Source organism: Phocoena sinus, chromosome 9 (genome assembly GCF_008692025.1).
Source record: "Phocoena sinus isolate mPhoSin1 chromosome 9, mPhoSin1.pri, whole genome shotgun sequence".
Lineage (NCBI taxonomy): Eukaryota > Metazoa > Chordata > Mammalia > Artiodactyla > Phocoenidae > Phocoena > Phocoena sinus.
In genome coordinates this window covers 6,740,159-6,882,993 of record NC_045771.1, presented here as the reverse complement: position 1 = coordinate 6,882,993, position 142,835 = coordinate 6,740,159, and the positions used below count along the sequence as shown (strand labels likewise).

Below are 142,835 nucleotides of genomic sequence, written 5' to 3'. Positions count from 1 at the left end.
GATTTGAAAACCACTTCAAAAGTAAACCCTCTTTCCTCCCCCTGGGAATTTCTCAGGGTGTTGCCTCTACCACAGATTTGGACCACTTGATTCTCCCTTCTCCCTCCTTTCTCTCCTACCACTTTTTCTTTTTTGAAACTCAGTCAGTATTTCCTTAGTGAGAACGCCTAAAAGTAGACCCTACTTTATATAATAAGATCTAAAAATCCAGATAAAATAGTTAAGAGGTATAAATGGTAAAAAGAAACCTGCAAAAGAATCTCCACGTTCCTTAATGGATAAGGTGATTTGAAACACTCTTTCCTATGAAGACAAATTAAAAAGCTGGAAAACTATTAAAAACGTCTCATTAAAAGAATCAAAGAACTAACCTTAGACAGAAAATACTAGGTGGAGATTTGAAAAGGATGGGAAACAGAAAGTTAATGCTCCATACTACAGGCTGTTTTGGCCCTGAGTGTGTTTTTCAGTCCAAAAGAGGCAGCTGAGAGGCTAAGTGGAACTTTTGGAAGCCTCCCAGGATTAGGGGGATAAAAATCAGAATTCTGGGCCCCCCTGAATAGTGACACTGGTAAAACTGTCTCTGGCTTTGGGCTTGAATCCTGAGGAGTAAGGGTGAACTGAAAGAAAACAGCCACTGCAAGAATTTGTGACTGGTCTTTGTGACATCTGAAAGGCCCAGAAAACTCAAGCCTTGACATTATGCTGAGGTCCTTTGACTGCTAGAGCTGCTCAGGTCCCTGGAAAAAGCAAATGAAGGAAGATATTATTATCCCCAGCCTCGAGTTAGTTCTACAAATAAAATTTTGAATACAATGCTCAACACACAGTCAAGGATAACTATGTGCACGGGGAAGCAAAATGCCATCAGTGAAAATCAACAGAAACAACAGATCACATAACTAAACACGGGGACTTTTTAATTAGAACTGTCAGAAATGCACTGTAAAATGGCAGTGCTTGCTGTGTTCAAGGAGAGAAAAGCCAAGCTTCAATATTTCAGTAGGAAACTGGAAAGCATAAAAAGTGACTAAGAAGATTTGAAAAGAGAACAACCTAGAAAAATTTTTTTGAGTTTTTAGAAATTTTATATCTAAAAATCAATAACTAAAATTAAACACTCAATGAATATGTCTATGTTCTACCCAGTGAATAGATTCAGCTAAAGAGAAAATCAACGAATTGGAACATTGGGAAGAGAAACTATCCATAATAAAGCATGGAGAAACAAAAGTATGACAAACACAGAATAGAGAGTAGTAAATACAGAGGCTACAATGAGGTGGTCTAATGTCCATTTAAATGGAGTCCTGGAAGAAATGGGTGAGAATGAAGTGGATGCAATATTTGAGGAGACAGCCATTGAGATTATTTCACAACTAATGAAAGACATCAGTTCTTACATTCAAGAGCCCTAATGAATCTCAAACGTAATAAGCAAGATGAAATCCATACCTAGAGTTACTGTAGTAAAATTGCAGAAAATCGGAGATAACAAGAAACTCTTAAAAATATAATAAAAAAGAAGACATATTACTTTCAGTGGAGTGTGAGTTAAATTAACAACTGAGTTCTCAAGAGCAACAATGAAAGCCAGAAGGCAGTGGAATTGTGTGTACAGTTGGCCTTCGGTATCCATGGGTTCTGCATCTACAGATTTAACCAAGTGCAGAATTAAAATATCTGGAAAAAAATTCCAAATAGTTCCACACAGCAAAACTTGAATTTGCCTCACACCGACAACTATTTATATAGCATTTATATTGTATTAGGTGTTATAAGTAATCTAGAGATGATTTAAAGTATATGGGAGGATGTACATATGTTACATGCAAATACTATGCCATTTTATATAAGGGACTTGAACATCTGTGGATTTTAGTATCTGGGGTGGGAGATCCTGGAACCAGTCCCCTATGGATACTGAGGGACTGTACTGAAACACTGTAACTGTTAACATAAAATTCTGTACTCAGGTAAAGTATCCTTCATGAGTGAAGGTAAAATAAAGACAATTTCAGACAAACCAAAACTGAAAGAATTCATCAACACCAGGCCTGCACTAAAGGAAATTCGTAAGGGGATATTCTAAGCAGCTCGGAACTGATCTGGATGGAAGGATAGAGATTTAGGAAGGAAGAAAGAGGCAAAGAAATAGTAAGTATATGAATAAATCTAAGCAAACATTGACTGTATAAAACAGTAACAATAATGAGGTTAAAACAACATGTGGAGTAACGTAAGATGGGAGGAAAATAAGTGGAGTTAAAGTATTCTAAGATGTTTGTATTACCTAAGAGGAGGATATGCTATTGGTTAGCCACAGACTTTGAGACTGAAAAATAACTATGCATATTGAGTTTCTAGCATAATCACTAAAATAGAACAAATAGCATTTATATTTTTCAAACTAACGGGGAAATAATGGCATTACAAAAATCTCAATCAGTCAAACAAAAAAAGGAAGAAGGAGAGAAAAACGTAAGTGACACATATTGAAGCACAAAATAAGGTGGTAGATTTGAATACAAAAACATCAGCAATTACATTAAAAGTAAAGAAATTAAATGCCCCAGATTAAAAGACAATGATTACCACATTGAGTTAAAACAACCAACTATGTTTTATTTACAAAAGACACGTCTAAAACTTAGGCATACAGAAAGATTGAAAGTAAAAGAATGAAAAAATATATGACTTGTAGAACATTAACAAAAAGAAAGTGGGTGTATATTATTATCAGACAAAATAGACTTGAAGACCTGAGATATTATTAGAGATGAGAAGATCACGAATTTATGCTAAAAGGCTGAATTTACCAGGTAGATATAAGAATTCCTAACTTTTATGTTTCTAATAATATAGCTTCAAAATATGTCAGGCAAAAACTTGACAGAATAGCAAAGAAAACAAATCTAGAATTAGAGTGGGAAATTTTTACATACTTTTCTCACTAACTAATAGAATCAGACAAAAGCATCATGAATAATTTAGAATTTTTTGTTTAGTTTCTTTTTCCCTTCAGCTTTATTGAAGCATAATTGACAAATAAAACTGTAATGTATTTGAAGTGTACAATGTGATGATATGATATAAATACATTGTGGAATGATTACTGCGATCAAGTTAATTAACACAGCAATCACCTCACATAGTTACCTTTCCTTTTCAGGGACGGGTGAGAGTGCTTAAGATATACTGTCATAGCAGCTTTCAAGTATACAATACAATATTATTAATCTGTGCAGCAGATTCTCAGAACTTCTTCATTATACCTGCAAGTTTGCATCCTTTGACCAATATCTCCCCGTTTCCCCCTCCCTCCAGCCCCTGGCAATCACCAATCTACTCTCTCTGTTTCTGAGTTTGACTTTTTTTTTTTTTCCAGTTCCATCCATGTTGTCACAGATGGCAGGATTTTCTTCTTTCTGGCTGAATAGTATTCCATTATATATATATATGTGTGTGTGTGTGTGTATATATATATGTATATATACCACATTTTCTTTATCCACTCATCCATTGACAGATACTAAATCAGCATTTAAAGGAATACTTATAGCTTTGAGCAGTATACTAGGAAAGAAGAATAAATATAAATAAACGAAGGATCCATGTCAAAAGTTAGGGGAAAAAAACTGGATAAAAGAACACTACGAGGGCTTCCCTGGTGGTGCAGTGGTTAAGAATCTGCCTGCCAGTGCAGGGGCCATGGGTTTGAGCCCTGGTCCAGGAAGATCCCACATGCCGCAGAGCAACTAAGCCTGGGCGCTACAACTACCGAACCTGCGCTCTAGAGCCTGTGAGCCACAACTACTGAAGCCTGAGCGCCTAGATCCTGTGCTCCAGAACAAGAGAAGCCACCGTAATGAGAAGCCCTCACACTGCAACGAAGAGTAGCCCCTGCTCACTGCAACTAGAGAAAGCCCACGTGCAGCATCAAAGACCCAATGCAGACAGAAATAAATAAATAAATAAATAAATAAATAAAATTTTTTAAAAAAAAGAACACTACAAGAAACAAAGGAAATACAAGGAAGAGCAGAAATCAATGAAATGGAAAACAAACACGCAACAGAGATGACTAACAACGCCAAAAGTTGGCCTTTGAAAATCAGAATAAGTTTGATTAACTTTTGGTGAAAATGATAAGAAAAATAAGAAAGACAAAAATAATCAAAAGCATGAATTAAAAAGAAAAACTGCTTGGGAGATTGGGATTGACATATATACACTAATATGTATGAAATAGATAACTAATAAGAGCCTGCTGTATAAAAAATTAAATTAAATTAAATTTAAAAAAAAGCTGCATTGGGACTTTCCTGGTGGTCCAGTGGTTAAGATTGCACGCTTCCAATGCAAAGGGTGCGGGTTCAATCCCTGGTCGGGGAACTAAGGTCCCACATGCTGCGTGGCGTGGCCAGAAAACTTTTTTGTTTTAATTAAAAAATTAAAAGAAAATGAAAAGCTTCAGTCTTTAAAATAATAACCATAGAACATTACGAAAAATAATGTACAAAAATTTAAATCTATTTAACAAACCTGTACAAAGAACTTACCATGTGGCAGGCACTATTCTATATACTTTTAAAATACTAATTTATTTATCTTCACAACAACTCCACAAACTAGGTACTTATTTCGCTCATTTCTATTATCATGCTCATTTTATATATGGCAAAACTAAGGCTGAGAGAGTTAAGCAACTTTGCCAAGGTCACTCAGTTACGATCTAGAATCTGAATCCATGCATCATGTTTTAAGAGTCCAGGGACTTTACGACTGTGTTATGTGGAAATTTAGCAAGAACTTTAAAAACACTACAACTTACCAAAGCTGACACAAGAAGAAACAGAAAAGATGAATAGTCCTCTAGTTTTAAATAGTAATTTTATTAAAACAGTTATTTGAAAGTTTCCCCCCCAAAATGCAGATAAGGTGGTTTCACTGGTGAGTTTTATCACATACTTAATGCAAAATAACTCTATTTTTGCATAAAAACCTTTCTAAGCATAGAAAAGATGTATACATTGTACGACTTAGTTTGTGAAGCTAGCACAACCTTGATACCAAGGATAGTATATAAAAATGTATAGGCCAATCTCACTCATAAATATAGGTACACAAAATTAAATAAATTATTATACAACTGAATCCACAAATATATGAAAATGATAGCACTTCATGACCAAGCTAGTTTTATATCTGGAATGCAAAGTGTGTTTTAATTTTACAAAAAGCAATTAAGTGTAATTCACCATGTTAATAGACTAAAGGAGAAAAATTATATTATTATCTCAATAGATGCATAAAAGGGGTGGTTTTGAGAACATTCTACATTGATCCATGATAAAAAAAATTTTTTTGCAAACTAGAAATAGAAGGAAAATTCCTTAATCTGATAAAGACCATTTACAAAAAGTGTAGCCCACAACATTTTTTTAAAATAAATTTATTTTATTTATTTATTTTTGGCTGCGTTGGGTCTTCCTTGCTACATGCGCGGGCTTTCTCTAGTTGCAGCCAGCAGGGGCTACTCTTTGTTTCAGTGTGTGGGCTTCTCATCGCGGTGGCTTCTCTTGTTGTGGAGCACAGGTTCTAGGCACGTGCGCTTCAGTAGTTATAGCACGCGGGCTCAGTAGTTGTGGCCCACGAGCTCTGGAGCGCAGGCTCAGTTGTCATGCACAGGTTTAGTTTCTTCGCAGCATGTGGGATCTTCCTGGACCAGGGTTCGAACCCGTGGCCCCTAGCATTGGCAGGCAGATTCTTAACCACTGCACCACCAGGAAAGTCAACACAGCATGTTCTTAATGGTGAAATGTTGAAAGCTTTTCATTTGAAATCAGAATAAAACAAGATATCTACCATCAACACCGTTTTTCAACATGATCCTGGTGGTTCTAGCCATTATGATAAGGTAAGAAAAAGAGATAAAATAAGGATTGGAAAGAAGAAATTAAAATTTCAAATTTCTTAGTTGACATGGTCATCTATGTAGGAAATCTAAAAGAATCAACAAATAAATTATTAGAATTAATGAGTGTTTAGCAAGACTATCAGCATATACCCTCCATTCCCGTACCTCCTTTTTCTCAGCAAAACTACAACTTTTAAAATGATGCACTAGAAATTTCTGCATGCAAATTTTAAAACTCTAAAGTTAATCAGTATCTTCATCTTCTTTCCCAACTGCATAAAGACATTTTAATTCTTATGAGCCCTTTCCTAAAATATTATTGTTAGCTAGTATTTTAGTTCTATCTTTTTTTAAAAAAAACACCTTATAAATTAGACATTAACACTGTGTTATATGGACGACTTTTAGATCTACTTGCATATCTACCAATTTCTTTGTTCAACATTCCTTCTTGCATCTCAGACCTCCTATATGGAATCATTTTACTTTTCTCTAAAGTATATATTTTAGATTTTTCTTTAGTGAGCATCTGTTGGCCATAAACTCTCCGACAGCTTGTGTCTGTTCTCGAAGAATGGTTTGGCTGGGAGTAGAATTCTAAGTTGGCTGATATCTCCTTTCAACATATTGCTTGTGTTACTGCGCTAGCTTCTGGCTTCCTTTGCAACTGTTGAGAAGTCAGCCAGCAGTTCAACTATTCTTCCTCTGTAGGTGATCTCAGATTTCTCTCTGGTTGCCTTCGAAGGACAAAGTCCTCTTCCTCAGCCAGGAGATCAACGTACAAGCAGGATTGCATGGTAGACCAGGGGAGGGGAGAGTGGAAAGACCAGAGGAGTGGGACAAACACATCATCTGAGCAGAGCTGCCTTGCTTGGGTCCGAAGGGTCTTCTCTGACTCTTTACCTGCTACAAAGCCAGATTCAGCAAGCGGAGAGGAAATTGGAACTCCCTTACCACCTTTAGTGACTAAAAGGGTAGGGGGCACCCAGATTTGAACTGGGGACCTCTTGATCTGCAGTCAAATGCTCTACTCCTGAGCTATATGCCCTGCCATGTCAGCAAGGTCCAATTAACACCATTCCATGTGCTGCCCCAGTTGCCCCTTCAGAATGGGTTGGCTGAGTTGCCAGACCTGCTTTACTGCTAACTCATCCCCCTGCCTTAGCAGAAGCAACGGGCTCTTTTCTCGCACAGCTCACAGCCTCTACTGTCAGTGCTGGAGGAGGTATAACCTGGGGAGCATTCCCCGAAAGCTGGAAGAGTCTATAGTGACATCTCCACGGTGGTTTTTGTGCTGAGCACCTGAGACTCAAAGTCCCCACTGGCCTGGCCAAGCATGCAACACCTCGAAGACAGGACACACATGGACCGGATATAGGTCAGAGCATACAATGCCACACCCTAGGATGCAGGCTGGCCTCTCTCCCGTGGCCCCAGATCTCCATGTAGTCAACCCTTTCACTGTTGGGTGAGATGAAACGTCTGAAGAAATGATTGTCTCTAAGCTCCCAGTTCGCCTTTCTGTGCTCTGCTCTGTGCTGCTGGGTCTGGGACTCTGTAAACCTCTCTTGTCCTTCGCCAGGTGGATTCCTGGTTGGTCCTGCCAACAGGGCTCTGTCCTTCCTGCTTACTGGGTTCCTGTCCGTGTCCCCGGCCGTGACAGTCCATCCCAGTGGATTGCCACCTGCAGTTTAGTGCTCATAGGGCCAGCTTTGTCATGTCACCTCAGGGACACTAGCACCACCTTAGGGGTTGGGGTCCCGCCTTAGGGGTTGGGGTCCTGGATCCACAGAGACCCTCCCCAGGTTTGTAAGATTGAGTAAGTTCATCCTCCTCCAGTTGTGTCCACAGCCCGGGAGTCAGAGTGGTTTCTTGCAGGTACTCCCTCCATGATACTTAATCTTCCTTTCACCCTTTCAGTCCTGTGATTTCCAATTGTTGTGGGTTAAATTGTGTCCCCACCCCCCCCAAAAGATGTGTTGAATCCTGGCCCCCAGTACCTCAGAATGTGACCTTACTTGGAGAGGGGCGTGAAAGATGTAATTAGTTAAGATGAGATCACAATGGAGTCAGGTGGACCCTTAATCCAATATGATGGAGTCCTTATAAGAAGAGGAGAGACACACAGGGAGAATGCAGCCATGTGAACTTGGAGGCAGAGATTGGAGTGATGCATCTACAAGCCAAGGGAGGCTGAGGATTGCCAGCAACCACCAGAAGCTAGGGAGAGGCCAGGAAGGACCCTCCCCAAGAGCCTTCAGAGGGAGCCTGGCCCTGCCCATACCTGGATTTCAGACTTCTAGCCTCCAGAACTGTGAGACAATAAATGTCTGTAGCTTTAAGCCATCTATTTTGTGGCACTTTATCACAGCAGCCCTAAGAAACTGACACACAGATTAACAATTCTTTATATTAAGTGCTTTCTGTTAAAATGACCAGTGCAATTTTTGTCCCCAGACTGGACCCTGAATAATACGGAAATTGGTACCATTGGGATCCCATGAAACAGACCCTCAAAGAGGGTACTGGGGATGCAATTGGTCTAGTTCTTCATCTTCAAGACAGGGCCAAGTGTCTGACAGGACCCTGACTCATAAGCGGTGGCCATCTAAGGTACTGTAAGCTCCAGCCAGGCTCTCCTTTTGAGGGTGGTCTCTATGAGACATAATATTGTCAGTTCAGCTCAAGGAGGAAAAGGGAACTTTCCAAGGGGGAATCCGGACTTGAACCAGGGACCTCTTGAGCTACAGTCAGATGCTCTACCACTAAGCTATACCCCTCACTGACAGAGGGATCTTATAATTAACAAACTTTACACTTCCACTCACAGCCTGGCCATTCTGGCTCAGCAGAGAGCTGTTAGTCCCACTCAATTGTACCTGGACCCGTTTATGCCATAACTATCCTCCTTTTCCAAAAAACACCATCATTTCTTGGCACCAGCTTGGAAGGTCACTGAAGGTTCTGTTTGGGACAACAAAGTCTGTACCTGGCTTGATATACAGGCAGAAGATAAAGCTCAGAGACTCATCGGCAGCTTTTCAGTTGAGCCCACTTTCAAATAACCTATAAAGTGGGACGGAGATAAGCATCTCTCCCAGCTCACCTCCAAATTCCCCATCTGTTTAAGGCACTTGAACTTTCACATTGTTACTTTAGCCTTCTGCCTCATGTGTATCCTTCCCCACACTGCTCACTTCTTCCTGTCTTTCCTTTAGCCATCCCCTGCCAACTGCGACGACATCAATTTTCTAAATTTTTTGTTTCTTTGGCTTTCTCTCTCATCGCCCAATCACTGTCTTTTGTGTCATTCCCCAAAGTGTTCCAGAGGCTTGGTTGATTCTAGGGCAGGTGTCGGGTTGATGGCAGAAGGACTCGGCATTAGTTAGATGTTGGTGCATAACAACATACCGCCAAACTCAGCAGCTTAGAACAGTAAGTCTTTATCATATCGTGCAGTTCCAGAGATTCTGGAATCTGGGGGTGGCTTAGCTGGGCGGCTGTGGTTCAGGATCTCTCATGAGGTTGTGGATAAGATGTCAGCGGGGGCTGCATCATCTGAAGGTTTCACTGGGGTGGGAGGAGCCACTCCAAGCTGGCTCACTCACACAGATGTTGGCAGGAGGCCTCTATCCCCTGCTTGATGTATCCTCATGACATGGCAGCTGGCTTCCCCCAGTGTCAATCTCATCCCAAAGCACCCTCACAGACCCACCCAGAGTATTGTTTGACTAAGTATCTGGGCACCCCATGGCCCAGTTGAGTTGACACACAAAATTAACCACCACATATATAAGCGTATAATTAGTTTTGTAAGATCTTACCAAACTGTTTTGCAGAGTGGTTGTACCATTTTACATTCCTAGCTGCAATATACAAGTGATCCATTTTTCCTGTACTCACCAGCATCTGGTGTTATCACCTTTTTCATTTCAGTCGTGCTGATAGGTGTGTAGTGACATTCCATTGTGGTTTTAATGTGCATTTCCCTAATGGTTAAAGATGTTGACACCTTTTCAAGTGCTTATTTACCATCTGTATATCCTTTTCTGTGAACTGTCTGTTCATATTTTGTGCCCATTTTCTAACTGGTTTTTTTGGTTGAATTTTGACAACTTTATGTATTTTAGATACAAGTCCCATTTTTAATACTTTCACATTCAGTAACAGTATTTAGTATTGTTCTGTGTATCTTTTAAAAACCCAAATGGCATAATGCAAATATATAGTTTTGCATCTTAAATTCTTTTGCATATGACATCATATTTTTAAGAGTTATCTATATTGCTCTTGTATCTGGTACATTGAACTTGTGGGACCCAAGAGATAATAATAAAAGCAACTTCATTTTTGCCTTTCACTGTCCATTTAAATTTTCTCAGTGAGATCTTTCTCTTGCCCAAGTGATTTTAATAATAACACTTAGGTAACAGTCTGAATTCATAATTAAAATGTCCAGTCTCATGTAATAATCAATACTCTGAAATTGACTTCACTTTTTTTGAGGGGGAGGCCACACACACCGGACCTTAGTTCCCCGACCAGGGATCGGACCTAGGCCTTCAGCAGTGAAAGTGCAGAGCCCTAACCACTGGACCACCAGGGAAGTCCTGTGAAATCAACTTCAACTTCTCTCCACCCCTAGAAGTTGGAGAGTTGGGACTTGGTCCTTCCTTTCTCTCCTCCACGGGCACTGGTTCCCAGCACTTAGGGTGGGAAGGAGGAAGGGAGGGAGGAGAGGACGAGGAGAATAAGAAAGCTCCTCCTTGATCAGTACTGTGGTGAGGTAGGTTTGCTTTCCCTGGGCCTGGAGAGTGTTGGAAATTACTCCTCACGCATTTCCTCGGGTTTCCTGCGAGGTCTCCATCGGGAACATTCGACTGCTCCCATGACCTGGCAAAGCATTTTTCTCCTGGCTTTCCGGGATCTGTGTCACACAGACTTTCTCTGTTGGGGTTCACGACCCATCCTCTTGAGCAGAGTTTGATTTGCTCCAAAATGGCTGTGTGGCCTGCGGGAAATACTCATGTGCCCTTTGTTCCCACCCACGCTGGTAGCACAGACCAATTCCAAAGAGCGGCCGACTCCTCTCCACCTGCAGAGTTCTGTGCTGGACACACCTCACTGCAAACCCCAACTCCATGGCACGTGGACCAAGGTCTTCGGTGGACTCCGTGAAACCCCTTTGCTAGACTTAAGAGTGATACTCACAACACATCTCTCCAGAAAAGTATTCCTTACCCATACTCTGATCTCCAACAACCTGACCCTCTTATACCCTCGAGGTGGGTGACTCATCTGGTTATCAGACCTGACTTTCAAATTTCACTCCTGCCTTTGGTACCTGATACCTATTTTATGGTGGACACTCAGTTAAAACTTCCTTTTAATTGCTTTATTTTATACATTCTAAGACTCCAGGAAGTTTTATTTATCTATTCCACTATTAATGGACACACTAAGAATGTTTCCTGTTTTTTACAAATTAACAGTAATGCTGCGATGAACATCTCCTGATGCATTTATGCTAGGATTTCTCAAGGGGATATACCCAGAAATGAAATATCTGGATTGTATGCACACTTTTAATTTTAAAATAATTTTAATAGTTATTTTACTATTTTGATTGCCAAGATTTTCTCCACAGTGAGTGTACCAATTATACTCATTGTTAGCAAGTGTAAATAATATTTTCTCCCTCACCGACTTTCGATCTAGTTAAATCTCCACTTGACTTTTGACAGGGGGGTGAAAATGGTGCCTCTATTATTTTAATTAATTTTCATTTATTTGATTTCTAGCAAAGCTGAGCATCTTTTCATATGTTTATTTGTCATAAAAAGAACATCTTCTGTAAATTGCTTATTCTTTGTCCATTTTTTCTGTTGGGTTAACCTTTTTTTTTTTCTGATTGCTCTATAGGAATTCTTATATTTTTATTTTAAAAAATTATTTATTTTTGGCTGCGTTGGGTCTTCGTTGCCGCGCACGGGCTTTCTCTAGTTGTGGCCTTCATCGCCGCGCGAGGGCTTCTCATTGCGGTGGCTTCTCTTGTTGCGGAGCACAGGCTCTAGGCGCGCGGGCTTCAGTAGTTGTGGCAAACGGGCTTAGTTGCTCCATGGCATGTGGAATCTTCTTGGACCAGGGCTTGAACCCGTGTCCCCTGCATTGGCAGGCAGATTCTTAACCACTGTGCCACCAGGGAAGTCCCCTTATATTTTTTAAATTGTGGTAAAAAAATTTTTAATTGTGGTAAAAAACACATAACATAAATTTACCATCTTAGCCATTTTTAAGTGGACAGTTCAATAGTGTTAAGTATATTCACGATGTTTTGCAACAAATCTCCAGAAACTTTTCATCTTGCTTATGCAAATCTATTCTCCACCATATGTGTTGCAAAATTCATGGTCTCTTGCTAAGGAATTTTTGTCATATAAAACTTTAAATTTTGATACAATCAAATTTATCTTTTATAGTTTGTGATTTTTGGGGTTGTGTTTAAGAAAGCCTTCCCTGAGTTATACATATTTTATAAACAATGTTTGTGCCCCCACCCAAATTCATACATTGAAACCTAATCCCTAATGTCATGATATTTGGAGGTGGGGCCTTTGGGGGGTGGTCAGGTCATGAGGGTGGAGCCCTCATGAATGGGATTAGTGCCCTGGGTGCTAATTTCTGGGTCTATGGTATTTGGTTATGGCACCCCAATGGACTAAGACAATTTTATTTTGTATATTCTTCCAAAAGTTTGAGTTTATATTTAGGTCTTTAATCCATCTGGAATTTGTTTGTAATGGAGTGAAGTAGGGATCTTATTTGATTTTTTTTAGGAGCCAATTATCCCAGCACCATTTATTATATATCCACCCTTTCCACATTGGTAACATTATTTAGGTCTTATATTCTGAGGTCATGCTTCATCCAGAGCAATACTGTCCAATATAAATATAATGCAAGCCCCAAATGTAATTATATATTTTCTAGTAGCCACATTAAAAAGCAAAAGTAACTATTAAAGTTAATTTTAAAGATCTATTTATTTAACCCAAAATATCTAAAATATTATCACTGCAACATGTAATTAACACACAAAATTAATAATGAAATTACTTGCATTCTTACTTTTGATACTAAGTATTCAAAAATCTGCTGTGATTGCAAAGGATATATTCATGTTTTCTGACTGTGCAGAGCATTTCAAATGCCCTTGTTGTGTATGGGGAATTTCTTTCCTTGCAAAACCCTCAGAAGAGAAGCTAGAAAACTCTGTTCTCCAGGCTCCTTTGAGTTTCTGGAATAGGTCCAGGCTCCAATAATGAGAGGTACTCGTGTAAGGTTTGAAGAGAGAAGAGGGAGGTGTAGAGTCTGTTTTGCTTGCAAGGATGGTGTCATTGTCCAGTGTTCAGGGCTTGTTTGGTACAGATGTAGTGCACGTGCTGGTTTCTGGGAAGAAAACTGGCATCTCCAGCTGGGCGGCACCAATGCAGTGGTGGTGGTTTTTCATCAGACCAGTTCTGCAGCTTAGCTTGGGTCATTGTTCCTGGAAGGCTGGTCTGCAGACTCTTTTTCCACCACTCCTACCTAGTGATATATATATATATATATATATATATATATATATATAGAGAGAGAGAGAGAGAGAGAGAGAGAGATTTTTAATAAATGTTTACAGCTTAGTCTACCTTCTGTGGCAGGCACCCAAGGCCCTGATGGCCACAGCAGACTAAATCCTAAAGTTCTTTACTGTTCCAGCCCAAGGATGCTGAGAAACATACCTCCAAGGGCATGAATTCAAGCAGTGAGTTTCCAACTATCTTTGGTCAAAGACTAGCTTTATTTTTAGTTTCTTAAAAAGCTGTCACAGCTCAATACTAGTACATCAGACTTGCGGACTTTGAGACCCACTACAGCCAGATCTGGCCAGTGTCAGATTGTAGAATTTCTAAGCATCGACAAAGAGGTCTTGGGCTGGTTCCTGGACCACACTTTGAGCAGACCACGAATTCCTCTGAAATCTAGGGATGACTTTATCACTCTGCTAAGTTAGTTACGCAAGACCTCTGTAGAGCTGCCTTCTCCAGCTGCTAGAAGAATCATACTCCACCAGTTAGGAACTGCATTCAGCTGCTGGTAACCAATTAGAAATGAGAGTGGCTGTTGTGCTCCTCAGTACAGACTCATTCACCATAGTACCATGCATTTCTTTTTTTTTAATTTATTTTTTAATTTTATTGAAGCATATTTGATTTGCAATGTTGTGTTAATTTCTGCTGTACAGAAAAGTGACTCAGTTAAACATATATACATTCTTTTCCATTATGGTTTATCAGAGGATATTGAATATGGTTCCCTGTGATATACAGTAGGACCTTGTTGTTTATCCATCCTGTATGTAATAGTTTGCATCTGCTAATCCCAAACTCCCAATCATTCCCTACCTCCCTCCCCCGACCCCCGGGCAACCACAAGTCTGTTCTCTATGTCTGTGAGTCTGTCCTGTTTCATAGATATGTTCATTTGTGTCATAGTTTAGATTCCACATATAAGTGATATCATACGGTATTTGTCTTTCTCTTTCTGACTTACTTTGCTTAGTATGATAATCTCTAGGTCCATCCACGTTGCTGCAAATGGCATTATTTCATTCTTTTTAATGGCTGAGTAATATTCCATTATATATATATATATATATATATATATATATATATATATATATACACACACCACATCTTCTTTATCCATTCACCTGTTGATGGACATTTAGGTTGTTTCCATGTCTTGGTTATTGTGAACAGTGCTGCTATGAACATAGGGGTGCATGTATCTTTTCGAATTATAGTTTTGTCTGGGTACATGCCCAGGAGTGGGATTGCTGGATCAAATGGCAACTTTATTTTTAGTTTTTTGAGAAAGGGCCATACTGTTTTCCATAGTGGCTGCACCAGTTTACATTCCCACCAACAGTGTAGAGGGTTCCCTTTTCCCCACACCCTCTCAGCATTCATTATTTGTAGACTTTTTAATGATGGTGTGAGGTGGTACCTCATTGCAGTGTTGATTTGCATTTCTCTAATAATTGGCAAGGGTGAGCATCTTTCTGTGTGCCTATTGGCCATCTGTATATTTTCTTTGGAGAAATGTCTATTTAGATCTTCTGCTCATTTTTAGATTGGACTGTTTTTTTTTTAATTGAATTGTATGAGCTGTTTGTATATTTTGGGAATTAAGCCCTTGTTGGTTGCATCACTTGCAAATATTTTCTCCCAGTCTATATGTTGTCTTGTACCATGCATTTCTGATGTGAAAGAAAGGAAGTTCTTGGGGGAACTTCCAGGCAAGGAAGAATCCAAATGCACATGGTCCCCTGGGCTCTCTTTAACGTGCAGAGAGGTGGGCTTGAACCAGGCAGAGCTGGGCGCACCATGGAACTTGCATCCGTAGACTTTTCTCCTGCACTGCTTTACCTTGTTACAGGGGAGCTGAGAGGGCCTCCCATTGACTGTAACAATGGGAGGTTCCTGGTGTAGGAAATGGCCTTGTTAGAGGAGCCTTTTTTAAATGAGTAACTAAGATCTACTGAGCTAGGTGCTTGAAAAACTGTTGATGGGGAAAGGGCATGAGTCTCAGAATCATCTGGATTTGTGTCTTCTCTAGGTATAAACATGCTAGAAATGGCTATCTTTCTTTTGAAAAAGTATGTGGAGGTGAGCAGACCAGGGCTGGCATGGGCACTCCAGGGTGTCTTTAGGGACACAGGCTCTTTTTATCTCTCTGATCAGCCTTCCCTTAAATGTGGGTCCCATTCTCAAGGTTGACTCATGGTCCAAGTTGGCAGCTGGCACTCCAGCCATCACATCTATGCTCCAAGTAGGAAGCATGAATTAGGTCAAAAAGGGGATATGTCATGTTCGTCCTTCTTTTAAGTTTTCCCAGAACTTTTGTCTGATGACTGCTTCTTATCACTCATTTACCTCCCCTAGCCAACGAGAAGTCAGGAAATGTGGTCTTTTAGTTGGGAACATAAATGCTCAGTATAAAATCAGGGTTCTATTACTAAGCAAGAGGGAAGAATGTATTTTGGATAGTTAACTAGTGAGCTCTGCCCCCTACACACACACACATGTATTTATACACATATGTGTGTGGAGCACAGTTTATGCTCATTTTTGTAAAGGGGATAAAATATGAACAATATCTAGGGTCTGTATGTTACATAACTCCAGGGACAATGTGATTGGTGGAGTTGTGTAATATACAACTTCTGTGACTGTACTTGGCTGCCCTGGCAATAACCATCATCTTCCCACCCTTCCATCTATAAAGACCTATCATATGAATGCCTGCTGTTTTTCAGAGCCAATACAATATTTTGCTCAGTTGATGAACTGGTATGTTTTCACTGCTGTTTGATTACCAGGAAACTCAGAGATACGTTTTGTATTCAGCAGCAGTAGCTTCTCCTAACCTGGGCTCTCGGGAATAATAAATTTACATCCTCTCTCAAATGTTCAGTTCTTGCCTTATTTTTCCCTTGAATTTTAAAAATTGTGGTGAAATACACATAGCATAAGACTTATCATCTGGGCTTCCCTGGTGGCGCAGTGGTTGAGAGTTTGCCTGCCGATGCAGGGGACACGGGTTCGTGCCCCAGTCCGGGAAGATCCCACATGCCGCGGAGTGGCTGGGCCCATGAGCCATGGCCGCCGAACCTGCGCGTCCGCAGCCTGTGCTCCGCAAAGGGAGAGGCCACAACAGTGAGAGGCCGGAGTACCGCAAAAAAAAAAAAAAAAAAATCATAGAGACGGAAAGAAGGCTGGTGGGTATCAGGGGCTGGCGGAGGGGGGAATGGGGAGTTATTGATTAGTGGGGACAGAGTTTCAGTTTGGCAAATGAAAAAGTTCTGGAGATGGATCATTGTACAACATTATGAATGTGCTTAATACCACTGAGCCGTATACTTAAACATGGGTAAGATGATAAGTGTTTTGGGGCCTCTCACTGTTGTGGCCTCTCCCGCCGCGGAGCACAGGCTCCGGATGCACAGGCTCAGTGGCTATGGCTCATGGGCCCAGCCGCTCCGTGGCATATGGGATCTTCCCGGACCGGGGAACGAACCCGTCTCCCCTCCATCAGCAGGCGGACTCTCAACCACTACGCCACCAGGGAAGCCCTGTCTCTATGACTTTGACTACCTCATGTAAGTCAGCCCTTGCCTTTTTTTTTTTTAAATAAATTTATTTTTTTTTAATTTATTTTTGGCTGCATTGGGTCTTTGTTGCTGCACGCAGGCTCTCTCCAGTTGCAGCGAGCGGGCTCTAGGCGCGTGGGCTTCAATAGTTATGGCTCACAGGCTCTAGAGTGCAGGCTCGGTAGTTGTGGCACACGGGCTTAGTTGCTCCACGACATGTGGGATCTTCCCAGGCTGGGGCTCGAACCCATGTCCCCTGCTTTGGCAAGCAGATCCTGAACCTCTGTACTACAAGGGAAGCCCAGCCCTTACCTTTTAATGCCTGCTCCATTGGTGGACTTTTATTGCATCTTTTACTGCAAGCTGTCTCAGACCCTATTTTTTTGCAGCTAGCTTGGTATAAACAAATAAAATCAGGATGGTAATAATTAGGCACAAGGGAAACAGAGAAAGCTTAGGGCAGACTTCCTCTGCCCCTCCAGGAAATGAGTATGGCTGAGGAGGTGAAAATGTAGCTCATGAGAGATGTCACAGGAGGAATACTGAAGTCTTTACCCCTTGTTGGAAATTTAGATTCCATGAGGCTGGGCCTCCACAGAAGAAGGAGGTATAACTTCCACTGGAGGGAAAAACAGTCATGACAGAGCGGGTACCTGGATTTGAACCAGGGACCTCCTGATCTGCAGTCAGATGCTCAACCCCTGAGCTATACCCCCAGCTGCCTATGCCTTTTTCACAAGACACTTCCATAGTTGCCATCTTTCCTAAGCTGTGCTCTCACCATCCTGTGTCTCCCTGGGGAGCTTCCTGAGCTGCTTCTCTGGGCACCCACCTGCACACCTGTCAGAACTGCTCCGCTTCCTCAGAGCTTGCGTACCTATGCCCACCCAAACACCCCTCTTCCCAGAGCACGTCTCGCCCCCTTCCCTCATTATTATTATTACTGAATACAGGAGGAACTCTACCCAGCCCCTTAATATCTAAGATACTTCATTTCTTTTTTCTTTTTCTTCATCTCCCACTCTCTGTTCTGGTTTCCTTTCCAGGGGACCAAGGCCTGGGACCTATGGGAGGCTGTCAGCGTCTTGGCTTACCCCAGGAGAGGCGTCTGGCCAAGAAAGCTACAGCTTTCTTGGAGTGGGCAGGGGTGAGCCCAGAAGTTGGCACAGCCACAGGGCCTGGCATGGGCCTTGGGCTTACTTCTTCTGGAACTCAAACAGCCCCTGCTGTACAGTCCTACATTTTGTAGTACTGAGCCATCGTTGCATTTCTGTCTGAGTGTTTCTTGGTTATGTTGTACCATACAATTGGATACGATTTTCTACATTTCATTCAGATTATTCTGAAGTGAGATTGCCCTTCCCCGATAGAGGAGGGTGGTTCTTTGGTCAAGGGTATGGGAGTAGCTGTGCCCCTGCTAGAGCCTCCAAACAAGCTCTCCATTTGTAGGAGAACGTAGGCCCATCAAGCTTCCAAGACTCCAGACACATCCAGTGAGGCGCTGAACGTGACGTCTGCCTTTCTTGGGAAAAAAAGAGTTAAGAGTGTTGGCAAGTGGATGATTTTTTTCCAGGATTATAAAACAACACTGGATGAACATGAACATACTTCTTGGCCCACTTCTCTGATGATTTCCCTAGGACTGATTCCCAAGAGTGAAGATGGAAGGCTCCGAGGGGCTGGCTGGGTGCTGCGGCTCACAGCTGCCATCAGCAGTCACCCGCCCCGCCCCCCCCCCCCCCCCCCCCCCCCCCGGGGTCCTGCGCTCTGCCCTTCACTTCCCAACCCCCATGGTCCTGCCCTTCACTGGAGTCCTTACCTGGCAGCACCTCAGTGAGGCCATCAGGTATGGAGCCTGGCTCCCAGCCCTGCAGCACCAGACCCCTGACTTTGTGATGCAACCCGGTTAGACCGGCTTTCAGGACCTCCCTAATCAGGCTCTGAGAGATGGATGCATAATAAGCCAGAATGCCCTCGAGGTTACCTGGGAAACCAAATTAGCTATCAGAAAGTTGCTTCCGGAGGCTGCAATCAGAGCAAAGGGGAACTGAATGCTCTTGAGGGTTTCTCAGGCCACGGAAAATTATTATGCATTATTCCTGTTCCAAAGTCCCGTTCCTTCTTTAGAGGCCAGAATACTCACAGTCACCGAACTGGGAAGCGCAGTGTGTCCTCAGGCATCCTTCCTAAATCATTGCACTCTGTCATCCCGCTTCCTGAACATGCCCGTCCCTCTCCTCCATCTAGCCTCTCAGCCCTGCGATCTGCTCAGTGTGGATAGATCTTAATCCACAGATTGAGGGATAGAAGATAACTCTACAAAACAACTGGATCTCTATTTTGTGTCCCATCCTACTGAGTGGCAGAAATTTAATGAGTCAACCTCAGGACTCCCCCAACGCCCCCGCACCCTGTGTCACACCTAAGTCCTGAAAGGGCTTTCCGAGTACCACAGTGCTGGGGGGTGCGGTGGGCATCTGGTCCTCAATGTCGTCTTGACCACATTGTGACCTTCTGATCCCACGCTGGTCCCCGCTGTGTCTCCTCCCAGCTTCCCTGGCTCTCCCGGCCACGCCCATGCCACGCCCCCCTGCTGGCACAGAGTGGGTGCCGATCTTTATTCCCCGAATCCCCCAGCACCCACACTGTTGGAATTGGAAAGCTGAGTACTGACAACATGCATTCTACAGGGTCATCCCTTCTCTGTGTTGTTAAAGGCACAAAACCTCCCCGGCTGGATGGGGGATGGGGGAGAGCATCTTTCGAGGGCAGGAAACCTTGGTTACCAGCTGTGTTAAGACCCAGCTTCCTAACTGGTCTGGGGGCTGGTTTAAATCCTATAATGCAGCCCCAAAAGTAAGGCGGTTAGATAATTCCCTGGCAATAACGAGGGAAAGTTTCCACATCCTCATTCTTGCTGGTTACACAGAAGGGGTGCAATACCAGAAGGCCCAGCAAAGGGAAATTTGGGATAATTCCCAGTAAAGGGAAGCTTGGGATAGTTAAAGGGGGCATCCAGATTTGAACCAGCAACCTCTTGATTTGTAGTCAAATGCTCTAGCCCTGAGCTACACTCCCTACTGGAACATCATCTCTCCTCAGAACTTCTCACTTTGGTAGTCACACCAAAGACACCTGTGATAACTTTAAGACCTGATGTTTATCGAGCACTTATAATGTGCTAGATAAACTGTTCTAAGACTTTCATATACTGTATCTAATTTTAAAAATTATTGTGTTAGTGCTATGTCCACCACCACCCTCATCATGGGTGACAATGACACAGGGGATTGAAGCAAATTGCCCTAAATCACAAAGCCAAAGTGACAGAATCAAGAGTTAAAGGACCACCACTTTATCTTGCCTCGACTCAGCTGCCCTTGAGGGTGGGTCTCAGGGCCTCGCTGCCTCAGGGCCAAGCCTTCACCCCGCCCTGTGACCCCAGCAGTCCCTCTCCCCCACCTCCCTGCAAACTCTCCCCCTTTTCTAATGGGTTTGTTAGGGAGGGGACCTAACCCAGCGCCTTGAGAGGACCCACCAGAGGCTTCTGGGAGTCAGATGGCTTGAACTGAAGTTTCCTAAATTTCTGAATGAATTAGGTTTTTTACGAGTAGCGCTTTCATATGGCACAGAAACGAAAATGTACGAAACAGCAACCAGAGAAAAACCGACTCCATTCCATCTCTGTCTCTCAGCCCCCACACAACGAGTTTACTGGTTTCTTGTTGTGTGTACACCTTTGAAAGGGAACATTTTTTTCTTAGTGCCCCAGGGCTAACTTAATTTTAGTTTATTGTACTGCTTATATCTGTATACAAATGTGTACACAAAACTAGATGTAAATGCTTCATACAGTTGTATACACTATTAAGACAAAAACAGTTTTAGAAATCAATACAAACAAAATCACATACCCAATAACATTCAACTTAATAGCAATTCAGATGAAATCATTTTGCTGGAAGAGGCTCTTTGCAATGTGCTTGTGAAGCTGCTCGTGCCTGGAGACCCAGCTGTCCCCCAACTCCTCTGTTGTCTCTGCTAACACACCCAGTGACAGCCTCTCTTGGCCCAGATCCATCTCTCATAGGCTGAAGTTGTCACCAAACTCAGGGTTGGCTGCTCGCTGCTCAAAAGCCAATAATCAAGAGGCAAGTGTCAGTAGAAACGAAAAACGCTTTAATCAGAAAAGCCAGCAATCTGGGGAGAAGGTGAACTCATGTCCCAAGACCAACTGCAAAGATTCTGCTCAGCCATGACAGTTTTTAAAGGGAAAAATGGGGAAGAATTTCAGTGAACCATCGAGGCAGGAGGTCGGGCTCTGCATCCTTTTCCATTGCTTGCAGGCTGGCTGCCTCTCTCTCCAGACGTTATCTTGCTTGTGTGATCTGCCTGCAGGATTGCTAAGGGGGCTGTTGCGGGTAGAGAGCTGGTCATTCCTTAACTACTTAATTCTTCCTTCTTCCTTCTTTTAATCTAGGAAAAGACTCAACAGGTTACACAAGGCATGGTGTGCACTCAGGAGAGCTCAAGTCGGGAGTTCCTATAATTAGGTTCTTTAAGGTTGGAGGGGCACAGAAATGGACAAACAGTTAAGGGGCAAAAGAGCTGCTTTCAAAGTCTGCCTCTGTTCTTCTGTCATCACACTGTTACAGCACAGTGTGGTGACAATGTGGTCATAACCCGGGCAGGCGCCAGCACCGGGCTCTAGATTAAAAGATGGCCCTGCAAACCAGCCACAGTGTGCCTATATCTAAACGGTTAAGATTGTTATTAAAGTATGAATAGATTCCTAGGCAAACTCAAGAACCACTGAGAAGCACTGATCTGCTGTCCCTTTCATGCCTGGGCACATTCGGGCTGCCCACAAGGGTCAGGACCAGGCCTCAAAGGTTTTGATTTCTGCTCCAGAATCTAAACCTCAGGCCTCCCCACAGCCGCCCTCCTTTCATCTTCTCCTCCCCTCTGTCCAACCTCTCCACCAGCTCCTTTCTGAGGAGCACCCCCATCCCGGGGAACACATGTTGTTGGTAAGCTGAGTAACTACAAAGTCTTGTTAGGTAGGGTCACATAAGTCTGTCCCTGGGGATGGTCCTGCTTTCAGGTCTGTAGTCCCAGCATCCAGTTCATGGAATCAAAGTGAAGCTTTGGAAGTTCATTTTGTCCAAGGTGAAACACCTGACTTATTGCAAAGGCTGTTATAAACTCCATTTAAGACTTCAATAGAAGATAGAACTCTCTGTTTTTGCAGTAATAATACAAGAATGAAATTTTCGGAGCACAGCATTGTAATATAAACCATGTTCTTAGCAAGGAAGCCATCAGTAAGTTGTAAGCAAATTAAGCAGAAATATCACTGGCACTGTGGCGCACACATAATTTACAAGTGCATCCAAACAAGCTGTGGTATTCTACCAATTCATATAAAAGCTGAATTGGTTTTTTGTTTAAGTTTTTAAAAAACTGAATTACTTTTGTGACACAGCTGATTTAATACAAGAAAATATTTCATGATGGCAGTATGTATAAGAAAGTACAAATAGCTACTGAATAGAATTATTTTGTAGGTCCACCAATATAATCAGTCTCTTAAAACACATCTGTCCCCAATACCACTAAGATTTTAGAAATGTTTAAACCTTTGAAGAACTACTTTGTGAATTAACCTAAGTGTCCTGCAATGGCATTGGTATTAAACTTTTCTTTTTGTAAAAATGTGCACCAAAAATTGTTTTTGTGTTTTGCACAAACCTGTTGGAAATCTTTAATCAAAGTTTTCAACAAATGGTGTGCCCCAAAACTTCAGCTTTTGAAAACTTTAGAGAGTTGCAATAAATGAAAACAAAATTTGCAAACAGGAAGATATTGAAATGTATTCTTGCAAAAGCAAGAGAGAAACTGAACAAGTTAAACAATGAAATTTCACGTGGTGTACAGGATTTAATTCTGAATTTCTAAAATTGCATTTGCGATATCTCTAAGGAGTCTTTGGCTGAAGCTCCTCATTTAAATTGGATAATTTACATTCTGTACCTGAAGGGAATGAAATTTTCAAAGCTTATGATTTTGCAGCATCTAAATTTGGTGAAATATTCCAAAGAATCATACTCATTTCAAGAGCTGTGTCTTATAAATATTTTTGTGGAAGAAACGTACTTTGAATGGAAGCAAAAAGAGAATGTGAAAATTTTGTGGCTAAAATGTTTACATATTGCAATACAAAAAAATTACAACTGAGAATACTTTTTAAAAATGCTTTTTGGTTGTTTAAAACTTTTCCTTTTGTTTCATGGCCACACCACACAACATGCAGGATCTCAGTCCCTTCATCAGGGATCGAACCCATGCCCCCTACAGGGAAACTACAGTATCCCAACCACTAGGCCACCAGGGAAGTCCCACAGGGTGCCTTTCGATTAGCATACTTTAAGCTTACCAGTTACTTTAGCACCTGGATCAGAGGTATTTTCATTAAACATATTTTGGTCTACAGAAAAAAGTCACTTGAAAGTGTCTGTCCAGGGACCTGGAAATCTGTGGGTCTCCTACGCCTCCCCAGAGCCGTCCTCAGACCCCAGTCTTGCTTCTGTCCTGTGCGGAGCAGCCCTCATTGCTCCTGGCTGACACCCCTTCTGCTGATGAGAATAGGTGGGGTGATGGTGGTGCTGGGACCAGAACCCCAACTTCTTACTCCTCCCTGGGGCTCCTTCCATCTACCACACTCTGACGAGCAGCAGGACCCTCCTGGGGCCCTGACAGCATCCTGCTCCCCCCATTTCCTTGAAAAGTACAAGAAGCCAATGAGGCTTCCCACACTGTGTACCTCTCCACAATCCATAGGTGGCTGTTCCGGGTGGAACATCTCCAGATGGGAAAGAGTCAGCGGGTGTTGTTCTCAGTGTGGAGGGGTGCTGGAACTACAGAGACCCAAGGAAGGAAGGCCATGGGCCTCAGGCTTGCTGAAGCCTGGAAATTCCAAAATGTTAGGTGGGCAGGGGGTACCCGGATTCGAACCGGAGACCTCTTGATCTGCAGTCAAATGCTCTACCCCTGAGCTATACCCCCTGACGTATTTAAATGTTCTCAACTCACACCTTTATAGCTGTGCAGCCACACCCAGACCCTGCCGACCGTCGTAGCCTCTGCCTTGGGTTTTGCTGCCTATGGTCGCTCCAGGCGGGCCTTCCTGCTCAGAACTCCAACCGGTTTTCCTCCCCAGGTTCGGTGGGACGATTGATTTGGTCACAGTCTTCTGCCCACAGCCGGAGGTGGTAGAGGTTCAGGGCCCCTCTTGTTGCCTGGAGAAGACCCAGGCCGCCCGGACGGAGACTTATCAGCGCGCCAAGCTCCGGCCTGAGCCCGGGCCGCCTCGTTGCTTCTGCTCCATCTGCCCTTTTCCGGCTTTTGGTCTCGTCGTCCTCCTCCTCGTCTTCGCCGCCTCTCTCTCCTCTTCCCAGCGCTCTGATGCCCCTCGGGGCTCTGCTCCCCTAACCGCGCAGACCTTGGCTAGTCTGCCAGCTGCATCAAGCAGTGTCCTTTTCGAGCTCCTTCCTTGAGAGGTAAACGGAAGACCAGGCCTAGTAAATAAAAGGTGAACCGTTTATTTCCAAAAATGAAATAGGTGACGGTAGCTAAGAAAACTGCGAAAGTAATAACAGAAGCGACACTGGAGGACTTTTCCACTGTAAATATTAGAACATCTACTAAAACAGCGCAAGGCAGCCAGACCTGGGAGAACACCATGGTATATGTACCCACGTAATAAAAGATCATCGCGAGTGCCTCCCGAGCGCTGAGGACGTCCACAGCCCTCTGGGAGCGGGCTGTGATTGCTACCCCAGCGGCACAGCGGAGGAACCCGAGGGGGCAGGATGCGAAATAAGCTGTCGGGGCTTACTTAACCACACACTTAACCACGGCGTTTTACTGCCCCGACGTAGAGCAGTCACGAAGTCAGACGGGAAAGGAAAGGTTATTTACATAAATCAAGCTAGGAGAGTTTAATTGGCCATTTGGGAAAAATAATTAAAGTAGCAACTAAACTTCTTTTTGTATATCAAAATACAGTCCAAGTGGATTAAAGCACTGTGTATAACAAAACCGAACATAAAGTGTGAGAGAATATAAATGAATATCTAACTAATTTCTGAACAGCAGGGAAGGCATGGAAGAAATCCGAACAGAAAATGTCAGTAGTTATTTAAACATTAAGAGTTTAGGAATATGAACAAAACTGAAAGGTTAATAGCAAGTTGGGATTATAGCAAATTTCCATCATTTACGACAGACAAAATGCTGCAAATAAATATCCTTAATATGTCCACTTAGGCCATCAAGGATGTGCTCAATCTCAGTAAATCAGGGTAAATTTTAGGAAGACCAAAGAAATGCAAATTAAAACATAACATTTTTCACCTATCAAATTAGGAAAACAATTAAAACAGTAATTATCATATTACTACTGTAAATTGGGACTGTAAATTGGTACAATCTTTCTTGAGGGGAAGGGCAGTGTAAAACCAGAGATTATTTTAAATAATTAATTCCCTTTGACTTGGTAGTAATTCCATTTCTTGGAATCCATCCTTAGAAAATGTCTGAAATATGAACAAATGTTGGCTCAAAGATATGTAAGTCCTCTTACTTACTTACATGTAAGCCCTCTTAAGTGTTATTTAAAATATTTAAACATGCCTAATACTAGAGAGGTATTTAAGGGAAGTATGCTAGATCTCCAGTGATCAAAAACTACTGGGACTTCCCTGGCAGTCCAGTGATTAGGACTCCTTGGCTTCCACTGCAGGGGGTGTGGGTTCGATCCCTGGTGGGGGAAATAAGGTCCTGCAAGCTATTTAAATGTTTCGTATAATTCACAAGAAAATGTGAATTACATGCTAAGTCATGGTTCTTAATCCTGATCTTATTAGAACCTTCTAGGGAGGTTTAAAAAGGTTTAAAAAACCCTAATGCAGGGAGGAGGGGGGCAGCTAGTTGAGGGACAAGGACACTGGTGTCTTTTAAAACCAGGTGATTCTGTGTTAAATGACAGAGAGCATTATTTCAAATGTAAAAATTTCCAGTAATGTATTATTTTCATAAACTACTTAGAAATGTAAAAAAAAAAAAATTAAGGACCTGGTAAAAGCACCTCTGAATCCAAATCGGGACCTCTTAATTTATAGTCAGATGCTCTCCTCGGGCCACACCCTCAAAAGACCAGTCCCTTCTCGTGGGCCTCCTTCCCCTCCGAGCCACTCCCAAGACTCCATCAAGCCAGGACTCCACTTTCCCTGGCCTTTCAGGAAACAGACCTACCTGCTAGGAAGCCCAAGTCGCTGGACCTGCTGACATCACTGTTCCTCTCGCCAATGCGTTTAAATTTGTATTGTTTGCTCCATGGCATAAAGAGGAGGACTAAAAACGGGGGGATTAGGGATGATTTTAAAACTTTCTTCTTCAAACTTTCTATATCCTCCAAATTTTCTGCAATATAATGTATTACTTTCAAAATCAGAAAAAACAATAAATATTACAAATTTAAGCATATTCCCTTCTAGTAATTGCAAGCAATACCATTTACTATGATATAATTAATAAGTAATTGCTTTAAGACAAAAAGAACCAGTGGAATAGTCATTTGGGAAATATGCATTATAATTTACATATAACCCACTTAAGCTTTTATAAGGAATAATTATTTCCATTTTGCAGGTGAGGATGCAGCTTCAGAAAGCTTCTAAGACACTCAGTTTCAAGACCACTTGGTTCAAGTTCAGGGCTGTTACAATACCACACTTCTTCCATCGTTTTGTGGTAAATGTTGGGTAACTGAAAGAATGTGAAGGTTGAATCACCCTCTGTAATCCCTCTGGGGATCTGTAAGAGTTATCACCACATCTGCCACATCCCCTCCATGTTAGGCTGGGTGTCAATCTAAGATACTGATAATGGTTCCAATATGTTGAGTGTTTACTACTCTGGAGGCATTTCATGTACCTCCTCTCATTTAATCTTCCCTTTGAGGTAGGTACAATTATTATCTCTTATGAAGTAGCTCAGATTATCCCCATTTTGTAGATGAAGAAACAGAGCTTGGAAGGGTTAACTTTCATTCAGTCATTCAACAAACAGGAAGCACCCACTGTGTTCCAGGTTCTAGCCTGGCACTGAGGGCTCAGCAGTGAACAGGCAAACGAGGTCCTTGCTTTCACGGAGCTTATATTCTGAGAGGTTAGGGGGACAGACAGGAAAACAAACAAATGAACAAGATCATCACAGACACTGAAAATAAAGCAGGTTGATGTGATGGAGGACGACACGGGTGAGATGGGGTCGTCAGGGAAGTGACAATAGGAGCTGAAGTCTGAATGGTAAGAAGCCAGTGTGTAAAAATCTGGATGCAGAGCATTCCGGGCTGTGGGTAGAGACCGCCAAGGCCCTAAGGAGGGAGCTGGCTTGGCAGGATGGATGCAGGAGCGTGAACAGTGCAAGGGGACAGCACAAGACAGAGATGTGAGCAGAGGTCAGTGAGGTGGGGCAGGGGCAGCTTAGAGAGGGCCTTGAAAGTCATGGTCGGGGGAGGGGTGGAGCCTGCCCTGACCGCAGGTCTGTCTCCTCCCGTGTCCCGGGGCCACCGCTTCGGAGGTCTTCCTGGAGGGCCCTGCAGTGGGCTTGGTACAGAGCCTGTCCCCTCTGGCCTGTCCTACTGAGACAGGCTTCCACAGTCAGTCTCTGTGCCCACGTGTTTACGTTTGTTATTGCTCACCCAGGCGGCCTGGTTCCGGCCCTCACGGGGGTGACCTTCCAGGGGAGGCACACGTGAGACTGACACACTGTGACTCAGGCACTTCCTCAGATACCATTGGGATGGGTGTCATGAGCCCGTTAAACAAGGCAGGGTGACCCTCATCTGCGGGGTTTGGGAGGGCTTCTCGAAGGCAGTGACATTTCCACAACACCTTGCAGGAGGAGGGGACGGGAGGTGGAGATGGGTGGCCCAGGAGGACAGGGTGGGGGGCAGAGGCTGAGCCAGGAGAGTGGAGAGAAGGCCAGGGCCCCCGAGTCGGGGGAGACACCCTCTTGTGGGTTGGACAGCATCCGCTCAAATCCACGTCCTTTCAGGAACCTCCGATGTGGCATGATCTGGAAGTAGGGTCATTGCAGATAGTTAAGTTAGGATGAGGTGGTTCAGAATTAGGGTGCGTCCTTCATCTAATATGACTATTGTCCTTAGAGGAAGAGAAGAGACATAGAGATAGAGACACAAGGGAAACACCACGTGAGGATGGAGGCAGACACTGGAGTGATGCGTCCACAAGCAAAGGGACACAGAGGATTGCCGGCAACAGAGGGAGGCATGCAACAGGGTCTCCAGTAAGAGCCAACCCTAACGCCGCCTTGATTGTGGACTTTTTTAGCCAATAGACTTCTGTTATGTGAAGCCACCCAGTTTCTGGTATTTCGTGACGCAGCCCTAGGAAACCAATACACTGCCCAAGATAGGGCTGGAGAGGCAGGCAGGGCCCGGTGGGCCCTGATGCGATTTTGGATTTTACCCGAAGAGCAAAAGAGGACCCGCATTTTCAAAGGATCCCTCTGGCTGCCCAATGTTCCGGAAGCGTTGACATCCACTGAGAGTCCCACAGTATGACCCAGGGCACTGTCGCAAAGCCACTGCCTGCCTGGTCATCACTCACACGGAACCCCATGTTGCCCCTTAAATGCCAGGCGATTCTCAACCCCTCCCCCTCCCCACAAGAGACCACCTTCCCAGTTGGCAGCTCTGCCTGCGGGTACCCTACCTACGTCCCACAGAGAACAAGGTAAGCCCGTGGCCCTTCTGGAAAATGGTTTGGCAACAGGCATCAAAAGGCCTTAAAAAAGAAAAAAAGGCCTATACCCTTTGACAGGGCAATTCCAACTCTTGGAAATAACTATAGACATATTTGAAAATGTATCAAGAAACAAACAGCAGGTCGAGCCCATCGTCAGGACGCTTCTCAAGGTCCGCCTCCGCGTGGTGTAAGTACATCTGCCACTAGCTTAACCGACTCGAGCAGGAGAAAAGTGAGTGAAATGAAGTGCCACGTGGGAAAGGGTTTGCATCTCTAAAGCTCGGGTCAATTCCAGGAGCCACCCCTTCCTTCTCGGTCCCCGCGCCTCGTTGGGATTTCCCTTTAAGTCTTCTCCTCGGAGCGGCTTTGGGCCTTAGGGGTGGGGCACGTCTCGGCGCTCCCTCTCTCCGCAGAGCCCCGAGGTCCGCTCTGCACCCACGGGTTCCCAGCAACAGGATCCGCACAAAGAACGCGCCCGCGACGGGTCGGGGGACGGGGCCGGCCAGGCGTGCGAAAAAACAAGAAAACCAGAGCGGCTTCGGCCCCAGAGGGATGGTCTCGGGGCGTGCAAGGACGGCGCCGGGCCGCCCGCTCGGCAGAGAGGCCTGCCGCGCCTTGCAGAAGCGCCCGCGCCGCAGAACCCCCGCTTCGGGCACAGCCCCTTCCTGGGCGCGCGACGACGGGCCCCCGCCACCACCGAGAGGCCCCGCGTTCCTAGAGCGGCCGCGGGCGGCCAGGTGCGGCGCGGCGGCCTCCGGGCCTCCCGGCTCCGGCCGCCAGGGGGCAGCACGGCCCGGCCGCGGCCCCACGTGGCGCGGGCGCTCGAGCGAGGCCCAGGACCCGGCGTCCGGCCAGCGCGCGCTCAGCTGGTTCGGCCGGTAGGTGAGGGGAGGCTCGGCTGAGGAAATTGAAAAAATTCAGCTCGCTATAAATTAAATTTACAAGATGACATACATTTATTTAAAACGTAAATATATAAATCTATAGAAATCCAATTTTTAATTTAAAAAAAGAGATTTTTTATTAAGGCCTAGCTCCATCATCCCGCAGCACCGCTTACAGAGCGCCTGGGAGACAGACGCTGTCCGTCCCCATTTCACAGGTGCTGACTCGGGGCCCCGATCTTTGAGGGAGTCGATGAAGTCTCAAGAAGAGATGAAGCTGGGGTTCGGCGAGGGAGGCTGAGGACGGGCATGGCAGTTCCCTGCGAGCCGGGAAGGACTCTAAGGATCCCCAAGGAAGTCTTCAAGGGGTTGGGGGCCTGGGGTTGGGAGAGGACTCTACCCAGGGGGTCCATGTGCCGCCGCCGCTGTAGAGAGCAGGAGGGCACAGGGGACCGAGGCCATCTAAAATGAGAGGAAGCCAAGAGTCGCTGCTGTCCTGTGCACACAGAGGAGTGACAATCTGACAGCTCTGACAGCCAGGGAAGGGTGGGAGGGCTCGCTGGATGCAGGGGAGATGCCAACTGCTCCATTCCCCTGAAGTCTAGCTCTGCTGCCTGCCTACCCTTGGACTCCATATCTGGGAGCTGGGTGGCCGTCCTTCAAAGGGCAGGGCAGCCCAGAAGGATTTCTGTCATCACCCCAGCCACCCAGCAAATGTGGTTAAGAGGATCTGGCAGTGACCTGGGGACTCTACCTATTATTTGGGCTGAGATATCAGAGGGAATGATAAAGTACGTTTTCTATGCCATCTTTTAAAGGTTTGGATTAGCTTTAATGAGGAAAATCATCTGCAACCCAAATGGACAGAGATTTGGGGTTTTGCTTGTTTCTCTTTCCTGCACATTTTCATCTGTGTCTGATTCCCCTGTTCATTTAAGGTGAGTGCCTCACCTGGGCCAGACCCGGGTACCAGATGCTGGAGCAAGCACAGAGATGACCTGAAGCCTGCCCTTGAGAATGTCAAGCACACATGCCGTCAAGGGCCCACGCCAGGCACGCACGGAGCCCAGGACAGCCTGGAGGAGGGAGACCCTCAAAGCATCTCACAGCCGCGATGTGTGGCCAAGGGTCCTGGGGGCTGTAACTTGGCGTGATGATCCCTCATCTCCACAGTGTAAGTGTTTGCTGTAAAAATAACTTCTGTAATCCTGGCAGCTTCTGCCAGGGCCTTTCTGGACATCTGTGCTGCTACTTCCTTCTGCCTTCCAGGGATTCTTGGTGGGTGTCAGCTCTCTAGACTTCACTGGGACTCGCCATATAACCTGCTATGAACATCTGCCTGATAATGTAGAGGTTATAGAGAATAGAGATGCATGTACACCCTAAAAGGAAGAAGTAAACTTAAACCCTGTGCCCTGTCAAAGGTGTAAGCGTGGAATGTGTCAATGGATAAATTAAACCCCCAGAGTTTGGATTGAGACTGGGAAACATTGACGCAAGGGAGAAGGGTGGGCGAGACTTGCCCACGGCAGGGGGTGGGGTTTGAAGCAGCTTCCTCTTCAGAAACCCCTCTGGGCAGCCCCCAGGGCCGGGGAGGGCTGAGCAGGTGGGTTTAGTAGCTACCCCTCCCACTCCAACCCCAGCCCCTCTGCCTCTGATTATTTTACATATTTAGCTTCTGAAAATGGTTTTATTTAAACAAGGGATTCTGGGGTTAAAAACAAAATCTTGAAAACCCTGACAGATGAAGTGCAGAAAATTTGGCTGATCATTATAAATTTGATGCATATTTTTGTCCTGACTCTGAAAGAGATCCTAAAATATAGTACTATAGATTTAGTTTCTACAGAGAGGTGATGAACTCTTCCAGACAACCCAGTTAATTTCACAGGTATGGAGATGGTTAAAAGTCCTCATACTGGGTGGCAAATGAATTTCTTCTGGTACATTTACAGATGAGACTTAATACTTCCTCTTGGAGAAATAACAGGCTCATTCAATTCTGAGATAAGTTCTTATTCTTTGGAACTCAGAAGTGCCCTTTACAGTAAGAAAAAACAACAGTGCTACTTTCATTTGGGGGAAAAGGGTTTTAAATTAAATTCTGAAATTCAGTTATATGACAATAACACACCAATGCGAGTTAATCCTTTTGGTAAAATGAACACCCAAGCATGTTTGTATGCAGTCTAGTTTATGCTTGTTCCAAGACTCTGAAGAGCTGGCACGGATTTGGGCAAGAAAAATGTGTCTATTTCTTCTCAGTACGTCTACCATTTGAATAAATATACTAGGGGCTGGCGTTATTTGGATACTGACTTGCTTTTTCAGTAGTACTCTGAAACATTTGAGGGGTTTTTTTTTTCCAAACTTATTTCAAGATGTATCACAAACCTTTGGCTTGGTAAGGCATTGATTAATTCAGGATAAGCTAAAGTGGGAAATGAATAATAATTTTAGTTGGACATTTGTTATTATTAAATTGTTTAGGGGGTAGCTTTGCAAACCAACTTACTGCCTTTACTTTTGGACAAAATTAATGGCAGTTTCAGTGATGACGATCAACCCACATAAGATAATACACACCTAAAATTCTTACCTTAGATTTTAGAATTTGTATAATTGACCTGCAGAAAATTTGGTCATGGAACTATGGTTCTCGGATCATACCTTCAGTGGAAGAATGGCAAATGTCTTGCTTCATAACCTGTTTAATTTTCTTAATTGAATCGAACTTAAATCCAATCAATTTCAATCCTTTGAGGGTGTATCTTTAGTATTTGTGTATCTGTAAACACAGAACTGATTGAATGTAGTTCTTAAAAAGCTTTTATGCTTATTAGACTATACTGATTCTAAAAGGAAACAATTTGTTGTCCCGATATTCAGTATTTAAATAAAATTGCTAGTGAGGATAGAAGTTTTCATTGGTACATTTTGTCACTAAAATTCAACTTTTCATTACCCTAGTTAATGGTCAGTAGTGATGCCCCTATCCTAACATACTCGAGCTATTTTGAGAACTTGTTTGTTATTTCATAAAGAGAAGCAGTGAGTTTCATTCATTGGTTGCGGTGGAAGGAATGGTGAGAACCCAAGAGGTAGTACAAGCCTGAAGGATTTGAGTCACGGCGTGAGCACTGTTTTATTGGAGAGCAGGTGCATCGTCCTTATGAAAATCTTCACCCCGTTCCTTCTCTGACTGTTAAACAAATGGCTTCTTAGGTCCCAACATAGAAACAAACACAGAAAGGGAGCCCCTCGCCTTAACACATAAGCCTCTTCCCAAAGTCCCCACGGAAGAGAGGGGCTCGGTCTAAAATAGGGGCTGGCTTGATGCCCAGCCACCGGGGCACGCAGCATCTATTCTCCCCAGTTAGGAGAGCCAGATGCTGTCCCAGGGTTGCCGGGGTGAGCTGGTCTGTCTGCCAGGTCCAGAACTTACACGCTGTGTCCATGGGAGAGTCAGAGGTGCAATTTGAGAAAAAGTACTGTTTTGCCTTCTTTATTAAGGATCCACATAGAAGAAATTGGGAGGCAGTATCCAACAGCAGTTAACAGCCCTCACGTGACGTTTAAATTCTGGCCGTGTGACCTTGGGCTAATCGCTTAACCTCTCCAAACTTCATTGTAAAAGGGTATATAATACCGATTTCACAGGTTGTCAAAAGAGAAAATGAAATGAAAGCATTTACTTAGCACAGTGCCTGGAACATGGTAAGACCCAATGAATTATAGCGGTAATTATTATTATCCCTAATAAACTCAGGGCTAGGTCTGATTTCTGACCGGAAGTTTTCACGTAAGGCCACTCACCATCAGTACTACTCGGTTTAACTTAGTTTTTTCTTTCTTTTTCCCTTCCTTCCTCCCTTCCTTCCTTCTTTCCTTCTTCCCTCCCTCTCTCCCTTCCTTTCTTTTATTGCTTAGAAAACTTATTTTAGCCTGGAGTTACCTTTGGTAGAAAATAGAAATAGAAGGGTTAGAGTCTATTATGCTTTAACTAAAAATACCCGTTTCAAAGAACCCAACTAGAAGTGGTCAGTGCAGAGCTGATTTATCAAAAATTTAAATCTAGAAGTCCCCACTATGCCTGGGAAGCAGTAAGAGGCTTCAGCAGCTGCAATGCTTTCCAGAAAGCTGGAGGAGAGGCCTTGGCCTGACTCGCTGTTGCCCTGGCAACAGTAGGGCCTGGAGGCCTCCGTCCCTGATCCCTTAATCTGAGAAGCTGCCACAACATGGCCTCAGGAAAGGTCCCCACAGGCACCTGGCTAAAGCTACCCTGTCTGAAAGGAGGGTCAGAGAAGAGATGGTGGCGTGATGGCTCTTCCTGCCCAGACAGTGGCCTGAAGGTCTCCGTCGCTTTCCAGACCCCAGAGGTTCAGTCTGGAGAACTAGGCCGCAGTCTCCACTGGATTTTAAGTGCTGTCAAAGCAGCGGAGGGTTTCCTAATCCTTTTGTGTTTCTCCGTGGAGCCCAGTACAACGCTTTGCCCACGAGGGATGCCTAACAGATACGGGCGTCTGTAGGCCAGCCCCACGGCTGGCTGAGATGCCAGCCCCACGGCTCACTCCCTGCCCGGGTGAGCGAGCCCGGCACCGACCACGCGCTCCTCCCCGTCTTCTTTTCTCCAGCTGCAAACACGGGCTCCACGACGCTACGGCCAAGGCCTCTAAAATTCTGTTTTACTATGTTCACGATTTTGGCAAATGTATGGCACAGAGCATGTTCTGCTCGGTATGTTGGTTCCCCTAATTGTGTCTTAATTTTTAAAATCGGAGGGTAAAATGGAATAATTTGAAAGAGGCTCTGACTTCTCTTGTCAGTAACCATTTGGGTTATTTGGTTATGTGGCCAAACACATGGGCTTTGGAGTCAAGACGACTTCAGATCTTGGCTCCACGGTGTGGTTGCTGTGTGACTCTGGGCCAACTTACCCTCTCTGGGCCTCAAGCTCTTCACCTATGAAATGAGCGTGCGGTGCACACATCCGAGCTGTGAAGCCTGCGAAGGTCCGTAAAGCCTTCAAAAGTAAGAAGCCTTCAATAAGTGGCAGTTACTCTCTTTGGCACACGACTCCGTGGGGCCAATGGCAACTGACAGTTCAGGAGTTTGAAAGTCTGGCTTTCTAAATAAGGGCCCCCGGGGAAAGCGCCGTGAGGGTACGGGATAACCAGGAAGGCGGGTACTGCCCACTGCAGATGCTGGCATGTGGCTGAGACGTGAGTTTTAACCCCTGTCTGCTCCGACTTCAAGACCAAGGGGTAGTTGTCTGCGTGATTTGACTTGAACGTCCTCACACCAAAGTAACCTGCTTCTGGCTGGTGGGGAAATTGCCTTCTTAGGGCTTCATTCTTCTGGGGACACAACACTGGCCCGCTACCTGCCCGAACTTCTGCTTTTACCAAGTTAAGCTGTCATTAGCCATAAGCTAACCTGAAACTAGCAAACTTTTATTCAGACCTTAGGATGTGGCCAAGTCTTTGCTACATATTTACTGCATTGTTATTAAGCCTCAGAACAGTGGCTTATTGTCCCCAGTTAACGAACGAGGACACGGTCTGTTAATTAGCTTGTTCGAGGCCACACGACCATCATGTTTAAATCCACATCTGTTCGACTCCAGGGTCCGTCTGTACCGTAGTGAGCCCCCGTTTGATGTTGGTCCGTGACCACTGGCAGAGATTACGGCAGATGGAGAGCGAGAATCGCGATGGTGTTCGGGAGTCGGGAAAAGGGAGAGATGACTTGGAGCCCAGGGAGCTGGGCCACGAGGAGGAAAGGGCATGAAGGGGGTCCAAGCCAAGGGAGGTCGGGGCACCGAGGACCCCTGACAGCCCATAAGACGTACCAGTCTTTGACTATATTGAATCCTTTATAAACCAGATTTCCTAGGAAAAGAAAGGCTCACGGGTTCCCACAGGCCCCACAGTTCTCTGAGGATGCCCTGGTACCAAAGGAAGTTACTCTCTGAGTTTCCGCCTTGGATTTCACCAGAAACTGCCACGGTCTCCCACTCAGGTCTGATCGTCCCCAGCACTCTCCGGTTCTCAAATTCCAGGACTAGTAAAGATTTTGAGCAGCTGTGGCCTTCCACCAAATATCTCCAAAATACCTCTGCTCACATCTCTTCGAGGCTTCACGCATCCTGGTGTTCAAAAGAGCCATTTCCTCCGTCACGCCTCCAACCTCCAGCACCAGATGCATCGTCCTTGGACCCGTCCACTGACCACAGCTAGTTCCCCCCATACGTCTGACTATAGACTGTCCCCATCCCCATTGGCTGCAGCCTCCTGATACCCACTTGCACCCGTCTCTCTCCTGCTCAGCGATCGGCAATGGCATCTCCTACATGATCAAATTCAAACTCCACACTCTCCAGTCTCAGATCCGAGACTCCCCTGCACCCACGTCTACTCCCAGCCAGCTTGTTTTCTCTCCACGAGCCCTTTCTCCAGCTCAGTGGGTTTAATCAGTCACTGATCCCTGATTCAGTTGGGCCCACTTTCCACACTTCCGCCTTCGAGAATACCCACAGCTGGAAGGCCTTCCCCATTCCTCTCATCTGTGAAATCCTCCAGCTTGGATCCCACCTCTGCACAGAAGCTACGCTGTGTCTATGCCGTGTCCTCCCGCGGTCGGCAGTGCATTTATCACACGCTTGGCACTTAGGTGCTTCCTACAGGCAAACCTACCGACTTGCTCCTAGATCGGAATCTACTCTCCAGCCGGTTCCGCAGGTCAGGACCCAGAATGGCCTCCTCTCCAGCCCTTCACATCAGCCCGGCCCTCTAACCCTCCCTCTGGCTGCCGGCCCTGGTGTCCTGCCATCCTTTTAGAAAATTTCAGTGTAAACCAACAAATCACATCCTTTCCAATAGGAGATCTTGGGCTATCGCTTCCCCTCTCTGTGCCTGACTTTATATGCATCTTTATAAAGGAGGGCACTGATGACCTACCTCAACAAGCCCCTTCAAAGTCAGTAATGTAGCAACTGTGCCCTCGGAATTCCTAACCCCCTTTAAATCTGTCCTCCCCTCTCCGCCCCCAGACTCACTACCTTCAGCAGCTCTTGGCTCTCAGGTGCTCTGCCGTCAGAAGTCTGGCCTCCCCAGTTCACATGGCTGAGCCGGGCATTCCGCTAGCCTCCATGAACTGCCTGAATTCTCTCTGGGTCACTGTCAAGCCCAGGACAACAAGCGCAGATCGCTCTGAGGGCAACGTAATTTGCCCACAGTTTCTTTTTCTGTGCCCCACTGGAGGGCGATTGGAAATGAATGAATGCCTAGCAAAATGAGGGTGCACCGATGCAGTTAACAAGTCGAAGGAGAGTAATTTGCGTGCAACATTTAAGTAAGAAGTGCCTTTCCCAAAGATTGGCACCAGGTGCCTCTGCACCCCTTCCCTACGCCTCCCTGCACCGCGGGCACGCCACCCCTCCACCAGCTGCTTTTCAAGCCAGGCAGGAGGGCTTCCTGGGCCTGCGGGAGGCACCCAGCTTCTGCTGCCGGTCTTCCCAGAGCCTTCCAAACCTTTCACTCTCCCTCCTCCCTCCTGAACCCCACTGTCCTCCCGACACCAGGGCGCAGGGAGGATCTGCGCCGGGAGCTCCACCCTCCCGTGGGCTCATTCACCTGTGAGGCTGCTCAGGCCTGCCTCTCCTTTTAGGCTTTATAACGGCGGGATCTGCGCCCCCTTCACCACCCAACACGGGGGATGAGCACAGAAAAAGGACTCAACAGAACCTGTCCACTGACACTAGGCACATGTACCTCGGCCACCTTCTCAAACCCGCCCCTTCAAAACCAAACAAAAACGGCAAACAGGAAACGCTCGTCTTTTAAAAATTACTCTATTATTATCAAATAGAACCACAGTATCCAAAATGTAATTATAAAGTTCTATCCCCTACTAAGTGACCCCGGCCCGCCCCTCCGAGTGGCCGGCGGCCAAATCACGCCCCCCGTGCGATTGGTTTCATCCATTTTATTGTCAAGGAAATTAACAGCCCGAAGGGGTTCCCCAGGTCCGCGCTCCTCCCCTGGGGCCCCGGGGAAACGCGGCAGCCAGCGACCTGGTCTCACTACCCCGCGTCCTTGGGAGGAGGGGCGAAGGGAGAGGGGGGCTCACAGCAAAGGGGCTCGGAGGCGCCCCGTCCCCGCCCGCCGGGCTCGGGCGGGGCGACGGGGCGGCCCGCGCGCTCACTCGCCCGTGTGGGTCCGCAGGTGGTACTTGAGCGACTGCTTGTAGCGGAAGCACTTGGCGCAGTGTGTGCAGGGGTAGGGCCGCTCGCCGGTGTGCGCGCGCTGGTGCTCCAGCAGGTGGTGCTTCTGCGTGAAGCGCTTGCCGCACTCGGCGCAGTGGTAGGGCCGCTCGCCCGTGTGGATGCGCCGGTGCTCCAGCAGGTGGTGCTTGCGGATGAAGCTCTTGCCGCACTCGGGGCAGGCGTGCGGCCGCTCGCGCGAGTGCACGCGGCAGTGGTTGGTGAGCTTGGACTTCTCGCTGAAGCTCTTCTCGCACTCGGGGCACTTGAAGGGCCGCTCGCCCGTGTGAGTCCGCTGGTGGCGCAGCAGGTGCGACGGGCGGCTGAAGCTCTTGCCGCACAGGCTGCAGATGAAGGAGACCTCGTGCTTGCCCGCGTGCACGCGCTGGTGGATGACCAGGCTGATGTGCAGGCGGAAGCTCTTCTTGCACTCGGGGCACGTGTAGGGCCGCTCGCCCGTGTGCGTGATCTGGTGCTTGGTGAGGCTGGACTTGTGGCTGAAGCTGCTGTCGCACTCGGGACACTTGTAGGGCTTGGGGCCGCCGCCGCCGCTGCCCGAGCTGGGCGACTTGGGGCGCGGCTTGAGCGCGTGCTTCGGGGCGAAGCCGGGCCCGCGCTCGGGCGAGGCGTAGCCGCCGCGGACGCGGTGGATGCGCTGGTGCAGCGTGAGCTGCTGCTTGTGCCGGAAGCTGACCTCGCACTCGGCGCACTCGTACGGCCCCTCCTTGATGTGGTTGCGCTGGTGGATGACGAGGTTGATCTTCAGCCGGAAGCTCTTGCCGCACTCCATGCACGTGAAGGGCCGCTCGCCGCGGCGGTTCCGCTGCTGCTGGCTGGCCGCGCCCCGGTTCTCGCCCGGGTGCCGCTCGCCGTGCGACGGGGGCGCCAGCCTCTTCACCGCCGGGTTCCCCAGCTGCAGCGGCGGGGGGCTCTCCTCGCCCTCGGGGGACAGCTCCCCGGGCAGGGGCGGCGGGTACATGCCAGCCTCGTACCTCCCGGACAGCTGCCCGAGGGGCTGCAGGCGCTGCGGCAGCTCGTCCTCGTCGTCCTCGTCGTCTTCGTCGTCCTGCTCCTCCGTCTTGATCACGATGCCCTCTGCTCCGGGGACGCGCGGCGGGGGGAGAGAGAGACAAGATGCCATTAGGTGTTGCCTGACGCCCCTAACCCGGAGGAGGTAAGCCGCGCTTCGCCCTCGCCCACGGCACTGCGTGGGCATCGTCCACCCCACGGCCTGCTTTCGGGAAAACGCAGCTCCCCGCTCCTGCGGCCCAGGGAAGCCGGGCCGGCCGCAGTGCCTGGCTTAGGAAGGAGCCCAGGCCTAAAATGGGCCAGTCGGAGACCTGCCTTGGAATTTTATGCAGAGGAAGCAGGGACGATGGCATCCTCGTGGTGGGACGCGGGCGCGGCGTGTGCCCATCGCCTGACGCCGCTGGCGGGCAGGGACCGGCAGGAAAGAAGGCACCTAGACACAGAACCCTCCGGAGAGGCAGCGGGTCCAGGGCGCCTGAGGTTGGCATACCGGAGGACCTACCAACTCTCCAAGCCGATGTAAACACCCCTTTCTTACTTAAGCCACTTGAGGATTGGCTTTCTACCACCAGAGTCAAAAGGGTCTTGACTCATCAAGTTCCCAACCTCGTCCCCCTCTGCGGTCTCGCCTCCCTGAACTCTGCTCAGCCTCGCTGGTCTCCTTTCCTGGACGCACCTGGAGAGTTCTCCTCAGGTGCCTTTACCGACTCTCCTCTGTGTCTCCAAATCGTGCCCATTACGTAACAGCCCGCTCCAATCCTGTCTCCTCCTGAAAACCTTGCTTGACCATCCCGACCTGCATCCCTCAGGCCCCCCTGAGCCGCTAGCACGTGCGGGGGCGCCTCCCCGAGACTTAAGAACCCCGCCTCCTGACGGGGCACCTCACCTGCACAGGTGGATGACTCACCTGCACAGACTCTACCAGCCCTGACCCTGAAGCTGGGGTGGGGGGTTTCCTCTGCCTTTGCCACAAGCTCGGGTGTGCAATGCCCCACACGCGGTGAGTGTTCCACGGACATCCCAAATGGTGGATGTCCTCCTCCACCGCCGGCCCTCCGCCCTCTAGCCTGGCCCTTTAGGACGTAAGATGCTGGCTGTTCTACAGGGTCCCTGGAGAATGTAAGTCCGAGAGAAAAGGAGAGGCCTCCAGCACCTATCTGAATTTTCTCAGGTGCCTTGAACTCACCTGGCCCTCCCTAAACACTTAATTGGGGAGCTCTGTTTTTAGTCGCCGACTTTGTGTGACACGAGAAAGTCATTCACTTTTGAGTCCACCTGTGAGATGGAAGATGCAATGCTGTAACAGTCTGCATCTGCGGAATTCTCAAAAGCAAACAAATGAGAACTTTTTCAAAGCGCCTCACACCTGTGCTCTCTCATGTTCACAATATCTTACGGGAGACGTCAAGCAAGAATTATCCCCATTTCACAGACTTGGGGCATCCGAGCTTGGCACTATCAAGTAATGTCTCCAAATAAATAAAGTCAGACCTTTTCAGAGCTTGCAATTTAAGGACCAGCTAGTCTGTCCCCTCAACTGATAAGGAAACTGAAGCTGGCAGTGTTCGTGACCTGGCCAAGGTCTTCAAGTTTGTCAGTGACCGCCAGGCCACAGCACTTCCAGCTACTCCTCTGAACCCAGTTAAGTGGCCGTGTTAAAATCAGAACACAGGTGTGCCAAGTCCCAGCTCAGGCCTCCCGTCGTAAGACAATGCTGCCTCGGTCCTGTCAGGACTCTCAGCAGGAAGTGACCCAGAACATCCCTGGAACACGATGCTTAAAAGATCAGGAAGGAGGAAGCAGCTTCAGAGGTTGGTAACTCATTGCCCTGGTGTTTAGCCTGAAAATAGGGTTGTTTATGAAAGGCCTCGAGGGGGAAATATGGGCCTTGGAAGATTTAAACTCTCCTTGAGTTTCCAAGTTGTTTTTTCTTAATGAAATAAGAATGAAACAGTTGGCCCTAAAATTCAGGTCTCGAAATCCCACAAAAAGCTTACAGTATTACTAAATGGTACTAACAGAATTAATGGGAGTGTTCAAAGGGCAATCTGGAATTGCTCTTATGAAGCTCCCATTCAACGAATTCTCACAGTTTGCCTTGTGTCTTTCACTATTCTCTAATGAAAGACAACATGGTATATTAAGATTTCTCGAATATCATGCAATTATTTAAATATAAGCAGTTAGGTACACATCTTTTGACCAAGAACAATGTCCATATTTTATGTGCAAAAAAGCAAACTGCAAGGGATTAAAATAAAATGAAAACATTTTTTTAAATCATCAAAATAATACTTTTAAAAACCTAAATAAAATGGATGTGGATATATTTCTAAGTATAAATAATATAGTAACTGATATGATGGCTAATGACTCTTTTGCACATACACAAAACATATGAAAACCAAAACCCAAGTGGGTTCTACCAAATTTTCAAGGAGCACGCAGAATTCCTATCTTACACACTATTCTTAGGATACAGAAAAAAGGAGCAAAAGCTTCCCAGTTCCTTTGATAAGTCTAGTATAATCTTAATGATGATTCCCGAAACGTTCAGGTTCACTTCATTTATGAATATAGTTGTAAAATTCCTGAATACAATAGCGGCTAAGTCTAGTAGTGTATTTAAAAAAATACACCACGATGATAAGACAGGGCTTTTCTCAGGCCTGCGAGAAGGGTTTAGCATCAGAAAACTGACCACAAAAGATGTCCTGGCCGTGCTGCTGCAAGGCCGCCTCCTCACTGTTTCCTTGTCCTCACAGGGAGCAAGGATGTGCAGAATGGTGAACCTGAGGCCTTGCGATTAAACAAAAATGATGCCTAGATTCTACCAGAAAAAGCAGCCTTGGCCATTTACAAAGATGTGCTCTTCAAGGGTGGAAATCTTCAAGCCAGTTGAGGCTTCCAGTGTGACAAGGGAATGACCAAGGACACGTCGGGAGATGCAAGTTCTAGCATTGCCACTAGTGTGGGACCTTCTCTGCCTGTAGAGGGAGGGGGCCGGAGAGATGATCTCCGCCAGCCCCTGATGTCCTCATCTGCCCTGGTCTTTGGCTGTTAACACCCTCTTTCCTTGCCGGGAGACGGATGCTTTTAAATCCCGAGGCAGGGAAGCTGTACCTAAGGCCATGCTTGGTTCTGTCACACCTGTTGAGCCCTCAGTGTCACAGTACCTCTCTAAAGGAGACCACAGCTTCCCCACAGGCACCAGCCCCCCACTCACCCGCGCAGTTTCTCTGCTGTGCCAGCATCTGCTTGAGCTCACTGAACTCGCCTGAGCTCTCCGTGGACGCCTCCAGCGGGTTTTCCGGCTCCTGCATGTCCAGGTCCGGCTGCTCGCCGCATGGGTCCCCCAGCTCCGAGTCCTGGAAGCCATGCTCCTCCACCTGGCCCATCAGGGGCTCCGGCGTCTCCAGACTCTCGGAGCCCTCGTCGTTGGTCTGCACCTCGATCTTAATCACGATGCCGTCGTGAGCTGAGAAGGTGGGGGCGGGGTAGGGGGCGGGCAAAAGAATCCAGAACATGTTCACTCCACCTGCCCAGGGCTTTGTGGCCCTAGAATTTATATTTCCAAAATTCTTATTTTAGAGACCCTGAAGAAATACCCTGAGTTGGCAGTGAGTAGGCACGGACACTGTGTAGCCTTGAATATGAACTGCAGTCAAGTTAAAAGAGACGCAGGTTTGTTTCCATGACCCCCTATAATTTTAAAATAAGGGTTTCTTTTAGAAAGAGATCCTAATTCCCTTTCCCAGGTTAGGTCAGCCAAAGGCAACAGTTTCTCTGTCTCCCCTTCAACCAAGCTGAATAAAGAAAAGGCTAATCGTCTGGTCTCCCCGCACACCTTTTCAACACTTCCCCACCAGGTGTCCTACGGATCAGAGGCCCCCAGCCCCTTCCTGGCCCCCGTTTACAGGCACAAGAGGGGCTGCGGGGTTAGTGTTTCATTAAACAGCATCTGATTACATACATGGCCCTGACATTTTTTTTTTCATCTGCCTGTACATCTGTAGGTTAATTTCAAATGTCGTTACACACATAGGCATCACTTTCGATAAACAGGATTCTAGCACACATTTTTGTTCTTTAGTGCAGTATTTTTTCCCCTTTCAACTTGCCTCGCTCCCCACTCGACAGGTGCGACCTTCCCAGGTAATCCCCGTAACTGCCCTCGCACTTTTCTCTATGCTTATGTAGTGAGTTATCACAGCACGTTTACATTTATGTTTTTCCTTTCTGGCCATTACAGGTTTAAAAAAAATAAAACTGCCTTATGCATAACCCTCTATGTTGCTTTTCTCACCCAGATAGCGTGTAGAAATCCCCTCACACCGATTTCTGTAGGCTAACGCGTTCCTTTTCAAAGCTGCGTGTATTCCACGGTGAGGATAATACAGCAACGTGCTCCACCATTTCCTTATTGACAACATTCACTTTCTGCGCCAGGCTTTTGCCATGAACAACACTGCCATAAACATGCGTTTGTATCTCTGACCATAAAATAGTGCTTTTATTTTTATGAGAGTCCCAGGAGTGGGACTGCAGGGTAAAAAATTTAAAATATTTTAGATTCTGACAGATGTCATCAGACTGCTTTTCCACAGGCTGTGACTATTCACATTTCCACCAGCCCTTTTCCCCACGTGCCTGCCGGCAAGACACCACTGCTCTTTTTAATCTTCCTCAGTCTGATGGGTATAAAGTGATAACTTACTGATACTTTAATTCTACTTCCCTGACGAGGGTAATGTGAGTATCACTTCTTTTATTTATTGGCCTTTTAGAGTTGATTCTATGTGAACTCTGTTGTCAATTGGTCAGAGTCCTTTGATTCCTGTATTAAAGATAACCCATTTTCTCTTACTGGCATTTCAAATATTTCCCCCAAATCTATCCTTTGTCTCTGACTTTGTGTTACCTTTTATCATATAACTTTCCTAAAGTTTTCAGTTTTCATCTTGTCAAGTATGTCCCTCTTTCTTCCGGCTCCTGGGTTTTCTTAGTTAAGAGGGTCTCCTCTGGTCCTAGATGGTTCATCTGATCTCCTAGATTTTATTCCCAGGTTTTTACTGTTTTCTTTTTTACATTTAGCTCTTTATTCCACCTGAAATTTCTTTTTATCTTGTGTATAGTGTGAGGTAGGGGTTCAACTTTATTTTCTTGCATATGGGCAGAGCTGTGCTAGCATAAAGCCCCTTAAAGGGTGAAAATCACTGTTAATTAAGGAAATTATAAACATATAACGCATGAACATATTTACTCATCCTTTGAATGTTTATTCAATAGCTATTTATCGAGCACCACCTATGTGCCACGCATGTTCTAATGGTGGGACACATCAGTGAACAAAACATAGCTCCCCGCTCTCCTACATCTCACATAAGGCAGTAAACATGGTTAATAAATTATATGGTATGTTAGAAGGTGATTAAGTGCTGTGGAAAAAGGAAAAGGCACCAGGAACCCAGTGAACGAAGCCCCTCACTGTCCTTCGCCGTATCCACTTGTCCACACTAAAGTGAACCCCATTGCCGCCCACACTAAAGTGAACCACATTGCCCAGAAAGCAGACCGCCCAGTCATGCTAGCAACTGATGCCACGTGACCTAAAGCTCGGTTCTTTCGGATGCCTGGCAGTCCTTTAATTCCTCTCTGATCAGCCAAGTAATCGATTCCCAACGGCTGGGGAGCGGACCGCATACAAAGCAGCCCTAATGTCCCAGGTTGCACTCCCCACAGCCTCCCACGCAGACCGTGCCTACCTTCCCTCCAAGTTGACTCTCCAAAGACATCTTCATCCTATTCTCTGTCTTACAAAAAAACATAAAGTCATCCACACTCAGGTCCTGGGCTTCCTCCTGCTCCAGCTCGACGTCATCCCCCTGCATCCCCTTCCTCCCGTGCCCCTCCTCCGACCTCCTCTCTTCTGGGCTCCGCACGACATCCGCAACTATGACTCCAGCGTCGGAAAGATACCTTCCCTGACTTCACAACTCCTGAAGGTATTTTGCTTGCCTCCTCCCTAAGATAAGTTTTTAAAACCATGTACCCGTTTGCACCTTTTTGAATAAATAGACAAAATGCTTCAATCACTGCTAAGGATGTAATTTCTGGAGTACTGTAAATATTGATATTTTAAAATAACCTCTTCCATTGCCATTTAATGTTGCCAATGGAATCTAAGAACCCTAGCAATTTAAAACCCACCATTATTCACTTAAAAAATACACAAACAAGTTCTTCTTTGATACTTGGAGTTTTAAGATCATCCCTTTTCACCACGGACTTCTATTTCCATTCCCACTTTACCCACAGAATTTTAGCCTAATAGAACATACTTTTATGCTTAGGTGCCTTCCTCATCAGCTCATCTACTGCACAGAAATGTGTATGTAAGTGGAAAGATTAACTTTGCTTTCACTTCCAATAACCACAGGGTTCTAAGTGTTACTTGTCTGCTTGGCTTAAGTCATCCTTAGTTGTTATTATTGTGGAATGAAAAATAATTATTCAAGATAAGAAACAAAAAACCTGTAGGAAATGTATCTCTTACAAGGAGGCATGGGCACTTTTTCCCCGATTAGTTCATTTATCTGAGAATGAATATTCTTATTGCTGGAATGAGACAGCGTTCAGAATAAAATCTGCTCCTATCTTTCATTTTTATAAATATAACCATTGGGAGAGCTCATTTACATAGATCTGTAGCTGGGCTGGTGGGAGCTTTGTTACGGAATCATCACTCCATTCTTTGAACTTCTGAATTATAAATACTGCAAAAGCACATGGTTAACATATCATCAAAAATTGTTTTTAATGACCTATTAGCTGACAAACTTGATTAGGTTCTCTTTCAATTTTGTCGAAAGCTAAGTATTCCAAACGATCTAACTTCCAAAAGGATTCGCCATCCAGGCCCCAGAGCCACCAATGTACTTCTGGTTCTGTCCCCCAACATTCTGGCTTGTCTCTTTGTTTCGTGAGCCAGAGGCCTTTTTATACATCAGAGAAACACTCCACAGTAAGGCAGGATGGGCAGGAGGTGCCTCCTCTTTTGTTCTCAGTGGTAGGAGACATGGGACATGGGACCAACACTAGAGGGGCCGCAGGTGTCGAGCACCCTCACTGACACGCTTTATGAAGGAGAACAGATGGACAGAGACTTGGAAGCTGAACCCGCAAAGCCCTCTGTGTTGTGCCTTCTCGGAAAGTCTCTTGTACCCCGGGGAATGGGTACTGCAGCCCGAAGACCACTGCCTTCCCATCCTGACCTCTCCTCAAGACCCCCACTCCACCAGACGTCCCAGGCCGCTCTTAGCCCATCGTGAGCGTGCTCTTCTCTGACCCCCCAAGCACTCGTCTGCCCCTCTCTATGGCATCTAATTCTTTTGCCCTTGAAATGGGCATCGGTTACACATTTTCGTGCCTCTCCCCCGCTTGTCACACAGCAGGGAAACCAGTGTTTCCCAGCAAAAAGGTCTCTCTGCCCCAAACAACTTCTGAAAGAGTTCTGACAACCAGAATGCATTCATAAGCAGTAATCTGTTCTCCCATTAAAAAAATTAATCAAAGACACGTACATTGTGGGAATATAGTTTATGACCAAAGGTAGCACTTCAAACCAGTGGGAAAAGGTTTAGATAAATGAAGTGGAGACAGCTGGCTTCCTGACTAGAAGGAAAAAACCAAAAAAACCATCTTCATATATCTCACCTCAAAATAAATTACGGATGAATCAAAACTTTAGACATAAATAATGAAATCATACTAGCATTAGAGAAAAGCACAGCTTTTTCCCCTCTCTCCTTCCTTCCTTTCTTTCATTTCTTTTTTTCTAAACAGCATTGAGCTGAGGAACAGGCTACCCTGAGACCCTCTGGGACTTCAGAGATTCCTTCTGGAAGCTGTCTGGTCGGTCACACCAAACATTGTATTAAATGTGCACAACACATATCAACTATAATCTTTTGGTGTAAATTTTTTGGAAAAAATTTTTTGTAGCTTTGCCTTGACATTGTTTGGTGATAAGAAACATTTAATTTGTGATTGGTTGTTAATCTCTGTAATCACATTTCTTCATAAGAACTCTTCTGAGATGGGAAAAATCTCTCCTACAAATTGTTTTCAAACGTATTAAATGTTTGTAGACACTAAATTTAATAATTAATGAAGCTGGTATAATGTTATATTGGGAGACACAGTTAAACATTTAATTATTTACATTTTGTGATTTTCTGGAGCAAAAAATATTTTATTTCAGCTTTCAAATATTTTTATAGATTTTTGAAAAGCTCATAGGTCTATGGCCTGTGATCATAATGTTTACTGAATAAAACAGGCCAAGTAAGTATTTCTACACTTGGTATGAAGCCCACCCACCATAAAGAAAATTTCTGGCAAATCTGAATACATAGGAACTTAAAATTAATAATTTGGAACACAAAAATTTTAAACAGCTGTACCACAGATATACACAAAGGTAAACCATAAATTTGGAAACATATTTGCATACGTAAGACAGACTACAGGTAATATCCTTAATGTTTAAAAAGCTTTTATAAATCAATAATAAAAAGATGAATAATCCAAAAGAACAACGGGCAAAGGATAATTCATAAAGAAGACATACTGGTGACCAGTAAACACGTGGAAATATGCTCAACTGCACTCTGTAAGAATGCATGAAAACATCAAAATATTGTCTTTTCTACCCATCACTCCGGCAGATAATAAAAAGATAATACCACCTATTGGCATGGGTGTGGGGAAACAGGTTTTCTCACGTATAGATGAGGGTGTGTAAAGTGGCACAATTGTTTTGAAGGACATTTGCTAATATCTACTAAAGTTTTAAATGGGTATATCCTTTGACCCAGAAAGTCTACTTCTAAATAAGTTTCAGACAAGTGCATGAAGATTTACTTAAAAAGGATGTTTAATGAAGCACTGAAACTTGTGAAGACTCTAAATGCATATCAATGGGAATTTGTTTAAAGTATGATATCAATATACAGAATACTACAGTCTGCTATCTAAAAAAGAGACATGTTTTGACATGTAAAGATGTCAAAGATATATTTTTGGATAAAGCAAGTTGCTAAACAATGTACTTCTATATTGTTTGAAGAAATTTTTTTAACAATGAGAAAGTATTATATAATTAAGGCTGTGTGTGTGTGTGTGTGTGTGTGTGTGTGTGTGTGTGTGCGCGCGCGTAACTATACGCACATAAATTGGAAGGAATAAGCTGTTGACTCTTCTCTTTTTTTTTTTTTTTGGCTGCACCGTGCAGCCTGTGGGATCTTAGTTCCCCGACCAGGGATTTAACCGGGCCCTGGGCAGTGAAAGCGTGGAGTCCTGACTACTGGACCGCCAGGGAAGCCCTGATCTGTTGATTCTTAAGGGAGAATTATATGGGACTTTCACTTTCTCTGCATTTTTTCTTTTTGAATTACACTGACGCAACTTCAGAGTTTCATTGGAAAGTGAAAACCAGCGTGGCCACATTAACTTTCTCCACCAGCTCAAAGCACAGAAATGATGGCTGCCATGGGCTTTCCAACATTTTCATGGCTACACTTTCTGTTAGAGTTTTTAAACCTCGGTATATTAATTTTTAAAATCTTCTTTAAAAAGTTATATGTACACACAGGCCAGAGGGATGAAGGGTTCTTCAAACCTCATTCTTAAGAAGCTCCCCTCCACCCCCCAACCTGCTCCCCAGAGGCAATCACTTTCAATTCTTCTAGCTGATTCTTTGGTCACTTATATTCATAACTCTACATAACATAATGGCATTGCTACTCCTTGAGTTTTCAATTTTAAGCATAATCTACTGACTTCCAAGAGCTGGAGGTGAGGACCATCTCTTCCCCAACCATCCACATCTCTTCCACATCCCTGATTTTTCCCAGCCTGTAATTCTGGTTGAATTAATGTTGGGTGTTTACATGATTGGATTATGTAAATGCTATTTAAAATTGAACCATGTAGGGCTTCCCTGGTGGCGCAGTGGTTGGGAGTCTGCCTGCCGGTGCGGGGGACGCGGGCTCGTGCCCCGGTCCGGGAGGATTCCGCACGCCGTGGAGCGTCTGGAGCCTGTGCTCCGCGGCGGGAGAGGCTGCAGCAGTGGGAGGCCCGCGTACCGCAAAAAAAAAAAAAAAAAACATTGAACCATGTAGCATACTATAAGTACTCTTCTATGCCTGTAAACCTTTTTGCTTCCCCTGGAGCTAGTTTTCTTTTCTTTTGCTTAGCTTACTATTAATTACCACTAAGTCAGCTCCAATGTCTCCCCCCACCCTGCTCTATAACTCTCCTCTCAGATCATCCAAACATAATGGGGATTCCCTCAGTTTTACCTACTTGAAGAAAAATTTTCTGGAACCTCTGGTACGCTCCAGTGTGGACTGGTGCCTCCAGATCCACAGCTGTCTTTTGGGGATCCCCTTCGGCAGCACCCCAGGGATTCCTTCCCCTCTCTTGTGCTGGAGCTCCTTACACCTCTTTCTTGGTTTCCTTCCTCATTTGGCAAAGTACCAGCTTGAGAAAGGGCGCATGGCAGACCTTGAACATCTCAGTATCTCGATGTCACTCTCATATTTAATTAGATTAGTCTGTCTAGATATCAAATCCTAGAATGTTGGAAAATATTTTCCAATTTTAAAATTTAAAGAATTTTAAAGGAATCATCCTTCGGTCTTGTAGCTTCCAATACTGTTGAAAAGTCCAATGCCATTCTAATTCTTGTTCCTTTGTATGAACCTGGTCTTTCTCCCAGAAGTTTGTCAGATCTCCTGGGTCCTCAGTTGCTCTGAAATTTCCTGCTGAAGTATTTAAGGCTGGGTCAATTTTCATCCACTGTTCTGGACAGTTGGCAGGCTCTTCGATCTGGAAAGCTGTCTTTAAGCGCTGGGAATTTTTCCTGAAGTCTTTCATCTCTAATTCCCTTCTCCCTGTTTTTGCTATTTTTTATCCTGATATTTCTATTATCTGGACATTAGACTTCCATCCTTTACTTTTCTTATTGTCTCCCTATTTTCTTTTTTGTCTTTTTGCTCTATTTTCTGGGCTGTGTATTCAACTTTATTTTCTAACACTGCTACTGAGTTTTTAATTTGCATTATTATATTTTTAATTTCTAAGAGTTCCTTTCTATTTTTTCTTAGATAAGCATTATACTTTTGTCATGGATACATTCACTTCTTTTATCTCTCTAAGGAATATGAAAAAACTGTATATTTTAAATGTATAACTATATATAAGTATTTAAACATATTTCCCCCCCCATCCCGTATGGTCTCTGTTTCCTTGAAATTTATTTTTTCTGCTTTTTGTCCCCTTTGTCTCTGTATATTAGAGGCTCTTCCCAAATGCCTTGTGGTTCTTGGTTGTCCATTTATATTAAAAGTTGAATAGTCAAAAGAGAATTGCAAGTTTGGTGCATTCAGGTAGGGCTCAGTTTCCCAGCAGGATTGTTTAGCTAGATCATCTCCCTGGGAAATCTCTTGGGCTGGCCCCAAGCATCTCCAGATAAGACTCTTCCAATATCCTGCTCTGAGGGTTTAATCTTGGATGTGAGCATCATTTTGGGATTCAGGTTAGGGAAGAAGGCTAGAGATCTCAACATCTCTGTCAAGCTTCACTCATTCCCTTGTTTTCAACATGGCACCCACCCTAATCATGCCTGGTGTCCACGTCCAGAAACCCTGTTGTTCACCATCTCCAGAGAATAAGCCTTGGTCACCTACCACGGTTGGGTGAGGCAATGGAGGGAAATGGCAGTGTTTAAAGGCCTCTTAAGACGTTTGATCAATGTTCTGTTTTTAGCCTCACCCTTACCCCCATTTCCAAAGACACCTGGAACCTCTGGTACCGCTAGTTCCCGAGTCTTGAGCAGGGATGGGGGTGGAGTGCAAACTGGGTTTCTTCCCTAACACCAATTTTGGATTCTGCTTTCTCAATCAGCGATCACCCAGCCATCTGCTCTCAGCCTTCCAAAAGTTAGCTGCCGTTGTCTCCTTGTCCGTTCCTTTTAAAAAAAAGTCCCTTCGCTCTCGTTTTAGAAGGACTTGGGGAGGTGGGAGTAAACACACGGTCAATCTGCCACCTTTAACTTGGAGTCTTTCTTCATGCGTTGTTTTTTAAAGAACTTATTTTTACTGAATGAGAAGTAATATACTCTCACTTCTTAGGGATCTTAGTTCCCCGACCAGGGATCGAACCTGGGCCCTCGGCAGTGAGAGTGCGGAGTCCTAACTGCTGGACCGCCAGGGAAGTCCCTACATTATCCACTTCTATACCATTAACTTCCCGTATCGACTGGCTCATTCCTGTCAACATGTCAAACAGGCTTCGGCAATCCCCATCTTAAGCAAACAGGAGTCCCCACGCTGCCTGGCCCGCCAGCGTTTCTGTTCCCCACCCACAGCTACACTGGAACAATCTCCACTTCCTCGCCTCCCATCCACTCCTCAACCCACTCACAGGCTTCCACCTCAACTGTGCCGCCAGCGTTTCTCTTTCTTGCTAAGGTCCCTGATGCTGCCCATCTGTAAATCCAATGGACACTTCGCACAGTCTTAACTAAAGCACTGCCGGACTCAACACTGCTAACCACGCTCCCTCCTTCCAGAAACACTCTGCTCTCAAAATACCCAACAGTGCACCACCCGGATTTCTTGCTACCTTTCTGGCCACTCCTGTTTCCTTTGCTTCTTCTGGTTCCTCCTCCTTTTTCCAAGTCCTACAGCAGTGGTTTGCAACCCTGGCTGCACATGAGAATCATCTTGGAAGCTTAAAAACAAACAAAACTAACACCTGGGCTCCACCCAGACCCATATATTCCAACTCTCCAAAACTACTCTAACAGTCAGGGCTCCAAGCCAAGGCCACAGGCTGTGCTCTTTCTCTTCTCCCATCCAGGCTGGGAAAGCTGATCCCGTCCATGCTACCAAGGCCCACACGTCTGTCACTAGCTCAGGGCTCTTCTGTGAGCTCCAGGCTCCTTTATTCAGCTGCTTTCTCAACACCACCTCCTTGACGTGTCCTGGGACCTCACACCTAATGCGTTCCTGTCGTTTCTCTGGGTTGGAACCTCTTGTCGTCCCCCACCTACCCTCTCACTCACGTCACGACCTGGACTCATCCGCGGGACCCCCTCTCCTCATATTCGACATCCGCCAGCCACCGACGCCAAAATACACCTCGCAAATACCCACGGTGTTCCCTGGGCTATGCCAGGCCTCCTACCTGGGCTACAAAGAGAGCCCCCTCGCTTCCAGTCTTTCCTCCCTCTGAGGAGTTCTCTTCCGAGTAACGGGAACTCCCACTTGTGCTTCCACTAAAAATCCCACCTCCTCCGAGGCCTTTGCTGAGCACCTGGTCTCAGTAAGGCCTTTGCTGCTGTGTGTCCCAGAGCCCTGGATGCCTGTCTCCACAGCACTGTCACAGTGGCTGGCTGTATTTTTACATATGTGGGGTGTTTAGTTTGTTAACATCAGTCTCTTGACATAGTACCTGGTACAAAAAATATTAGATGAACTTAATAATAAACATACAAGTGAAAATATGGTGTAAAAACTCTTCACGTGTGATTTTAGTGGCTGTATAACCGTCTATCATAATGTAATATAATATTTGTACATCTTAATCCATATTTTTGGATTCTTTTCTAGGCTATAGACTCTCAGAAAGGAAATTATTAGGTTAAGTAAATGAACATTTTAAATATTTAAAACATATTTGAAGACCAGAAAATATCAAATTGCTTTTTAAAAAAACTGAAACTATGTATACTGTATGAGAACTTGGATTTCAGCCATGGCTTCTGGCTTGTTTGTTTTATTCTGCTAATTTGTTAGGTGACAATGGTCCCTGGCTTCCCCAGGCCTCCTATTCGCCCTTAAAGAGCCATGAATGGGAGCTCCGGCTTGGAGGATTTTGAGAGCAGGGTCGCTATCTGAGTCACCTTCAGGTCTCCTTGCCCTTAGGGATCCCAACCATAAATACTAGTTTATTGAATGCATTTACTCAGCCAGTTCACAAAATTGTCATGTTTGGTGTATTTGGAACCATGAAAATTCTCAATTGGTATCACCCTTTGGGTCTGGCCCAGGGCTGGCCTTGTGGCCACTTTTCTAAGGGGGAGGACACACGAATGACAGGTGACCACTGGCTCTGATAACTGCAGACTCACAGGACAACCCTGCTACCCCGAGGCCAGGGCCTTGCACACACACAGAAGTGCGAGTTTACAGCTGGCCCATGGGGCAGTGGTTCTCATCCCTCGCCTGTCCTCCCTCCAGTCAGGCTCCTAGTGGCTGAGACGGTTAGTGGAACAAATGGCACATTCCAGCCACACAAGGCAGCCTCTGTGAGGCCGCCGCTGCCCACAGAAGCTCCGGCCTTAGACGCGCCTGTGCCAGAACGAACCTCGCCTGGGGCCGAGGGGGTTGGAGTTATTTGCTCTCAATTCTGGCCCAACTTTGTGGGAGGCCCACCTGTGATGAGAGTGTGAACAAGCAGACAGAGGAAGGGGTCCATGTTCCCATCCCAGCCCTTCTAAGAAGATGCTACAAAAGCAGTACCCGGACCACAAAACCCCACGGGGACATCGGATGGGTTCTAGGATTTTTACCACAAACCACCCCTCCCCTTTCTCATTCTTTGCCTCCCAAGCCCTCTTTCTGATTTCTTCTCCTTTGAATCTCTCCGTTCCCACTGACACCTGTTTTTGGATGCGGCCACTCAAACCTTTCACATACAGACTTGTTTCCCTCCAAACAAAAGATCACTCTGCCCTGTGCCACACCCTGTCCCACGACACCCACTCTCACCTCATCTACTTTTTTTTTTTTTTTTGCGGTACGCAGGCCCCTCACTGTTGTGGCCTCTCCCGTTGCGGAGCACAGGCTCCGGACGTGCAGGCCCAGGGGTCACGGCTCAAGTGGGATCCTCCCGGACCGGGGCACGAACCCGTGTCCCCTGCATCGGCAGGCGGACTCTCAGCTACTGCGCCACCAGGAAAGCCTCTCACGTCGTCTACTTTTAAATCCATCCTTTTCGTCTGCCAGAATGAATTCAGGATCTGCCTCTTCCCTCCCCTTAAATCTCCAGACAAATCTCTAGAGAGTGATGATGGCTTAGGGTTTCTCTGAAACACCAGCACTTATTTTTCCTCAGGGTCCTGCCTCTTCTGGAAGTTACCTCTGCTCGCACTCCATGGGGCTGACATGCCTGCACGTGATTCTGGACCTCCTCCTGGTGCCAGAGTCGATGACATTACTTCATACAAGACCTGGCTGTTGGCCCCAGTGAGTTCTCCTGCTAGATTATCCTCCTTTTTCAAAAGACAGGATCACCCATGACACCTGGCTACAAAGGACAAGGATCTCCTCCTACGGAAGACCTTCAAGGGAAGTGATGCAAGGCCAAGGGCAATTCCAAAGAACGAACCACACCCCGAAAGCACTGCCGTGCAAGTGTGAGGGCTGCTGAGCGGCCGCTGGGGAAGGGACGGCTCCCCACGCAGACGGACACAGCAGCTGGCGTGTCCTGGGCCACTGGAACCCGCCGGTCAGCACACCAAGCCCTGGCTATCAGTACCAGTTTTGTTTCACGGATGAGAACGCGGGCCTCCAAAAGGCCGAGTAACGAAAACCACAGGGCGAGGACGCAGAGAAGCCGGGGTTCAAGCGCCGGCAGCCCGACACTGGCGTCTGCACCCGAGCCCGCGGCCAGGCCGGCCTGCGCTTCTCCACCGCCTCGCCTCACTGCCTCGTCTGGACCCCACCCCATACACTGGAGGATGCTTCAGGTAAAGTCCGTGTCTGTCCCTGTCCTTCCACGCACCGGCCACAGGACCAGGGACGTGGCCCTCGTCTGGGGGCTCGAGGCTCACCTGCACCAGCATCCCGACAAGGGAACGCCTTTCTGCCAGCTTTGGTTCTGTTTCCCGCAAAGAGTGAGGTGACGCTTGGTCGCGTCAAAAGCTCCCGGAGACAATGACCGCAACGGCATTCCTAGCTCAGCCGCTAGGGCCACTGGCGATCAAGGAGGCCCCAGGCAGGTCCCAGCGCCTGCAGGCTTCCCTGAGGCACGCAGCCTGCTAACACAGCCCGCCGGGGCCTACGGTGGGTTGTGTAACAGCCCGCGCCGCCTGGCAGCCACTCACCGGCACTGGGGTCCGCAGGCGCCTCACCCTCTTCTGAGTCCTCTCGCTCCTGCATGGCTGGCCTCTCCCCGCGCTCCATCTGAGACATGAGGTCTGGTTTGGAAATTGCATAGTCTGTGCAGGAGGAAGCAAAGAAGGTATCCCATGGGGTGAGTTCGCACTGGATGACAAAGACGTCACCTGTGTGAGTGGGACATCGGGAGCAGCTGCCCTACCCACGGCCGGCAATGCTGCAGAAGGAAGGGCCAAGTTTCCAGCCCTTCTCCTCGGGGCACACAGAGCGTGCGCGCGCGTGTGTGCGTGCGTGTTAACCGCGCCCTGGGTCCTCCCAGCGGCACCAGCTGTGGGGCGCCACTTGCCCACTTGATGGAAACTGGTCATCTGTGGCTCACAGGTGGCCAACGCCAGCTCAGGTTTTCATGACAAAGGGAGAAGATATTTGAAATTTTATAAATTAAAAAACTGATCTTGATAAAATAGAGAAGCCATGAAACAAAACACTGATAGGTTTTTTTTTTTACATTACAAAAAGTTTAAAGTTCTTTGGAAATAAATTTAAAAGATAAAGAAACTTGGAGGAAATAGTATCACACACACACATTTGTAAAAAATAAGGCAAAGGACTAATGTCCGTAATTATATATAAAGAGCCTCTACAGTTAGTAAAATAAAAAATCAAAGATATGAATGGGTAATTCGTAGAAAATATGCAAATGGCCAATAAACATATTAAAAGATGCACAAGCTCCTAATCGTCAAAGGGATACACGTTACAATAACTCGGTGTCATTTTTCACCATCGGAAAAGACAAATCTTTACAACAGGAGAACCTCAGTTCCGGCCACGGTGTGGAGATGGCGTTGTCACACTCTGTTACGTGAACATACACAGCCCTGGGTAGGGCCCGTGGAAGTGCCCGTGACATTGTAAACGAGCACCCTCTTTCCTCCGCAAACCCACCTCCTGGAATCCATCCCACTGAAATACTCGCGGAAGAGCACAAATAGAGATGCTCACTGCAACCCTCTGTGGCAGTGAGAAGAGGGACTCAGGCTGCTGCTCGTCAGTAGTTCTATATCAACAGCCCGACGGTTCATCGGGAACACTGCACTGTCTTTCGAGCAGGCCTCCGCGCTGACGTGGAAAGCTGTCTCTGACCACTGTTAGGTAAAATAAGTGAAGGATCCTATTTGTGCAAACCACAAACTGCATGTGCACAAGTGCAGCAAAACGATGAGAAACAATATCGGCCCAAGGGTTCACGGTGGTTACCTCTGGGGAGCGGTGCTGGCTGGGGGTGGGGATTGCTCTTTATTTTACAAATCTAAATTGTTCCATTTTCACAATTATGTATATACTTTAAAAACAACAGAAAAAATAAAAAGTTACCCCATGGAGAGGTATATATGTATAAAATTAACAATTCCAGCAAGGATCGGATTTTCTATACAACAGCTTATTTAATGTTTTTCTAATTTTTTTGCGTGCCCAAAGAGTTCCCCATATCAGAGAAAAGGAAACATATAAAACTAAAGCCTATTTTCCCAGGTCCTCATCCTCAAATACTCTCATTAGTGAAAACAACAAGACTCCACCGACTGTGGGGTATGAGAGATCCCAGTGAAATCGCAACTCCCTGGCAGGGACCTAGGACGACCGTTTACTCCCCGGGTCGTACCTCATCTCTGCACGAGCGGGACGAGAACCTGGGGGACGTAAGCTCTCAATCGACGACAGTGTTCAGCCACCTAGGCGGTCTATCAGGAGGGCTGACACCTGTCCTAGCTCCCACACGGGCAAGGTGTGAGGATTAAATGTCATTCTCATAAAGCACTTCACACTCGGCTTAATAATAGTTTGCTGGACAAACTAATTTCAAGATAGATAGATAGATATGTATGTATATATATATATACGTATAGAGGGGCCACGGGGAAAATAATATAAAGGTGAGAGACTGCTGACGTCTGAGTCTGTCCCCCGGCCCCCGCGGGTAGAGGGGGGTCTCTGCTTACGAGCTGTGCTGATCTGTGCTGTGCTGAGGTATGTGGGTATATGGGTGTCTGCTCTCATTTGCTGTGCTCTCGAAAATTGTCTCTGGGAGTTCAGAGCTCCCGGGGCTCCCAAGGAACCCCCAGCTAGCAGGCGGAAAGCCGTGGGCAGCGAAGCCGTCTCCTTACCCATGGAAACCAGAGACTCGTAGTTGCCCCGCATCACGTTCTTGTACAGCTCCTTCTGCCACTCGGACAGGTTCCCCCACTCCTGCTCTGAGAAATGGACGGCCACGTCGTCAAACGTCACAGGGACCTGAAACCACACAACAAGCTCAGCTCGGACCAACGGGAAGGCATCACGGGCCCTCAGCTGCCACATCTGAAGGTTGCCAATGGCTCTGGCCCCCTGGGCCTGTTTCAAAACTCTTAGGACTGGAGTGGGAAAGGCCCAGAGGCCAAGCTGTGGGTTTTCACCAAGGACCTCTCTAGAAATCAGGAGGCTTCAGACACTGTCCTGGCCCGAGAGAGTCGGGGCCCCGTGATGTCTGGTCCTTTTCCTCTCTAACAGGACAGTCCTTGCTGCTGTAAAGTGTGGTCTGCAGACCAGCAGCAATGGCACCACTGGGGAATGCTAGACATGCAGACTCTCAGGCCCCACTCGAGACTCACTAATTCAGATTCAGCATTTAGTAAGATCCCCAGGTGATTCGTGTACACAATATAATCTGCAAAGCGCTGGCCTAGGCAACACGGTCCACGCGTTTTCCCTCCATGAGGCTGTGAAAAGGGGCCGTAGCATAAAAGAACAGGAAGAAAACCAGTTCACGTTTTAAGTGCTTTCCTCTGGGAAACAATACTAAAATCTAACCATCCTCTGTTTTTTTAGGATACCTCTGGAAATCATATTTTTACTGGCGTTAATGTGATTTATGAGTTTACTGATAAAAATGCTGAGCAGGACACCGCCCAGTAAGATTTCACCAAGTCCTCCCTCCACCTCCACGGGGAACCACACGGGTTCACACTTGTCCACAGCTCGACCACTTGGCCTTCAATTTGCCTTTTATCCTCAGACATCACAGACTGAACGCCTTCTACCCTGACAGCCCCCATCACTGGGTCGTCTCTCTAATCTATAGCCTATGCTTTTATCAACAGGAGAAATCATTTGCTTTTGCTGCGTCCTGTTCTCAGCAATGTGAAGTTGGGGACTAGGTATCATCTTATTGCTTTTCTTCTTAACCATGGCTTTCCCTTTCTTCGATATTAAATTCCTAAAACACATTCCAGTCCTGGTCCCTCCTCGGGAAGCCCCGGTTGGGATAAAGTTACCTTGGGAACTTCTCCGTTGCTGCCCGGGGGCAGCCGCAGGATCCAGAAGTTCCTGTTCTTCAGCAGGTTCTCCATGTTCTCCAGCCGCCTCTGCAGCAGCCCGTACTCCTGCAGCAGGGTCCCCAGCACAACCCATTTGCTCTCCAGGTGGTTTGCAAACTCCACGGCCGTCTTCTCACAGTCGGCTATCTTTTTCTCATTTGTCCCAGTCCTGCCCTCCAGGGTCAGGAGCCGCATGGCTTGGGCCTCCAGTTTCCTCTCCACCGCTTGGACGGCAGCCCACACGGCCAAGCGGGTGATCTCCGCCGTTGGGAGTGGTGTGTCCTTCTGGGCCGCAGAAGAGATCTGGAAGGGGGTGTCCTTTTGGGAAACCGGGCTCTGGAGCAGGGGGTCCATATCAGTCTCGGGAACGGTGGGGGAAAGGGTCAAGGGGTCTCTCTCGGGAACTTCGGGGGAGTGGAGTGGGGCTTCTTGATGATGGGTGGAGTGGGAGAGAAGTGAGATCTCTGGTTCAGCAGCAGCTGGGGGTAGATACGGGGCCTCTTCTTGGGAAGTCAGGGGGCCCTGGATCTGAGTCTCTTGCTCGGAAGCGGCAGGATACAGGAGTGAGGGTCCCTTCTGGAGCACATGCGGCATTCGGCCAGAAGTCTGTTGCTTGGGAGCGCTGGGAGTCTGGGGTAGGGAGCCTTGCCGGGGAATGGCGGGAGACAGAGAAGGAACTTCTTTGGGGGGAAGAACGTGGGATTGGAACAGAGTTTCTCGAGGGAGTCCGGCAGGGGCCTGACGCGGGGTTTCCTCTTGCACAACGTTGGGGAATGACCGAGGTGAGGAGCGTTGGGTCTCCATGTCCAGCTGCTGGACCTGTGTTCCAGAAAGAAAGGACAGGACTGAAGGCCAGAGTCTCCAGCTGGTGAATAAATCCCCCAAAATAAGCACCTACATTAAAAGGGCTTCAGGCCTCACAGCAATAAGGTATGTTCCATGGACATGAATCTCTTCTTGAGACCCTAGCATTGATCTACACATCAATGACAACTGCTAATAACAACAATAAAAGATGGTTATGCCACCTTCTGCTTCTACAGAGCCATCTCCTTTTTCACAACATATACTGCACAGGTGTCATCTCGTGAGTAGTGGTGTGGAGAGGAGAAAGGATACTGGCCTTGAATCAGAACACTTGGCTTTCAGTCCTGTCTACACCAATGCTGCCCGGGTTGCCCTGGCCCAATTATTCAACTCCTCTGTTCTCAGCGTCCTCAGCCATCAAATAAGGGTCATTAATACCTGACCCAGCTGCTGCCTCACTGAGTTCTTCGAGAATTGAGCGTTAAATAGAATAAAACTTTGAAAAACAATAGAGCAGAATTTTGTCAATGCCAGGCTAGCCTAAGACTGCCAGCAAGCTGGGGCTGGTTCTGTCAAGGCACTTACCCCGAAGGTGAACTTGACATCCAGTCCCACTGCTTCTACTTGTATTATCAGGCAGTCGTGGTGCCTATGTTCTTTCCCTCACTTTGTCCAACAGCGATGACACACAAGTACCTTAAGCTTCCCAGACTCCTTGATAAAATCTGCACTGTTGACTTAATAACATTTCTCAAAGGGTTGATATGGTAGAGGTTTGCCTTTGAGGCACGTTCAATGGACCCAGCCCCTGCTGGAGAGGCTGAACGGGCTACCGTGCATTCAGGCTGGCTCCTGCTACACACAGAGAAGACAGACAGACACTGAGACAGGCGTGGGAGTGGCCATTCAGACTCTCCTGAGGGAGCCAAGGTTCACAGGGCTGATGGTCCCCAGCGGGTAGGTGGACCCTGGCCATCCGGAGTCCTCCCCATGGCTCGTGAGCTGGGGAAAGAGGAGGAAAGGAGGCCTGAAAGGACCAGAAGCAAAGCTGAAGTCCACCAGTTCTGAGAGCTGTGTCAAGGTTGGTGGGGACCAGAACCAGAATAAAGACCGAGTCCTTCAACTACTTGAAGGGGGTTTCAATTATTCACACTCTCCCCATTCCCCACCTTGCCATGTCCATGTTCAGGGAACGCTTGTGTCATCAAAGAAGTGAAGCCAGGGTCTTCTGAGTGACCAGCTCTGTATCTATCTATCCAGAATGTCAGTATGTTTATTGGAACTGAACAGAATTTCTTCTATATCAATGTTTGTCCATTCCCTCATACCCTTCCTTCGATGAATCTGCTGAATGGCCAATTACTGTGTGCCATATAGAAGTGGGCTTTAAAGTAACTGAAATTTCCCTTTTCTTCATTTGAAAATTAGCATATTCCTGGTGTCCACTCTGAAATACAGCATGTGCCCAACAAATGTCTACTGGACGAATAGTATAAATGACTGGGTTACAAAGAAATTATTAGAGTTAATAATGAAGTGCCTTGAGTCATCTATCAAAGACTCATCTAAACCTATTTATACCTTCTGTTGCTTTCTTTCTTCCATTTGTTCATTCATACACTTATGTGTAGCTTAACTGAGACAGCATCACGCTTTTAAGACAAGGATGGAAGGTTTAAGGCCTTGTTCAGGCAAAAGGTTTTTGAGGCGGTACAACCCAATAGCTTTGCAGGGAACCAGATTTTAGGGCTAATTAGTCAGTCCTGACAACTCTGGCATTTATGTGCCATGAACTGTGTTTTAAAGGGTTATCTAATTTACTCTCCACAAAACCCTATAAAGAGGGACCACTAGAATTCTTATCCACACTTAGCACAGGAAGTTGTGGAGGCTTGGAGAGGCCAAGTAACTGGCCCAACGTCACACAGCAGTCTGGCTCCAGGGCCTGGGCTTCCGCCTACACTGTAGGTCGCCTCTAGGCCTCATCTGTCAGATGAGACAGCTGGTCAGTATGTGTTCTGAATCCTCTTTACCTCTAAGATTCGGAGTCTTGGAGATTAAACAAAGACCTGTGGGAAGGTCCTGCCCGTAGATGTTTCCATCTAATGCTGGGGTCAGGGACCCCTTTGAAAAGCTGATGAAAACTATGGATTCTCCCCCTCAAAAAACACACATGGGCACATATGCCAAATCCTGCGAGCACTCTCAAGGGAATCACAGAGCCCTGAAACTGAAGGCTTGTGGACAACTAAGCCACCTCTCAACTCTTCACAGGCGAGGGCAAGGCTGGACGACCCTCTGGGATAGGAGCCTCAGACAGGGAAAGTGACGAGCATAATGCAACACAATAGGCACATGTATGGCCCTGTCCTCACAGGGGGATTAGGGTATTTGCCTACAACTAGTAGGAGGAAGGGGAAATCCCCAGGGGCCAAGTTAGTCCCCCTGAGTAATACAGGGGCTTAACTGAAACAATGAAGAGAAGCTTCAGGACAGTAAATTAAGCCATTAGCGCAAGACATCTTTACTACCTAGTCTACTCAGAGCTCAAAGGAAAATACCAGTTCTTTGCTCTCTATTATTAGACCGTCTCTGTCCATTTCTGGATTTGGAGGACGGTAGAGCAATGAGGGGTCACAGGAGCACATCCCCTCCGCCACCCCCAAATAAAAGCCCCTTGCTGTCATTTCACCAGTCCCAGTAAACCTGTGGCCTGATACCACCCTAAGCAGAAAGAAATGGCCGAAGAGAGGAATGGAGCTGTAAATATAAAATGTGAGATTAATAAGCCTGCATTCGCAAACTCTTGGGGGGAGGGGGAGAATTCTTCTGGTTCTCATTTCACAGGATTTAACCCACCTTCCCTACCCCATGTATCCTAAGAGGATGGGGTCTCCAGGATTCATTCATTGGCAGAAAAATACATAATCACACCTGACTTATAAAGAAAGCCGTGCCACTGTCTTGTATGACCCAGTGGGGTTCACCCAGAATTATATACCTACCATTCTAGGGTCCTGGAGATCTAAGCATTTAAAAATCATTTTATTTTATTTTCCCAAGAGTTTTATTATTCATATTATCATTATCATTCTTATTATTATGATCATTTTTTGTAAGAGCTGAGAGGCTCTTTAGAAAGCCCTATATCCCGACCCCTTCCTGCACACAACAGGAAACTGAGGCTCAGGGCACTGCCCCCCATGCAGCAATCCTCCTCACAACACGGCTACTGCATCTCAAAGAGCAGGTCTGACGGGCGACTTTGGGACTGATTTTTAAGAATGGTCCACTGAAGAGGCAAACCAGCCCCCAAACCCTTAGTAGCTTGCTCCCCAGACCCCATCCGTCCGGACACCCAGAATTCGACCGGGTACCCCGGACGCAGAGACTGGAGGCCGAGGCGCCCGAGCCCGAGGGTCACCTGCTCCTCACACCGGGGACGCTCGGCTGGGCGCTGCCCAGCCTCCCAAACGGCCGTCACCTCCCCCCCGACGGGCCGCGTCACCCGAGCGCCGGCCCCGGCCCCCTCCCCAGGGGAGGCCGCCCCCTCCCCGTCCAGGCCCGCGGCTCGGAGGCAGGCATTTTTGCGGACGCGGGCACCGAGCCATGGTTGACTCGCTACGTGACCTTGGGGCAGGGAGGGCCGGTCGCCGCCAGGTGTCCGTGCCTCAGTGTCTCCGCTCTGCGAAATGGGGAGAGCCGCGTCAGCGCCGCGCTCCGGCCGCGAGAGTCTCGGCGCAGCCGAGCTCTGCGGAAAACGTGCGGCGGCAACCCCGACGGACGCAGCGCCGGCTCCGCAGAGAACGAGGCCCGCCGCCCGGGAGCCCGCCTCCGGGCCCGCGTGCGTGCCAGGCCACGAGCGTCCCCTCAGCCGCGCCCGGACGGCGGACGGCTCCCCGCGCGTAGCCCCCGCCCCCACCTAGCAGGGGCGCGCGAGACCTCCGGTTCCCCCGCCCCCACGTCGCGGCGTTTCTGTCCCTTACCGAGACGCCAGGCCGGGCCGCCGAGCCCGGGACGCGCAGGCCGTCCCCAGGGCCCCGAGTCCGCGCGTCCGTGCGCGCGCGGGCCGCCCTCACCGGAGCCGGGGCCGCCTCGGCCATGGCCCTGTGCTGTCCGGCCCGGGCCGGAGTCGCCGCCGCCGCCGCCGCCGCGCGGCCCCACGCAGGCCGGCCCCTGGGCTCTCCGCAGGCGGCGCCGGCCCGGCCCGGCCTTCCCCGCCCGGGCTCTCGCGGCCGTCGGGCCCGGCCTGCGCGGGGCGGGCGGGGACGGAGCGGCCGAGCCCGGCGGCGGCGTCGGAGCGGGTCGCGCGGCGGTGCGGGCGGCCCGGCGGGCTGCGCCCCGGCCGCGAGCTGGGCCCCGGCCCTCAGCACCGGCCCCTCTGCGGCCGCGGCTGCGACCCCGGCTCCGGCCCCGGCCCCGGCTGCGAGCTGCGCTGCCGTCCCGGCGCCTCTTCAGCAGGGGAGCTGCACAGCAGCTGCCATGTTGATACAAACTGCATCCTGGGAGGCATGTCCCTCTCAGGCCGTTTAAAGAGAAACACTCCGAGGCTCGTCGGAGGCTGCAGGAACCCAGACAGCTCCATCTACAGCCGGTAGGAGCGAACAGTGTCGAGCGAGCAGCCAGGCGGCGACGGACACGCCCTGAGCCCCGGGCCAGCCCGTCGTGCCGCCCGGGCCGAACCGCTCGGGCCTCCCACCCCCCCGGGGCCCCCGGCCTCTCACCTGGGGTCCTCGCCTCCTCGGGCACCCTAGGGCGAGACCCGGAGGCAGGAGAATGGAGGAGAAATAACAGCGCGCGGCCGAGGCGACGTGCTGGGGTCTGGAGGCGGCTTGATTGGCTCCGACAGCCTTCCAACCGCCGGATCCCCCCGCTCCTCTCAAACCCAGAACCCGGGTCGTTCCCTTTCAAAACCTGCGCTCACAAAGGGATCTAAAAAACCCGTCACACTAAAGAAAGCCCGGAGTTCATGTGACCGGCTCCGTGCAGCCCGGGTTCCAGGGGAGCAAGGGGGTTGGGTGCTTTTGTGAAACGCCCGAGTGTTGTTTTCGACCTGAAAGGACAGAATGCCGAGAATCAGAGAGAGAGCTGGGGCTGGAGGGGGCCGACCCGGCGTCTGGGAGGAAACTGAGGCCGGGGGCGGGGTGGGGGGGGAAAGTGACTTGTTTACCCCAAGTTGCTCCTTCGGTCCCTTGTAGGAATGCTCTTTCTAACCAGCAGAGCGATCCCAAAAGGAATGGGAGAGCCTGGAGCTGGCGACTCCCTTTCCTGGACGGGTTCACTTATACACATTTTTAGGGAGTACGTACAAGGTGGCATGAACGGGTAATGACCTGAAAAAGAAAGTATAAGCAGGCCTCCTGGTTACAAGTGATGAAAACTTGTAAGGCACGGGGGGCGTGGTGGTCCCGCCCAGGGCACTTGCCCTGGGAGGCAACAGGAGCAAGACTTGGTCTGCTGTCGGCTCAGATCTCTCTTTAAAAATGGAAAGTAACGGGTAGAGAGAAGGCCGGGGCCACCCAATCCTTTCCCTTCCCTTCCCGGTGCTTCTCCGACCACGTGTCAGTAAACAGTGCATACCACTGGTTTTGGTATTTTAAATTTTTATGTGAATGATGTACTTCAGTCCATATCCTGTTGGAACTTGCTTTTTTTCGTACATCATTATGTTTTTGAGATGGAGTCATGTTTAAACAAGCATATCTGGCTCATTCGTTTTAACCACTGTATAGTATTTCATTGAATAAATAAACTCCAGTTTACTTTCCATTCTCCAGAGGGGAATCTGCATAAATGTCTCTTTGCCCACCATGCAGAGCTGCTCTCAGAGGGGCATCGAGACACAGAGACGCTCAGTACTGGGGACAGGAGTGCTTTCATCTTCCCTGGGCTCCCCAAAGTGCTCACCAAAGAGAGGGGGCCCAGTGGCACTCCCACCAGCAGTGCCTAGGTCCTGTTTTCACATCCTTGCCAACACTTACTGATAATGGACTTAAAACCTTTGCCAGCAGGATGAGTGTGAAATGGCAGTTCAGTATTTTACTTTTTATTTATATTTGATTATAATATAATTATTATATTATTTCTTCCTGATTATTAAGGAAGTTGAACATCTTTTCATATTTACGAGAGATTTGGTTTCTTCCTCTGTGAATTTTCTCTTCATATCCTTTGCCAGTATTTCTGTTGTGAGGCCTTTTTCTTATTGGTTTATAGGTGTTTAAAATCATATTCCAGACATTAATTCGATCACCAGACACTTAAGGTGATTGCTGATAGGATTGCATTTAAGTCTCCCATCTTACTTACCATAGTTGTTTTCTGTGTTCCAGACATTCAATGACACTTTTTTCTTTGGCCTGCTTTTGGATTGAGTATTTTTTTTTTTTTGGTAATTCTATTTTCATCACTCCCTTATTAGTTATACATCATTTTTAATGGTTGCTCTACATTTTACAATATACATCTTTAATTTTCAACAGCCTGCTTCACGTAAATTATACCACTACACCTGTGGCGCTTTAACCTCACAGGAATTTATCCACCATCCTTTGTGCTGTTGTAAGCATACATTTTATGTTTCTAGATGTTACCATCTGCATAATTCATTGTAGGCTGTGCACATGGCAAATATCTTCTCCCAGTCTGTCTCTTGTCTTAACATTTTTCATGGTAATATATGTTGCACAAACATTTATTTTTAAATATAATCAAATTTAGTACTTTTATTTTTAGGGTTTGCACTTTTATTTTTTGTTTCTTTTCTTCCCTACCCAATGCCTTAAGGACATGCCTCAATTTTTTATTCTAAGATGTTTACAGTTTAGCTTTTACACAGTTAGATCTTTAATCTAGAATTGAGTCTTTTACCTTTTAATACAAGTTGCCTCTTTACTGAGATATAATTCACATAGCATTAAATCCATCCACTTAAAGTGTACAATTCAGTGGTTTATTATGCTCACAGAGTTATGCAACCATCACTATAACCTAAGTTTAGGATATTTTCATCGCTCCAAAAAGAAACCCTGTACCTAGTAGCAGTCATTCCCCATTTGCCCCTAGCCACTCCCACTCAGCTCTAGGTAACCACTAATCCACTTTCCGTCTCTACAGATTTGCCTATTTTGGACATTTCAAATAAACAGAATCATATCGTATGTGGTCGGTTGTTACTGGCTTCTTTTACTCACATAAGGCTTTTTAAGGTTCATCCATGTTGTAGCATGAATAGTATATCATTCCTTGTTACTTCATTGTATGGATAGACCCAATTTTATTTAACAGTTCATCACTTGATAGACATTTGGATTTTTTTCCCACTCTTTGACGATTATCAAAAATGCTGCTGTGAACATTTGTGTACAGATTTTTGTGTGGATGGATATTTTCATTTCTCTTGAGTGGAATTCTAAGAGTAGAATTGCTGGGCCAACTATTTAATATATATTTTTATTGGAGGATAATTGCTTTACAATGTTGTGTTAGTTTCTGCTGTACAACGAAGTGAATCAGCTATATGTATATCTAAGGAGCTGCTAAATTGTTTTTCCAAAGAAGCTGCACCACTTCTCATTCCCACCCGCAGTGTAAGAGGGTTCCTATTTCTCCACATCCTCACCAACACTGATTCTCTTTCTTATTATAGCTATCTATGGGGGTGCAGTGGTATCTCACCGTGGTGTTTTTTTTTTAATTTTTAATTTTATTTATTTGATTTTTTTGCGGTACGCGGGCCTCTCACTGTTGTGGCCTCTCCCGTCGCGGAGCACAGGCTCCGGACGCGCAGGCTCAGCGGCCATGGCTCACGGGCCCAGCCGCTCCGCGGCATGTGGGATCTTCCCGGACCGGGGCACGAACCCGTGTGCCCTGCATCGGCAGGCGGACTCTCAACCACTGCGCCACCAGGGAAGCCCATCTCACCGTGGTTTTGATTTACATTTCCTTAATGGCTAATGATGTTGAGCATCTTTTTATGTGCATATTGGTCATTTGTATGTCTTCTTTGGAGCCACGTCTCTTCAGATCTTTGCCCATTACAATTTTTTTAAATTGTGGTAAAATACACATAACATAAAATTTACCATTTTAACCATTTTTAAGTGTACCTTTCAGAGTCAGTATGGACATTCACATTGTTGTACAGCCAATCTCCAGACCTCTTCTGATCTTGCAGAACTAAAACTCCATACCCATCAAACAGTTACTCCCCATTTCCCCAGCTCCGGCTCTGGGCAACTACCATTTCTCTTTCTGTCTCTATGAATCTGACTATTCTAGGCACCTTACATAAGTAGAATCATACACTACTTGTCTTTTTGTGACTGGTTTATTTTACTTAGCATAATGTCAGCCATCAAGATTCATCCGTGTTGTAGCATGTGTCACAATTTTCTTCCACTTTAGAGGTGAGTAATATTCCATTGTGTGTATAGATCATACTTTGCTGATCCATTCCTCCGTGGAGGGACACTTGGGTTGCTGCCACCTTATGGCTATTGCGAGTCATGCTGCTATGACCATGGCTGCACAAATATCTCTTTGAGACCCTGCTTTCAATTCTTTAGGGGTGTATACTCAGAAGCTGAATTGCTGGATCATAATGGGTTCTATTTTTAATGTTTTGAGGAACCATCATAATGTTTTCCACAGCAGCTGCACCATTATACTTTCCTACCAACAGTGCTCAACGGGTCCAGTGTCTCCACATCTTCACCAACACTTATCATTTTCTGTTTGTTTTGTTTTGTTTTGATAGTAGCCATTCTAACAGGTGTGAGGTGTTATCTGATGGTGCTTTTGATTTGCATTTCCCTAATGATCAGTGATGCTGAGCATTTCTTCTTGTGCTATTGGCCATTTGTATATCTGCTTTGGAGAAATGTGTATTCAAATCCTTTGCTTATTTTTAAATCACTTTTAAAAAATTGTTTGTCCATTTTAAAATTGGGTTGTAAAAGTACTATATATATTCTAAATACAGGTACCTCATCAAATATAATATTCACAAATATTTTCTCCCATTCTGTAGGTTGTATGTTCACTTTATCGAAAGGGTCTTTTGAATCACAAAATATTTTAATTTTGAGGAAATTCAGTTTACCTATTTTTTCTTTTGTTGTTTGTTTTTCTGGTGTCATATCTAAACAACCATTGCCTCATCCAAGGACATGGAGGCTTATGCCCATTTTTCTTCTGAGAGTTTTATAGTTTTGGCTCTTACATTCAGGTCTGTGACTCATTTTCAGTTAATTTTTGTATAAATTGTGAGGCAGGGATCCAACATCATACCTTTGTATGTGGAAGTCCAGTTGTCCCAGCACCATTTGTTAAGAAGACCATTTTTTTACCCCCATTGAATTGTTGTGGTACTTTTGTCCAAAAAATCAATTGACCATAAATGTGATAATTTATTTTAATTCTATTCCATTGATCTATATCTTATCTTTATACCAGTACACACTGTTTTGATTACTGTCACTTTGTAGTAGGTTTCAAAATCAGGAAGTGTGAGTCCTTCAGCTTTGTTCTTTTCTTTCAAGATTGTTTTGGGCTACTCAGGATCCCTTGAACTTCTATGTGAATTTTAGAATGAGCTTATCAATTTCTGGAAATAAGCCATCTGGAATTTTGATGGGACCCAGAAGTCAACTCATCAGCTAATATCCCGGTAAGAGGCTCCTAGGTTAACTAATCTATGATGATTCTTTTCAGATGAATGTAAGATGAAAAATCCAGTATTAATAATTTTGGATTTTCTTTTTGTTTTAATTTATTTATACAGCAGTTTCCTATTAGTCATCCATTTCATACACATCAGTGTATACATGTGAATCCCAATCGCCCAATTCATCACACCGTCACCCCACACCCCACGGCTTTCCCCTGTTGGTGTCCATACGTTTGATCTCTACATCTGTGTCTCAATTTCTGCCCTGCAAACTGGTTCATCTGTACCATTTTTCTAGGTTCCACATATATGCGTTAATATACAATATTTGTTTTTCTCTTTCTGACTTACTTCACTCTGTATGACAGTCTCTAGATCCATCCACGTCTCTACAGATGACCCAATTTCATTCCTTTTATGGCTGAGTAATATTCCATTTTATATATGTACCACATCTTCTTTATCCATTCGTCTGTCGATGGACATTTAGGTTGCTTCCATGACCTGGCTATTGTAAACAGTGCTGAAATGAACATTGAGGTGCATGTGTCTTTTTGAATTATAGTTTTCTCTGGGTATATATGCCCAGGAGTGGGATTGCTGGGTCATATGGTAATTCTATTTTTAGTTTTTTGCGGAACTTCCATACTGTTCTCCATAGTGGCTGTATCAATTTACATTCCCACCAACAGTGCAAGAGGGTTCCCTTTTCTCCACACCCTCTCCAGCATTTGTTGTTTGTAGGTTTTCTGATGATGCCCATTCTAACTGGTGTGAGGTGATACCTCACTGTAGTTTTGATTTACATTTCTCTAATAATTAGTGATGCTGAGCAGCTTGTCATGTGCCTCTTGGCCATCTGTATGTTTTCTTTGGAGAAATGTGTGTTTAGGTCTTCTACCCATTTTTGGATTGGGTTGTTTGTTTTTTTAATATTGAGCTGCATGAGCTGTTTATATATTTTGGAGATTAATCCTTTGTCTGTTGATTCATTTGCAAATATTTTCTCCCATTCTGAGGGTTGTCTTTTTGTCTTGTTTCTGGTTTCCTTTGCTGTGCAAAAGTTGTTTTTTTTTTTTTTGCGGTACGCGGGCCTCTCACTATTGTGGCCTCTGGGGTTGTGGAGCACAGGCTCCAGAAGTGCAGGCTCAGCGGCCATGGCTCACGGGCCCAGCCGCTCTGTGGCATGTGGGATCTTCCTGGACCAGGGCATAAACCCATGTCCCCTGCATTGGCAGGCAGACTCTCAACCACTGTGCCACCAGGGAAACCCTGTGCAAAAGCTTTTAAGTTTCATTAGGTCTCATTTATTTATTTTTGTTTTTATTTCCATTACTCTAGGAGGTGGATCAAAAAAGATATTGCTGTGATTTATGTCAAAGAGTGTTTTTCCTGTGTTTTCCTCTAAGAGTTTTATAGTGTCCGGTCTTACATTTAGGTCTCTAATCCATTTTGAGTTTATTTTTGTGTATGGTGTTAGGGAGTGTTCTAATTTCATTCTTTTACATGTAGCTCTCCAGTTTTCCCAGCACCACTTATTGAAAAGACAGTCTTTTCTCCATTGTATATCCTTGCCTCCTTTGTCATAGATTAGTTGACCATAGGTGCGGGTGTTTGTCTCTGGGCTTTCTATCTTGTTCCATTGATCTGTATCTCTCTTTTTGTGCCAGTACCATATTGTCTTGATTACTGTAGCTTTGTAGTATAGTCTGAAACCAGGGAGTCTGATTCCTCCAGCTCTGTTTTTTTCCCTCAAGACTGCTTTGGGTATTCGGGGTCTTTTGTGTCTCCATACAAATTTAAGATTTTTTGTTCTAGTTCCGTAAAAAATGCCATTGGTAATTTGATAGGGATTGTATTGAATCTGTAGATTGCTTTGGGTAGTATAGTCATTTTCACAATATTGATTCTTCCAATCCAAGAACATGGTATATCTCTCCATCTGTTGGTATCATCTTCAATTTCTTTCATCAGTGTCTTGTAGTTTTCTACATACAGGTCATTTGTCTCCCTCGGTAGGTTTATTCCTAGGTATTTTATTCTTTTTGTTGCAGTGGTAAATGGGAGTGTTTCCTTAATTTCTCTTTCAGATTTTTCATCATTAGTGTAGAGGAATGCAAGAGATTTCTGTGCATTAATTTTGTATCCTGCAACTTTACCAAATTCATTGATTAGCTCTAGCAGTTTTTTGGTGGCATCATTAGAATCCTCTATGTATAGTATCATGTCATCTGCCAACAGTGACAGTTATACTTCTTCTTGTCCAATTTGTATTCCTTTTATTTCTTTTTCTTCTCTGATTGCCGTGGCTGAGACTTCCAAAACTATGTTGAATAATAGTGGTGAGAGTGGACATCCTTGTCTTGTTCCTGATCTTAGTGGAAATGGTTTCAGTTTTTCACCATTGAGAATGACGTTTGCTGTGGGTTTGTCATATATGGCCTTTATTATATTGAGGTAGGTTCCCTCTATACCCACTTTCTGAAGAGTTTTTATCATAAATGGGTGTTGAATTTTGCCAGAAGCTTTTTCTGCATCTATTGAGATGTTCATATGGTTTTTATTCTACAATTTGTTAATATGGTGTATCACATTGATTGATTTGCATATACTGAAGAATCCTTGCATTCCTAGGATAAATCCCACTTGATCATGGTGTATGATCCTTTTAATGTGTTGTTGGATTCTGTTTGCTAGTATTTTGTTGAGGATTTTTGCATCTATATTCATTAGTGATATTGGTCTGTAATTTTTTTTGTAGTATCTTTGTCTGGTTTTGGTATCAGGGTGATGGTGGCCTCATAGAATGAGTTTGGGAGTGTTCCTTCCTATGCAATTTTTTGGAAGAGTTTGAGAAGGATGGGTGTTTGATAGAATTCACCTGTGAAGCCATCTGGTCCTGGACTTTTGTTTGTTGGAAGAATTTGAATCACAGTTTCAATTTCATTACTTGTGATTGGTCTGTTCATATTTTCTATTTCTTCCTGGTTCAGTCTTGGAAGGTTATACCTTTCTAAGAATTTGTCCATTTCTTCCAGGTTGTCCGTTTTATTGGCATAGAGTTGCTTGTAGTAGTCTCTTAGGATGCTTTGTATTTCTGCGGTGTCTGTTGTAACTTCTTTTTCATTTCTAATTTTATTGATTTGAGTCCTATCCCTCTTTTTTTTTGATGAGTCTGGCAAATGGTTTATCAATTCTTTTTATCTTCTCAAAGAACCAGCTTTTAGTTTTACTGAGCCTTGCTATTGATTTCTTTGTTTCTATTTCATTTATTTCTGCTCTGATCTTTATGATTTCTTTCCTTCTGCTAACTTTGGGTTTTGTTTGTTCTTCTTTCTCTAGCTCCTTTAGGTTTAAAGTTAGATTGTTTATTTGAGATTTTCCTTGTTTCTTGAGGTAGGCTTGTATAGCTATAAACTTCTCTCTTAGAACTGTTTTTGCCACATCCCGTAGGTTTTGGATCGTTGTGTTTTCATTGTCATTTGTCTCTAGGTATTTTTTGATTTCCTCTTTGATTTCTTCAGTGATCTCTTGGTTATTTAGTAACGTATTGTTTAGCCTCCATGTGTTCGTGGTTTTTACGTTTTTTCCCCTGTAATTGATTTCTAATCTCATAGCGTTGTAGTCAGAAAAGATGCTTGATATGATTTCAGTTTTCTTCAATTTACTGAGGCTTGATTTGTGACTCAAGATGTGATCTATCCTGGAGAATGTTCCGTGCGCACTTGAGAAGAAAGTGTAATCTGCTGTTTTTGGATGGAATGTCCTATAAATATCAATTAAATCTATCTGGTCTATTGTGTCATTTAAAGCTTGTGTTTCCTTATTAATTTTCTGTTTGGATGCTTTTCCTTTGGTGTAAGTGAGGTGTTAAAGTCCCCCACTATTATGGTGTTACTGTCGATTTCCTCTTTTATAGCTGTTCACAGTTGCCTTATGTATTTAGGTGCTCCTATGTTGGGTGCATATATATTTATAATTGTTATATCTTCTTGGATTGATCCCTTGATCATTATGTAGTGTCCTTCTTTGTCTCTTGTAACATTCTTTATTTTAAAGTCTATTTTATCTGATATGAGTATTGGTACTCCAGCTTTCTTTTGATTTCCATTTGCGTGGAATATCTTTTTCCATCCCCTCGTGTTCAGTCTGTATGTGTCCCTAGTGGGTCTCTTGTAGACAACTCATATATATGAGTCTTGTTTTTGTATCCATTCAACAAGCCTGTGTCTTTTGGTTGGAGCATTTAATCCATTCACGTTTGAGGTAATTATCGATATGTATGTTCCTATTACCATTTTCTTAATTGTTTTTGGTTTGTTTTTGTAGCTCCTTTTCTTCTCTTGTGTTTCCCACTTAGAGAAGTTCCTTTAGCATTTGTTGTAGACCTGGTTTGGTGGTGCTGAATTCTCTTAGCTTTTGCTAGTCTATAAAACTTTTGATTTCTCCATCGAATCTGAATGAGATCCTTGCTGGATAGAGTAATCTTGGTTGTGGGTTCTTCCCTTTCATCACTTTAAGTATATCATGACACTCCCTTCTGTCTTGTAGCGTTTCTGCTGAGAAATCAGCTGTTAACCTTATGGGAGTTCCCTTGTATGTTATTTGTCGTTTTTCCCTTGCTGCTTTCAATAGTTTTTCTTTGTCTTTAATTTTTGCCAATTTGATTATTATGTGTGTTGGCGTGTTTCTCCTTGGGTTTATCCTGTATGGGACTCTCTGAGCTTTGTGGACTTGGGTGGCTATTTCCTTTCCCATGTTAGGGAAGTTTTCAACTATAATCCCTTCAAATATTTTCTCAGGTCCTTTCTCTCTCTCTTTTCCTTCTGGGACCCCTATAATGCAACTGTTGTTGCGTTTAATGTTGTCCCAGAGGTCTCTTAGGCTGTCTTCATTTCTTTTCATTCTTTTTTCTTTATTCTGTTCCGCAGCCGTGAATTCCACCATCCTGTCTTCCAGGTCACTTATCCGTTCTTCTGCCTCAGTTATTCTGCTATTGATTCCTTCTAGTGTAGTTTTCATTTCAGTTATTGTATTGTTCATCTCTGTTTGTTTGTTCTTTAATCCTTCTAGGTCTTTGTTAAACATTCCTTGCATCTTCTTGATCTTTGCCTCCATTCTTTTTCTGAGGTCCTGGATCATCTTCAGTATCATTATTCTGAATTCTTTTTCTGGAAGGTTGCCTCTCTCCACTTCATTTAGTTGTTTTTCTGGGGTTCTATCTTGTTCCTTCATCTGGTACGTAGCCCTCTGCCTATTCATCTTGTCTCTCTTTCTGTGAATGTGGTTTTTGTTCCACAGGCTGCAGGATTGTAGTTCTTGCTTCTGCTGTCTGCCCTCTGGTGGATGAGGCTGTCTAAGAGGCTTCTGCAAGCTTCCTGATGGGAGGGACTGGTGGTGGGTAGAGCTTGGTGTTGCTCTGGTGGGCAGAGCTCAGTAAAACTTTAATCCACTTGTCTGCTGATGGGTGGGGCTGGGTCCCCTCCCTGTTGGTTGTTTGGCCTGAGGTGATCCAACCCTGAGCCTACCTGGGCGCTTTGGTGGGGCTAATGGCAGACTCTGGGAGGGCTCACGCCAAGGAGTACTTCCCAGAACTGCTGCCAGTGTCCTTGTCCTCACGGTGAGCCACAGCCACCCCCCGCCTCTGCACAGGACCCTCCAACACTAGCAGGTAGGTCTGGTTCAGTCTCCCCTGGGGTCACTGCTCCTTACCCCTGGGTCCTGATGCACACACTACTTTGTGTGTTCCCCCCCAGAGTGGAGTCTGTTTTTCCCAGTCCTGTCGAAGCCCTGCAATCAAACCCCTCTAGCCTTCAAAGTCTGATTCTCTAGGAATTCCTCCTCCTGTTGCTGGACCCCCAGGTTGGGAAGCCTGACGTGGGGCTCAGAACCTTCACTCCAGCGGGTAGACTTCTGTGGTATAAGTGTTCTCCAGAACCCAGCAGTCATAGGATTTGATTTTATTGTGATTGCACTCCTCCTACTGTCTTGTTGTGGCTTCTCCTTTGTCTTTGGTTGTGGGGTGTCTTTTTTGGTGAGTTCCAGTGTCTTCCTGTCGATGATTGTTCAGCAGTTAGTTGTGATTCCGGTGTTCTCGTGAGAGAGAGTGAGAGCACGTCCTTCTACTCCGCCGTCTTGAACCAATCTCGCTGGATTTTCTTGTACTAAAATAAAATGAAAGACTTCACTCACCAGGATACTTAATTAACTGATTGGAGTCTATTTATCTTCCTTTATCTTGTAGACTATGTAAAAAGTGGAAAAATAAAATGTATCTTCCATTTGACATATTTAATATGAATTTAGTTCTATAATTGCATATACTTTTGCTATATTTTCTCCCTCAATATTACCAGCTGTATATTTGACACATTAATATTAAATATTGTGTAATCAGTTGATGTTTTTTGTTATGAACTTATTATAATAGGAATTGTTCTAAGAAACAAACATGTAAGGCAGTATTAAAATGTGAGCAAAATGTGTTTTGTTTTTTCTTAAATAAATGATTATTGTCTTTAAAAAACATTTTGGGGCTTCCCTGGTGGCGCAGTGGTTGAGAGTCCGCCTGCTGATGCAGGGGACACGGGTTTGTGCACCGCTCCGGGAAGATCCCACATGCCACGGAGCGGCTAGGCCTGTGAGCCATGGCCGCTGAGCCTGTGCATCCGGAGCCTGTGCTCCACAATGGGAGAGGCCACAACAGTGAGAGGCCCGCATACCACAAAAGAAAAAAAAAACATTTTGTATATCATCTTATTCTTTATTTCTAATTTTATTGTATTTTGAGTATAAAAAGTGATCTGAATAAAATTGGTTATTTGGAATTTGTTATAATTTGCTTACAGCCAGTTTTTGTATATATTCCATGTATATTTGAAAAGAACATAGAAATCTCTAATTGTTTGGATAACATTAAATATGCTTTTCAAATTTTCTATATTCTTACTAATTTTTGTCTGTTTTATCAATTACAGAGAAAGAGGTATATAGAAGCATTCCATTGTGGTTTTTTTTCAGTTTTTTCCTCACAATACTGTCATTTTTTGCTTTATATATTTTGAGATCATGCTGTTAGCTACATTATATCATACTTTTTTTCACAATATAGTGACCTTTTTATCCTAGTAATAGTTTTTGCTTTAAAGCCTGTTTTGTCCAATGGTATCACTATGCCAGCTTTCTTTTGGTTAGTGTTTGCTGGTGTGTCTTTTTTTTCCCTCCCAATTCTTTACTTTACTCTATACTGTGTCCTTAAGTTTTAGATATCTCTTGTAAACAGCATGTGACAGAATGTCAAGTGTCTTTTTGCCCTTGTCTGGGAATTGAGGCTAAGGCCCAGAGCTGAGGACAAAAGGCATAACCTACCCCATGTTTTGATTTTGTGTGGCCAGAAGGCGTGGGAACTGTCACTTACCTACAGAGCTTACTAGGAGGCACCACTTTAGAACTGACACTATCCCCATGCCTGCCCCCCAACCCCTGCATAAAGAGACTAGAGAGAACAGGTTTCTGGGCCGTCCCTCCCTTTCCACGATGCGAGAGAGTTCTTGGTCCTCTTTTGTGGAGCCCAGAAGTATGGCTCAGTGCCCTTTGCAGTCTCCCTCTTCCATTACAGGGAAGAAGAGGAGGGTGCTTGATCCATGTCCCCTGTAGGTGTGGGCACACTGGAACGTGGAAACAGTTTTTAACATAGAGATTTCTGAAGGCTTAAAAACATCACCAGAAAGACACTAGGCTACTCCCACCCCATTCCAGTTCCCCTCAACCTCTGATGGTGCAGTATACAACCCAAGCAACTTCCTTGCTTTCTTGTAAAGAGCATGGGGGTTGGGGGAGGGGCAGGGACTCTGCTGTGCCCACATCCCACAGGCCCACATGGCCACAGGCCACTTGATGTGTGCCTACCTCTGGGAAGAGCTAGGGACAGAAATTTCTAGTTACCCCTCTGGGAGTGAGTCTCAGTGTCAGAGTGGGACAGAGTGAAGCTGAGCACTACCCCAAGGTAACCTCACATACTGCCTACCTGGGAACCACCATAGCAGCAGAGGCCCACGGTCCCAGGTGGGACCCAGCGGTGGGAGGGTTCCAATCAACACAGAAAACCACGTCCTCCTTCACCTCCTTTTTGAACGCTCCATGCTTTGGCCAAAAGTGAGGCTTTGCAAAAGCCTAAGTTAGAGTGTGGGTGGAGGAAGCTTGGAAGACCAGAGAGAAGAACGAAGAAGGGTTTGAAAAGCAGACCGCGTGCCCTCTTCTCCTCAAGCCACTAGTGCCCCAGACAGATCTAGCCTGAACTGGAGTGGAGGGGACCCCAGCTCTGACTGAGTTCAAACACAGTTCAGACTGAGGCTGAAATGAGACTCTCTGACAAGAGAAAGTGATGAAACATTTTGGAATTTCAAAAAGATGTCATTATTGTACCGAATAACCAGTAAGAAAACAAGGGTTGACATAACACAATTATGGGGCAGTCACGGGAGAAAGGGAAACTATTTTATGTTTATGCCCCAATGAATTAATGTTTCTCATAAAACTTCATAGAGCTGGATTTTTGTTTAGTTTTATAATCTGCCAATTTGTCTTTCAACTGGAGAGCTTATTTTCTTTATATTTATTGTGAATATAGATATATATGGATTTTTTTCTATCATCTTATTTTGTGATCTTTATTTACTGTAACTTTGCTTCTTTCCCCCTTTCCCTACCTTCTGTTAGATTAATCAGGTTTTCTTTATTCATCTCTTCTCCCTCTGCTAGGAGCCATTCTACCTCTGTTCTTTCAGCAGCTGTGATGAACATAGTAACTATGTATATTTGACTTATGAAGTCTAAATGTAATTGCTGTCTCTGCCCTTCTCTTGAAATCACCAAGACCGTAGGATACTTTCATTGAAGTCATGTTCTATCCTTCTTACATGTTGTCTAGTATTGTAGTTCCATTTGTTTTGTATCCCCCAAACTTGTCTTTATTATTGTCTTACAAAGTCAATGCATGTTGAGATTTACCCATGTTTACTAAATTTGTTTTGCTCACCACTCTCCTTGTGTCCTTCTTCTTACTGAGTTCAAGTTTCCTCTTCTCAAAGGATAGTCCTCAGTAGGTTTTCAGTGAGGGTTTATAAATGGTACATTTCCAGTTTTTATTTTCTGTAACTGTCTTTATTTGGTTTTGCTCATGTGTGACAATTGATCAGGGTATAAAATCTAGGTTGACAGTTATTTTCCCTCACCACTGTGTAGGTGTTCATCCATTGTCTTCTGACCTTTATTTTTATCATAGAAGAGTCTACTGTCAATCTAGTAGTTCTTTCTTTGATGTCAATCTGTCTTTTTCTCTGGTTGCTTTTAGGATTTCTTCTTTGTTTTTGGTGTTCTAGTTTCGCCACAATGTTTATACAAGTGGATTTACATTTGTGTGTCTTGGATTTGAGGATTTATATCTTTCATTAGTTCTTGAAGACTGTTATTCTTTCAAAAAATATTTATTTTCTTCTAATTTCCTAATTATCTCTTTCTAGATAAGAAAATCTGATTTGATAGATGTATGGGTAGTGTTCCTGGTCTATGTTCTTAACATACCATATGTTTCCATCCATCATTTTATCTGTCTTTCATTCTGGGTACTTTCCTCATCTATCTTTCATTTAATGAATTCTTCCCAGCTGTGTCTAGGTCTGCTATTTAACCTTAACCAGTCCATTGAGTTTTTTAATTTCAGTGGCTCTAGTTTTTCTCATGCTTTCTTTTTAAAATGTTTCTTTTTAATAGTGTCTTGATTTTTCATAAGGTTTGGTGATTTCTATTTACCTTGCTTTTACCATGCTGCTGCTTCTACTTTTTTGCCCTTAGTTTTGTGAGATTATAAAAATATTCACATTATAGTCTGTTTTGAATTATTTTACCTGAATTCAAGTTCCTGGATATTTACTCCTGCTCTTTCGTTATATTCTCAATAATGGTGGACTGTTTCCTTGTGGGTTTTGCAGTTTCTGATTGTGAGTTTATATTGAGCTGGGCTTGTGGTCTGGATTGTGGGATAGTTCCTCCTGTTTTTGTTTCCTTCAGTCAGAGACCTCAAGTGCTTTCATTGGCCTAGGTCCAATTTTTATGTCAATTTATCAGCCCCGAAGGTAATGTAAAATTTGAATCCCAATCTCCATAAGGTACTAGCTGTGGTTTTGGATTCTCAAGGAAGATATCACCCCATCCACTACCATCACCCAGAGCCCAGCCTGAGATAGATAAGCTTTTTGTCACTGTGGCAGGCATGGAGATATGCCACTCAGATCTCTGTTCAAGAGCTTATGATTCAGCTACAAGAAGTGCAGTTTACTGACCAGTTACACCTCTAGGAAATGCCTTGGCTTTCCAGCTGAGGCCATGCTTTTCTTGGATAGCCCCAGGCAATGAGTGAGCACGTGGGGTCCTAGGCCTGGTCATTTCTTCCCAACACAGGACTCCTCTAACGGGCAATATTTGCTCTAGAACCCTCTGTTTAGTTGGCTGAAACTTTGTCAGAGCTGCATAATGGTCTGTTCCTGCTGCCCAAAACTGCTTCTTCTCCTCTTTCCTTTCACGGATGTTGGATATGCGTCCTGGTCTGAGACTTTGCCTGCAAAACCCTGTTTCCTCCTCCTTTTACCTTTCATAGGCATCATTCTCCTCTTGTACTTCAAACTATGTCTCAGCATCTGCTTCCTGAGGACCCACGTAACACATCATCTTTTGATGTTAGGATGCATTGTTTGTGAACCATGTATTTTCTGAAGATGAGGCCTTGAAGGGACTTTATCTGGAAGTGTTAGTTCCAACTTCTCACCTTCATGGACCCAAGGCCCACTCCAGGTAGGTGCAGCAGCTCCTCATAGGCTTCCACAATGGCTGCTCTGTTCCGTCTTTGTTTCTGGCACAATAAGGTTTCCCTTTATTCCTTTCTATATTAGCTCTATATTTAAAATTACGTTTATTATATCCCATCTGGAATTCCTAGGTATCTGTATCAGGAGTGTGTTCAGTACTTTGTATTTATTACTTTTTGACAAAGAATTTTCTTAAGACAGAAATTAAGTATATAGACTTAATGTCTAAACTGTGCTTTTAATGTTTTTAGATAATCATATACAAAGTGTACAATACTCAGGGTGAAAAGAAACATGACAATTACGCAAATCAGGAACTTTGTTTTACAGCTGCTGTCAGGGAATAAAGCCTTCCTTGTATTTGTAAGTCCCTTGCTTCTTTTATTTTTTAATTGAAGTTTAGTTGATTTACAATATTGTGTTAGTTTCAGGTGACAGCAAAGTGATTCACATCTATTTTTTCCATTATAGGTTATTACAAAATATTGAATATAGTTCCCTGTGCTATACAGTAAATCTGTGTTGCTTATCTATTTTATATATAGTAGATTCTTAACCACTGCGCCACCAGGGAAGCCCCTATGTATTTTATATACAGTAGTGTGTATCTGTTAATCCCATACTCCTAATTTATCTCTCCCCTCCCTTTCCCCTTTGGTAACTGTTAGTTTGTTTTCTATGTCTGTGAGTCTGTTTCTGTTTTGTAACTCAATTCATTTGTATCATTTTTTAGATTCCATATATAAGTGATGTCATATCATATTTGTCTTTGTCTGATTAGTATGATAATCTCTGGGTCCATCCATGTTGCTGCAAATGGCAATATTTCATTTTTTTTTATGGATCAGTAATATTTCATTGTATATGTATACCACATCTTTTTAAACCAGTCATCTGTTGATGGGCATCTGGGTTGTTTCCATGTCTTGGTTATTGTAAATAGTGCTGTAATGAACATTGGGGTGCATGTATCTTTTTGATTTAGAGGTTTCATATTTCCTGGGTATATGCCCAGGAGTGGGATTGCTGGATCATATGGTGACTCTAGTTTTAGTTTTTTAAGGAACTTCCATACTGTTCTCCATAGTGGCTGCACCGGTTTACATTCCCACCAACAGTGTAGGAGGGTTCTCTTTTCTCCACACCCTCTCCAGCATTTATTATTTGTAGACTTTTGGTTAGGGCCATTCTGACTGGTGTGAGGTGGTACCTCATTGTAGTGCTGATTTGCATTTCTCTAATGATTAGCGATGTTGAGCATCTTTTCATGTACTTGTTGGCCATCTGTATGTCTTCTTTGGAGAAATGTCTCTTTAGGTCTTCTGCCCATTTTTTGATTGGGTTGTTTTTTTGACATTGAGCTGTATGAGTTGCTTGTATGTATATTTTGGAAATTACCCCCTTGTTGGTCGCATCATTTTATTTCTTCGTTTTTACACACACACCTTTATACACATTTCCAGGAACACATGATATACAAAGTAAGAGAGAGTCCCGTGAGATGACAGATGGAGTCTGAGCAAGTGTCCATGGAAAAACAGGGGAGGCATCAATTCCACCTGCAGAAACTGCGGAAGGCTGGGTGAGGTTGAGCCATGAACTGAGGCGTAAGAAGGAGTCCACCAGGTGGATGGGGCAGTGGGGCAAAGGGAAGGAGGACATCGTCTGCAGCGGGAACAGCATGTGCAGAGATGAGGAACAGCACAGTGCTCTGGGAAGGGCAGGTGGTTCAGTTCATCTAGAGCATGAGATGCAAGGGGAGTTGCAGGAGATGATGGGGAAGGAGCCACCTCATGAGGGGTCGGAAATGTCGTGCTGAAGTTTAGATTCTCAGTGCAGGTGGTGGAGTTGCTGGAGGACTTTAAAACCGGGAATGAGAGGGATCAGATCTCCCAGTTAGAAAGGTCACTTTGGGCCTGCGTGAGGGATGGAGAAGTGCAGGATGGAGTGGGAGCCACAGACTTGAGACCCAGAAGGACTTCTGGCAAGCCTTCACTTATGTGGAAGAAAGACTGATAAACGACAGAGAAAAAGAGAGAAGGTGACAGGAACTTTAGAGGAGGAGGGGGCGTCTTCCCCAGGATGGAGACGCAAAGGAGAGTAACAGTCACACGTGGCCAGCACAATCTTAAAAGATCTTGAGGCTGTTGAAATGGTTAAGGTGCAGCTGACCCACCTTGTCTTCAGTCTGCCTGTAAACATGACAATGATGTAGCACTACTACTTAACAATGGAGAGTCGGAAGGGATGGGGACCATCTTTGGAAGCATAGGAATGAGAACAAAGTTGGAAAAAGATGAAGGTAAAGAAAGATGTCAGGAGGAGGCAGGCAGCAGACGGGTACATTTTGATGGGTAACAGAGGGTGGCCGATATGAAGGAATGACTGGGAATGATGAACCTCGAGTATTCTCGTTTTGGCAGGTTATTTCAGTGCCAGAACATACAGGAGCATCCCAGGGAGGATCTGGTCTGGCCTCGGAGAGGTGATGAGTGTTGTCCTGAGATTTGGGAAGTATGGTAAGTCAAATAATGCCCGCCCACCCGTGAAAGCTGTCCACATCCTAATTCCCAGAACCTGTGTAGCCTTATAGTATGGCAAAGGGGACTTTGCAGATGTGATTAAATTAGGATCTTTGGATGCAGAGATCATTCTCGATTATCTGGGCAGGCCCAATGAAATTGCAAGAGTCTTTATGAGAGGGAGATAAGAGGGTCAAAGTCGAAAAAAAGATGTAATGATTGAAGCAGAGGTTGGAGTGATTCCCTTTGAAGATGAAGGAAGGGGCCACAAGCCAAGGAATGCAGGTGGCCTCAAGAAGCTGGAAAAGGCGAGGAAATGGATTCTCCTCTAGAGTCTCCAGAAGGAATGCAGCCCTGATGACACCTTGATTGTAGCTCTATATGACTCATTTTGGACTCCTGACCTCCAGAAATGTAAGATAAATCTGGTTGGTTTAAGCTATGAAGTTTGTGGTAATTTGTTACAGCAGCAATAGGAAGCTAATACCAGGGACCACTGTGCTTTGGCCTAAGTGGGATTCTTTTTTGTGTGTTTTTTGGGTTTTTTTGCAGTATGCGGGCCTCTCACTGTTGTGGCCTCTCCCGTTGCGGAGCACAGGCTCCGGACTCGCAGGCTCAGCGGCCATGGCTCACGGGCCCAGCCGCTCCGCGGCATGTGGGATCTTCCTGGACCGGGGCACGAAACCGTGTCCCCTGCATCGGCAGGCGGACTCTCAACCACTGCGCCACCAGGGAAGCCCAGTGGGATTCTTTTGAGCTGTGGCAGAGCAAGCGTTCCCTGGAAGTTTGGGAGTCGTGGTGGGGTCCCCGTTCCACAGTGCTTGTCTGGTCTCCCTCACTGATTGGGCACCCCTGCTGGATGTCTGAGACGGACCTCAGCCTCCCCCTCCCCACTGCCTAAAAGCTTTCCTCCCATGCCCTCTGTCTTGGAGAGCACCTGAGCCAGACCTTAGGAGTCATCCTTTCCTGGGCCTCGGATGGGGTTCTGGCGTGACACGCAGGCAGCATGAGGGCGTGAGAATGCATGTGAGGACGGGCAGGGGTGTGGTGGTGGAGACACCACATGCATCCCGGTTGGCTTCTAAGCACGAGAGACATGTCCAGTGGGGGCGGTGGGCCAGAAGCACAGCAGAGAGGTCAGGGCTGCTGAGAAGGAATGAGACGCCATGGCCTGTGCCCGCCATCTCACGATGGGCCTGGATGAGAGCCACTCCCCTTCCTTCTCTGCATCCCACTCCCACGCCTTCTGTGGCAAATTCGAGTGGATTTTAACATTTTTTACATTTTCATTTTCTTAAAAAGACAACAATCAAAACAAAAGAGACTGAAAACAAAACATGAGATAGAATGCTAACAAGTGTTAACCCTAGTTGGTGGGAATATGGGCGTCAGCTGGCCTGGCTCAAATGCCATTGGAGGGATTTCACTCCAAGACCAGGGTTACAGCCACTGCAGGCATCCCAGATCCTTTCTTGGCCTCTGCCCAGCCAAGAAAAGATGCGAAGAGAAAACATCCAGCTTCAGTTTTTCTTTGATACCCTGCAATTTTTTCTTCCTATCTTCATGTACATGATCTCATATTAAACTAAATGACAAAAACCATGACTATATTCTGAAGCGAGGTGACTGGATGTGGTTTTATTTTCCCTCCAGGTGTCGGTTTTATCTCCACAGAGTCAAACTTCTCTGGATTCTCCCATCCCAGCTCTCAGGGACAGCTGCCTCCCTGGGTCCAAGGCCACCCTGAGGAGGGTGCAGAGAAAGACGACCGCACCGCTGCCGCGGGGGAGGCATGTAGTGGCGCCAGCGCCAAAGACGCGGGTCTAAGAACAGGACCCACCAAACCGCCTCGGTGCTGGTTAGGTTTTATTTTAACAGGAGGTCTCCTCTTCATTTGTTTCTCAAAATATCAGTTATATCAATATTAGAAGTGTAAACTGGTACAAAATATACAGTACATAGAAACAATCTTCTTAACTAGTCTATTGCCTAATAAAAGTATGCACAAGGGAGCTGGATGAACAGAAGTGATGGTCTCCCCTCCTCGGGAAACAAGGTCCCCAGAGGACAAGGAACCAGCGTCTGCTTCAACAAAACGGGAATGGATACTCGTGTGGCAGAGACAGCATTGGGGTGGAATCAAGAAACCCTGGCCCATTTCTAATTCCACCTTCAAGATGTCAGCCAGGGAAGGAGCAAGCCCTGCCCCTGGCCCAGCCCCTCAGCCCCGACCCCTCCCGGGGGTGAGCGCCCATCGGCCACCAAGGCCGCCACTTGGCTAAAGCTCGAGGCCTGATGATTTTGCTCAGGCAGATGTGGGGCAAATCTTCTAAGAGGGCAAAATGAAAAGCTTTCCTCCCCCAAACTGATGCTCCAGAAGGACGAGCCAAGTCTGACCTGAGCCTCTTCCCAAGTGTCTGCACTCATCGTGCACACGGGGTGCGAGGCTCAGATGGGTCCCCTCTGAGTGGCTTATTGCCTCATCTCTCACAGGAGAGGATGCTCGTCCGGCGTGCGTCACTAGGGCACAGTAACGATCAAATGAGGTTCCGTGTGAAAGCGTCTGGACAGCGAGAACACACACCACACCAAGAGAAAAGGAAACGAGCATCTGGCAGGAGCAGAGGGCAGCCCCTCCCCTGTGGGGGTCGGCAGGTGAGGCTCTGTTCCCGGCCCTGCTTCTGCAGCCCCTGCCTCACACCTGCATCCCTAACGGTGCTTCCGGACAGCTCTCCTTTTCGAGGCCCAGGAGCCGTGGGGCGGGGTGGGGGGAGTGGCAGGGCGCCTGCGCACGGCGGGCACTTGGCGCAGAGCCTTCGCAGATGAGAGGCAGGTGCTGAGACACGCCGGGCTACTGCTCCTCAGTCCTCCTGCCCGCGAGCTGAGGCTGGGCTTCCACGGCGCCCGGCTGGCCTTACTTCCCAGCCTGGCCCTGGGTAGAGCCCAGTCTCTGCTCCCCTGGGGCTGCGTGCAGAGACCGGCCCATCCCTAGGGGTCACTGAGGCCAGGGAGGTCCAGGGCCCTCCTCACCCGCGTCCCCGGCCAGCCAAGCTTCCGTCGCACCCTCTGTCAGACTTGGTAAGGACACAGCCCACAGCACACACACGCACTCCAGAAACCAAAGGTACACTACGAAGTTTAAACTGCTGCTACTACTATTTAACGGCTTTTTCTTCAAGAATTAGAAAAAAAAAAGTTTCGTAATTAAATTAGTTAAAATTCTATGCTGCTCAGTTTCACAGAGAATTCTACTTTGTTTAGAGGTGGGAGCTGCGTCGTCTGGTAGTTTCTCCCGCTCCAGTGATCGCTTCAGCAACTGGGAATCTGGTTCTCCCCCAGGCTCCGTTCCGCCTCGAAGCTTTTCGCACCACCCTGCTGTCTGGAGAAGCGCCTCTTTACACTCGGGCCTGCGGGGGTCGCCCGCGGGGGCCTCACAGGTCCCCGCCGTCGGTGGGTCCCAGGACACTCAGGCCACAAGTCCAGTCGGTCACGAGGTCCGTGGAGGCCAAGGGTCCTTTGGAGGCGGGGCTCTTGAAGGGGTCGGGGGGCACGGCAGGCAGCGGCGGCAGGGGCTGGCCCCGGGCCGGCTTGGCGCCCGCCGCGTGGTTGCGCTGGTGCTTGCGGAGGTGGTCCTTGCGGATGAAGCTCTTGCCGCACACGGTGCAGGTGAAGGGCCGCACGCCCGTGTGCGTGCGGTAGTGGTCGATGAGCTTGGAGCGCTCGGTGAAGCGCTTCTCGCACTCGGTGCAGGGGAAGGGCCGCTCGCCCGTGTGCAGCATGCGGTGCCGGATGAGGTGCGCCGGCCGCGTGAAGCAGCGGCCACACTCGCCGCACCGCAGGCCGCTGCCGTCCCGCGCGCCGCCCGCCGCCCCCGGCGCCCCGTCGGGCAGCCCCCCGCAGCTGCGCTGGTGCGCGCTCAGGCTGACCTGCAGCTGGAAGCTCTTCCCGCACGCGGCGCACGTGAACGGCCGCCCCCCCGGGGGGGCCGCCGGGTGTTTCTTCAGGCCCGGCTTGTGGCCGAAGCCTTTGGTCCGGCCGGGGTACTTGCAGGGGTCGCTGAAGGGTCTCGGGGCCTGGCCGGGGTCCAGCACGGCCTCTCCGTTGTCGGGCGAGGAGTAGGCCAGACCCTCAGGCCCGGTCCTCGGGTTCAGGCCCGCGGGAGGCTTACACCTGAAATTCCAGCCCCACCGGACCCCCCCGAAGAGCCAGTCCCCTGGAGGGGTCTCGTCCTGGGTCACCGCGGGGCTGGGCTCGCCCAGCTCACGCTCGGGCCGGGTGGGCTCTCTCAGCCCCAGCACGGGGTCCTGGCTGGGGAAGGAGCTGCCCTGGCTCTCCCAGGCTCCTTCCTGGACAGGACTAGGGAAGAACCTTGTGGCTTGGCCTGGTCCGAACAGGGTCGCGTGGGCTTCTAGGTCAGTAGGATGCACTGGTGTGGCCACTACCTCCTCTTCCTGGACTTCGGTTTTTATCACAATCTTTACATCTGCTGAGAAAGAGACAGAAAGACCAGGTATCATTCTGTCCCCTCCCCACTTACAAAGGGAAGAACTTTCATCGGGACATTTGGCCCAACTACGGCCACTCTGAGCCCTAGTCTCGAAGCCTCCGGATCCAACTATTTCAGCAGAGATGCCCCAGGTGGTCAGGTGGCTGCCTCAAACCGTGGGTGGGGACATCGTGTTCCAGACCTTCACCACAGGTAAAGCAGCCAACCTATCTGCTCCCCTTGTTCTAGAACCTTCACCCCAGGAGAGCAACCATTGCATCTGCTCACCGCGTTCCATTTTCACTTTGGCTCTTAAGGCTAATCGTGAGGTTATGCCAAGGAAGGAGCTCTGACCACTGGTGGCAATGCACCCGAGGGGCAAAAGCACAGAGCTGGGCTCAGGTTTATCTGAGACCGGAACGTGGCTCCCCACGGAGCAGCAGTGACCTCAGGCAAGCTCCTCTGTGAATACCCTGTTCCACAGGGTTGCGTGAAGTTTAAACCACACAGCACATGTGAAAGCACTTAGCATGCTGTTTTGCATGCATTAAGCATTCAGTAAATGTGGCCAGCTAGCTAATGATAAAAATATTAGCGTAGTAGTAAAAATGGGTTGGATTTTACGTAAACGTACTTGAATTTCACGCCCTAGAGTTTTATATCAGGGATCTAGGCTTTTAGCACAATTTTGGGGTGCCAAAATACGACAGAAATTATTACTTAAAGTAACAGATAACTGCCTTTCAAGACAGAGTAGAAAACTAATACATAAATGAGGCAGTTCCTCCCAATTCGGGCCTGTGGACACCTGTCTTTGGTAGTGCTGATATCTAAGAAGCGGTTCTAGGTGGGTTTGGGTTTTTCCAGGTCAGAGAGGAGCCAGGGTTGCTGAGTCTGGGCAAGAGGTACATCCTCTTAAGGGTTCAGCTTGTCAGGATTGACTGGTTAACACAAGAAAGGAACTGTGGGAAAATGGACCGTCTCAAGAAAGACTGTTCAAGCCTAAGAATCTAGAAGGAGAAAAGGGACAGACTGTACAGAGTGTTCACATCACCGGCACCTAAATGCCTGCTGGCTGGACCACCAGGGGCCACGGCTGAGGCAGCCTCCGGGGCAGACATGAGCCCTTCCAGTCCTCCCTCTGCACCCCGTACCTTCCGTGGAGGCGGCCGTGCTGAGCTTCAGCGTCCCGTCTGAGCAGGCGGAGGAGGGATGGTGAGGGGGGAGATCCGCCTGCCAGGAGGTGGGCGGGATAGTGGTTGAGAAGTTGGAGTGGACGCCTGCAGTGAAGAAAGAGGAGAGCCAGTGGGTTAGGGAAAGAAGCGGGCAGACCCCGTGGGAGAGACGGAGCAGCTGCCCCGAGACCCCACTGGTGACTCTCCTGCCCGAGCACAACGACCCCACCTCTCCTGAACCAGTTTGCTTCTGTCCCCTTCTCTGAGGCACCAGGAAGCTCAGACGTCACACTCTTGTCATATAGCCCCTCTTTAATAGGAGGCAGCTGGTGGTTTAAATGTCCAGTGCTGGGGCAAGAAGACCAGGAGGGGGCCGGCAAGAGTGAGGTGGAGCAATACCAGGACAGGAGCATCATGGAACCCAGAGGGACCAGCAAGATGTCCTTCGGGGCAACCCCTGCCATAAGGTGGGAAATCTTCTAAACTCGTCAGGCCAGAGCCCACAGCCCCCCGCAATGCTTGCAGGAACTTCTTCTCCCAGGTCCTGCCCTCAGTCCCTGCATCTGGTTCCTGCTGTCTGCTCCCAGCCTCAGCCACTCACCAGAGGCAGCGTCAGTAGAGACGTCTCCTGCTCCGGAGTCCAGCTGGCTGAGGCCCCACGGCTCCTCCCCGATGTCTGGCTGTCCGGCTGCCCACGCCTCCACGCCTAGAGCCTGCTGCTCCTGGAGCTGGAGCTCCCCTTCCTGCTTGATCTGCATCAAGAGGTCAGGGGCAGGAACGGGGGGCCCTGAGCCTGAGAAAAAGACAGTGCGTGAGTGACAGCATCAGGGGCCCTGGGGCGGACACACATCCAGCCAAGGAAAGGCACACGGGGCCTTGCAAAGGTCAAACAGCAAAAGAGCCTGGTGGAAAGGGAAGGCAAGAGCTCAAACAGCGACTGCAGGGTCTTCCAGGCAAAGCAGGTGGTCACATGGTACTGAGCACACGGGTCAGGCAGGGAAAAGTGAGGAATACAAAACGCATTCTTGGACTTCCCTGGTGGTGCAGTGGTTAAGAATCCGCCTGCCAATGCGGGGGACACGGGTTCAAGCCCTGGTCTGGGAAGATCCCACATGCCGCAGAGCAACTAAGCCCGTGCGCCACAGCTACCGAGCCTGCGCTCTAGAGCCCACGAGCCACAACCACTGAAGCCCGTGCGCCTAGAGGCCGTGCTCTGCAGCAAGAGAAGCCACCGCAATGAGAAGCCCGCGCACCGCAACTAGAGAAAGCCCGCGCGCAGCAACAAAAACCCAACCTAACCAAAAATAAATAAACAAAACAACAAAAAACGCATTCTCAGGGCTGGATCTCTGGTCCATGGGCAAGACTGTGCTGCCCTAGGGAGGTCCTGCTCTCACTTTCAACACAGAAATGCTAGATAAAATCTACCCCGTCCCCAAAACCTTACCCCTGCACATGTATTTACACGAGCACAAAAGAAAGATTCCAGATATAAGAATCAAAGAAAAGGGCTTCCCTGGTGGCGCAGTGGTTGAGAGTCCGCCTGCCAATGCAGGGGGTGCGGGTTCGTGCCCCGGTCCGGGAGGATCCCACATGCCGCGGAGCGGCTGGGCCCGTGGGCCATGGCCGCTGGGCCTGCGCGTCTGGAGCCTGTGCTCCGCAGCGGGAAAGGCCACGGCGGTGAGAGGCCCGCGTACAGAAAAAAAAAAATTAAAAAGAAAAAAAAGAATCAAAGAAAAAACACAAAGTCAAATCAAGAGTTTGAGCAGGAACCAAGCAGAGCTGTTGAAACAGGATGCAGGCCTTAGGGGCGGGGCTTTGATGTCCGAGTGAGGTGAGAGCAGAGCTGAGCTGCCTGCATCAGCCAGGAGCCATGAGGCTCTGTCCCATCAGGTAGATGGGGACTAAAACCCCACCCACGTAGGGGCACAATAAGGAAGCTGCGTCTTGTCCAGGGCCATGGATGGAAAAGCCACCCATAATAAATTAGATACCCGCGTCCACACTAACTTCATACTAACCACGTGGTGCAGCTGAGAAAAGTTGAGAAATTCACAGAAAAATTGGCTGAGAACCACAGCAACCCAGGAGGGCCCCAAACAGGCAAATGCAAACCTGCCCATAGGGGCACACCCGCAAGGCAGGCCTTAAGAGGCCCCTACTAAAAGGCTAAACTTACAAACCAGAAGAGGAGCCAAACGGCATGAGAGCCATGGCAGAACTCACTCCCGCAAACTACAGAAAAGGAATAGGCCAAAGGATACAGTAGCATAAGTATATTTAAAATATTCAAAGAAATAAAGGAAGGAACAGAATCTGTAAGGCAAGAACGGGAAATTATTTTTTAAAAGGCAGATGTGAAAGAGAACCAAATAGACATTCTAGAAATGACAAAAACAGTCATGGAAATAAAAAATACAATGGCTGGCTTAACAACAGAACGAACACAGTTGCAGAGAAAATTAGTGACTTAGAAGATGGATCTGGGGAAACAATCCAGAGTACAACACTGAGAGATAAAGAAATGAAAATATGAAAGAGAAGTTGAGACACGGAGGATTAAGCGAGAAGTTCCAACATATGCTGGCAGAAATCCCAGAAGGAGGGAATAAGAAATAGATACGTGGCAACAGATAAAGAAATAACGGCTGAGAATTTTCCAAAACTGAAGGCATGGTGAGCCCATGGTTTGAAGGAAAACACCACTTCCTAAGTAGGAAATAAAAAAGAATATAAACCTAGACAATATTCATGTGATATGGAACAGCAAAGACAAAGAGAAAATCTTAAAAGGCACCAGAGAGAAAAGAATTACATTCACACTGAAAGCAGATTTTTATCAGCAAGTACGATGTCAGAAGATAATATTTTCAATATTTAACAGGGAAAATAGCTGTCAAAATGAGGCCAGTATAATTCTCATTGCACAAACTAGAGAACAGTATAGGAAAAAATTTATAAAATGATCATTTATGAACAGGTATGCAAAGGTGCTAAATGAGAGAAACAGAAATCAAATCCAGTAATATGTTTTCCAAAAAGAAGAAGAGACAGTACATTATGAACAAACTGGGTTTCTCCTGAGAACTCGAGGATAAGCTACCTCTGGACAATACAGTAACACAACTCACAAACAGATTAATGGAGAAAACAATAGTCATCTCAACAGACACAGAAGCGGCATTCAACTCTTCTATTTCTGGCATATGGCTGGCTAGCTGTGCAGAGAAACTCCTCTCAATATGGAGTATCTAAAAATGATGGGTAAAGTATAAAAACACACAAATTTTTAAGCATGGATGACCGCCAAGAAAGCCTAAGTGAGCCACGGTAAACTGTAGGGCATCTCCCATTCCCCTACTGCTGGGCTACAATGGACTGTGCACACCTGGGGCAGATAGATGTGAGAAGCCTGGTGCTTAAGCAGGGCGGAAGGTTGGGCTGGAGACCCCTCACCACCACCACACACATAAACCTGGGACCAAAGAGCAATGTTCCCAGTGCACTAAACATAAAACAAAGGTGAAAACCTGCCCTGTGAAAGGCAACTGCCCATTCTGGCCTTTGGTCTTAGCTGAGTGGGGAGAACAGTCTCCCCTGGGAGTTGACACCCCCAGGCTGGTCCTCCAAACTAATTAAAAATAATAACAGTTTAAGGAGGAAAAAATCTAAATGAGTCATTCTCAAGGGAGGTGTGGGAAAAAAAATAAATACAGAAAAGGCAGGATTAAGGTCTCACAGCACAATTTAAGATGGTGGCTAAGAATCCAAACACCCTAGTGGCCATGGTCAATGTCAATGATCTAGACCAGCGCCGTACAACAGAGAGCAAGGTGGGCCACATATCTAATTTTAGGTTTGATACTAGCTACCTTAGAAAAGTAAAAAGAAACAGGTGAAATAATTTTAGCAGTATTTTTTTAACCCAATATATCCAAATATATCCAGAGTATTCATTTAGACATATTTCATCCCTTTAAGTGCCTGATAGTCACATGTGGCTGGAGCCTACTGTTCTGGACATTTCACATGTAAAGATGAGCAGACTAAAAACAAACAAGAAACTCAGCTACGTGCTGTTTATAGGAGACACACCTAAAACAGAAGGATGCAAAAGCAGTGTGAGACAATAAAAGATACGCTAAGTCAAATAAACAATTAAAAACAAAAAGATGTGGTTATACCATATCAGATGAAATAGACTTAAAAATAAAAATACCCATAGAAATAAAAAAGAATCACTGCACAATGGTAAACTGACCAGAAAGATAAAATAATCCTATGATTTAAATCTAATAACACAGCTTCAAAATAATAAAGCAAAACTGACAGAACTCCAGGAGAAATGAACAAATCCACCTCCTCTGTGGGGGACTGACATACCATTTTCCATAACTGGTAAAACCAAGCCAACCAAAGATTATAGGATCTGAACAACACTATTAACAAACTGACCAAATGGACGTAAGCATAACTTAAAGACAAGGAAAACACAAGCTTCTCAAGCCATACAAAACAGTAAGAAAAAATGAATACTTTCTAGGCCATAAAACAAACTTCAATCAATTTTAAAAGATTAGTATTTTACACATCTATTTTCTAACTATAACACCATTAAGTTAGAAATCAATAACAGATATCCTCAAACTCCCCATATATACTAAAATTTAAAAATATATATATATATATACTTTCTAAATAATCCAAGGCTCTAAGGACAAATCACAATGAAAATGGAAGTTATTTGGAACCCAATGCTAATGAAAAAATTATCAAAATGTGTGTCTGCATCTACATGGTACTTAGAGGAAAGTTTGTAGCCTCATATATTTATATTGAAAAAGAGGAAACAGGTGGAAAATTAATAGGTCAAGCAGTCAATGCAAGATATTAGAAAGTAACAACAATAAAATAAAAGCAATAAAATAAAAAGAAAAAGAAAGGAAATACTATGAGAGTATAAATTAATAGAAGAAGAAACAAAGAACACAGAGAAGCAAAAGTTGGTTCTTTGTAAAGGATATTAACCAATACATCTCTAGCAATATTATCAAGAGAAAAGGAGAAAGCACCAATAACCAACATGAAGAATGAAAAAGGGACATAATTATAGATGTAGCTGAGATTAAAAAATAGAATATTATGAACGTTATTCCAAGAAATTTGAAAACTCTGGGGAAATGAACAAATTCCTTAGAAAAACTAGAACTTGCTAAAACTGAATAAAGAAGGTCCTATAACTATTAAAGAACTTAAATCAGTAGACAAAAATCTCCCCCACAAAGAAAAACATTCAAAGAATAGATAATCCCAATATTACACAAACTCCCTGAGCAAATAAAAACAGAGGGAATACATCATAACATATCTTTAATATCAAAACCAGCCAAAGACAGTCTGAGAAAGGAAAAGTAAAGGCCAGTCTCACTCATGAACAAAGATTCAAAAATCCTAAACAAAATAATTAGCATATTAAGTCCAGCAATGTATATAAAGGATCATGACTAAGTTAGTTTTTTTTCCCAAAATTGCAAGGTTGGTTCAACATGAGAAAATGACATAATTTACCATACTAGCAGGTTAAAGAAGAAAAATCATATAATCATCTCAATAGATATCAAAATAGCATTCCATAAAAATTCAACAGTGGGCTTCCCTAGTGGCGCAGTGGTTGAGAATCTGCCTGCCAATGCAGGGGACACGGGTTCGAGCCCTGGTCTGGGAAGATCCCACATGCCGCAGAGCAACTGGGCCCGTGAGCCACAATTACTGAGCCTGCGCGTCTAGAGCCTGTGCTCCGCAACAACAGGGGCCGCGATAGTGAGAGGCCCACGCACCGCGATGAAGAGTGGCCCCCGCTTGCCACAACTAGAGAAAGCCCATGCACAGAAACGAAGACCCAACACAGCCATAAATAAATAAATAAATAAAATTAAAAAAAAAAAAAAAAATTCAACAGCGATTCCTGTTAGAAACATCTAGTCGACCAGACATATACAAAACTCTTTTAACCTGATAAACAGCACTGATCAAAAAACTTTTAACAAATATTAGACTCAATGTGAAAAGTTAAAAAGTATCTTCTTTAACATCATGAACCAATAAGATACCTGTTGTCATCACTTCTATTTAAGGATTTTCTGGGAGTTCTCAGCCAGCACAGTAAAACAAGAAAAACTAAATCATAAAGATTTGAAATGAAACAAAAAATTCTTATTACTCATAGGGGATATGATTATCTTTTCAGAAAACCCGAGACTCCTCAGACAATTATTGGAAAAGTTATTAGTACTAATGAGACTTTTGGCAAGGTTCCTAGATAGAAATATCGATAAATAAAAGACAATTGCATTTTTGTCCACTCTCAGGGTTTTAAGGGAGCCTGGCAATTACCATTTTTCTTCCCTGTCATGGATCTTAACAATTAGAGAAATAAAACAAAAGAGGAAGGCTGGTGAGGGTAAACTCTTTCTATTACTGATAAATGAGGATGCAGCTTTTATGTAAGAGGGACCCTCAGCACTGACCCTGGATCAGGAAGTCACCCTGGACCGTGGTGAAGGAGGCTCTCCCCAGCAGAGCTGCAGAGGCTGCCTGTCCCTGGAGGCAGCCAGCTGCCCAAGGGAAGAAGGTTGGGCAAGGACTGTGCTTGTCCAATCCTTGCTCCCAAACTTCCCGATGAGGTGCATCCCTGGTGGCACCCCTGGTGGGGTGCCTAACTGGGTGGGAGAGAACGGGATGTTACATAACTGAGCCCCGTCACAGGAGAAAAAGCACCAGGGAAGGGTGTGCCCTGCCCCCAAGACCCCAGCACACACCAGCAACAAACAGAGAAAGGCACCACTGACAACAGCGATGTAAAAAATGCAAAGGACGGAGGAATACAGCTAAGAAAAAAATGTACAAGACCTTGTTCGAAGAAAGTTATAAAACTTCACTGAGACGTTAGAGATGAGATAAATGGAGTGACTTAACGATATTCACCCTTAATATAGTAGGGGTCAGTTCTCTCCAAAATGATTAATAGAATCAATGCAATTCCTACCACAATCCCAACTGGATTTTTCATGGAATTTGATAAGGGAATTAGAGAGTTTACTTGAAAGAGCAAAGGAAAAGAAGACCCAGAGTGCCAGTGAGAAAGTACTAGGGTCCCAACCTCCCACGGTCATAAAAGTCTGTTCCAGATGGATTAAGAACTTGAACGTGAAAGGCAGCATTTTAGAAGAAAATATAAGATGATGTACTACGACCTTGAGGTAGGGGAAAATTTCTTAATCAAGACATAAAAAGGACAAACCATAAAGGTAAAAAATTAGTCCAAGTAAGTTAAAATTAAAAGCATCTGTTCTTCAAAGCATACCATAAGTGGAGAAGATTTACACATATCTCACACCAAAAAATTGATATTCAGAATAGTAAAGAACTCTTACAAATCAATATGTAAAGGGAAAACAAAAGAAAGATGGACAAAAGGCATAAACAGGCATTTTATAGAAGAGGAAAGATGAGTGGCCCATAAACGCAGGCTATAACATTCAATCTCATTAATTAGGAAAATGCACATTTTAAACTATAAATTTTAAACCAGTTCACTCCCATCAGATGGGCAGAAATTAAAATGTGAGGCATTTCCAGGGCTGGTGAGGACGGGGTGCAGCGGGGACCCCGGCGCTGCTGGTGGGTGCTGTCTGGCACCACCACTTCAGAGCACACTGAGACATTACCAGGAAAAGCTGGGCATGCACTTTCCTATGACCCACCAGTTTCACACCCGGGTCTATACCTGGAGAAACTTTTACACATGTATAAGAATTTCCATCACAGCACTGTTCCTGAAAGCGCAGAAGTTAGAAACAACATGAACACCCATCAACAGCAGAAGGAACAAGTGCATTGTGTCATATTCATGAAACAGAAACTATAGTGAAAATCATGAAAAGGAATGACTACAGCTATACTACACCAACACGGATGACTCGCAAAAACAAAGTCAAATGAAAACAGCAAGTTAAAGAAGAGTATATATGATATGATCTCATTCATAAAAAGTTCAAAAACAGGTTAAACAATGTTACTTAGGAATATATACATAGGTAATAAAAATGTAAGGAAAAGCAAGGGACTGATCTCATCTGTCTGAATTTTGCGTTTATCTGTGAGAGGAAGGGAGGGGTCTGGGGTCTGGGAGGGACAGTGGGGTCTTGGAAATAGATCGGGTTATGATCTATTTCTGATGCTGCGAGTTGGGAATATGGGTGTTTACCAATCATTCTCTAAACTTTATGTATTTTATGTTATGTATTTTGTTTATGTTATATAATACAAAGTAAAATGTATTAAAGAAATAAAATAATATTAAAAAAACCACGATTAAAAACAGTAGCCAGGGGCTTCCCTGGTGGCGCAGTGGTTGAGAGTCCGCCTGCCGATGCAGGGGACACGGGTTCGTGCCCCGGTCTGGGAAGATCCCACGTGCCGCGGAGCGGCTGGGCCCGTGAGCCACGGCCGCTGAGCCTGCGCGTCCGGAGCCTGTGCTCCGCAACGGGAGAGGCCACAGCAGTGAGAGGCCCGTTTACCGAAAAAAAAAAAAAAAAAAAAAAACAAACAAACAAACAAAAAACAGTAGCCAGAAGTGGAAGGAAACTTCTTTTAAGATAACAGTATCTTCAAAAGTCTACGGCAAAAATCATCCTAAATGCCGAAACTCTTTAAGTATCCCACAGACAAGGATGCCAGCTATCACAGCTACTATTTAACCATGTCGTAGGCCCACTGCTAAACCAGAAAAATAAAGTTACGAACATTTAAAAAGAAGAGATAACTTTTGTGCTATCTATGGAGAGCACAATTGTGTATGTAAAGAACCTAAGAATCTAAATTGACTAGTCATTAGAAGTAATAAGAGAGCTGAGAAAATTGTTTTTCTTACTAAGCAAAGTCAACAGCTTTACCGCACACCTGCAACAACTATTTAAAACATGTAATTAATTTAAAAATCTCATTCACAATAGAAACAACAATGATCAGGAGAAAACTGTAAAGTCCTATTCAGGCACATACAGAAGGCTTCAGTAAAAAGTCTTCCTGTGGGTAAGGGGGCTCAATACTGCAATGACAGTAATTCTCCAGAAATGAAATTACAAAAGAAATGCAATTCCCATCAAAATTCCAACAGGATTTCTGAGAACCTGACACAAAGATTCTGAAATTCATCTAGAAGAACAAAGGTCCAAGAATAGCCAAGAAAAGTTTAGAAGAACAAGTAGGGAAAGCTTAGTCTACTACATATCAAGGCTTAGTAGGAAAACTAAAACAGTGAGAATTGGTGCAGAGATAAGACAGAGACCAAAGAAACCAGTAAAGAGCCCAGGAACGGCGCGTGCACGTATGGAAACCTGGTTCGTGACCAAATGGGCATTACACATCATTGGAGAAAAGGGAGAGTCTCCAGCCAACTTTGCTGGAAAACTAGATGTCTTGTGGGGAAAATTTTTTAAAATTCTCCCTTGTAACCTCCCCAAATATTCATTCTAGTTGGAGTAGAGACTTAAATGTAAAAAGCAAGACTAGAGTGAGGCAGGAAAGGATATTTTAAGACAGAAAAAGCACAGATCATAAAGGAAAAGACTGGTGTTTATGACTCTACCAAAAATTAAAACTTCTAAGAACTACAAAGTTAAAAGACCTGCCACAGACTGGGAGAAGGTATTTGTAATGCAAATAACAGACGAAGCGTCAGTATCCAGAACTATATAAAGAGACCTGAATCAGTAAGATAATGAGAAACAACAGGAGAAAAACAAAAAGATAATTCATTGAAGCAGAACCCAAATAAACATCTGAAGATGCTCAGCTCCACTAACAACTGGGGAAATGCAAATTAAAACAAGGTACCATTTCACTTCCATCAGATCAGCAAACATCTAATTCTGAAAAGTGGGCAAGGAAGTAAGAAAGCAGGTCCTCTTAACTGCTGGGGAGTATGTAAGCCAGTGTGACCATGGGGAGGGTGATCTGGCAACGGCAGAGGTGCAGACGGGCATGCCCTCCACACTGGGATTCCTCCTCCAGGTCTATTCCCTAGAGAGACATCAGCACATGGACACAAAAAGACACCTTTAAGAATGTTCACTCCAGTACCACCTGTGACAGTGAAAAGTTAGAAACAGCTTAAGTGCAACTCAATGGAGGGATGGATACAAAATTGTAATATAGTTGCTTCTGGAATGCTGAGCATCCATTAAAATGAACGAACTTGACTTATATGCATCAACAGAGATAAGTATGAAACACAGAATACCGAGTGATAGAGATGATGACACATGATTTTTCAAAACACACAAAACCATTATTATATATTGTTTATGCCTACATATGTATACAATAGAAGTTTTAAAATGTGGATGAAAGGACAAACATCAACTTCTGGACAACTGGCTACCCTGGGGAGGAGTGAGACTGGGAGATCTAAAAAGGAATTTAAATTGTATCAGAAATATATACAAACACACGATTTAAATTATGAAACACAGGATACATTCAAAAATATTTATTAAATTCCTACTCTGTGCTAGGCAGTGTTCTAGGAGGCCAGAATGATTATATGAACAAAACAAAAGTTGTCATCCTCTTGAAATTTACATCCTAATGAAGGTGAGGGTGGTGACCAGACACATACACATCTATCAATAGGAAACATATATAATCTATAAATATGAAATATATTATAGTTATACATATGTAACATCTATGTCTATATAAAGTCTATAAATATAAAATAATCTAAAATATGAAATATACATAATAGATGATATCGGATATGGAACAAACCAAAGTAGGAAAGGGAGACTGGAAACTCTGGGTGGGGAGAGGGGCTGCCATTTTAAATAGGGTGATTAGGGAAAGTCATATTTCAGCAGAGACCTGAAGGAGGTAATGGGCTGAGCCCAGGAAATATCTGAACAGCACTCCTGGCAGAGGGCACTGCCAGGTGCAAAGGCTCGGAGACTGGGCCAGCCTGGAGTGTTGCGGGAACAGCAAGGAGGCCGGTGTGGCTGGAACTGAGCGAGTGGGGGACAAGCAGAGGGAGAGAAGCCCGGCTGTGTGAGTCGATGGAAAGCCAGCAGGGGTTGGGAGCCAAAGGACGCAGGACTTGTGCTGTAAAGGGGTCACTCTGGCTGCTGGGTGGGGAGCAGACTCTGGAGGATTAGGGCAGGAGCAGGGAGACTGGCGGGAGGTGCCCGCGATACTCTAAGCAGGAAACCACGGGCCTGGGGGCAGGGGGACAGGCAGGAGAGTCTGGAGGAGTGCTGGCAGGGTTTCCCGACGTGGGGGACTGGGCGTGAAAGAGGGTCAGGGATGGCCCCTGTGTTCTGGGCCAGCAGCTGGAGGACGGAGGGCTCCTACTGCAGTGGGGAAGCCTGTGGGAAGAGCAGGTTCTGACGGGCAGACGAGGAGCTCGGGGAGGCACGTGCTCCAAGCGGGCTGTCCGGCAGCTGTCCACGTGCAGACAGACCGGGCGGCGGGCGTGCAGGATTCAGGGGAGAGGCCCCAGTAGGAGTGCCCACCGGGAGGACGGAGTGTGGGCGCAGAGAGAGGCGGAGGAGGGCTGAGGGCACCCCAAGGCTTAAAGATCAGAAAGGGCGGCAGGAAATAGCAAAGGAAGGGTGGGAGGAAAACCAGGAGAGGCTATACTGAGGAGCAACGACCCCAGTGACAGCAGCGCCCTCCAGGCAGGGAAAGAGGGTGAGGAAAGGGCAGGAAGCAGGTCTCTGCCGGGCAAGAATGGGTGGACAGCTGGGGAGGAGCCTGAGGATTGGCGGCCTTGCTGAGCACCCACTTCCCCAAGCACAGTTGGGAGGATTTAGGGGTTGAAGAGAAGTGGGACAGGAGGTCTGACGAGCGGCTGCACAAAGCACAGAGCTGGGGAGGGTGGACCGGGGGTCCCGGCTTCTTGGACCGAGGTGGGCGGGGATGAGGGCCACCCAGGGATCCCGCTGATGGGCTCAAGGCCCGAGAGGGGAGCTCTGAGTGCCGGAGGGGAGGGCTGGGCAGAGACTCGCCAGAAGCCACCACATTTCCAGGCCCCTGTTCTCTCTCATTATCGTGTATATTTATTACATCCAGGGAGGCCTCCACATACAATAAAACAAACCTACGGGGAACCTCCCACCCAAGGTAAGCCGCTGGCAGCCCCACGTGTCATAACTATCTTTTCTATCCAGACAGCACTCTGCTCTTAGTCAATTTCTAGCTTTCAGCACTGTCCCTGTTGACCTAAACTGGTGAATGATTTCTGAACACGGCCTGCCCCGGGGAAAGGGAAAATCTAACTGCAGTGACACAGCAAACACGGAAGACACATTTTGTGAATCACAAGTTAAACATATAAGACTTTTTAGTAACCTAGGTGTTCAGACAAAAGGGAAGCCCCAAGGCAGGTGGTGCAGACAAGGAGTCTTGGGAGGAGGTGGGCTTGAGCCTGCAGGGGCGGGGTCTCCCTGGTAAGTGACAGACCCTTGCTGACGCCCAACCCAGCAAGGTCTTCCCGTGAGCCATTTGGCTTTTCTCATGTGTCTACCTGTCCTTTCCTTAACTTTCAAACGTGCTGACTGGCCCAGGAAAATCTGAGACCATAGTATCAGGTATCCAGATTCACCTTTAAATAAATCAGTGACTCTAACCATGTTGAGACATGGCTAAGGGGTTAATGTTCTGTGATTACTAATGGTTTTAAGTGAAATTTGGTTCTTGGGTGGAGGCAAGGCTGACTCTTTGTAAAGCTATGAAACAATTAAATTTTGTCTTTATTATCTTCTACCTTCCTGTCTGTGTCCCCCTCCTTCTTCCTCTAATGCTGAGCCACTGGCACCATCTTTTTCCTAAAAGACTAGGTTTGTTGCCTGTTTTCATGCTGGGAAGTATTCCTGAAGTGTTAGCTGAACAGGCTATAGGTCATAATTCAACTATAAGAAAACTCAGGTTTAAAACATTGATGTTGGGCTTCCCTGGTGGCGCAGTGGTTGAGAGTCCTCCTGCCGATGCAGGGGACATGGGTTCATGCCCCGGTCCAGGAGGATCCCACATGCCGCAGAGCGGCTGGGCCCGTGAGCCATGGCCTCTGAGCTTGCGCGTCCGGAGCCTGTGCTCCGAAGCGGGAGAGGCCACAGCAGTGAGAGGCCCGCGTACCGCAAAAAAAAACCAAAACAAACAAAAAAAAAACATTGTTTTTCCTTGGCTCTCCCTGGAAAGAAGGTCACACCTTCCCTGGCCCTTTACTTTTGTTTCCATCTGATTGCCTGCTATCTCCCTAGCCTTCCCCCAACCCCTCACCTGGACTCGGGTCCACAGGAACATCTGGAACCTTGGGGCCAGCGCGACGCCAGCTGCACGGCTCCTTCCCCTGTTCAATCTGGGAGAGGACCTCGGGCTTGGAGATGGCATAGTCTGGGGAAAGACAGAAGGGTTAGCTTTTGCCATGTTCCGTTCAGAGCTGGGGACAGGCAGCCTGGGAAACCAAGATGGCCTAGAAACTACATTTCTTGATTGGTAAAGGGCAGTGGTTCCCAACCATAGGCAATTTTGCCTCCTAGGGGACATTTGTCAAAGTCTGAGACATTTTTGGTTGTCACGACTGGGGGCTGGGGGAGAGGTGCCACTGGCATCTGCTGGGAAGAGGGACACTGCCGAACATCCTGTGAGGCACAGGATGGCCCCCAAAACAAAGCCTCATCTGGCCCAAGATGCAGTGCTGAGCTGAAGACACTGTGGTATAGGGTCTCGAGGTTAAGAAGCCGTACATTCCTGCAAACTGAAATAGAACCTCATACCCGCACCTGCTCCCAGCCTCATAACCATGCCTTTTTGCCTTCAGACCTGGGGTCACACAGATACCATCCCAAGAGGTAATAAGCCCAGAAGAAACAGTCCAGGCCTTCTTGGGGGTACTGCCTGGAGGGAGCGGCGGCAGGCCCAGGGTCTGGGGAGCCTCCAGGTGTGAAGGCAGCGCTGGCTCTGAGAAGCATGGTCTGCCCACATTCTCCGCCGACCCAGAGGAGCCACTCGGTCAGGCCTCATGTCTCAGTGAGAGAAGGCGAGAGAAAAAGTCCTTCTCAAACCTGGGTTGATCGTACTGGATCTGAGAGCAGTGGGAGCCTTCTCCACTCCAGGTCTCAGCAGGAGAACAGAAACGGCTGTGCTCTGAGCCTGGTTAGGAGAGGGGCCACCATGCCTCCCAGTCTGGCACCCCGTGAACTTCACCAAGTAGAAGGCAGCCTTTGGCTCAGTCACCCAGGGCTCATCTTTAGGAAAAAGAGGCGATAACCGTGCCTGGTCAAGGTTCCCAGCGATTTACATATCCTCAGGACAAAAGCCACCAGAAGGAAGAGAGAAGCTGAGGTCTCCCCAAATCACACGTAACCAAGAAATGAGTCTCACGCCTTACCCAGGGAGACCAGCGTCTCGTAGTTGCCCCGCATCACGTGCTTGTACAGCTCCTTCTGCCACTCGGACAGGTTCCCCCACTCCTGCTCAGAGAAATACACAGCCATATCATCAAAGGTCACGGGCACCCGGAACCACAGTGTCATGCATGCTTACCCGCACGCTGACGGGCACGGGCTGTCCCACCCCCGGCACCCAGGGCTTACCTTGGGGGCCTCGCCCTTGCTGCCCGGCGGCAGCCGCAGGATCCAGAAGTTCCTGTTCCTCAGCAGGTTCTCCACGTTCTCCAGCCGCCTCTGCAGCAGCCCGTACTCCTGCAGCAGGGTCCCCAGCACTGCCCACTTGCCCTCCAGCTGGTTCCCCAACTCCACGGCCGTCTTCTCGCAGTCGGCCAGCTTCTTCTCGGCCATCCCGGTTCGACCTTCTAGGGAAAGCAAGCGGGCAGCCTGCGATTCGATCTTCCTCTCCATGGCCTGAATTGTAGCTGCCATTGTCCACGGAGAAATCTTGCAGAAACAGAGAGGAGACCAGCATCAATCATTCCGCCCGCCGTGTTCCTTGAGCCCCTCTCTCTGAGGCATCAGGGAGCTGAGTGGGGCAGCGCACGTGTGGGAAGTGGGGATGTCCTGTGCCACACGCCAGATCTCGGCCTGGCGGTCAGCTCCTCTGGGCGGGTGCCCTGCCTCCAGGCCTCCGCAGCACTCCGTGCAGACCCCCATCAGGGCACTCGCCGCCCTATACAGTAACCTCCCGCATCCACCTCTACAAGCTCTCTGAAGGCAGTACTGCATCTTTTCACAGCACAGTGAGGGGCCCGTGCCAGGCACTCGGTGCAATTTTGCTAAATCAACAGTGACTTCGCACTGCTGGGGCGTCTTAATGGAGAAATAGTAAACTGCAGATTTACTAGAGCCCCGCCAGCACTTCCCATCATAATGGCACAGGATCTGTCTACTGATGATGACCTAGCAAAAAAAACAGCTGGTTCACTGAAACAACACAAACCCAAGCGCTGCTCAACTGCTTTATTAAAAAGCAACTCGTGTCTCTTTAATAAACATGGAAGTCTGGTGACTAATTCCTTTCCACCGCAGGACAATCTAATTTTGTCCAATTACCACCCACCTCAAACTAAAAACCACCATTACTGCAAATCTCCCCCAGCCAAGAGTTAAGACTTTTTGACAAAACACGAGCCCCTGCCCTTGTGAGACTGCCTTTTTTCTCTCACTGTTCCCACCCTTCCCAAGGGGCGAATTACGGTCTCTGGACATTGTTGTCGCTGCCCCAGGATCAGTGACACACCTTACAGACTGGTGAGGAAGGTGAGACATATGCCATAAGGTGAGACTTTTATATGTGCTGCAACCATCATAAACCGTCATTCCCCTGACTCGCCTGTCGCTGGACAGTTCAATCGTGGCTTAGATGACCGGCAGCTGGGGACACCGAGGCAAGGGCACATTTTGCTTTGGGTGGGGCTCAACCACTAGACGCCCCCCCCCAACCCACATCTGAAGGTAGGACCCATGGGTCAGAGAGGAAGCCCTGATATTTATACCTTCTGGCAGCACCTGAGGATCAATGGTACCTTACAGCATTCTGAAAACTATTCCTAAACAAATGTTTGGTGACTCTCTGCAAAATTGAAAAGTGACTGGTAGGAACCAGTGTGGGTCCATTCAGAGGAAGTCACTGCGAACTAGAACATGGGAGGGTGCCTCAGAAAATAGCGACAGGAGAGTCCGAGCAGAGGCTGAAAAAACTGGCAAGGATGGAGCATCAGGGATTTTGTGGTTGTTTGGAAGGCAGCTGGACCAGATGACCTCTGACCTGAAGAAAGTAGGGCTTTAGCTGGGCCTCAAAGGACGGAGAGGAGCTGGACTGGCAGAGAAACAACTGGATGTGGGATTCCTGCTCAGGAGGTAGGTGGCTCTGCTCTGAGGCTGCAAAGACTGTACTGAGCTGGCACCTTGGGCTGGCGCAGCCCTGCCCCTGGGTGCGAGGCCACGTTTCTTCCCTTCCCCTCACTCCTCCTCTCTTGACCAATCCCAGACATACGACCCCAGCCTCTCAACGTTTGCTTCAGAAGTGTCCTTTCACTTTATCGCCCAGCTCCCCAACCCCAGAAATCCCACTCAGCCTCCAAGAGCATCTGACTGCCATTATTATAATCTTTGTGTTCCAGGAAAAGGGCATCTGCATTAACTCCGACCTTATAAATACGGCACATGCAGTTTTCTTACATTTTAACGGGGCCGGGGAGCCTCGTGTGAGGCCTTCACACTATTTGGTGAGAGGTGGCGACTGTTTCTACTCAAGCCCAGCTCCTCGCTGAATAGCGGGTGGACAAGATGGGGCTGGCCTCAGACTCCTGCCAGGGAAGCGGAAACTCTTTGCTTGAGAACAGCTGATGGGAAGAGAACTCCAAATCCTTCAATGGCTCCCCACCCATAGGATGAAGTCCAGGCAGGCCTTCAAACCCCTTCCAACTCTCCCTGCAGCCTCCTCTCCCCGTGCCTCCCTACCAAAACCATCTTTTCCAGGCAAACGACTTCTGTCTCCTCCTTGACCATGCCCGGCACTGCCTGCCAGTCTGTGTCCAAGCCTCCTCCCTACCTGAAAAGCTCCACGGGTCCAGCTCAGCCTGATGAAATCCTAGCCTTCCCTAAAAGCCCAGCTCAAATCACAGCAGCACAGGCCAGGAAGGTGCACGCACCTCCTTCGGCTTTGCTTTACCATCACCAGTGTACCTGTTTCCCCCAAAGCGCCAGTGTCCCAGCACACAGAGCGAACCTGTCTTTCCACACCTTTTCTAGCCGTGCGATCCTGGGCAAGTTAACTTCTCTAGGCCTCGGGTTTTTCTTTTTTATGACAGAGAATCAGAGCCTACCCCCTAGGTTTCCTGTGAGGACAAAATCACGCCTAACAGGGCTGGTGCCGTGCCTGCGTCCCTCTACGAACCAGAGCAGCTGTCTTCCGCCCCGACCCCGAGCGGGCCGGGCACGCAGAGGGGCCTCGGTGCCAGCGGAATCGCCGCCGCTCGGGACGCCTCCCAGGTGCCACCAGGCCGCTGGGGGGAGCTGGGGGGAAGGGAACGCAAGGCTGAGCGGTGGGCAGAGAAAGGAGACGCGGGGTGGGGGGCGCGGAGACGAGGGGGCCAGCGGATGGGGCGGGGGCAGGAAGCCCCGGAGGGCAGCAGGAACTCGGCGTGGGGCGGCCTCTGGTGCGCGGACGGCCGGTCCCGCCCTGCTCAGGCTCGGCCCGGAACGGGGGGCCTGGCCGGCGGGTGCCTAGGCCCCGGCGGACCCCGCGTCCCACTCGCTGGAGCCCCAGGCCCGGCGGCCCGGCCCGACCCCCGGAGTCCCTCCCTAGGGCCTGCGGCGCCGTATGCTGGGCCCGGGCCGCCCGGGCCCCGAGTCCGCACGTCCGTGCGCGCGGGCCGCCCTTACCGGAGCCGCGGCCGCCTCGGCCATGGCCCTGCGCTGTCCGGCTCGGCCCGGAGGAAGTCGTCGCCGCCGCCGCCGCCGCCGCGCGGCCCCACGCTAGCCGGCCCCTGGCCTCTCCGCAGGCGGCGCCTGCCCGGCCCTGCTGTCCCCACCCGCGTCGCCGCGCTCCTCGCTGGCCGGCCCGCGCCGCTCCGCCCGCAGACGCGCCGCCGCCGTCAGCGCCCGGCCGGTCCACACTGCATCCTGGGAGCCGGCGCAGGCCCGTGAGGCTTCCTGGAGGCAGCGCGGCCGCACAGCCCCACCTGCAGCCCGGAGAGGCGAACGGCAGGCGCGGCGCCCGCCCCGCCCCGCCCAGCCCCGCCCGGCGGCCCGTTGCCGCTGTGCCACCCGCCTGCCAGCCGAGTCCCGGACACTGCCCGGCCCGCCGGCCTCCCGACCCACCGGACCCCCGACCCACCGACGCGCCGACCCACCCTGCCGCTGACCCGCCAACCCCCGGCCCCTGATCCACCGGCCCGCCGATCCCCCTGGCCCCTTGATCTTACCGACCCACTGGCCTGCCACTCCGCCGACACCCCGATCCCCCAAGTCCCCGACCCCTAGGCCCAACGAACACGGCCGGGTGCGCGCTGAGTCGCCGACAGGACTCAGCGCCAGACCTGCCGCCGGCCGCGAGAGCCTCGGACTTTGGTCCCCCGCGCCCCGAGGGACTCGGTGACGAAAAACGATCTCCCCGCTCCAGTGGGGGAGCCGGGCCGCCCCCGGTGACCACGGCGACGGCGGCCGCCCCCCCCCATGCGAACCCCAGGAGACCAGCGCCTTCATCCCTGGGGCGCCCGCCACGTCGCCTCTGCTGCTTGAGGTCCTGCGGGGCGATCTGGGCTTCTTGTGTGTTTCCTTACTTGGACAGCTGTACCTCATGTCTACCTTTGATTTGAAATGGAAAAAATTCTTCCAACAATAGGAATATAGCTCACTAAATCCCTGTAGGCAGCCACTTAGAACTTTCTATAAAGTGTGGGTTAGCTATAAAAAATATTTTTAATGGGATGGACAACGGAACACAATACCATCACCTAAAATTATTTTGGTGAAGAACTTTGTATGGGAAGATGTTCATGATATTTTAAGAGAAGTCTGTCCAGAATGATTATATTATATATATATTATATATATATAGTATATATAATATATATAAAATGATTATAAAATGATTACATATATTATCATTGGAAGGTTTGGAAGCATATAGTCAAGTAGTTTTCTTTAACAGTGAGAACACAAGCCATTTTTATACATTTTCTAATTTAATTTTTAAAAATTTCGTAATAACAGTAATATTTTATAATATTTGGTAATAACAAGAATAGTATTTTTAAAACAAGGAGAGAAAAATAAATTTATTAGTCGGAAAACTTAAGAGGCGAACCGGGGCCGGCGAATGGAAGGAGCCTTTGAATGGCGCCCCCATGTGGCCGTGAGGATGCATTTCCTTTGAGAATTTCCTCTAAGTGGGACTCTGCTGAAGAGGGACCTGCGCACCACGTGCTCTGTACTCTGCTGGGCTTCGGGTCTGGCCGCCGGGGTCTTAAGGTGCCCTTTGTTTTCGCTTCATCAGCCTGGGCTGAACGTACAGCAAGGGCGTCATCCCGGATGCGTTCTTTGGGTATGAAAGTGGACTCTCCCCAGGCATGGTGGTGGGGCGACGCTGTACTCACACGGTTGCGAGAGGTCTGTTCCGAGTGCCTGATTTTCTTTTTCTCACGGATGCTAGCCCAGCTGTTTTCTCATGTCCCCTCCGCCCCACACCCAGCTCTCCGGGATTGCCTCTCAAATGTGGGGTTGAGGGTAGGGGATAGGGATTTCCCGATTGGAGCCCCTGCACCCTTTTGCCTTTTGGAGGAAACTCCTGAGCACGCACAGTCGACCCTTCCACTACAGGAGAATGTTCTGGAATCTGCCCCGAGGTCCTTTACCTCCCCCCCCCGCCAGCTCTTCTTCCACGTGATCTCTCCTTCCCAAATAACACATCTCCTCTACCAAGGGTGGACCCCTGTTTTGTGGGCCTGAAGCTTGTACAATTTGGGGAATATTGAGAAAAAAACCTTCACAAAATTACAATTTTAAAAAATTCGGTACAGAGCTGGTACAAGGGATGGTCTCTGAAACTCTTATCTAAGTCAGTTTTTACAATGATGGTCATAAAATGAAGATTTTTATATTTCTACCCTTTTTACATTTATTGGTTGATTTGTTGGTAAAGATTTTGTAAAGCTTTCCTTTCTCTACCTAAAAATTTTTTTTAAAAAAACCTACTAACATGGATTCATGGATTCTCTAATTTAATGAGCTATAACACATTCCTCCATTTGTTTTGATGCTCAGATTGTCCCAAATTTAGCTAGCGGTGAGCCTCTTCAAGCTGGCCCTGTGTTCTGTTGACACGTTCCCATCAGTTTTTGAGCACGTTCCTACTGTCTGGCACAAAATGTTCCATGGTTCACATTTTAGGTTTCTTACCCAGCTGTGGAATCAGCCAAATCTCCAAGTTTCTGGTTCTTTTTTTTTTTTCTTAATTAATTAATTTATTTGTGGCTGCGTTGGGTCTTCGTTGCTGCATGCAGGCTTTCTCTAGTTGCCGCGAGCGGGGGCTACTCTTCATTGCGGTGCACACGCTTCTCACTGCGGTGGCTTCTCTTATTGCCGAGCATGGGCTCTAGGCATGTGGGCTTCAGTACTTGTGGCACACGGGCTCAGGAGTTGTGGCTCATGGACTCTAGAGCGCAGGCTCAGGAGTTGTGGCGCTCAGGCTTTGTTGCTCCACAGCATGTGGGATCTTCCCGGACCAGGGCTCGAACCCGTGTCCCTTGCATTGGCAGGAGGATTCTTAACCACTGCACCACCTGGAAGTCCCTCTGGTTCTTTTAAATGGTATTTAATAACCACGATATGGGCATTAGGAGTGCTCATTGCAACTGAGATGTTGTTTCTAGAACCTTTTCAGAGGGCAGAGTCAGAAAATGTACGTGTGTACTTGTGTGTGTGTGTGTGTGTATGTGTGCTGTGTGATTGTGTATTCACACAGCTACTTATGATTCCAGTCCAACTCCACAATTCTTCCTTGCCTATCTTCATTCCATATTTATACCTCCTGTCTCCCACAATTAGAACTCTGGTTCCCCCAAATATCAGTATATTTACTCAAGTTCTCAAAAACGTAAGTTTTGTGGGGGACTTCCCTGGTGGTCCAGTGCATAAGGCTCCACACTCCCAATGCAGGGGGACTGGGTTCCATCCCTGGTCAGGGAACTAGATCCCGCATGCGTGCCGCAACTAAGAGTTCACGTGCTGCAACTATGAGCCCGCATGCCGCAACTAAAGATCCTGCATGCTGCAACGAAGACCCCATGTGCTGTAACTAAAACCCGAGACAGCCAAAATAAATAAATAAATATTAAAAACAAAACCATACGTTTTGTAAGTTACACCAAAACAGCTTCCTAGGTAAAGTTCAGTATCTATTTCTCCCCTTAGAATATATACCACTAAGGGTGTTTTCTTCTTTGTGGTCATGTTACCGATGTGATATAACATTAGGTTTTGGGGTTTTGTTTATATTTATTTTCAGCTTCACCTCTTCATAATTGAGTTATTTTTTTGAAATGTAAAACAATTCAAAAGTCAAGGCTATATAAAATTGTACACTCAGGGAAGACCGATTCTCTACTCCATCCCTTATATCTCATTTCCATCCACCTCTGAATAATGTTCTATTTCTTGATCTGGGTGTGAGATTACACAGGTATATTATTTTTTATTATTCATAAGGCTGAATGATTCATGCAGTTTCATACACGCATGAAAAAGTGAAAAAAAATAAACGCAGTGAGATGAGCCAGTCAGTATTCATCAGAGAAGCAGAATCACTATAAGTATTACTGAACAATAACAATTATTATGGAAATAAGACCTTACACAATTATATCATGAGCTGGGAGAAGTAACAGTCCAGAAGGGGGAGTTGGAGGATCAAAGAACAGTCACTTATGAGCCTCCCTAAAGCAAGGCAAGGTGGAAAAGTCGGAGGTGAAGAGGGATCTGGGAAGCCAAGCATATCCCACCCCTGGAGGGGAATCGTGAAGGGGCTGGTGAAAAAGTTGATAGGAAATCAACACTTCTGCTTAGTTACTACTTCTCTAGGTCCTCAGCCAAATATCTGGTGGTGGCACTGGGGCTCCTGTTGATGGACACGCAGTTGGGAAGAGAAGCTGGACATGACGGGGGTGGTTGCAGATAGGCTGGGATCTGTTGGTGTCAGTGTCTGGCTGTCACACACCCAACTGCAACAACTTTCAGAGAGCAGTGTCTGCTGCTTCACTTCCACCTCCCAAATATCATGCGAATTCTCATTTGGGCCAACTCTAACTCTAACCTCTACGAGGAAATGATTCTGGGGAAGTAGTTCCAGCTATTCCAAGCATAGGTGAAGGCGTTCAATATCATTAGTCCTCACAGAAATGCAAATTAAAACCACAATGAGATTAAAACCCCCTCCTACAATTGCACACCCCTTCGAAGATCTAAAACTAAAAAGACTGACCCTACCAAGTGTTGACAAGGACATGGAGCAACTGCCGGTGGGAATACACTCTTGGTTGAACGTAAAATGTTACAATCACTTTGATCCAGCTGTTCTACTTGCAGATATTTACCCAAGAGAAGTGAAAGCATGTATCCAAAGATTTGTATGTGAATGTCATAGCAGCTTGATTTGTCATAGCCAAATACTGGAAGTAACACAAATGACCATTAACGGGTGAGCGGTGAGTGGGTAAACAAAACTTAATATATATATATATATCCATACCGTAGAATACTACTGAGTAGTAAAAAGGAGTGAACTATTGATACATGCAACAACATGGGCAAATCCGAAAACAGTTATATCGAGTGAAAGAAGCAAGAGAGAAAGAGTGCATATTGTATAATTCCACTTTTATAACCTACTAGAAAATGCAAAGTAATCTATAATAATGGAAAGCAGATCAGAACTTGCTTTGTTCTGCTTGCTCCTGTCAGTGTAGCCCTAGCCATGTCCCTCCACACTGGCAGCATTGGTTTTCATTCCCAGCTTTCGTTTGGCACTCCTAGGACCAGCCTTACCGTCAGTGCTCTGTCTCTGGGAGACCAGCCTTCTGAGTTCCCGAGGTACCAGCACCAGCTGGGCAGCACCACATCCTCACAAGTCTGAGTCCCAACTCTTCAGAGCCCCTCCCTCCAGCTTCTGCATTCTGATAACTGCAACCTCTTTCCTTCTTCTGTCAGCACAGGGAGTGAGAGGTGCTTCCTGGAGTTATTATCTCTGCATTACCTTGCAGTTCTCTCTTTGCTGTTTTATTTCCTCCGCACCTATTTAACCAATTCCCTGTATTAAATTCTCTCTGTTGAACTGCCTAGTGTACTTTCTATTTTCTGACAATATCTTGACTGACACATGATTGACAAATCTCTTTTTCTGATCTATGACTCATCTTTCCACTTTCTGTCTGGAGACTTTTAGTACACAAAAGTTCTTAATTTCAATGAACTAGAATATATCAATCCTTTTCTTTATGGTGTTTATATGTGTCATGATTAAGAAATCCTTCTCCTACTCCAAAGTCATAAAGGTTCTCTCTTATATTTTAAAAGTTTGAAGATTTGTCTGTTATATTTAAGTCTTGAATCCTCCTGGAATTTATTTTGTGTATGGATATCCAATTGTCTTAGCACCATTTATCAGCAAGTCCACCCCCTTCCCCTCTGCCCTACGATGCCACCTCTCTCATATATCAGTTTCTTTCTATAGATAGGTCCATTTCTGGGATCTCTATTCTGCCTTATGGTTATTTGTCTATCCTTGTGCCAACACTACACTGTCTTACAGCCTTAAACTGTAAAAACTTCATATCTGATAGGACTAATTTCCTTGTCCAGCTCTCATTCTTCAGGAAAACACTAGCTATTCCCAGCTCTTTCTTTTCCCACATAACTTTTAACATCAGTGTGTCAAAGACTATAAAAATCACAACCGGGATTTTGACTGCAATTACATTAAACCTATAGGCTAATTTGGGAAGCATTAACATCTTTACAAAATTGTTATTTTGTCCTACCCCAAAACAGAGCCTATCTCTTCATTTAGGTCCCCTTCAGTGTCTTTCAGTGAAGCTTTTAAAATATTTTAAATAAAGGTTCTGTACAGCTTATATTTATTCCTAGGGATCTTGCATTTTTAATACTACTTTTAGTGACATACTTTAAAAGATTTTATTTCTAACACTTCATTATTGTGTATAGGAATTGATTTTTAATAACTTTATCTTGCAATGTATTAAACTTGATAGTTCAAATGATTTGTAGGTGATTTTGTGTTTTCTATTGAGGTAATCATACTATCTATGAACAATAGGTGTTTTGTTCCTCCTGTTCCACTTTTTTAAATCTTAATACATTGCCTCTGGTTTTAGGTACAATGTTAAATGGAAACAACGCTAACAGACATGCTTACCTTGTTTCCAGTTCTCAAGAGAAGCCTTATGATGTTGACCACTGGGTGTGACGATTGGTGGAGGTGTGTTTATTTGTTTTAGAGACGCCCTGCTGGATATTTTTTGAGTCCTGTTTGTTTGTTTTTTTCTAAAGATGTAATTAATTAATTAATTTATTTATTGGCCCTGCCACACTTCTTGCAGGATCTTAGTTCCCCGACTGGGGATTGAACCCGGGCCCAGGCAGTAAAAGCGCTGAGTCCTAACCACTGGGCAGCCAAGTATTTCCTGAGTCCTTTTTTTTTTTTTTTTTTGCGTGCGGACCTCTCACTGTTGTGGCCTCTCCCGTTGCGGAGCACAGGCTCTGGACGCACAGGCTCAGCAGCCATGGCTCACGGGCCCAGGCGCTCCGTAGCATGTGGGATCTTCCCGGATCGGGGCACGAACCTGTGTCCCCTGCATTGGCAGGCGGACTCTCAACCAGGGAAGCCCATGAGTCCTTTTTCTAACAAGAGAAGTTTTTATATGGGTATTCTTCTAAGTCTTTCCATGTTTTTAAACTTTTCAGTAAGAGAGGGGAACATTCTAAGGGAGCCAGAAGACTGATGAGGGAGAATAGCTGGTGAACAAGTTTCATGAAGTGTGAACTGGCTCATCTCTGGCAAGAAGGAGTCGAACCCAAACGCAGGGGCATGTATTTGCACAAGTTTGGAGAAACAGATGTGAAAATACCAGAAGTGTTCATTTGGCTGGTGGTATCTGAGATATTTTGCATTTATTCCATACTTAGGTATCTTTGCTAATTTTGCTATCTTTACTTCCATCCAACAAATATTTATTGCAGACCTACTTTCATGCTCAATGTTGTGTTAGTCACTGTAGAAAAATAGAGAGATTACCTTTTTACTTTGCAACAATGTAAATAACGTCACTAAATTAAATGGATGGATGATGGGGGGATATTTCCCTTGTCCAGGGTTTCCTTTGCAAGCCCCTGTACATTCCCAACGTTGGTCTCCTGGACACGGATATAACAGGCACTTTCACCACCTTTGGGCAGTTGTCTTTACTCTACACTTTTGAGGTCTACATGCCCTTTAGATCTCCGGGTGGTGTTGGCCAGGGGCTAGGTTCACTCCTTAGAAGCGCAGTGCTATGCCTCAGGCCAGGGGTTCATCCAGCAGAGGCATCCCAGGTCCTGATTCTCAGGGAAGTCCCTGCTGCTCCAGCTGTGCTGACCTTCTGGATTGAGGCCCCTTGGGACAGCTGGGACAGCTTCCTGGGCCCCAGGATGAGGGTTGTGGCCTCTTCGGCAAAAAATTCAAGTAATTTGTCTGGATTCAGTCAAGACCCTGCCAAAAGCCAAGAAGTAGCTGTGATGAGAGGAAAGAAGAGCAGAGAGGATGATTCGGGTAATGGAGCCCCCAGTCCATCCTGCAGGATAGCAGTGAGGGTGGAGAAGAGAGAGCCACAGGCAAGTTGAAAGCAGATGGAGCTTGCTGAGGGAGGAAGGAAGCAGGGGTGGTCCAGCTCTTAGCAACCAGCAGGTGCCTGCCAAGTGGTACCAAGAAAAATGAGACTGCAAGATTGTGAGCAGAGAAGGTTTCTGGGGGCCAAAATTGGGAGGGGGATCTATGGGGAAGAAGAAGCTAGCTTTCTGTAAGGCAAAATTCCCCTATCTCCAGAACTTTCTGAGAATCAATAGAAATTTCCGTGCACAGTGGGTGTGGGCATCTCAACACAGGTGAAAGGGTATTTATTAGATACTCTTAACAAGCAGGGGGATATAGCTCAGTGGTAGAGCATTTGACTGCAGATCAAGAGGTCCCTGGTTCAAATCCAGGTGTCCCCTGAAATAAGCTTTGTTTCAGTACCTACACCAAATGGCACCTTCAGGTGGGCTCTTACTCGGCAGATTGAGGGGTGCAATAATTGGTAAAGGAGGTGGGGGGGGCGGGTAAGAAGGAAGCTTGTCTAGCTCATCTCCTGGGCGGGGGCAATGGAAAGTCCTAGAACCAGAAATGTGTGTCCAGCCAAGATCATGTGGACTCAAGGCTCACCCAAGCACTAGAACTACCTGGGATTGTGGGAATGTAAACATACACTTTCCCTGGGCCCCCTCTCCAGAGATTCAGGTTTTGTTAGGCCTGCAAAGTTTTGCTTTTCAACAGCACGCCTCCTTCTTTTCGTCCACTCATATCACAGAAGCATTAGATGATTTTCCCGCTGCCACATTAGGCATCTGCCGATCTGGGTCATTCTAAAAGCCCTTCTAGGAGAACATCAGTGGCTTTAGATGCCTTGCCATGAATCGGGGGGAGGAGAAGCTGCAGGGCTGCCAGGTGGGAGGGGGTCCAGGCTTGGGGGAAGGAGAAGGTGAGAGGGAACGGGTTTAGCCTGCAGTGGAGCTGTCCTCATGGGCGGATGGAAAATACACAGAAGTGCTGGTGAGGCTACACCGGTGCTTATTAGACAGTTAGAGCAAGCCTGCGCGGTTGAACCACACTGACCCCATCTCGGCAGCTTCATCTCAGGCCGGCAGTCCTACCCCCTCCCCTTCTGCATGACTGAACTTCAGCCTACTCGACAAGGAATGCACCCAAGACAGGTGAGTTCCTTATCGCCTTTTACCCTTAGCCTTCATCTGAGGTGAACACTGGAAGAGTGCCTTTTGTTAACCCAGGTGGTCAATGGTCATGAGATCCCCAGGGGGAGGAACAAACCCTGGTTCCCGTCAGTGTGGACATTCTTCTGCCTCAGTAGTGGGGTTTCAGCTTTGGGCCCTTTAAATCCCCCTGTACCCCTGCGGGCGGTGCAGAGCGCAGCTGCCAATGCTTCAGGATTGCCGTCCGCCAGATCCTACCCTATGTAAGTTATCCACAATAAACTTTGTGTTTGTACTTTATGGAGTCGCCTGCTTCGTGTTTCAGTCTTAAAGTTCCTTCTTGGTTAGAAGGATATTATTCAACATCTCCACCTTCCAACAACACCCTTTCAGGTTTCTACGATTGAAGAAATGCCTTTTTACCTCTGGGCCCTGTGGATTGAGTCTTCGTAGGACAGAAGAGAGGTTGGACAGTTTAGATCTTTGCCAGAAAGCCTCTCTAGCTTCTTGCAGCCCCAGGTGAACTTCTCCAGGGCTGACCCAACCCCGATCCCCATTAACACTTACCTTTAGAGCCTTGCAGATGTCACCTTTCCCATGGGCACGTCCCACCTCACCATGCACAGGCACCACCGTTGGGGGCAATGGGAGCTTTGATGCCTCTTGTATGCTCCGCCCATTACGGAGCACAGGGCAGTGCTTGCAGGAGGCCCCCAGGGCTCCAGTCTCTCCGTCCTGGGCTGCTTCAGCAGGGTCAGCACAGAGCAAAGGATCTAAAGAAAAGGCAGTGAGGGGGCTGTTTGCGGAGCTTGCTGACTGCCGGCGACTGGCCGCTACATACTAGGGGCTTCAAGCCACTTTCAATCGTGAGGCCGTGTGCCACGTCTAGGGGCTACTTCCCTGTCCCCTGCATTCACGCAAGGACCTCAGTCACCAGCCTTGAACAGGGACCCTGAAAATGCACCGTGGACGTCTGCTTCCGGTCTGAGCAGCAGAGACTCACAGAGCCCATGGGGATGAGTGAGCTGTAGCATGTTTCCTCAGGAAGATGAACCAGGTGACCTGCTTTAGAGAGTCTTTCAGTGCTGACCATGGAATATTGGAGGAAGGCTGGCAAAGGCAGTGGTCTCCGTTCTGTTCTCATTGGTGCTCAGTTATTCTTTGTGGCAGCATCTAGATGGTGGACCAGTTGTCTCTTGCAGGAGCTCCTATTTCAGGTCAATAAACCCACATCGTGACCATATGGGGGCGCTTCTGGCTAGTTCACTCCTGCAGTCCACAGACTTCAGGGTATGAGTTTACTGCACTGTTTTATTCCACTTGAAATTCTTATTCTGAATGTCAGGGGACTTCTCACTCCACTCAACCTCTTCATACCCTCAAAAACAATAGTTAAAAGCAAAGAGCTGAAGTCAATCCTGCATCATCCCTGGCAGGTTTTCTCCTCCAAAGCAAGGGAATAATAATAGCCAATAATAATATAGTCGTAGTTGCAATAATAGTTGCAATCCGCTTACTTAGATAAAATATTAGCCTAAGAGACATGAGGTTATCACCAACTTCAGGAAAATTAAAAAGATCCAGGTTAGGGACTCGGAAGCTCACCAACCTCCCCAGCTGTCCCCACCAGCACCCTGGGGCTTAATGCACAGATACAAAGCTGAAGAGACACGCTCTGGTGTACGTACTGCATGTGTTTCCAAAGAGGTTGGGCAGGATCTCTTCAATTTGCTGTTTTGTAGTGCAGAACAAGAGGAAAACAGACAAATAAATTCTAAAGGCCCTTCCAGTAGTGAATGTCAATGCTCCTCCAGGCTGCTGCTGTCACCATACACTGAGGAAAAGGGGGAGATGCAGGCATGTGAAGGCGTAGGGTTGTGGGACTCTGGGGCCTGAGTTTGTGGAGGAATAAGTTTCTGGTCTTACCAGCTCTCTAGAAATAAGTAGAAACTTCCAGTATGTTGCAGGAGTTCTGGGTGTGACCATGAAGGTGAAAGGTGTTTATGAGACATCTATAATAAGTAGTGGGTGTGTAGCTCAGGGGTAGAGCGTTTGACTGCAGATCAAGAGGTCCCTGGTTCAAATCCGGGTACCCCCTGCCATATTGGATTTTCTATTCATGGAAGCTGTTACTCATCCCATTTTCCTTCATCCATCAATCAGGATCCTACCTGAAACTGGAAGCTACAGGTCAGCCCCTGTACAACAGCAATCTGGGTGGAGCCTCTTCTCATGTCTTCCTGCACTAATACTCGAGGTATCTATCCTCCTCATGGCATCAGGACTTTTTTCTTCTGTATGTTTCTCATTTCTCCAACTCTATTGGATCCTCAAAGAGAAGGCAAGGCCCCTGATGCAGACTTTTTTAGGGCAGACCAGAGAGCTGTAGATACAGATGACTTCCCAGGAGCAGGCAATAAATGGTAACCCTAGGTCCCTGGTGGTGCAGTGGTTAAGAATCTGCCTGCCAGGGCCTCCCTGGTGGCGCAGTGGTTGAGAGTCCACCTGCCGATGCAGGGGACACGGGTTCGTGCCCTGGTCTAGGAAGATCCCACATGCTGCGGAGCGGCTGGACCCGTGGGCCATGGCCGCTGAGCCTGCGCGTCCGGAGCCTGTGCTCCGCAACGGGAGAGGTGACAGCAGTGAGAGGCCCGCGTACTGCAAAACAACAACAACAAAAAGAATCTGCCTGCCAATGCAGGGGACACGGGTTCGAGCCCTGCTCCAGGAAGATTACACATGCCGTGGAGCAACTAAGCCCGTGCACCACAACTACTAAGCCTGCACTCTAGAGCCTGCGAGCCACAACTACTGAGCCCGCATGCCACAACTACTGAAGACCATGCGCCTAGAGCCTGTGCTCTGCAACAAGAGAAGCCACCGCAATGAGAAGCCCGCACACTGCGACAAAGAGTAGCCCCTGCTCACGGCAACTAGAGAAAAGCCCACACGCAGCAAGGAAGACCTAACGCAGCCCAAAATAAATAAAATTTTTAAAAAATGGTAACCCTAAATTATCACTCTCACCCCTCCTTCCCTCCAAAACAGGTTGGCACAGTGGAGTGGGGAAGGTGGTCAGACCTATGGAAACAAACGGCTGGGAACCCAGGTAGGGTAGGTGGGTAGTTTTGGAGACCTTCGTCCAGCTCTTGGGCTAAACCAAGGCAATGGGAAATGGGTTGGGGGCTCATCAGGCAGCTTCTCTCCTTTTCTCCTTATTGATGACCCCACCCAGGGACTGAGGACTGGAAAGCTGCAGGCCTGAGGGAAGATGTCTTACTCGAAGCCCGGTCTGGCAGCTTCCAAAAAGCCAGTCCTGGAGGAGATCTATAACTTAATTTTGCAGAGTTGAGTGTTACCACACAAATGAAAGATGTTAATTAGACCATACTAGTGTTCTTGGGGGTATAGCTCAGGGGTAGAGCATTTGACTGCATATTAACAGGTCCCTGGTTCTGGTACCGGCACAAAAACAGAAACATAGATCAATGGAACAAGACAGAAAGCCCAGAGATAAACCCATGCACTTGTCAATCTGCAACAATGGAGGCAAGAATAGACAATGGAGAAAAGATAGTCTTTTCAATAAGCGGTGCTGGGAAAATTGGACAGCTACATGTAAAAGGATGAAATTAGAACATTCTCTAACACCACGTACAAAAATAAACTCAAAATGGATTAAAGATCTAAATGTAAGACTGGATACTATAAAACTCCTAGAGGAAAACATAGGCAGAACACTCTTTGACATAAAGTACAGCAATATTTTTTTGGATCCGTCTCCTAGAGTAATGGAAATAAAAACAAAAATAAACAGATGGGACCTAATTAAACTTAAAAGCTTTCGCACAGCAAAGGAAGCCATAAACAAAACGAAAAGACAACCTATGGTCTGAGAGAAAATATTTGCAAACAATGCTACTGACAAGGGATTAATTTCCAAAATATACAAACAGCTCGTACAGCTTAATATAAAAAACAAACAAACAACCCAATCAAAAAATGGGCAGAAGACCTAAATAGACATTTCTCCAAAGAAGACATACAGATGGCCAAAAGGCACAGGAAAAGATGCTCAATATCTTCAAGTATTAGAGAAATGCAAATCAAAACTACAGTGAGGTATTACCTCACACCAGTCAAAATGGCCATCATTAAAAAGTCTACAAATAATAAATGCTGGAGAGGGTGTGGAGAAAAAGGAACCCTCCTACACTGTTGGTGGGAATATAAATTGGTGCAGCCACTATGGAGAACAGTATGGAGGGTCCTCAAAAACCTAAAAATAGAATTACCATATGATCCTGCAATCCCACTCCTGAGCATATATCTAGAGAAATCTCTAATTCAAAAAGATACATGCACCCCTATGCTCATAGCAGCACTATTTACAATAGCCAAGACATGGTAACAACCTAAATGTCCATCAACAGATGAATGGATAAAGAAGATGTGATATATATACACACACATATATATATATATATATATATACACACACATACAGACACACACACACACACACACACACACACCCCATGGAATATTAGCCATAAAAAGAATGAAATAATGCCATTTGCAGCAACATGGATGGACCTAGAGATTATCATACTAAGTGAGGTAAACAAGACAGAGAAAGACAAATATCACATGATATCACTTATATGTCGAATCTTAAAGAAATGATACAAATGAACTTATTTACAGAACAGATACAGACTCACAGACACAGAAAACAAACTAACAATTACCAGAGGGGAAAGGGGGGGAAGGGATAAATTAGGAGTTTGGGATTAACATACTGTATATAAAATACATAGGGGTTTCCCTGGTGGTGCAGTGGTTAAGAATGTGCCTGCCAATGCAGGGGACACGGGTTCGAGCCCTGGTCCGGGAAGATCCCACATGCCACGGAGCAACTAAGCCCGTGCGCCACAACTACTGAGCCTGTGCTCTAGAGCCTGCGAGCCACAGCTACTGAAGCCTGTGCGCCTACAGCTCCGCAACAAGAGAAGCCACCGCAGTGAGAAGCCTGGGCACCGCAACAAAGACTAGCCCCTGCTCGCTGCAACTAGAGAAAGCCCCCGCACAGCAACGAAGACCCAACGTAACCAAAAATAAATGAATAAATTTATTAAAAAAATAAAATAATATAAAATACGTAAACAACAAGGACCTATTGCATAGCACAGAAAACTATACTCAATACCTTGTAATAACCTATAATGGAAAAGAATCTGAAAAAGAATATGTGTCTGTGTATGTACATATACACACATATATATAAAACTGAATCACGCTGTACACTTGAAAGTAACACAACATTGTAAATTAGCTATACTTCAATAAAAATAGAGGTCCCTGGTTCAAATCCAGGTGCCCCCTAGTTATGCGCAATTTTGGTAGCTAAACTTAGTTACATGCATGTTACCTGGGACCCCATTGAAGATTTAGGAGATCCCCACTCGTTGGGGTTTGTAGGAACAACCCTAGAACCTCCCTCTTATGGTGGCATAGTAGGAGGCCATGGGATGTCCCTGGATGCCATCGGGCTCATCCCCTTGACCCCATTATAATCAGTAAAGGGCCGGAAGGCATTAGTCCAGTGTACTCCTAGTACGGAATCACTTTGCCGTACACCTGAAACTAACACAACATTGTAAATCAACTACAGTCCAATATAAAATAAAAATTTTTTTAAATGCCAAGAAACAACAACAACAACGGTTAAATGAATAAAATTATGCGTAAGTAGTGGGCATGGAGATGTCAACCAGAGTTTCTTTGTCTGCAGACTAGGTCTAAGCTACTATGTGTCCTGTCACCCAGCAGATGAATGAACAGCTGGTACCTCTGCAGTGCTGGAGCCATACCCCCGGCTTTGCGGTCCTGAATCAGTGGGGTTGGCCCGCAGGCATCAGGCAGGGGTCTCTTCCCCTTGTCCCCCGGCCAAGCGGGTCCACGGGGAGCCCTCTGTCCGCAGCCCTGAATCCTCCTCTCCCCCATCTCTCTTTCTGTGGCCGAGAACAAAACCCAGAGAGCGATCAGTCCCTCAGTTAAGTTCCTCAAATGCTTACTTTGCCGGGCAAGAGGCCAGGCCTTGAGAGGACCCAGGGATGAGTGAAATCTAGACATGACGGTTCATCCTTCACTCTTTCTCGCAGGGAAGAGTGATTTGCAACATGAAGATATGTTAGATGTGATAGAAAGGAGCTTAGAGCGCAGCTGGGCTGCTCTGAGGGCTGACTTCGTGACAGCTTTGCAGAGATGGGGGGGTCAGCTGAGTCTGGAAGGTGCATGTCCAGGCAGTGTGGGGAAAGGGCGTGCCAGACAGACAGTGTAAAGAAACAAAGATGCAATGTTTGGGGAGTGCTTTCTGGGTGGAAAAGGTATATGTGTGCATGTCTGTGTGTATGTGTGTGTGGCTGTGGGTGTGACCATGCATGTTGGTGTGAGTGTGTATGTGTGTACCTGGGGTAGGTTGTAAGTGCGTGTGTGCCGTGACTTTGCAGGGGGGAAGGGGGAGAGAGTGTGACTGTGACCTACTGTTGGAGGTGGATGATTAGACTGAAGAGAATTTGTGTGTAAAATATGTTCCAGAGTTCGGACATTGTTCTGTGGGCGATAGGGAGGGTTGTGGCTGCAAAGTGAATTCATTTCCTTTATTTCAGGAGGTCACTTAGGAGACATCGCAGAGAGCGGCTGGGAGTTTGCCTAAAGACAGTTCCTTAACTGATATTATTTTTTGAGCACCTACTATGTGTTAGTACCATGCTGGGCAATTTATCTGAAGTTGCCATATTTATACGTCACGAGAAACTTATCCCTATTTAAGACAAAGAAATGGAAGCTTACAGAGTTAAAGAACTTGCCCAGTGACACATACAGAGTAAGGAAGCAAATACAGAGGAGAAAAGGAATTCCAGAGAAATTTTCAGGTTATAATATGTGGGACATGATGACTTATATAAGATATGCAGGATGAAGAATAGTGTGTGGGGGCAGAGGTGGAAAATGAAAATTACTGTTATCCAGAGAGAAATACAGCAGCAGGTACAGGGGAAGGTGGGAAACATAATTTAACTTAGGCTAGAGGCTTGAGCATACTTTTGGCTGTGGAGGGAACAGGACGGAGAAAATTGAATCAATTCAGTCCTGAGGACAAGAGTACAGATGGAGCCATTTACTTTGGAAGGGGGAGGGGAGGGGAATGTTCTTCTCTGAGATGGAAGGGAAAGGGCTAAGGACAGCTGAGGAGAGATGTCTCTGAGATACGAAGGGAAATCAAGGAGTTCAGGTTTAGCTGAATCTGTTCTGTCTGTCGAGCAGAGGTAACCTCTTGTGCTGGAGCGAGAGCACAGACGCGGGGGTTGGGGGGGAAGAAAGCATGTCATTGGTGAGCCTGCAGTGCACACAAAAGCAGTCGGAGGGTCTGCGGTGGGGAGGGGTGAGCTGATTCTGCACCTCTCTGAGGGCCAACTTTCGTGGGCACTGAGAGCATCGCTTTACCCAGATACATTTGTCCCCACCCAGGTCAGCACAGGGCAAGTGCCAATGATTTTATTCTCTAGCTCTCTATTTTTTATTCTATGCAAATTCCAACCTAAGGAGCTTAGGTTACTGTCAACAGCAGACAAGGATACTGGTTCCCTCGTGTACATCCCAGTCCCAGTTTCTGTCAGCCACACACTAACCATCTTTTGGGTGATCCCCTCGGCAGAGGGGTCCATTAGCTCAATGGACACTTGTGGATTTTTCACCAGTTGCATTCCAGGGTTCAGGGATCTCATCTCTAACCTCTGAGGGTCTTTTCCTATAGTCTACAAAAGAAGACAAAGGAGAGAAAAAGAAACTAGGACTTGCAGGACAAGAGATAGAAAATTTAAACCAAGATATTATCAGTATTAACATTAAAAATAAATGTATGAAATACCACAGTAAAAAGACAAAGAATGCCACTGAATTAAAGAAACAACTATATGTTATTCACAGGAGGTAAATAAAAAACATAAGGATATAGACATATGGATAAACCTACGGATTGGCGGTTGCCAAAGGTGGGGGGAGGTGAGGGGTGGGAGAAATGGGTGAAAGGGGTCAAAAGGTTAAAAATTTTTTTCATGAAAAAAAATCCATTTTTGGGACTTCCCTGATGGTCCAGTGGCTAAGACGCCACGCTCCCAATGCAGGGGGCCTGGGTCCAATCCCTGGTCAGGGAACTAGATCCCACGTGCCACAACTAAGAGTTCACATCCTGCAACTAAAGATCCCACATGCCACAACGAAGATCCCGCACACAGCAACTAAAGACCTGGTGCAGCCAAATAAATAAATAAATAAATATATATATATATATTTTTTTAAATTCATTTTTAAAAAGAGAGAGTGGGGGCTTCCCTGGTGGCGCAGTGGTTGAGAGTCCGCCTGCCGATGCAGGGGACACGGGTTCGTGCCCCGGTCCGGGAAGATCCCACATGCCGCGGAGCAGCTGGGCCTGTGAGCCATGGCCGCTGAGCCTGCGCGTCCGGAGCCTGCACGTCCGGAGCCTGTGCTCCGCAACGGGAGAGGCCACAACAGTGAGAGGCCCACGTACCACAAAAAAAAAAAAAAAAAAAAAAGAGAGAGTGGAAGGAACTAGCTTCCTGCAACAGAACCCAAGAGTACACTAGCTATTCCAGTATCAACAGAGATGGTTGCATTAGTACTACTCTGGTGATTGCAATCAGATTCCAAGTAAGGATACATCTGGCTTTCAAACAAGAAAGGATCTCATGCCAGAGCTCAGTAAAGCAGTGAAAGCCAGGGATCTGACCGGATTGGGAAGGTGAGAATTATCCAGAACTGTAGTAATAACGGCTAGTCATATTCGAGTGCTTACTACACATCAGAGACTGTCCTAAGGATATTATCTTATTTAATCCTCATATCAATTGATATTTCCCCTAATTTACAGATAAGAAACTGAGGCTCAGAGAGTTTTTGGAATTTCCTTTAAGTCACACACTCTGGCTTCTCTGCCTGAGGCTAAGGGGTCATGGGGTGTCGCTATTTCTCTTTCCTGAATATCAGTAAAATTCAATGTAGAGTTTCTAATACATATAGAATAATATATATTAATAATAATATTATATTACTGTTATTATATTATACATGCATATATATATGCAGGGGATCTTGGGCAAGAAGTTTAGCTTCTCTGGGCCTCAGTCCCCTCATCTGTGAAATGGAGATAATGAGATCCTCGTCCCCAAGGTTTGATGTATAATAAGCTGATATATGTGGAGGCTTCTCGGCTGTATACTGTTGACAAGAGAAATCCAGAGGACTTTAGCATCATGGTAGGAATCAGTGTAGAAATCAGTGTTTCCCCAGCTTCTTGGCCAGGAGAGGAGGGGAAGTGGCTGCTGGGCGGCTAAGGCCCCAAGGGGGAAGCTGGGGGGTAAGAGGGAGAGATTCCAGTAGGTGGCAGAGAGAGTTTGCAGGAGAGAAAGCTTACCAGCTCCCGTGACAACAGCAGAAGCAGGGCCTTGGCGTGGCTGTGGAGATGGAAGGTGCCAATCAAAGTAAGCTCATTGTCCAGGTGCGATAGGGCTTTGTCCACAGATCAGAGAGCCTCTGGGTAGAATGTGGTTCTTCTCCAGCAGCATTTTTGGTCCTTGAATTATGTTAGCTTAGGTCCATTAATGATTTGGGGGATTCCTAAGTCTACTCAGCCACCTAATTCTGACTGTTTCTAGGAGTGGATCATTCTCCACGATTCTCCATCTATACTAACTGAAGACGTGGCGGTTGGGAGGGTCATTTGTGTCCTAGACTATAGTTTAGTAGAAAGCACTCTGAACTGACTGTTAGCCTAGGAGGGTCAGGCCTTCATTAGGTGGGTTTGGACAGACACCTCAATCACCCTGAGTTTCTGTTTTTTAGGTGCCCACCATGATGGGCGCAGGCATCCGACTCTGAAGGCCATCCTGTAGCCAATGTCAATGCTTCTCCGGGCTGCTGCCCACACACTGGGGCTGTGGGCTGGGGCGGGAGTGGGTGGGAGGGGGGACATAGGCTGTTGGGCTTTTGAGGAGAGAGCCTGTCGCTTTTCCTGTGGCAGGCTGATGAGTTTTTACTGCAGTAGGCCTGGCAGTTCCCAAGAGAGGGCCGTCCTGAAGTGGTAACTCATAGGTTTATGGGGAGTCTGGGTGTGGCTAGACAGATGAAAAATATTAATTAAGTCACACCATAGCAGAAGGGGGTGTAGCTCAGGGGTAGAGCATTTGACTGCAGATCAAGAGGTCCCCAGTTCAAATCTGGGTGCCCCCTACTTATTCTTAACTTTTACCTTTGGTGCTGCATTTCAACTTCTTCTTCCCCATTAGACATCAACATAAAGACTTTTTTTCTAGAACCAGCAAGTGGTGAAGCTTTACTATGGTAGTTGGCAGTTCTTAACTCTAAATATAAATTAGAATCACGTGAAAAGTCTATAAACATGCCATTTCCCAGGCCTCACCCCAGACCAATTAAATCAGTGTATTTGAGGTGGAGCCCAGGTATCGTAAACAACCCCCAGCGCTCCTAGCCTGCAGCTAAGTTGAAACCAGCTTTAGTAGAGCTTCCAGAAGCCTTCTCAGACCCAGGTTCCCTCATGCCAGCTCTGTCTGCCCAGCATCTTATATTCGGACTCCCCTCTTCTGCATCCTTATGTGGACATGATTTATAACTTGACCTTAATGGCATCTTCCAGGAAAATCTGCTGTTTCAGCATTTCATAGTTTCCTTAATTTTTCCCTTTCTCAGTCCAGTCATTCTCCATGGGACAGGGTGGAATTGGTCTTCTATTTGCAAGCCAAACCACCAGGATCTGTGCCTCTCAGGGAATGAGCCCTCACGGGGCTGAGAGAGTTCGTGGAGGATGAAATATCCACACGCGAAAGTGTCAGTTTAGGTTGTGTAATTATTAAAGACAATTTTACGTCTCTTTCAAGCTTGAAAAGTAAACTTCTGCAGAAGGGACCAGTGAATTATATCAGCTATCTCAAAACTAAAGAACGCCATGGCTTTCTATGGTTTGGAGAACAAACAGCTGAGCATTTTGGTAGATGATCTAAGAATTCATCGTGGGTTCAGAGCTCTAGCGGGTAATTCAGAAGTACACTTCGTGAATTTTATTATCCCCGGCACCAACCATCTTATAAGACCTTTCTCACAACTACCTAAAATATATTTCATGATGCTCCGGGTTTATATAAACACAGAAATCTATACTTCAGATGGCCTAAAAACAGCTTCTCTGTAATAAAACTATTCGACAGCAAGAAAGTCTTTATGTCTTTCCATTGAATGGCAGGAAAACACAATACAGACAAAAAGCAATTTAAGACAGAACACGGTCAAGTCCAGTCTTCCTTGAGACTCTGTCTAACTTGATAAGCTGACGAGTAGCTCTTTGTCTAACTCCCCATGTTATAAATATTCTGTCTCCTCCGAGTTCTCTTATCAGCACAGGACATAAGTGCCTGTAAAAACAAAACTCCTTTTAGCTTCAGGGCTACACTTCAGTTTCCCTTTCATTGAAGCTCATTCATTTTGTTAACAAGAGACTTGAATTTTCTGGTTTTTTTGCGGTACGCAGGCCTCTCACTGTTGTTGGCCTCTCCCTCTGCGGAGCACGGGCTCCGGACGCGCAGGCTCAGCGGCCATGGCTCACGGGCCCAGCCGCCCCGCGGCACGTGGGATCCTCTCGGACCGGGGCACGAACCCGTGTCCCCTGCATCGGCAGGCGGACTCTCAACCACTGCGCCACCAGGGAAGCCCCCTCAAATGTTTTAAAAAATGAAATATTCCCTTTCAAGATCTTTGATCTGAAAAGTCCTTTCTGATGCCTCTTCTAGTTTTTACTTCTTCCTGTCGTTGCTGTTACTGAGACTGCATTGTTCTCCTTTTGACCTCAATCTCTTTCATATTTTTGTGTTTCCGTGATTGCAGAGCTACCTTCTGGCTCACCTGTCCGCCCACCCATTATGGACCCCACTATTGGCCTCACAGTCACGATTCTTCAGCCCTTTGTGGTCTTTGCCTGTGGTCTGTCTACCTTCCTCACAAACTCTTCTACTTCTGTGGAAACCCTCACCCATCACTGTGGCTCTTCCAGAGCTGCCTCTACATGTGCCCCGTGTGTGTCTAATTCTCCCAACCCCTTTTCTAGATAGTTCCAGATATTCTATGTCTAGATAGTATCTAGATAGTTCTATGTGGTTCTTGGCATGTTCTACACTGCCGAGTTGGGACACCAGGCGCCAGTCTTCACTGCACGCCTAGCTCCTAGGAGGCAAGTTGTCCTTTATAAAGTAGAGTTTGCCATTACAAAAGACGTGCGCTGGTCCCCTCTCCTCCCTTGCAGAAGGCAGTATTCCAGCCTCTGGAGCTGAGGCAGGGGGAGCAGCAAATCTGCTTGATAGTGAGCTATCCTGTCACTTCCCTGGCCTCTGTGTCTTTGTCACCGCCTCTGGTTTTGTGAGAGCCACCCCTGGTGTGGCCATGTCTGGGGTCCCCACTTGCAGCCCTCGATACTCATGTGCCTTTCAGCCGGAACCTAGGTCAACTACTGCTGCCTCGACCCTTTAGTCTCCCTACAAAGAGCCCGCTAGGCTGAGTGGTTTATGCAGTTTTCCTTGCCGGAAGGTTAGGGCAGTTTCATAAGGGAATTATAATGCAGGAGGTGAAAAGGAGGGTGGGTCCAAATGCTGGGCCAGGGTGGCCGTCGGCGCTCCAGTTGATACCTTGTGACATTCCCTCCAACAAGAGCTGCAGGCCGGCTGGCTGCTTGCATCGGTGGACTCAGTAAGCGAAGCCGTCTGCCAAGGACAGGCACTGGCGCTTTTAGGGCCGGTACAGTCCAAGCCCAGACGGAGGGGACGGGCACCCCCTGGCGCTCGCAGTCAGTATCCATTTCAGGCACAGCGGCCTTAGCTTCCTTCTCCGCATGGGAAGAAGCTGCATTCCCCTCTTTCTTGCCTTCAGGAGGCTCCCTAATATGCCCCCTCCTCCCCAGTCCAGCCATCTCCCTCTGACCGGGAGGAGGCCTTGTCAGTTGTGTATATGATCTCATCGCTGAGCTGGGGCCTGTCCCTTCCTTGAATACCTTGCTCCAGGTATGAATATAAAAACCTTTCTCTGCCTTTAAAAGCGCTGCCCCCTCCTATTGATCTATGACGAGACTCAGCTGACCTGGGACATGAGCGATCCTCTCATTATTCTCAGACGTCTACGCAGTTTGTCTGCTCCTTGGGTGTCCCTCAGTCTACCTGGGTGCCGGTTCCTTTAAGTCTGACAGGCCTCTGGGGAGGCTACAGGAGGGCAGGGCGGAGGGGGCAGGTGTGGCCGAGGGGTCTGGGACCTGCTGGGTGTAGGTCTCAGACAGGGGATTGACCTGGCCCACTGCAGGGGTGCCATTTGCCCTCAGTCCGACATCACAGGACAACCTGCCTTTCTAGTTGGGTGGATGCTGGAAAACCGGTGTGTGAAACAAGAGTGACGGCAGCGCGGAAAGAGAAAGGCCTGAAATGAATGTGGCAGAGGTGACGGACTAGGGAGAGACCAGGAAGGGTTTGGATTGGGAAGTGACTGGGGTCTGAGGGAGAGGGAGGGCAGGGGTGGCCGCCACTGGAGGCGGCAAAGACTTCCTGGACAACATCTGCAGTGCTTTCTCTCATTTATTTTTTTCCCACTCAGGACCTGGAAGGCTGGAACCGTGTAGACATTTGGGTTATTATTGGACATGCAAACATTGGAAAATAAAAGAACCCCCTCCCTACTCTCTGGGGGTTGCCATTATTAACTATCTGGTCTATTTCCTTCCATAGGTGTATATGTATATGTATGGACATGTAGACACCTATGTTTATACGTAAGTTTCTTTGTCTGTGTGTATAATCTTTTTATTACATAATAATACATATACACAGTATCTTTTCAAAAGCCCAAAAGAGCTCATATCATACATGTATATGTCATACAATTTGCTTTTTTCACTTAATGGTATTGTTTAAGCATCTTTCCGTGACAGAACTCTGGACCAATTTTATCTTTTACTGTTGCATCATATTTCTATGACTGTACCACAGTGTTTGTAACCAGTTCCCTGTCGATGGATATTTAGGTGGTTTCCAGTTTAGCGCTAATCCAGAAAAAGGCTGCAGGGAGTCTCCGCCCTCACTGTGCATTCATGAATATTTCTGAAGGATACCTAGAAGTTCCTAGAAGTGGAACTCCCTAGAGTATCATTTTTCCTACGTAACTTTGTTTTTGCTTTTACAAAGGCAACATGCTCAATATAGAAAAGTTGAAAAGGGAAATAACACATAAAAAGCTGAAATCATCTATAACTCCTTACAGACTGTTCTGTAACTGCCTTTTCACTTGACGAACTCTCATGAACATTATTCTATGTCATTAAATAACCCTTGGACATGGGCTCTGAACCTTCTTTCAGGCAGGAGAAGGCACTGTCCCCTAGTCACAGTTATGTAACCATCCCAGTGTGCCTGACACACAGTAGATGCTCAATGACTCATTACCAAAGAGGATTATCTGGGTGATTTGAAAGGTCTCCCCACCTTTAAAGGTCAACCAGGCTACCAGGGGGTCCTCAGCCAGATGCACATAGAAGTGATGAGGGAAGAAGGGCTGGTCCCTGGAAGGTGGGAGGCCAGGGTCCAAAGAAGCAGAGCTGACCAGGACATCCCAACCAGCAAGACTGAGTCTGGGTGTGTCAACACAGGTAAAAGGCGATAATTACACCACTCTGCCAGGTCAGGGGGTGTAGCTCAGGGGTAGAGCATTTGACTGCAGATCAAGAGGTCCCCGGTTCAAATCCGGACGCCCCCTGCTTTGTCTCACTTTTTTTTTTTTTTTTTTTTGTGGTACGCAGGCTTCTCACTGTTGTGGCCTCTCCTGTTGCAGAGCACAGGCTCTGGACGCGCAGGCTCAGCAGCCATGGCTCACAGGCGCAGCCACTCCGTGGCATGTGGGATCTTCCCGGACCGGGGCACGAACCCCTGTCTCCTGCATCGGCAGGCGGACTCTCAACCACTGCGCCACCAGGGAAGCCCTTGTCTCACTTTTAATCCCAGAGTGGGTCTGGCATTACCTGTTTCCCCCTCCCTAGGCCAGGGCACCTGGAGAAGAAAGAGAAAGACTAAATCTCTTTGACTCACAACTCCTCAGAAAGTGCAGACCCAATCTGAAATTCAAAGATACACCTTCAGGTGACTTACAGGAAAATTAAAGTTTACAAGGCACAGACCCCTGCCTCCTCCAACCCCTCTGGGTTTTCCTCAGCTCCAGCCAGAGATTTCACCTTTCACAGATCCACACCTTCTCCACGGAGGGGGCTGGCGTGTCTTCATTGCACCCCCACGGGTTATAACCTGAAGTAGATGAACCTAGAGGAGCCCTTGTACTCCTGCAGTGGGGTAGCTGCTTAGCTTCCTGAGCCCCTCATGCTGGGCTGCAGGTCAGAGGCCCTGGACTTAGGCTCCATGTCCCCAGGTCCTAACGCTCCCACTGGGTCTACTCCAGACTCACAGACCCAGACCAGGGTCTGGGGAAGAACAGGATTCTGCTTGGCTCTGTGGGACTAATGCCAAGGAGCGAGGGGTGGGGGAAGGGCCGGCCTGACCCTCCCTGCCTCTTGGTTCTTTCTCCTCCGTGCAGAATCATTGGCTCCGGCCAGGGAAAGGAAGCTGGAATTATATTCCCAAATCAGTGAAAACGTAAAAATAAGAAACAGGTAAGACGCATCTGTCCTGAAAAGCTCATCTTATTGTTCCTGGCTAATGAAGACCTCTGACCTCTGTAATTATATTCAGAACTCCTTCAGACACTGTGCAGCCCCTCTGTCTAATGAGTCCACGAGACCTGCTCTACCGCACACAGAAGGCATCCCTGCTCGCCTCCCCCTTCTGCACAAGCCTCTGACCACGCCCAGCCATTCAGGGCCAAGGACATCAGTGTAAAAGCCATGGCTGTATCGGTGGAGGGTCTCTGAACTAAACTAAGGTCACAGTCCCCCAACTGGGCTGCGCATCACACACAGGCAGGTGAGGTGGTGAGAGCAGGATGGGCTTTCGTGGAAAGGAAGTTCAAGGCTCCAGGTTGGACCTCCTGAATTAGAAGGGTTGGGAGTGAGACCAAAGGACTCTATTTTTAACAAACTCCTGAGAAGATCCCAAAGGAAAGTGAAAATTAGGAACCACCAATTTAGTTTTGGGCCCCATATTATAGGGTTGAAAATTATGGCCTTTTTAATTAAGAGACACGTCCAAGCACACACACCTGATTAATAATAGGGTTGGGGCCAGATCCACAGGGCTAGTCTCAGGTTCTTCCTGTTCCCCCAGCCCTGGGGCAAGGCACGACCTGGCTGGCTTCATCTGCTTCCCACTCCCATGGCCAAGCCCTGACTGGGTGGAGGGAGATAGGCCTTCCCAAGAGACGACCTGAAAGGTTTCTACCCGATGTCTGGTACTAAATGAGATAAGCTTGCAGGGGCCTGAAAATCTGAACCACACACACCTGTTCGCCTGCAGTCAGTCCTCCCCTGCTCCAGGAGCCCACTTCAAACCCTTTCCTAAGTGACACCATCTCATGGTTGTGGCCTCTCCAGGGAGGGGTCCTCCAGCACCCCAGTCATTTCCGTTTCTCCCTGGTTGGCCCCATGGCCTGGCTGACCCACCCTCTCCTGACCATAAGCTCCTTTTCCTACTGGGCCTTCATTTGAGTGCCTAGAAGCTTCTTCTGCTAAAACAGAAGAAGGATGTTCCAGTGCTGGGCTGACAAGGAATAATTCAAAAGTCCACCTGAAGCCACGAGAAAGGGACTGACCAGTACAGTGGGGTTGGGTGACGGACCAAACCATCTGGGTTTGTGACAAAGGAAGGGCTGTGACCAAGGGGTCCTGAGCCCACCTCTTCTCTCTTCTGTCCTCCTAGAGATTTCAGTGTGGGGGACAGCAGCTGTTTCAGGGGATTAAAGGAGGCTCATTAGGGGGCACCGGGATTTGAACCGGGGACCTCCTGATCTGCAGTCAAATGCTCTCCCCCAGAGCTGTAGCCCCTCCTGGGGGGAGTGAGGTCTAGTACTGTTCACCAGTGCGTGCCACCCGCGCCCCCAGCAAGAGCACACTGGCATTCCTAGTCACCCCTAGTCTGCCCCTGGGCACCTGGCAGCCAGGTCTCACTGCAAACTCACCCTTTTCTGGCTGTGACCTCATGCTCCCCTGTGCCTTGTGGGAACCCAGAAGCCTTCTCTGAGGTTTCCCTCCCTCAGCGCCCACCTGGGGCCACCTCACCGTCCCCTCTAGAAACACGGCAGGGACTTTGGGTCCCTCTACCAGCTCATCCTCTGTGGTCTTTTCCCCTCAAGCCCATGACCTTGGCAGAGTCTCCAGAGACTTGGTGGACGCCAGGGCAGGTATTTGGCCACAAAGGCTGCAGCCTCCACGCGGGGCCCAAATGCAGCCCCAGTTCCCGCAGGAGGCCCCAGACCAGCAGGTGGGCACAGCTGCAGCGGCGCCAAGCCTGGTCCTCTGGGACCCTCCTTGCCAAGCCTTGCCCCACAGCAGGACAGACCACCCCCCACTGAAGGATGGGCTCCTTTCCTCTGGCAGATACGTGGCGGTGATGTCACTACCTGACCCTTCTTAGCAGCTAAAACATCGGATGGCTGCCACCCGGGGGGCCATGGGGGACCCTGGAAAAGTCCTGTTAGGAAAGGGACTCGATTATTCTTATAACACGGATAAGTTCTGTATGGTAAAAAGAAGAAGGAGGAAGGAGAGGAGGAGGGGGGCGGGAAGAAAGAAAACATTTGCTTCTTTTAAGAATACCTCGCGTCAGTGCCTTGCCTGTTGTTGAGTACATTACAGATTTTCAACAAACATTTGTTGACTAAAAAACATATAGAAAAATTTAAAAACACAATTAAGCATCAGGAAGAAAATAAAAATTAATCTCACGAGTAAACTAACTGCTGGTAACAGTCTGGTTTCTATTCTTCCAAACTTAATAATATATAGCCCTAGGCTTCTTCCCTAGGCTGGGGGATCCAACTTTTGCGGCTATGGTGGTTGAGTCAATTTCCAGCTACTTTCAGCTGTCATCCTATTCAGGCTGCATTTCTCCCTTAACAATGTTCTCCGTCCTGTTCTGTAAAGATAAGAACTGGGGATGTAACAGCACACACATGCCTGCATTGGTCTTTCTTTCATGCCAAAATTACTGTAATTCTTAAAAAGCTGGTGGGTACTTTCCAAACAGGGCTGGTGAGAACGTAATAGATGTATCTTTGCTGGAAGGCTATTGGGTAATCAAAAGACAAATTCATGCCTTTGTTTTATTCACATGGGTGTGCAAAGGTGCATGTACATGGTTGGGCATTGCAGTGTTGTTTGTGAAAATGGAAAAATGAGCTGCAGAGATGTGCATTCTGGGTAGGTCCTAAGAACTCCACAGGGACCCTTTGGGTCAAGGCTGTGGACCTACAGGCTGTCAAGGCAGTCACTTCTCGCCAGCGTGTGGTGTGGTGATCAAGGGCACACTTTAGCCCCTTCCACTAAGAACCTCCATCCTTAATTCAAATTAGAGAACGTATCTCAATGACAGCATCTCTCACCAACATTCCCAGTCTACAAAGACACGTGATGCAAATGGTTTTCAAAGATGCGGAAACTCTAGTAAATAATGCATTTTTAAGGTTGTGTGGTTGGGGCTGTCTTCTAACCCTTGTGTTGGTTGAAGCTTTGTGGTGGGAGTGGGGGCATGTCACGCCTCGTCAGTACATGCCACCTTTCCAATCCCTTAAAGTCTTTAGATTTGTCTTCAAGAATTTTCTGGCGTCTCCATTTCATCTATCCTCGAACAACTTTGATTCCTGGTTTTGATGAACAAGTTGAGCAAACAATCGAAATTATGACAACGCTTCGAAGTAGGACACTGGATCCAGAGTTCGGCAGAGTTTAGCACTAGATTTTTCCTTCTCGTCCAAAAGCCGTCAAGAATTCATTTCCACACACATTCCCTAGACCTTTGTTGTTATAAATCAGCCGAGTCTTGTGATTATTTTTGCGTTTAAGCTTTCACCTGCAAGGGGGACTTTTTAATTGGCTCTCCAGGGTATGGTGGGATTTTCTCAAGTTATAGCTCAAAAGAAAAAGAGGAGGCGGGGCGGGGGGTGAGGTGAGAGAGGAGGTAAAGCAGGAACCATATCCACAGGAGAGAAGGAGGGGCTTCTTCAGCTGGCAAAGGAGGTTCCGAAGTTGTTGTGGTGAGGTATATTCGGGGTTCTACAAATCCTCTCGTGAAGCCTCGTGACAACTCTGGGATCTCACTCTTTCCGCATCAGAGCCCTGAGCTTTCACACCGGGGAAGCTGTGAATTAAACTGACGTTGTCACTCAGTAGTCTTGCAGAATCAAACACTGCCTTTGGTTTTCTGCTAAATCATATGGCTGCTAGAGAGAAGAGATTTTGGTTCTTCTCATTGGGATTTTCATTGTTTTTCTAGACTACTTTGGTGCCTTTAGCGTCAGTCAGCTTCCAGTTCAATGACAAGAAGCACAAGGGTATCTGGAAGCCTTACCCCATAGGCACTGCATTCCTGATGGCCACTAGCGATAATTTACTTTCCCATCGTGCCAGTGTGGAATATAAGTTATGACAGCTTCCCAGGCCTGAAGAACTAATTGGATTTCCCCTAACTGTAGTTTTAACTAGTCTGGGTAATTAATACCATTTTCACGAGGCTGTGTTGCCTGAAACCCACTCCTAACACCAATTTATGTACCAGGTAGGAAATCTGGGTGCAAAACCAGAAACTAATTTTGAAACAGGTGAGGCAGCACTTGTCAGGTAGTTCATGACACCGAAGGGAAAGAGGTGTAGACACTCGATGGGCTCCGAGGGGAACCAAGATTGCACAGACGCCCAGTCTGTGAAGAAGGGTAAGGCCGGAGCCGATGCCACATCCATGTCACCAGACGGAAATCTCAACTCCTCCTGCTTCTGTGTTTCACTCAATGTCCAAAGTCTGCGGTGGCTATGCTGAGGGCACTCGCCCGAGTCCTCACTACCAGACAGTGGGGGACCAAGTGTCTAGTATTTTGGACTTATGGAGTAAGAAATGAGGGTATGCCTTTCAGTAAAATTCACGTAATTGCATATTCCCCAAACATGTGATAGGGTTCAGATGCTGTGCCGTCAATAAAAGAAAACGTTCCCCACAGCCCACGTGAGTGGGGATATGGATTATGGATGTCACCTGGGGCTGCAGGAGAGCAGAGGAGCCTTCCTGTAGATCTGATCTGATCTTCCTGTAGATCAGCCTGTGAAAGGAAACTGGAATCGCAACACTCGGAGCCCGGATTTGAACCTGGGATGGCATGACCTGCTTTCCTGAGTAAGAAGAACGAATCTCATCTGATGAGCGCACTTCATCTCCTGGACCAAGTCCTGAACTTCAACACTAAGACCTCTGCTTGCTTGTCGGGTGTGCCACTTGGCAGCCCGTGCCCTGGTGAATTGGCCCCTCCTGTCTCCCTGCTCCGTTTCCTGCAGCCCCCGGACCTGGCAGCTATCTATGCCTGTAGCCTTACAGAGTGAAACAGTGGTAAATCAGCTCAAGGAGAAAGAAAAGACAATCAGTAGTGTTTGATTTGTAGTATTTGCCAAGTTGCAAATATTCCCACCATGGCCAACATCAAGCTGCCAATGGTTTAACGTTGCTCCCTGGCTGAGGGCACCAGCTTTGGTATCTTCAGCTGGAAGTGTCTTTAGAATCATCGTGAAGAGTGGTTCCCATAAACTTTAGCTGTCTCTCAGTCTTTGGAGTTTAGGAGGGATTAACAGGAGGCTGTGCCTGTCAGATGTAGTATATCAGGATCCCCAGGGAATCGGAATTTTTAACAAGTTCTCAAATATTTTGAATGTATAGTCAGGTTTGATAAACACTGCGTGGTCTCATCTCTGTAGATCTGGCTGACTGATCTCACTGCTAACGAACCCTCTTGTGTCCAATAACTCACCTCTCCTTCCCACAGGCTGCTCCCTTGGGTGCCCCACCACCTCTTTTCCCCACTATCTTGCAGCCTTCTCGGATTCCAGGCTGAAGGCACTGCTCGTAAAGCCATGGCTTGTAGTTGGTACTGAGGCTCCCTCCTTCCCACTCTGTACCTACTCTGTATCTGATCTATATCTACATCCATACTGTAATTCCTGAAGTCCCACCCTTTCTTAACCACAGACCTATTTTCAGCAAGGAGACTGCTGAAAGCTGTAGATTCCACTGACATTAACGTTTGGCAACCCTCAGGATCAGCTTCCGTTTTCAGCTATTTCAGGTTGTGTGACCGGAGGTAAGAGATGATCCCAATACAGTCAGAGAAAGTCCCGGGTTTCAGTCCATACAGAGTGACACTTGAGTTTATGATTAACTTTCTTTTAAACTGCTAGGATGGGCTTCCCTGGTGGCGCAGTGGTTGAGAGTCCGCCTGCTGATGTAGAGGACACGGGTTCGTGCCCCGGTCCGGGAAGATCCCACATGCCGTGAGGCGGCTGGGCCTGTGAGCCATGGCCGCTGGGCCTGCGCGTCCGGAGCCTGTGCTCCGCAACGGGAGAGGCCACAACTGTGAGGCCACGTACCCGCAAACAAACGAACAAAAACTAGTTACTAAACTGCTAGGATCAGCCATCCAGGCCTGAAGCCACTTCTAGTATTCCATGGGAACTCGACTTGATCCCTTGGAAACAGGAGGCAAATATTCACTCAGCTTTTTCTACTATATCATATAGACTCCTAGATTAGCATCCCCTCAGCTACCTAGATTTTCATTATCTTCAGGTCCAATAAGGCCAGGATCAAACCACATTCCCATCTTTTCTCTGAGTGTCTTTTTCCTATTACTCATTCCTGGTACCAATCAGGACACTTTGATTAAAGAAGAGGCCACCCCAGGCTAAGGGAAACACAGAAGGCAGTCTTGCCAGGATGGCAAGGAGCTCAGAGCACTGAAAGGAGGCCAGAAGATCTTCCCTTATAAAATGCTCATAAAGTGGGCAGGATTGCAGCAGGTCCTGGTAAGGGAGCCATTGTTGCCACCACAATGGATAATGGCCGCAGCCAATGGCCTCACTGTCCTTGCCACGCCTCTGCCACCTCCAGAATGAATTCCAAGTTCTCCTACTTCTAGGTGTGATTTATTCTACATTCATAGTCTTATTTATGGGCATATAGTTGGCCAAGCTTAAGGCATTACCAACTGTGCTGGTTAATTTCATGTGTCAACTTGTTTAGGCTCTGGTACCCAGATATTTGGTCAAATCCTAATCTAGACGTTGCTATGAAGATATTTTTTAGATGTGAGTTACATTTACATCAGTAGACTCTGAGTAAAGCAGATGACCCTCTATAATGTGGATGGGCCCCATGCAATCAGTTGAAAGCCTTAAGAGAAAAAGACTGAAGTCCCCTGAGAAATAGGGAGTTCTGCCTCCAGACAGCCTTCGGACTCAAACTGCAATGTCAACTCTTCCCTGGGTCTCCAGCCTGCTGACCTGCAAGATTAAGACTTGCCAGAGCCCTCAATGTCATGTGAGCCGATTCCTTCAAACCAGTCTCTCTCAACAAACATATGGACACCAAGGGGGGAAAGTGGTGGGGTGGGGGGATGGATTGGGAGATTGGGATTGACATATATACACTAATATGTATAAAAGAGATAACTAATAAGAACCTGCCATATAAAAAAATAAATTAAATTAAATTAAAAGAAAATCAATCTCTCTCTCTTTCTCCTGCCATTTTTGTCTACCTCAGCCACAGACAGGTTCCTGTCTTCCTCCAAGACTGAGACAATTGTGAATTCCCCAGAAAAGGAGTTAAAAGGATTCACATGCTGGGCAAAAAATGTAAAAAGAAAAGTGAATAAACGTTCACTACAGGACCTATGAGAACTGACTCCTGCTTGAAGAAATCGGGTTCATCTAGAGCTGCAGGTGTCAGGGGAGGGGTTCTGGTGAAGACTTGCACTGCTTCTTCCCTTTGCAGGCTGAATCAGTGTGGTGGAAAAAGCTGGAGGTAGAACCTTGTGTTCAGTGTGTAAAAGCAAGTTTGGGCAGGGGGCACCTGGACTTGAACCAGGGACCTCTTGATCTGCAGTCAAATGCTCTACCCCTGAGCTATACCTCCACCTACTCACCTATATTTAATAAGAACCCTAAACCTGCAGAGCCACACCCTGGGTGTCACGTTTTCAGTTGTGTACTTGCTAGCGCTCTTCCATCCCACACCCCTGCAAAGGGATGCTCTTCTCACCGTGCCCACCCCCTTCCCCTGGCTGAAGGCACTGGCGTTGAACTCACTGAGGTTTGCAGCTGGAACATCCTTCCGACCCACCTAGAAGAACAGGACTCGAAGCATTGGCTACTCAACAGACTCTTTGAGGTTACAGTGGAAAGGGCAGGGCTGGGCAAAGGTAAATGCTCTTGGGCCCCACCTGAGAATCCCTAAACCAGACTCTCTGGGAAGGGGACGAGGGGACAGTGTGTGCCTCTAACAAGCTCCTAATGATTCTGACTCACAGATAGCTTTGGAGCTATTGATTTAGTCTTCATGGTACAGATCTGACAAAAATGACAGCAGTAATTAAAATCACGCCCAAACAAAACACAACAGATTAATGACCAAGTCACAGCTAGAATCCACAGCTATGCTTTAGGGCCTCTTTGCGCTAAACATATTGGGCAGGAGAAGAACTGCCTCCTTTATCTCTTCTTTTCTTCCTCTTCCCTCTCCATTTGCTGCATCCTTCCAGTGTCAGATGCAAAAAGCAACCTAAAGAGAGGATGCAATGCATGGAAAAGTGATGAAGTGGGAATGAGAGAGATTTATGGGCAATGGCAGAAACTCAAAAAGGCGAGCCCAACAATGCAAGCAGGTTGCAAGCCCCTGCTTGTATCACGTGAGCTAACATCCCATCAGTCAAAGCCAGTCACAGGACCAAGCCGTATATCAAAGGCAGGGAAATATATCCCACTTCTAATGGGAGGATCTGAAAAGTCTTGTGGCAAAGGGCACGGATAGAATAAGTGAAGAACGGGGGCTAACTGTTTAATCTATCACGGTCTGCTCTCTCGGTCATAATTATTTACATCTCTCCCACGTGCAAAATATACTCAGCTTTATCCCAAGTCCCCAGAGCCTCAGGCAGTCAAAGTCCAGGATCTACATAAGATCCCTTGATCTGGAAACATATGAACTTAAAAGATAAGTTATCAACCCCTCACATAGGCCAAATCCAGTGACAGTACAGGAACAGACTTACCTCAATAAACATCTACATTCAAAGACTGAACAAAATAGGAAGCACACACAGTCACAGAAACTGGGTATGCAAAAGAAGCTACCATGCTCCCTTCTACATTTGGGTACAGCCAGAGCCTCCTCCTAGATACCGATTTCAGTACTTGCCAGTCTTAGTCACAATAATGTTGCATAACAAGCCACCCCAGACCACTAACACACAATGATAAGCATTTATCGTCACGCCCATGGGTTTGCAGGTTGAATTTGAATCGGCTGGTCTAGGCTGGGCTTGGCCGGGTGGGTGGGCCTCAAGCTGTGGGTCTAGTTGGCCTTAGCTCCTCTCAGTGAATTGGGCTCAGGGCTGGGCCTTGTGTGTTCATGTTGGGGCCCAGGCTGAAGGAGAGAACCTTACTGGGCCAGCACATCTCAGGGTAAGAGTGGAAGTCCCAGAGGGTAAGCCCAACCTTGCAAGTAGATCTCAAGGCCCTGCTTGTATCATATCTACCAACATCCTGTTGGCCAAAACACATCACATGGCGTGCCAGTTATCAATTTATTGACTGGTAGCTCCAAATTCACCCTTCTGTACCTGCCGTGGGATAACGGGCTGGATTCTTTAAGCATTTCTCCTTTAAGGGAGCGCAATGTTAACAGTTGTCAGTAGAGGGCGCAGGAGGGACACTGCAGGAGAAAGGGGTCCTCTCGCTCTGGCTCCTGTGGCAGGTTGGGCGGTGGTGCAGGTGTGTAAGGACACCTGGTGTGCTCTGCCCCGGGCACACGCCCAGAGAATGAAGTCCCTCGGTGACCTCGCTGGGCTGGTGACCACCTCCATACCCGACCCCCAACCCCACTCCCAGGCCCCCAAACCCCTCTGTGTACCTGCCTGCCAGCCTCGGCTTGCCTCTGCCCAGAGGTCTGGTTCCTATGTCCTCCAGGCGCAGACACTGCACGGTCCAGGATCAGTGGTTGCCAGGGATTTGTTGCGGAGGGAGAGAGGCTGGCAGGCAGGTACACAGAGGGGGTTATTCCTCATAAGTATAGCAGGGGGAATTTTTAGGGCAGTGAAACTATTCTGTGTGGTATTTCAATTGTGGGTACATGAGGTTATGCATTTGCCAAAACCCCACAAAACTCTACAAAACTGTACAACACAAAGCATGAACCTTAATGTAAACCATGGACTTCGGTTAATAATAATGTATCAATATTCATTCACCATTTTTATCAAATGTCACACTATTGTAAAATGTTAATGATGGGGCAACCGGGAGGTGGCAGCTGAGGTGAGGGGTAGAGGAGAACTGTCTATACTTTCTGCTCCATTTTTCTGTAAACCTAAAACTGCTCTAAAAAACAATGTCTATTAATTTTTTTAAAGTGATAGCAGGTAGGACTACCTGGATTATGGATCAGAGGCCCCATGATCCATGTTTAAATGATCTACCTATGAGCTGTTATTATCTAAAAAGCATCTTTCCACCCATAATGCTATCTGGATCTGTAATTCAGCCAGCCACCTGGGTATTCGTGGCCTTCCACGAAGCCGGGGGTCTGCCCCATGGCAGATGAACACCTTTCCCACCAGGTCTCCTTCCCACCCTCTCCCTCCTTGCCCACCTGGCAGCTTCTCAGGCCCCTGCAAAGGGCATCGGCTTTGATAATCATACACGTTTAGGCAAAATGCCCTTTAGAATCATCCAGTATCGTCTTCCCCCAAACGTGTCTGTCCGATTGGCTAGTGTTTGCAGGGTAGGAAGAGGTGGGAGGAAGAGTAGAGTATGTGTTGTTTTTAAAATAAAGGGTATCCAGATCCCTCCTTAGGGTCTCTGGGGCACAACTGCTAATTCAGTCGGCTCCCTGGACCTTCCTGCCTATTAACTCACTTGAAAAGAGAAATAGTAAATGGGAGAACTGACCTAGCACACACGTTTCTCCTCGGATCAAGACAAAACCTCTAATTCTGGATGAGGAAAACTTCCAACCATTTCCTGAGTCAGAAGATGACCTTTCCTACCTTTTCTCCCCTCTCCTGTCCAGTCTGCTAAGCCCCTCTAGAGGAAAGTAGCCAAATTTAGAGAGCTACCTAACAAGGGGCGGGTGTTGGTACTGAGGAGGTCTACAGTGACCACCTGTGTGGATTCAGGATGGAAAGAAAACTGACAGGGGGCACCCGGATTTGAACCGGGGACCTCTTGATCTGCAGTCAAATGCTCTACCCCTGAGCTATACCCCCACCACAGGTTCCAGGTTCTTAACTTGCATCATTTCAGTATGTCTCAATATCCAGGTATGCTGTACACTGCAATTATCAGCCATTCTCGGCGAGCTGGTGAGAACCTGCAGAACTGCATCCCTCAGCGACGCCCTCTGGTCACCAACCCCCCCCCTTCATTTCCCACAAAAGTGCTTACTTCTTGTTGGATGATTCCTCTACAGACTGAATGTCAGCTGTTTGTTTGTTTCCTTTTTTCTTCTGTGTGAAATGAATTATCCCTCATCCATCTGCTTTTTGTCCTGTGGATTTATACATTTTTATTGCTTTATTATAATTAGGAAAATGTTATTTCTAAAAACTGTATAAGTGAAAATATAGACATAAATAAAGTAAAATTAAATAGCTCTGACAGATATGTATTGGGTCAGCCAAAACGTTCGTTCAGGTTTCTCCATAAGATGTTACAAACTAATGTTTTGGACAACCCAATATTTTAGCAGGGAAAAAACACATTTTTTCCCCCAAGGAAGTAAAAAACTCAAACCATATCTCCAATCTCTGCAGCCTCAAATGTACTGTTTGCACTGTTAAATGTAGGTTTTTTTTTAAAAAAAATTATATTGGAGTAGACTTGATTTACAATGTGTTAGTTTCAGGCATACAGCTGTACAGGGTTTTAAAAAACATAAATATTCTGAATTAAACCCAGGATATTCATAGTTACTAAGGATTGTTCAAAATGTATATTTTCTCATTGTTTCTAAATTATGTACTTTCTTCCCTTACTATTTGTGTGTTACTTAAAAAATGTGTTGTAAAAAAAAAAAAAAAAAAAAAAATGTGTTGTAGGGCTTCCCTGGTGGCGCAGTGGTTGAGAGTCCACCTGCCGATGCAGGGGACACGGGTTCGTGCCCCGGTCCGGGAAGATCCCACATGCCGTGGAGCGGCTGGGCCCATGAGCCATGGCCGTGGAGCCTGCGTGTCTGGAGCCTGTGCTCCACAACGGGAGAGGCCACAACAGTGAGAGGCCCGCATACTGCAAAAAAAAAAAA

The 142,835-nt window shown here is 46.6% G+C and overlaps 2 protein-coding genes, 1 long non-coding RNA gene and 8 other non-coding genes across 13 annotated transcripts; 5 read left to right on the top strand and 6 right to left on the bottom strand.

Annotated features, from left to right (window-relative positions):
* Positions 1-17,758: 17,758 nt before the first annotated feature.
* On the bottom strand, positions 17,759-17,830 carry TRNAC-GCA. The gene has a single exon. It is a non-coding gene; the product is annotated as a tRNA-Cys (tRNA).
* Positions 17,831-24,107: 6,277 nt separating this feature from the next.
* On the bottom strand, positions 24,108-24,179 carry TRNAC-GCA. Its single transcript has one exon. It is a non-coding gene; the product is annotated as a tRNA-Cys (tRNA).
* A 13,624-nt stretch (positions 24,180-37,803) lies between these two features.
* Positions 37,804-64,432, bottom strand: ZNF777 (zinc finger protein 777). 2 transcript variants are annotated; one of them, XM_032643426.1, is made up of 6 exons: positions 64,202-64,432; positions 58,629-59,489; positions 57,483-57,609; positions 55,302-55,415; positions 42,351-42,602; positions 37,804-39,190 (listed from the first exon to the last, which is right to left on the bottom strand). In XM_032643426.1, exons 2-6 carry the CDS (start codon positions 59,472-59,474, stop codon positions 38,034-38,036), a joined length of 2,496 nt encoding a protein of 831 aa, XP_032499317.1. In that variant the 5' UTR covers positions 59,475-59,489; positions 64,202-64,432; the 3' UTR covers positions 37,804-38,033. The 2 variants fall into 2 exon arrangements, with proteins under 2 accessions (XP_032499317.1, XP_032499316.1); XM_032643425.1 differs by lacking the exon at positions 64,202-64,432 and adding an exon at positions 63,464-63,967.
* A 16,945-nt stretch (positions 64,433-81,377) lies between these two features.
* LOC116759607 lies at positions 81,378-84,516 on the top strand. The gene is made up of 3 exons (XR_004351492.1): positions 81,378-81,591; positions 82,433-82,528; positions 84,185-84,516. It is a non-coding gene; the product is annotated as an uncharacterized LOC116759607 (long non-coding RNA).
* Positions 84,363-106,380, bottom strand: ZNF746 (zinc finger protein 746). 2 transcript variants are annotated; one of them, XM_032643572.1, is made up of 7 exons: positions 106,090-106,380; positions 102,844-103,143; positions 102,639-102,720; positions 101,528-101,641; positions 88,794-88,985; positions 88,172-88,297; positions 84,363-87,014 (listed from the first exon to the last, which is right to left on the bottom strand). In XM_032643572.1, exons 1-7 carry the CDS (start codon positions 106,111-106,113, stop codon positions 85,963-85,965), a joined length of 1,890 nt encoding a protein of 629 aa, XP_032499463.1. In that variant the 5' UTR covers positions 106,114-106,380; the 3' UTR covers positions 84,363-85,962. The 2 variants fall into 2 exon arrangements, with proteins under 2 accessions (XP_032499463.1, XP_032499462.1); XM_032643571.1 differs by having other exon boundaries at positions 84,365-87,017; positions 106,090-106,378.
* An 8,016-nt stretch (positions 106,381-114,396) lies between these two features.
* TRNAC-GCA lies at positions 114,397-114,468 on the top strand. Its single transcript has one exon. It is a non-coding gene; the product is annotated as a tRNA-Cys (tRNA).
* Positions 114,469-117,247: 2,779 nt separating this feature from the next.
* Positions 117,248-117,319, top strand: TRNAC-GCA. Its single transcript has one exon. It is a non-coding gene; the product is annotated as a tRNA-Cys (tRNA).
* An 8,141-nt stretch (positions 117,320-125,460) lies between these two features.
* TRNAC-GCA lies at positions 125,461-125,532 on the top strand. Its single transcript has one exon. It is a non-coding gene; the product is annotated as a tRNA-Cys (tRNA).
* A 4,494-nt stretch (positions 125,533-130,026) lies between these two features.
* Positions 130,027-130,098, top strand: TRNAC-GCA. The gene has a single exon. It is a non-coding gene; the product is annotated as a tRNA-Cys (tRNA).
* An 8,282-nt stretch (positions 130,099-138,380) lies between these two features.
* Positions 138,381-138,452, bottom strand: TRNAC-GCA. Its single transcript has one exon. It is a non-coding gene; the product is annotated as a tRNA-Cys (tRNA).
* A 3,277-nt stretch (positions 138,453-141,729) lies between these two features.
* Positions 141,730-141,801, bottom strand: TRNAC-GCA. The gene has a single exon. It is a non-coding gene; the product is annotated as a tRNA-Cys (tRNA).
* Positions 141,802-142,835: the final 1,034 nt, after the last annotated feature.

Bases quoted from the DNA above. Each gene is read 5' to 3' on its own strand.
- ZNF777 (XM_032643425.1), bottom strand. From the start codon at position 63,580: ATGGCCGAGGCGGCCCCGGCTCCGGTGAGGGCGGCCCGCGCGCGCACG. The intron at 59,490-63,463 runs GTAAGGGACAGA...TCTGGAACACAG, and splicing joins CGGCCCGGCCTGGCGTCTCG to GTCCAGCAGCTGGACATGGA. The intron at 39,191-42,350 runs GTGAGTGGGGGG...TCCCCGGAGCAG, and splicing joins ACAGCAGAGAAACTGCGCGG to AGGGCATCGTGATCAAGACG.
- ZNF746 (XM_032643571.1), bottom strand. From the start codon at position 106,113: ATGGCCGAGGCGGCCGCGGCTCCG. The intron at 102,721-102,843 runs GTAAGCCCTGGG...TTCTCTGAGCAG, and splicing joins GCAAGGGCGAGGCCCCCAAG to GAGTGGGGGAACCTGTCCGA. The intron at 87,018-88,171 runs GTACGGGGTGCA...TCTCTTTCTCAG, and splicing joins CACGGCCGCCTCCACGGAAG to CAGATGTAAAGATTGTGATA.